Below are 109252 nucleotides of genomic sequence, written 5' to 3' on the forward strand. Positions count from 1 at the left end.
GAGAAGCCCTTGAAAGTGCTGCTCGAGACAGAACGCTCTGACACACCAAAAAAGCCATGCCATCACCTAGCCAAGCCTGATCCCGAAAAGGCCAAATGCCAAAGAAGCACCCGTTTCTAAACATATCCAAAGCAGAGTCAGATAAAGAGGTTTATATTCCTGGGCTGTTAAGAAAAGAAGTTATGCTAAAGTCCTGGATAAAAAAAACCCTGATAAATTCTATGTAAGTGATTTGCACATCTGCATATTCTGTATATGAGAGCTGCTGTAGCGTAATGGTTAAATGGTTGGGCCAGATTAAATCTCACGATTTACCAAGAGCTCAGCAAGTGGACTTGCGTGAGCCACTCCACTTAGCTCCATCTCCCCAGCTGGATTGTGAGGATAATAATAACACAATCTTGTTCACCACTCTGAGTGTGGCACTAATCTGTCCAGACTAATCTGTCTAGAACAGCTGTAGCAGAGTGGTTAAGCGGTTGGGCTGTGAAGCAGCATTCTGCTGGTTGGAATCTATTGCCAGGAGAGCTGTAGGCAGTTTTGGGTAAGCCACTCCTCTCAGCCCCAGCTCCCGAGCTGTATTGTGCAGATAATAATAACACTGGTTTTGGTCACCCCTCTCAGTAGGCACTAATCTATCTAGAAAAGTAGTATGTAAGTGCAGTAGTTGTTATTATATTGCAGGGACCCAAGAAGTCAGAGGAGTCTGAAATGTCATCTTTGCGAAGCAACAGAAATCCTTCTTAGTCCCCCTTTCTGGCTCCAATGATTTCATCAGTCTTAAGTAGTAGGGTTTTTTTAAAAAAAATGAGATTGACAGAATGCCGAATCCTGTTCTCCTATGGGGACTTTAAAATGATGTGCGGTGCCTCTTGCTGTTGGATCACTAACATTAAAGTTGTTGTGCTCATGAGCTATATGCCACCTCCCAACAATTCTGCCCTAGGGTGCACGCATAAGATTCCAGTAGCATTGCAAAAGGTCACATGTAAAACATTAGCCTATTGTTATTTTTTAATGAAAGACTAGTCCAAATCTGGCTGGATATGCCTCGGTTTAGTAGCAAGGTTGCGCAATGTTTTCTGTAGAAATCTTAGGAGTCATCTCACTCAGAATAGAACTTAATGCATTCCTTGGATTTCCATTTAGGAGATTTCTTTGCCTCACCTTTTTGCCCTGTAATAGCCTTCGAGGCAGCTTGCAAACAAACAGGAAAACCAAAACTGCTGGGTAGATTTCAGTGTCTTCTCCCCAGATCTCTGTGTCCTCCTGCCACCCTCCTGTGGCATTTGTTGTGCCTCTATGGCAAGGTCCCCGACCTCTCTGAGTTTGTGGGCACCTTTGGAGTTTTGAGAGGGGGTGGGGAATGATACCCCAAAATGGCAGCTGCAGAGGGCGGAGCCAAACCCCAAATGGAAGCTGCAGGAAGCAGGGCCAAACACAATAGTTGCCTCCTTGCTTTGCAAAAGAATTGCGGAAGGAAAATAAAAAGGAATGAAGGAAATCCCACAGAGAAGGAGGGAAAAAGAACAGGGGGGGGGATAAGCAGAAGAAAAGTCTGAAGGGTAAATGGAACCAGGGTTTTTTTTTCAGCGGGAACTCAGTGGGACCGAGTTTTGGCACCTCTTGAAAATACTCATGTGTCTGGTGCCCCCTGCCTCCCCCCACCGGGCTCCAGACAGAGATCAGTTCCCCTCATTTCCCTCTTGAGAGTTCCACCACCTCTTCCCAGAAAAAAAAGCCCTGAATGGAACCAACCAATGGCTAAGAAAAGTGCAGGCGCTTACCAGTTTTCCTGATCCGATAGCGTCTGTGGCTGCTATTGCAGTGGAAAACCCTTTCGTTTGGATGATGGCGGCTAATAACAAGCTCTGCCTTACAACGATTCCACCCACTTTTTGAAAAGCTCTGTGGACACCAAGAGAAGTACTGGCAGGCACTGTGGTGCCCAAGGGTGCCATGTTGGGGAACAATGCTGTATGGGAATGTTGTGACGGCTTGTGAGAACAAACTGGCCACAAAACGGCTGGCAAGATTATTCAGTGGCCAAATGTTGGTCCATACTGGATGGGGCATTTGGCCCTGCAGTTGTCAAAGAGGCAGGGGGGAGAAGTCTTTTCTATGTTCTCTCCCCATTCTTCAAGCTTGTCATATGAAGATCAAAAGTAGCGCTGTTCATAAATGGAGTGGAATCGGACCCAGATGCCTTGCCCCTCTGCTTCTTAGCAACTAATTACATTCTGAGAGCCAAGCTACAAATGACACCTGACACAGGTTGGACACTTGTCAGCTTCCCTCAAGTTTTGATGGGAAATGTAGGCATCCTGGTCTTGCAGCTGTAATGGAGAGCCAAGCTGTAAAACTAGGATGCCTACATTTCCCATCAAAACTTGAGGGAAGCTGACAAGTGTCCAACCTGTGTCAGGCGTCACTTGTAGCTTCGCTCTCAGATTTGCTGCCTGTGGGCAGAGACAGCTTTAAAAGGGGATGAAGTACATCAAGGGTCCCCAATGTAGTTCATGTGGGCACAATTGTGCCTGGTGACACCTTTCCTTGTGCCTTCCATGTGTTTTTAGAAAGTAGGTGGGGTTTTTGCCCAGCAGGGCTTCTGATTGATCATTGGAGATTTGATTGACTGCAGATTTTTAAAAACATTGCTTTGGCAGAAGCCACTTCCACAGCACAAGAATCTTCACTGAGGGCCAAGCTACAAGTGACAAATGACACAGGTTGGACACTTGTCAGCTTCCCTCAAGTTTTGATGGGAAATGTAGGCATCCTGGTCTTGCAGCTCGGCTCTCCGACTGCTGTCCAATGGACTTTTCAACTGTCACTTGTCCAACATTCTGCCAAGCTGCCTACATTTCCCATCAAAACTTGAGGGAAGCTGACAAGTGTCCAACCTGTGTCATTCATCAGTTGTAGTTTGGCTCTGAGTGACTGAAGGTAAGCTGCAGCAGCCATTTTGTGGCAGCCATTTTGTTGCTGCACCCACCATGCTGTGTCAGAATTCCAAATGGGCCTGCAGGCTCAAAAAGGTTGAGGAACCCTGTGATAGATTCACAGAGGATAAGCCCAACAATGGCTTCCAGCCATGGCCACTAAATGGAACCTCCACATTCAGAAGCAGTCAACCTCTTAATATCAGTGCTAGGAAACAACATCATGGCGAGGCCATGGACCCTGCCCCCCATTTGCTGACCCTCCCCATCAGTCGGTTGGCCAATGTGTGAATCCAAATACTGGAATAGATAACCTGATCTTCAGATCCTGTATGGTTCTTCTGATGTGTTTGTAGTGGCTTCATCAATGTCAACGGGAGCTCGGGTATTTCAAGAAATTTAGTGAAACAAGCAAAGTCATCTACATTTAAGTTGACTAATTGGCCCAAAGACAGATGAATCCTCCCCTAAGAGTTCTAGGGCCTGTTCTTATTGCCCTTTCTGAAAGATGGAACATGGGAATGAATGAGGAGGGAATGAGAAGGAATGAGGAGGGTGTCTCTGAGCATGTCCTGTGGCTTTCCATCTCCACTGAGAGTCTCTCTACACAAGACACCTTGGCACGTGTTCGTCAAGTGTATGGAGAGGCAATGTAAGCCTGGAAGCGTAATTTTAAAAGACAGAGCCCGCGGAGATCGCTCCTCAGAGGGTTTGTTAGTCCCATCGTCGCCTGCCCGAAGGCTCTGTCAGTTTCACCTCTCCAGTCTAAAACTGTGTGGGATGGCAACCAGTGGGCAGTGAGGAATGGAACTGTGTGGGATGGCAACCAGTGGGCAGTGAGGAATGGAAATGGGCTGGAGCTGCCTCCCAGAGCCGGGCTTGGACCTGGAGAGGTTTTAATGAGATGAAGTTTCCTTTCTGCTATTTCTCAACCCCTTCACACAGCTCCAGTGTATAGCAAAGCCTTTGCTCTGCCGCTGGCTCTGTCTTTTTAAACTGCCCTTCCCAGCTAACATTGCATCTTTCGACGCGTGTTCTTCATATGTCACATGTCTCACGTAGGAAGACTCCCAGTAACCACAAGTTCACTTTCCACCTCTCAAATTAGAAGCAGTGCGAGTGTTAGGGAATAAGATAAAGACTGCAGATCCCTGGGCTCAACCCTTCCCGTGATTTTAGGCCACTCAGGCCAAACTACAAGTGACGTCTTACACAGGTTGGGCACTAGTTGGCTTCCCTCAAGTTTTGATGGGAAATGTAGGCGCCCTGGTTTTACAGCTTGGCTCTCCATTACAGCTGCAAGACCAGGATGCCTACATTTCCCATCAAAACTTGAGGGAAGCCGACTAGTGTCCAACCTGTGTAAGACGTCACTTTTAATTTGGCTCTCACTCTCACAGAAAACTCTCACAGGGTCAAGGAAAGGATAAAATATAAAAAGGGAATTGCGATGTGAGTTTCTTGACAGAAGAGGGTAGGCTAAAATGTGACAAAAAAAGAATTTGCAGAGGATTTTGATACCAAACTCTTCTGTAGCCCACAGCAACAACAGGCCTCAAGAATTTGGTTCTGGAAACTTTTTGTTTCTTTTTTAAGCGAAACCTCTAATTCTGCTTATAGCTCAGCTGAACAAAACAGACTTTCAGAAAGCCCCTGAGAAGATGCCTACGTGTTACATCTTGTTTATTTTAGTCCTGGCTTCTCCTGAAACCTTTCTGGCTACACCTCATTAATATTTCCTCTGGTGTGTACCTTCCCATAAGCCATTAACTTTGGCATTGTTCCGTAAATAGAGCAAAAGTCTCCCGGCGTGTCATGATCGAGAGTAGAGATTACTAATTCTGAAGAGAAATCTCTCTGGAAGAGAGAATTGGCCACTATTCCCGGTTCAGAAGGCAAGGCCTAGGGCTAAATCTTTGGTCAATCCCATTTTTATGATCAAATTTAGAGACTTTTCCCTGGGACAGTCAAGAGTAGCATAAATTAGGCAGATTGGAATTAGAATGTGAGGAAACTTGTTTTAGCCGCATTCTCATCTCTCTGGGTTCTGGAGTTCTGAATTACTTGGCCTCGATGGTTGTTGTGGGTTTTCCGGGCTGTATTGCCGTGGTCTTGGCATTGTAGTTCTGGACGTTTCGCCAGCAGCTGTGGCTGGCATCTTCAGAGGTGTAGCACCAAAAGTCTTTTGGGCTACACCTCTGAAGATGCCAGCCACAGCTGCTGGCGAAACGTCCGGAACTACAATGCCAAGACCACGGCAATACATCCCGGAAAACCCACAACAACCATCGTTCTCCAGCCGTGAAAGCCTTCGACAATACATACTTGGCCTCGCTTCTAAAGTGGAACCAAAGAACCAGAAATCCCTCACTTCCCCATTTTGTACAGAATGCAGTGCAGCAACTGTTGGCTGTAGATTTTATAATAACAATAACAACAATAAAAACAACATTTGATTTACATACTGCCCTTTAGAGCAGCTTAACACTCACTCAGAGTAGTTTACAAAGTGATTATTATCCCCACGACAGTCACCCTGTGAGGTGGGTGAGGCTGAGAGAGCTCCAAGAGAGCTGCGACTGACCCAAGGTTACCCAGCTGGCTTCAAGTGGAGGAGTGAGGAATCAAACCTGCCTCTCCAGATTAGAGTTATGCCGCTCTTAAGCGCTACAACAAACTGGTTCTCGCAATGGTTTACAAAGTATGTTATTATTATCCCCTGTGAGATAGTAGGGCTGAGAGAGCTCTGAAAGAGCTGTGACTACACCAAGGTCACCCAACTGGCTTCAAGCAGAGGAGTGGGGAATCAATCCAGTTCTCCAGATTAGAGTCCTGCTGCTCTTAACTACTACACCAAACTGGCTCTCATTTGATAACGATGGGGAGGAGATAGATGGATTGGGTGAACATGTGCCTTGATGGAACATTGCTAAAGAACAAACAGTCTTTATACATTTGCATGCGCTGTAGCACCAGGATCCTGTGTGCGGTGCTTCTCTAGTGTGCAGGAGTGCACGTGTGCATCAGTTACGGGCCACAAAAAGGATCCTGAAGCTGTCAGATATACCACCAGAGAGGTTGCTGCCCCTGCCCCGGGAGCATGTGTGCTTTGATCATTTTGTGAAGCAGGTTCACAGCTAAACAGCAGTACGTCTGCTTGGCATGCAGAAGGTCTCAGGTTCAATCTCCATCATCTCTGGAGAGCCACTGCCAGTCTGACTAGATAACACAGATTTTGATAGACTAATTGTCTGATTCATTATAAGGCGGCTTCATGTGTGTGGTTCTGTCTCTGTCTGATTCACTGCTCTGATTTCAATGCTACTAAACCAGCCGCTGCTTAGGATCTCTCTGCCCTGTTTCTGCATCAAGTGTGAAAGGATCAGTTCTGAAGGAGGGACACAGGAGATGTCTCTGCCTTTAGAAGAGGCTGCCTGTTGCCCTTCTGTATGAGACAATACTCTGGGCTTGCTGCCTTCCAGTGATGAGGCAAACTCAAGTCAGAGACTCATGGAGAAGAGCTAGAGATCGCATTTGAGTAGTTTCCTGTGAGATACAAACTAAACCGAGATGTGCAAACACATTTATTTTCGGTTTCCGTATATTTTAATCTAACTGTTTTTGGGAAGCAACCAGCTGCTTCTTAAACTTCGGGTGCCCACCTGCACTAAAAACCTTCCCTCTGCAGAGAGCGTTCACCTGCAAGGCAAAATAAATTCTGATTGAGTCAGTAGAAGCATTCCTAACGCACCGGAGGAATCTTCCTGGACACAGGCCTACGTGACTAGGTCTTTGCCGACAGAGCCCCCCTTTATTGTTACCCCCTCCCAGCTTTATTGCTCTCCCAGAGCTATAGCTGGATTGTTTTTCACACCTGCTATCAGTCACATAGCCCTTTTAACAATTGCTTAGATAAGGCAGCTAGCTCAAGCTGGCCCTGCATGGACCTAAGGGGCTGAAGAATCATGCTCGTTCTTCCTGGCCTATATCCCCTCTCAGCTATGAAACCTTCCAATGGAAACCAGATTATCCGCTTCTCTGTTAAAGGTGAATCACAAACAAATCTCTTGTTTAGCTAAGAAAATGAGAGAAGTCTGACTTCCCTGGCCTGCCCCAAAGCAAATGCTCCAATATCCGACTCTGGGAGCCCACTCAGTGGCTTGGCTGAAAATATTTAGACTCCGCCGCCCTCCACTTTAAAACTCCCAGTTCCAAAATTTAAAAGCTTGCAATGAAAACATAATTAAAAAAACCACCCCGCAATCGATCCAAATGTATGAGCGAAGAACAGAAATAAAAGAGCAATCGGACTCCAAACTTGTCTAATGTTGGTCTGCGGCAGCAGCAGACTTAAACATTATAAGAAGGGCATAACATCTCCATGTTAAAAATATCTGGTGAAACGAAACTGGTCTTTGCCAGGCACTGCAACTTGGCATGAGGCAGAGGGGAAGGGCAAAGGTATTCCATAAACAAGATATGCCCCAAAGCCTTGCCCCTTGTTGCTATCTGCCTCACTTCCGAAGTTTGTACATGTGTGCGTGTGCCATATAAAGCAGGACCTGCAATGAACAACATATCTGGTGGCCTACATAAGGAAGGCACGACAAGACTAAAACTATCGTACTTTGGTCACATCATGAGAAGACAAGATTCTCTGGAAAAGTCAATAATGCTAGGAAAAGTGGAAGGCAGCAGGAAAAGAGGAAGACCTAAAACGAGATGGCTGGACTCAGTAAAAGAAGCCACATCCTCCAGATTGCAGGATCCGAGCAGGTCTGTTAGAGAGAGAACGTTTTGGAGGTTTTTCATTCAGAGGGTCGCCATAAGTCGGAGATGACTTGATGGCACATAACGCATAACACATAAGGAAACAGTATCTGTATCTGTAAAGTTGGATTTCTCATTGATTGGCCGAAACACCCCAAATTAGAAGTATTATACCGGATTGCCAACCTACAGGTGTAGCCTGGAGAGTTCCTAGAATTTCAACTCCAGTGCTTTGGAGGGTGGACTTTATACCATGATATTCCATTGAGGCCCCACTCATTCCCAAACTCCACCCTCCCTACATTCAACTTTCTAATCTCTAGGAATTTCCCAACATGGAGTTGGCAACCGTGTTATAATAGAAGGGGCATAAGAAATTATAATTTGCTGGTTTAAACTGTAAATTATCAAGGTGCAAAACATTGTCTCTCTGGGCTCAAAGTTATTTTATACATTTATAAAATTGTTGCTTCAAATTTAGTGTGAGAACGTTACTAAACCTGTGTGAAGTGAAATTATTTGGTGGGGCAAATCATTGCTGTAACAGGCCTCATCCTGGCTACAGCTGTATGTGTAAATCACAACCATCTTCGGCCAAGTCTTAGTTCACACACCCTATTTACAAGACTGACATCTACTGGTGGGTATTGGGAAATGCACGGTACAGTAGCTCCAACCCATACGGTCATAGCGGTCCAGTAGCACCTTTAAGACTAACCAATTTTACTGTAGCATTGGTTAGTCTTAAAGGTGCTACTGGACTCTTTTTGATTTTGCTACCACAGACTAACACGGCTAACTCCTCTGCATCTATGGTCATAGCGGTGAAAATTTTGACCAGTCAAATAACAGCCAAGTGTCTGTAAATCATCAGCTTTAAAGGATCTTTGTTCCGCTAATCATAAAGAAATTTGATACTTGCAAAACCAAATGTTATTACAAAACAACATTCGCTTTGAAAGACCATCATGAATTTTAGCCTTTCTGCTCATTGATAGAACTTAGCGGAGGAACAGAGTAGAAGAAGCGAAGAAGGAAGTTTACCGCTGAGATACCATCCCCGATGCAATAGGTAATTACTAGGCCAAGGTCTCAACAACTCTCATCCCGATAACGTCCTTTTTGCTTCACAGGGACAAACTAGGGCAAAGGAAATGCTAAGAAGCAGGGCTTTTTTTCTGGGAAAAGAGGTGGTGGAACTCAGTGGGCTGCCCTCGGAGAAAATGGTCACATGGCTGGTGGCCCCGCCCCCTGATCTCCAGACAGAGGGGAGTTTAGATTGCCCTCCGCACCTTTTAGCGCGGCGCGGAGGGCAATCTCAACTCCCCTCAGTCTGGAAATCAGGGGGCAGGGCCACCAGCCATGTGACCATTTTCAAGAGGTTCCGGAACTCCGTTCCCCCGCATTCCCCCTGAAAAAAAGGCCCTGCTAAGAAGCATAATTGGAAGAAGAAACAGCGCTTCGCTGGCCTGGGGTTTGATAAACAAGCAGATGGCTTTCCTGTTCACTGTGAGTCAAATGACCGTTTCGCTGGCACCGTTCTCCACTGTGCCAACAGAAAAAGCACAATTAGGACACAGTAATAGGCGAAGGGGTTAGGTTATGCCGCGGGGAAGTTGGCAGGCCATTCCTCTGCAATAACAGTTGAACATTATCATCCTTGCAGGAACTCCACTTCCTCCACGTAGACTGATGGATCATGCCAATCAAACAGACAGGTTATGTAAACAAGGGAGAGTAAAATGAGGACACCAAGCGATCGGGGCAGGCTGGTTTAAGCCAGGTCATAACCTTGAAAGGGAGAAGAGGCTTGCCATACGGGGGTGTCTATGCACCTGATGGAATCCTGGCACTTCAGGAAGAATTCGACAGCGGCTACATCCCCCCACCCACCCCCATGCCTTGGTCTAAGGCTTAATGTGCACAAAAAGCAAATGAGATGATCACTCTTTGTCTGGACTAGGTCTTTCCCCTGAAGCGCTAGGTTTCTATATGCAGGGTTTCTCCCCCATGGTTCCCCCTGTCCCCACTTGAGAAAATGAGCTCACAACAAATGTCTCAAGTAGGATAGTACAGACACCTGTCTGCTGTTTGTGAGAATGAAGGCGTAGACCTATTTGCCTCCTTTTACTGCATAGGTCTGGCTCAGTTCAGATATTACACAAAACCATGCTTTAATTAAGTTAATAATGATTACCGTGATCATCTGAACATGGGCCACTCACAAACTATAGAGTCTGTCCCACCAGGATCTGAAAACAGGGTTTGCAGTTTATTAACCACAGTTAATATCTTCTTTATGGTTTCAATGACGTACGAATGCAGGTAGCCTGTCTTGGTCCCCAGCAATGTCCCCCCCCCAAAGGGTACAGAGAAAAGCAGGGGTTCTTTTCTGGGAAAAGAGGTGGTGGAACTCTCAAGAGGGAAATGAAGGAACTGATCTCTGTCTGGAGATTGGGGGCGGGGCCACCAGACACGTGAGTATTTTCAAGAGGTGCCGGAACTCAGTTCCACTGAGTTCCTGCTGAAAAAAAAGCCCTGGAGAAAAGGAAGACAACTGATACCTGGCAAGGCAGATGGGAACTTTGAAATATGAATCCCAGTTTAACAAACTAATTGTAGTTAAAATAAATCATCGCTTACAGTTCTGTCTCAACTGAGCTAGTACTCTGCACATGTGCCAAGTCTTTGTCTGTCAGGTACTAGGCAAAGCCTGACGTTGCCGAGGGCTGGCTCCAGGAAGTTGCCGAGGGCTGGCTCCAGGAAGTTGGCAGGCCATCCACAAGTGTTGGGCCAGGATCAGGGTTTTTTTTCAGCAGGAACGCGGTGGAATGGAGTTCTGGCACCTCTTGAAAATGGTCATATGGCCGGTGGCCCCGCCCCCTGAACTCCAGACAGAGGGGAGTTGAGATTGCCCTCCGTGCCGCTAGCAATCTCAACTCCCCTCTGTCTGGAGATCAGGGGGCGGGGCCACCGGCCATGTGACCATTTTCACCGAGGGCGATTTAAACTTTAAAAAACTCCCCCCTTGTTCCAGATGACCCAAAGTGACATCATTGTGCGGTCCTGTGCTGGAAACCCACTGAGTTCCACCACCTCTTTTCCCAGAAAAAAAGCCCTGGCCAGGATGGTGACAAATCCCCAATCAGGCTGACTCAGTGTGACTCGGGCATGAAGTCCACTGGCCAAGCTTAGTTTCAGTTGGGTAGCCATGTTTGAGTCCAGTAGCACCTTAAAGACCAACAAGTTTTCCCCAGGTATAAGCTTTTGAGAATCAAAGCTCCCTTCCTATTTCTGAGATCTATAAGTCTTTATATCCGGTCAGAAGCTGAGAGGGGTGCTGCAAAGAAGGGAGATAGGATGTGAAGGTACAGTGTGAAATGGAGGGGAGGAAATGCAAAAAATTAGCATCCGTAGAGAGAAAAGCATCCCTATCCCAATTTAGCCGTATTTAGCCATTGTTCTGAAATTGTGAATGAACTCAATTCCAGCAGAGGCTGAACTAAGCTTAATCACCTTCTCTCGGCCCGCTACACAGGGTTGTGGTGTAGAGAAATGGAAGAAGGCAGAACTATGTTCACCCTTCCTTTCAACTATTTAAAGGAAAAGTGGAATTTAAAAAAAAGTGTGCCGGCAGAACAGACCTAGACATGGTGACTTGCTTTTCCTACCCAAACCAGTTACACTCTATTTGCATACTTCTTGGGAAAACAATGGGTATTTACAAGGCCGTTAACTTCCTTTCCACTCACTCATAACCAAGCAGAAATGGAGTCATAAAGATGAATTACTGACAATCAAGAATTTAAGGTACCTCAGAGTAGAAGTCAACATAGGTGTGTTAATGAGTTTCCTAGGGGGTTAACAGTTCCTCAAAACACCTACTCTCAATGACCTGGATAGCCTAGTTGAGGCTGATCTCTCCAGATTTCAGAAGCTAAGCAGGGTCTGCCTTGGTTAGTACTTGGTTGGGAGACCTCCAGTCAAGACCAGGGTTTCAGAGGCAGGCAATGGCAAACCACCTCTGTTAGTCTCTTGCCTTGAAAACTGTTAGGAGAAGGGACTGGTGATGTCTCTTGCTCAGGCCTTTAGGACAGCCAGCCGAGAAGAAGGAAGGCAACAATCAGGGCTTTTTTTCTGGGGAAAGAGGTGGCGGAACTCAGTGGGTTGCCCTCAGAGAAAATGGTCACATGGGTGGTGGCCCCGCCCCCTGATCTCCAGACAGAGGGGGGTTGAGATTGCCCTCTGCGGGGGCAGATCAGGGGGCGGGGCTACCACCCATGTGACCATTTTCAAGAGGTTCCGGAACTCCGTTCCCCCGCGTTCCCCCTGAAAAAAAGCCCTGGCAACAATCATACAGTCACTTAGATAGATAGGCTTCTATCTGTCTCCTTCCTTCCCTCCCTCAGGTGTCTCCTCCTGAGAAAGATGGCCTACTTTCAATCTAAAGCCATCCTAGCTAGTTAGATCAGTTACAAGTTCTTTCTCTCCACTAGACTTATATAAATATATTTCTTCAGATAAATAAACAGTTATTGGTTCTCTAACTTAGATGAGAGCTTTCTGCGCGCAGTTTGTTTAGTTAACGTGCCTTAACTAAAACCCAATAGAAAACCCCACCAGGGGTGGCGATAAGTCAGCTATGACTTGAGGGCACTCTCCACCACCACCACTGACGACAAAACATTTGATGAGTGGCTTCACCACACTGTGTCAGCCTGACCTCTGAGAAGGCAGGCAATTCTGGCTAAGTCACCCGAAAGCTGCCAAACAGAAATCTACCACCGTAGACTAAGAAAATTTGTTGTGGCCTGTTGTTGGGTGTGCATGTAGAGACTAACCACCCACCTCACAGGGCGATTGTTGTGAGGATAATAACAACACACTTTGTAAACTGCTCTGAGCGGGTGTTAAGTTGTCCTAAAGGGCGGTATATAAATCGAATGTTGTTGTTGTTGTTGTTGTTATTATTATTATTAAAAGGGATCACAATTCATCACGTTTAAAAAGAAATGTCCGTGAGTTTTGTAGCAAAATAAAGAGCACAAGATTTGATCAGTGTAGGGTTTCAGTCTTGCTACTTTAGGAAAATGTGAGACTCACCCATGACAAGTATTAACTTCTAGATGCTCTCTGTTTTTTCCTTCATGATATTTGAACTTTACATACTTACATTTTGCCCTGCTCATAGATTAACAGTGCAATCCTAAACTGATTTACACCTTCCTAAATTCATGGACATCAATGAGCTTAGAAGGGGGCAACTCTGTTTAGGATGACATGGGTAGCCGTGTCGGTCTGTAGCTGAAGAGCAAGATTGGAATCTGGTAGCATCTTAAAGTCCAACAAGATTTCCAGGGTATGAGCTTTTGAGAGTCAGACCTCCCTGACCCTTTGGAGAAGAAAGGGAGACGTTATCTTTTCCCTACGCGTTTCAAATATTTTGACTCTCCTGCATAATTTTTCTCTCCTTTCATACATTTCCATGAGGTGAGACCTCTGATCTTTGCCCCAATGAGCATATGGGGGGAAAAAAGATCTCAATCAGCAAATTCTTGAAAAGGATTTTTTTTCCTCTTTCCTGGGCAGCAGGCAGTGGGAAGGGGCAGAATTAATAATCCAGTAACTCTCTCCTTTGTAAACTAAGCTGACACTTGGCTTCAGCCTGCGCCTTCAACCCTTACCTGTATAGCTTGGGGCTGGTAATAATCAGTCAAGAGAGGGTATTATGTAACATATACTTTACAATCCTCATTCCAAAGTCTTCATTCTGAGATTATTTTTTTTGCAGTTGCCTGAATTTTACTTTTGCTTTCGGAGCCTAACTTTATGATATTTTGGGAATCCATGATCAGAAAACACTTTTTAGCTTTAAAAAGCAAGCTACGTGGGACACAACAATGATAGGGTTGAATAATTCCTCCTCCAAGCAATCCCAGACATGAACCCCAGTTGCTATTTGGCCCAAATAGGGTAAAAGGCAGCCAAAGGAAGGGTGCCAGTATCCCCCCCCCCATCCTGCTCCCAACTGGGCCAACTCTCTGATCTAATTTAATAAGCCTAATTTAATAGTCCCAAATCTTATTCTGAATACACGTGTTTAGGATTGCATTGCAGTTGAAAAGGTTTTAGTTACTTTGCATGTTAGCAAGGCACTCTACATTCTGCTAGTCTCTGTCTGTGGACCCAGAAACACTCTTACCTTTTCCTGCTTAAATCAAACTCCCTCTCCCCCATGAGAAACACAGCCACCCCATCTATCTGGATCTTCCTTTTGCAAACAGAAGATTCAGTTGCATGCCTTCGTCCCCATATTTTGAATTCTTGCAAAATTCACGCTTTTCCCCCCTGTAAGGAATGTCAGGATTTTTTTCCGTAGTTTTTTAAAAAAAATTATTACAATGGAATGGAGGAAGTGTGTTATGCAGAACTAATGAGGCAAGGCTGTGCTTGGGGCAAAATGGGATCTCAAGTTGCAGCAAAAGCTGCTGAGACAAAGATACACAGGCAGCTCCAGAGCCAGCATGAGTAGTGGTCAGAATGCTGGATTAGGAGCTGGGAGATGCAGGTTTGAATTTCCATTCTGCTATGAAAGCTCTCTGGGTGAGACACGCTCAGCCTAACCTACTCCATACGGTCATTGTCATGAGGATAAAATGGTGGGAGCGAATGAAGCTGTAAGCTGCTTTGCGTGTCCACTGGGGAGAAAAGAAGGGCATGAAGATCTAAATAAAAGCAGTGATTCAGATCTGTATCTAGCAGGTAATTGGAATACACATTCTTTGCAAAGCAAAGAGCAGAAATTAAAACAACAGCAAACAATTTTATTTTATTTTTGCCTTGCCTTTCTTCCCAGGAAGGACCCAAATCAGCTTACATCCTTTTTCTCTCTTTATCCTCACAACGATCTTATCAGGTAGGTTAGGCTGAGTGTGTGTGACTGGCCCAAGGTCACCCAGCAAGTTTCATGGCAGAGTGGGGATTCGAATCCGGGTCTCTCAGATCCTAGTCCTGCTCTCTCACCACTACACCCCACTGGCTATGATAGTCCTTAGAGATCAGTTTGAGGTAATGAAAGAGAAGTCAGTTTGCATTGGGTTAAGTAACGTCTGCAGGAGATGCGAGTTTAAGAACATCTACTGAGTCAGAGCGTTGTTTGGTCCATCTGGCTCACTATTGCCTTAACTAGGAGCAGCTCTCCAGGATCTTCCAGAAGTAATTGTCTTTCCGAACTCCTGTTTTATGAGATGCTGGAGTTATTAGAGATTGAATGTGGAGCATTTTGCATGAAAAGCAAGCGCTCTAACCCTCTCTACCACTGTCCTCTATCCCCAGAAAAGAAAGCATGTGAATGGTGAGAACAGGGCAAAGATTCCAAACAGAAACAAAGCTTTCTGGCCTAGGTATAGTCCAAGAGTGTCTCCTGCCTGAGTCTTGCATGTAATTTCCATCTTCGTGGTTACAAACCACCCCGAACCCATGTTACAGTTCTGATTTTTGCATCTGTGTTAAACAAGAGGAGATACCATCAGGATCTGAAGGCAGCCAAGAGGTTGATATGAACAGTGACCTCTCATCCTGAACCAGCTCAGCACTGCAGGGTTTTTTCCGTGGTGATCTTGCGATAGGGAGAGCCACGTGCTCTGGATAAATATCTCCCTCCCACGTTCCCCCGAGTCCACCTGAAGCTCTTAAAGCCCCTATGCTGGACGCTGCCTACGTCAAGAAATGCTGTTTTTCATTCACTTGGAAACTGGCTCAGTAGTGATCTGCCGGTGATTAAAATGAAAAAGATTAACTGGGCAAGCTTCTTTTTCCCCTTCCCTTTTCCTTCTTTTCTTGTTGTCTGGTATGATGATAATTCATCTGATGCAACCAGGAAAATGTGCTCTGGACCGACATTTAAAAACACGCCAGTTCTACAGGTGCAAAAAAGAGTTTGTGTCTAGAAAAAAAAAGGGTCACTCAAAGTAAGACGTATCAAAGAAAACACACACACACACGAGTCAGGATCCAAAGAACTAATTCGAGGGAAGTTTTGACAATTTTCTTTGAGTAGCAGGAATACATATACCCACTCGTAATGAAGGACGAGTAGATTTTTCTTGTTCCAGTCCTTTAGAATTTCTCCTTATGCTGCATTCCATTCCTCCAGTTTTGCTAGCATTGCTAACATTTCTGGAACTGGATGGTACTTTGTTGGCGACAGATTTCGGTTCATTTGTACCTGTTTTGTCCTCCGTATTACGGATATACTTGGGAGTACTGCAAAAAACCAAACCAAACTAAAACAACTTGATGCAATTGTATGTATGGCTGCATCAATATCCTTTGTTGTGTGGTGTGATGTGGACAAGCACAGGTGTTCCTGTGCCCTGGTGACATACCATGCCCCAAAGTAATCCTTTCAAGATTGCTTTTTCACAGTGTTTTATCCGTCTGGATGTGCATATCATAACATGGGTGGCAGATGGGGATGAAAACACCTGCAAATTGTTCACGCGGTCTCATAGAGCTAGACTGTAAGGTAGGGAACAGTGGAGGGGCTGTTCAGGCGTGAACCATGTGGGGACAGGTTTTTGGAGCAGCCCAATGGACTCGATTGGATTCAGGACAGGCAAAAGTACTTCTTCACATGCAATGCATAATTAACCTGGGGACGTCACTGCCCTGAGATGGGCTGATGTTCCTCTCGCCTTGTGCCAGCTGCTTACGAAAGCTCATTGAGGCCAGCCATCGTTCTCTGTCATTTTCTTCTGCCCGCATGTCAAGCAGCCAGTGCTTTGCCGTGGGGATACTTGCAACTTTCCTCTAAACCTTGGCTTGCCGAAATCCAGAACAGCAACCAATAATCCTTGAAGTTACTAATGGGAGCTTATCCTCCCCCCTTTTAAAAAGAATTTTCTAATTCACTTCCAAAAACTGCTATTCCTGTTTAAAAATGAAAAGACGTGTAGCAGGTGACCTCAAGTAAGCTCATTTCTAACGAATTCTCCAATTTGTTCTGACTGCTTCAGACCATGGTGGGCCCCCCTTCCTCCTCTGGGTAACATGCGCCCCTCCTTACATTTTGAATCCACTTACCCCTAACCTCATCCACACAAGTGCATCTTTATCTTTTGGGCATGATATGTTGTTCTTTGTTGAGCTGAGCCAATTGCTCTTTGGAGTGACCCCTCAGGGTCAGCCTGGAGAGATTGGACATAATTACTGCTTTAGCTTCTACCTAGAAACCAAAGTTTAATTTTGGCCGCTCCAGAGCCAACCACTCAGCTCATCATGATTTTGCTGCCTTCGGGTTATATCATGTGCCATCCTGCCAGCCATCGGCAATTGACAGCCAGGAGTGCCGTTCCTGTCCTAGACGTGTCAATGTTTTTTTGTCTCCCGGCCTCCCCTCCTTTCATTCTGTGTTTCCTTCCCTTGTTTATTGTCCTGCAAGCAGAGCCCAGCTGACACAAGCACTTAAATCAAACCTTCTAAGGGCCTGCTTCCCTTTCACACTTGCCCACTCTTCCATTCCATAGGTACGTTTACAGCACCACACCACAACACTCATACGGCATACTGCTTTCCCACCAGCAACATACAGCCCTCTCTCTCTCCCTATTTTAGATGTGCTGACATTTTGTTTCAACTTCTGAGAAGTTGGAATGTTTATACACATGCCACACCAACTCCACGGCCAAACCAATAGCTAGAAGCCTCCTTTCAATCAACTGGAGCTAGGTTCTTACAGCAAATACCAACATAGATTTCTAAAGACGCAGCTTGCAGTTGCCTCAGCCTTTCTCCTGCCTTTGTTGTATTTACCTGATTTGGGGTTTAATTAGCAAAGCCGTATTGGTTTCTCCTACGTATACTGCCCTGAACTCACTGGAGTGTGAGATTTAAATAAATGGGAAGTCTCATCTCCCTCTTGATGAAAAACAGGGTTTCTCACCTGTAACTGTTGATCGTCGAGTCTCTTCTGTGCAGACACACATTGGGACTGCGCAGGCGCAGGCCAGCCGCGGAGAAGATTCTTTTAGCTTCTAGAAATGTGACGGGGACGTTCGGGCCCACCGCGCATGCGCGCCGGTGTTCCCGCCAATTTCGAAGTACAAGTACCCGAACGTCCCCGGCATTCCCTCAGTTCACCTGAGCCGCCTGAGAAACAATGGAGAAACCAAGCACTCACAGCGGGGCAGGTGGGAGGGAATGTGTGTCTGCACAGAAGAGACTCGACGATCAACAGTTACAGGTGAGAAACCCTGTTTATCGTCGTCGTCCTTCTGTGCAGCCCCACATTGGGAGAATAGCTAGCATCTCACCAATGGGGGCGGGTGTGAGTGTCTATGAGAACAGAGAGTGCAGAACAGCCGTGCCAACAGCGGATTCACGGCGTGCATTCACGTCTATGGAATAATGTTTAATGAAAGTGTCAGCGGTAGACCACGTTGCAGCTTGGCAGACGTCTTGGAGTGGCACTCCTCGCAGGAAGGCAGCAGAGGCAGCTTGTGCTCGAGTAGAATGAGCAGTAACCGACAACGGGCACCCAACTCCAGCTTGCTGATAACAAAGTTTAATTGCAGACACAATCCAGCGAGAAATGGACTGGGCAGAAGCTGGCGAGCCCTTGCGAGGGCCAGAGTAACATAAAAACAAGGCAGGAGACTTCCTGAAACACTTGGTGCGATGTAAATAAAACAATAAAGCACGTTTCACATCCAATGTGTGTAGAGTACGTTCCTCTGGGGAAGAGGGTGTAGGAAAAAAGGAAGGAAGGACCACCTTTTGACGCAGGTGAAATTTTGAAACCACCTTGGGCAGGAACTGCATACTAGTGTGGAGCATGACCGTACCGGGGAAAAATTGCAGGAAGGGGGGGTCACACCTCAGAGCAGACAACTCCCCAACCCGCCTGGAGGAAGTGACTGCAACCAAAAAGGCCACCTTCTGTGTGAGCAGAGGCAAGGGACAGGTAGACAGGGGCTCAAAAGGGGAGAGCATCAGACGGGAGAGCACCAGGGTCAGGCTCCACTGAGGAATAGGATGGGCCCTAGGAGGAAAGGACTTTAGTAGGCCCTTCAGGAACTGTTTGGACAGCCAATGTGCAAACACAGTCCTCCCATCAATCTGCTCATGGAAGGCAGAGATAGCAGCCATGTGCACCTTAACACTGGAGAATGCCAGGCCCTGGGAGCACAGGTCCAGGAGGTACTCCAGAATGACAGGCAGCGGGCAAGTGAAAGGGGAAACCCCTTTGGGGGCTAACCACCTAGAGAAACGTGACCACTTCCTCTGGTAGGACAACCTGGTAGACGGTTTTCGGGCATTCAGAATCACATTAAGCACCCTAGTAGAGAGGCCTAGTCTGGGGCGCAGAGGAGCCAGGCAGTCAGATTTAGCACTGCCACATCGTGATGCCACACTCCGTCCCTGAGTAGCAGGTCTGGGGCGTGTGGCAGCGGGAGACACCGCCCCTGTGACAGGGAAAGTAAAAGGGGGAACCAATCCTGGCGAGGCCACCGAGGGGCAATCAGGATACAATGGGTTCGGAAGGCCCTGACCCTGGAGAGGACCTTGTAAAGGAGCGGGAAGGGCGGGAAGGCGTAAAAGAGCCCTGGAGACCAGGGTATCTGGAAGGCATCCCCCAGTGAACGACGGCCAATCCCGGCCCGGGAGCAAAACAGCGGGGCTTGTCTGTTGTGGGCTGTGGCAAAGAGGTCGACCAAAGGCGTGCCCCATGTGCGGAAAACCTTGTGGAGATAAACCGTGTTGAGGGACCACTCGTGCTGGGGCAAAAACACCCTGCTCAGCGTGTCTGCTGCCGTGTTGTTCTCCCCCGCAATATGAATGGCCCTGGGCAGGACGTTGTTGGCAATGGCCCAAGTCCAGAGTGTAGTCGCCTCCTTGCAGAGCTTGAGCGAGACCGTTCCTCCCTGCTTGTTGAGGTAATAGCAGGCTGTGGTATTGTCCGACAGGACCTGAACCCTCCTGTTCCGAATGACATCTGCAAAAGAAGCAAGGGAGTAACGGATCGCTCTAAGCTCTAACAGGTTAATGTGCATGCCCATTTCAAGGGAGGACCAAACACCTTGAGCAGACAGGTGTCCACAACGCCCTCCCCAGCCTAGATTGGAAGCGTCCGTGAAGACGGTGACCTCCGGCAGGAAGGGACCAAAAGGACAACCCTTGGACAAATTCTCTGGGTCAGTCCACCACACCAATGTCCGCTGTATCACCCTCGGGACGGAAAACCCACGGTGTTGACTCATAGTGAGGGGGTTGAAAACCCGAACAAACCAATTTTGTAGAGGCCTCATGCGCAGGCGTGCAAAACACACCACCCCTGTGGAGGAGGCCATAAGGCCTAACAACGTTTGAATCAGGAGGGCAGTTTGGAACCGGTTATGCACGAAGTGGCGGGCCAGGGAGGACAGCCTGCTCAAGCGGTCCGGGGGTAGATAAGCCCGGCCCAGCAGAGAGTCAAAGTGGACCCCAATGAATCTAATGCTCGTACCAGGGGACAGGACCGACTTCCCCAAATTGACCACTAGCCCCAGACCGTCTAGGACGGACAAGGTGAGGGCGATAGAGGCCCGGAGGGAGTCAGAGGAGGGACCCACCAGGAGCCAATCATCCAAATAGGGATAAACAAAACAGCCACTAGACCGTAGATGTGCCACCACGGTGGCCATACATTTAGTGAACACCCTGGGCGCCGAGGCCAGGCCAAAGGGCAAGGCCGTGTACTCATAGACAGCGCCTCCACAGGTAAAACGGAGATATTTCCTGTGGCCCTCAAAGATGGAAATGTGGAAGTAGGCGTCTTTGAGATCCAAAATGGCCATCCAGACGCCTGACTCTAAGAGTTCCAACACCCGGGACAGGGTAAGCATCCTAAACTTCTCCACCTTCAAGTAGGTATTAAGGGCCCGAAGGTCCAAAATGGGACGAGACCCCCCATCTTTCTTATCCACAAGAAAGTATCTTGAGTAAAACCCCCAAGGGGAAGTAGAGACATTGACCACCCGGACAGCACCTTTGGCAACCAACTCCAAAACATTATTTTGTAACACAACATTACAACAAGAAGCACAACGGGGTGGGTGCGAAAGAGGGGGTGCAGTGGTAAACGACAACTTATAACCACGGGCCACAACAGAGAGGACCCAGGTATCCGTAGTAATGAGTTGCCAACGGGGCAAGAAAGGCCGTAGCCTGTCCAAGAACAGGACATTAACAGCGTCCTTGGAGACCAACTGGGAAGCGTCCTGGTCTAGTCAGAAGACCGTGGGCTTCTGCGCTGAAGTCGAGGGCTTGGGCGAAGGAGGCTGCTGTCGTCCCTTGGACCGGCCGGAGCGTCTCGAAGAGTGGCGCTGCTGGCCAGAGTAGGAACGGTGGCCATAGGATTGACCGGAGGGGAACCGTCCTTGGCGCTGGTGGAACTGCTGGTAGGGGGACTGATAGGACCGGAACCTGCCGTACCGATATCTCGGACCCGTCTGCGGAACCGAAGGCGCAACCCCGAGCGACTTGGCCGTCTGCTGGTTCTTCTTCATAAGAGAAAGGGATTCATCCGTTTTCTCTGAGAAGAGTTGAGGACCTTCAAACGGAAAATCCTCGACCTTGGCCTTCTTCTCGGGGGGCAGGGCAGTAGATCGAAGCCAGGCGTGCCGACGCAAGAGCACTGAGGATGCCATCGCACGCGCCGCGGAGTCGGCAGCGTCCTTGCCAGCCGTCATCTGTTGCTTCGACAAACGGAAAGCCTCAGCCTGGAGAGCCTTGACCAAGTGACGGCGATCGTCGGGGAGGTCAGAGAGGTAGGACGACAGACGCTTCCACAAGAAAAGATTGTAAGAGCCCATTATTACTTGGAAATGGGCGATCCGGAACCCCAGGGAAGCTGAAGAATACACCTTCCGACCAATTCCATCCAGCTTTCTCCCCTCCCGATCCGATGGAGCCGAAGAGGAGCCCCGTCGGAACCGAGCCTGACCCTCCTCGGCCACGATGGAAGAGGGCTTCGGATGGGCAAAGAGGTAAGGGCAATCTTCCTGTTTGAGGCGATAATATTTCTCAACCTTCTTGGCCGTAGGCGGTACAGAAGCAGGGGTCTGCCAGAGTGCCAGGGCATTGTCGACGAGATCTTCGACAGGAGGAAACGCCACCGAGGCAGGAGAGCCCGAATACAACGGCTCCAACAGCTTACTCTTGGGTTTGGAGGTCGTGGAGGCGACGTCGAGCTCCAGTGCTGCGGCCATTCGGACCATCTGCTCTGCAAACACCCTGTAATCGTCATTAGGGGACGATGAGCGGAGCTCCCCCACAGCATCATCAGGGGAAGGGTCAGAGGCCGCGTCCGACGAGTACTCAGAAGGAGACGCCAAGCCCTCATCATCCTCGGAGTCGGAGAAAGCTGCAGGGGTCTGCGTCGGAACCGACGGGCGGTCAGCCGGAACCGAGGTAGAAGGCTGGGGTGCCGAAAGATGGCGACGCGGCTGAGTGGCAGGCGGAGCTGGAGGCAGAGTGGAGGGCGCCGGAACCGTGGCCAGGGGCACCGAAGGACCAGGCAGAAAGGAAGCGGACTGCTGAATCCAAGCCACAAAATCCTGCCAGGAGGCCACGTTCCCTAGGCCCGGGACAGGCTGCCAAGGAGGCAGAGCAGCAGGCAACGGAACGGACCGGTGAAACGGCGCTGGAACCGAGAAGACTGGCTGCGATGGAATGGAGACCTCCGCCGGAACCGGAGCACACGGCAGAGAGCGCTCAAACTCCTGGAACGCGTCCGAAAATCCACGGATCGACTCGCAGTCGTCGGGAATCACCGGAGGAGGTGTGTGAGGAGGCGACGGGGTATGGAGGAGACTCCGGACGTCCTCAGGAGGAGGGGCCGGTCCAGGAGAGGAACCAGCCAACGAGGCCGGGGCCGGCGACAGAGCACGGCGCTTGGCCTTTGACTTGGCCTTTGCCTTTTTCGGCGGGGGCTCCGAAGAAGCCTCGGTGGCCACAGGTTTCGAAGAAGGCTTCGAAGAAGCACGTTTCTTCGCCTTTCGACTGGACGGAGCACTCACGGAACCGGAGGCGATCGACCCGTCCGGAGCGGACGCCTCCGTCGGAGCCGAGACGAGCGGTTCCGACGAGTGATGAGGAGCCGGCGAGGGGGCGACAGAGCTGGGCTTGCTCCCGGACGACCCAGAGGCTTTGGGCGGTAGAAGGTTGGCGTCCCAAAGAAAGGCCCGGAGCCTGGCCTTGCGGTCGTTCCGCGCTTTCGGAGTGAAGGCCATGCAAAACTTACAGCGCTCCACGACGTGCCCCTCGCCCAAACAGATGAGGCAGAGGTCATGACCATCAGAGTGGGTCATTTTAGTGCCACACTGTTGGCATTTTTTAAATAAAGCGGAATGGGACATAGTGGAGGCGTTTCCCAGTCAGAAGGAAACGGCAACTCACAGCTAGAAGAAAGTTGGAAGACACAAGCGACAGCTGAAGAACCTTTTCGAACGGCGGCGAAAAAGGAACTGAGGGAATGCCGGGGACGTTCGGGTACTTGTACTTCGAAATTGGCGGGAACACCGGCGCGCATGCGCGGTGGGCCCGAACGTCCCCGTCACATTTCTAGAAGCTAAAAGAATCTTCTCCGCGGCTGGCCTGCGCCTGCGCAGTCCCAATGTGGGGCTGCACAGAAGGACGACGACGATCATGGTGCCCTAAAGTATTGTTTGAACTGGTGTGATCATACCATGTCCCTGCTTGGCTGCATATAGGCAATCCCATAATACTAAACATGATCTCCTTAGGTGCCAGTCAGCATTTTGTTTTTGAAGTTGTGATGTGGTTTTGGGGTAGGGGGTTAAACCCCTCTTTTTTAGCTTCTGGGATTTTCTATGTAAACCTGAACATTTGTGGAAACACCTCCCTTTTCGGTACCTGGCCCCATTTGTTGAGTTTTTGCTCTGCACCCTTGAGCCAAGTTCAGAATTAGACACCTGATTTACAAATACTCACAAAACCCTGCTTGTTAGGGTTATCCAAGAAATTCCAGTCAGTCTGTGATTTGTTTTAGGCCAGGCTTCACGCAACCAACATGCTGTTTTAAGACATGCAGGCATCACAAAATGTTCTGTGCGATGCACATTTAGAGTAACGACTGATGGTTCTCGTGCATTTGCAAGCCGAGGCCACACACTGGGCAGCGCAGGCTCCTGCAGTATAATTATTGTCCTTTATAGCACTACCCGAAGTGTGCAATTATCACTCGAGAACAGCTCTCATTGGCTCAGGGGCAGGGAGGGAATGTTCTGCCAAATAATCAGCAGACAAAGATAAACACTAATTTTCTGCCCTTCACAATGACTGACATGTGTTCGCAAAATGCCTGGAATAACCTCATCAGCTGAACTTGTGGAGGGGGGGGGAATACAAAAAAGAAGTGCATGTCTGTTCCTTACCAAGGAAGTTAGTGTTACAGAGCGTGCAGCTTAAATCAGGAACTTCATGGCATTAGGTTGTGTGGGACTACTGCCTGTGTGTGCCTTTTTCAAATAAAGAAGGGAATAGCAAGTGGCAACACTGACTTGAACAGACAGTGGCTGCATTCAGACATCACAAACTGTGGCTTGATTAAACCTTGGTGAGTTGTTGGGTTGCCAGCCTCCAAGTGGGTCCTGGAGATCTCCCAGAATTACAACTGATCTCCAGACCATAGAGACCAGTTCCCCTGGAGAAGATGGCTGCTTTGGAGGGTGGACTATATGGCACTACACTCTGCTGAGGCCCCTCCCCTCCCCAAACCCTGTCCTCTCCAGTTTCCACCCCCCCCCCCCCAAATCTCCAGGAATTTCTGAACCTGGAGCTGGCAACCCTAGAGAGTTGCGAAGTCTAAATGCAGACACTTTGACAAACTAGAGTTTAATAGCTGGCAACATAGAATAATTTCAGACTCAGCTTTGTAGCTGGTTTGTTACTGATAGGGTATGCTAATATCCGAAGTCACAAACCACAAACTCACTGCTCGGTGCAGCTGCCCAGCCACACAGACAACAGTATAAGCAAGGTGTTCATCGTTGTGTCTTCTGTACAGTTCCCATGTGTGCCTGCACAGAAGAACACTCAATGAACAACAGTTACAGGTAGGTGCAATCCTGTTTTCTTCCTGATGGGGTGGCAGGGGTGGAGGCAAGAAGCAGAGACACCAGCATTTATGCAGAAGCTGGGTTTGATTCCTTATGTCTGGCCCATTAACCAGTTTGTTGCACAACCCATGGTTTATCAAGATAACTGAATGCAGGCAAATATGAAGCTTTAGGGTTGGCCAGGCCTGGTCTAAATACAAGGGACCAGGCATTCTGCCCTTGCCAGCTCCATAGAGCACACAAGCTCTCCTATGTGTACGAAGGTAGAAGGACCAAAGTATGGCAGATCTCCTGTTTCCCTTTTAAAAATAATTTTTTCAGTGAACTTGGGAAAAAAACCCCAAACTATTTAAAAATATCAAAGAACTTTACTCCAAACATTAGACAGGCCTTATTCAAGCTGAATGTAACATGTAACACTGGGTGCGTGGTTGTGGGTTCAATCCATTCGTTGTGTAGAACACTGCATTTTATTTTCCACTCTGCAATGGCAGACTTCCCAGATTTGAATCCACTCTCTCAACCCCAGCTTGTCCTAGAGGTGGACCACCATATTTAGGAAAAACAGCCCAGCCTTGAACCTAAGGGAAGGGTATATTGGAACGTGGAGTCTCAACAGCCTGTCGTCCCTGGAAGCCAACATTAGTCTTAAATGATTTCCTCTTATGGAATCTCCAGCAGAGACAACAACAAAAGATGCTATTTGTGTTGCTTCACACTGCACCTTCGAGGACCCCGTTTTGCAAATTACCATTAAAAAATCTGTATAATTGCCTGGAACCTGGCTCCCTCCGCACTGAAAAAACATCTGCGATTCCAACTTTCTGGCGATCAGCCATGTATCTCCATGTAAAGAGTCTTCTTAGTGGCTGGGGACTCCCTTGGTCACAATCCTGCCCATGAAGTGGACGTTGTAAACTTCTTTAATGTCCCCTTTCAGAGTCAGCATGGCCGTCCCAGTCACAAGCAGGTCGGGCTACAAAGGCAGTTTAGAAGAGAGAATTAGGAATAAGAACATATGAAGAGTAGTTCTGGATCTGATCAAAGATCCACGTGCTCAACAGCTCGTTTCACATAACGGCCAATGTGATGTCCCCAACAGCCCGTGACAACGGTCAAATCCTCTCCCTACTGCCAACCCTCACCCTGTGTGCAACTGGTATTCAGAGTTATACTGCCTCATAACACAGAGCTTCCATTTAGTCAGTTTAGTGTAGTGGTTAAGAACGGCAGGACTCTAATCTGGACAGCAGGGCTTGATTCCCGTCTCCTCCGCTTGAAGCCAGCTGGGTGACCTTGGGTCAGTCACAGCTCTCTCAGAGCTCTCTCAGCCCCATCCACCTCACAATGTGATTGTTGTGAGGATAATAACAACACATTTTGTAAACTGCTCGGAGTGGGTGTTAAGTTGTCCTGAAGGGCAGTATATAAATCGAATGTTATTATGTTATTAATAGCCTTTGATGGGCCCATCCTCCATTAATTTCTTTGGTCTTATCACAGCATCCCGTGACAGTGAACTCTACAAGTTAATTATGGATTGTGTGAAGTATTTCATCCCATAGCCACTGCTCATTGACCCATCTAGATGCCCTGAATTCTAAAATGTGGCAGAGGGAGAGAAAAAAGATACCTCAATCTGCTTTCTCCACCCCATGCATCATTTTCTAAATCTCTATCATGTCTCTTCATCTTCATCTTAAAGTAATATGTTCCAATCTTTTCATCCTTTCTTTGTAGGGAAGGGACTTCAACCACTCCATCACTCTCAAGGGCCTTTTCTGCCCCTTGCCATCTCTATGACATCTTGCCACCTGATCTTTCTAAGATGGGTATCCTGAGGGGGCAGAAATTTTCGGAATTTTTGGTTGAATTCCGAATCAGGTTCAAAGTGTTGGTTCTTACCATTAAAGCCCTGAGTGGGTTGGGACCGGCATATCTTCAGGACCGCCTCTCCCTGTACGTTCCCCGGAGATCACTCCGATCAGCGAATAAATATTTACTTGTGGTCCCCGGCCCTAAGGAAGCCCGCCTCGCTTCAACCAGGGCCAGGGCCTTTTCAGTCCTGGCCCCAGCCTGGTGGAACGCTCTGTCAATGGAAACCCAGGCCCAGCGGGACATATTATCGTTCCGCCGGGCCTGTAAGACAGAGCTGTTCCGCCAGGCGTTTGGTGATTGAAGGGGGCGGTGCCATGTCGGCCTCCCACCTTTGGGGTGGGGAAGGTTCTCCCCACCACTGCACCTTGTTAATTTGTTTTATTATTTGTATATTGATTTTAGTTTTTGTTTTTATCGATTTTAACTGTTCACCGCCCAGAGCCCCTGGGGATGGGCGGTATATAAATTGAAAAAATAAATAAAAATAAATAAATTTTAGATTGCAGCAAGCAGAAACGATGGTTTTCCCGTGGATTCCTTCTTCTCCGATGAAAGGCTCCCAGGAAATAAACAGCATAAACTCGCTTCCTGCCACCCTTGCCATACCCATCGTGAGCAGCTGTGCACTGCCTAGTTATGAGCCGAACACTGCCTCCTCCCTCATGCGTGATCAGTGGCTTTCAAGTCCTCTTACCCTCAGGGAACCGATTCAACACTGAGCTCAATCGCTGAGGAATGCACCCACTACTAAAGTAACCTACCCTGGACTCAGGAGATTTGAATGATTATTGACTAGGCTTCTAGTTAATGATGTTGGTGACACCATCCCCAAAACCTGAAAAGAGGGTGGTGGCGGGAGGAGGAAATGGTTTTGCAGTCTGGGAAGTTGCCGGTGAATGAGAGAATCGGACTGAGTTTTGCCCATGGCTGGGAAGAAGCCACCGGGGAGGAGGGAGGTGGTGCTGCACATTGCCACTTTTAGAAACAAATGCAGGGTGAACGACGGGCACTGCCTATCAGAGAATCTGCACACGCATATATTTGTGAGCAAACAGTTGCTACGGATCAGCATTTAAGACTTCAGTGCTCTGTCCTTGGTGAAAAACTTGGCATGTAAAAGTCTGCCCTCTACCCCCACGTCAGAACTTCCTACCCCTTGTGGAAGCGGATGAGTGCAAGGTAACCACACCGATCAACTGCACGCTTGTACCACTTTGTAAACCTGACACGTACATCTGAGCCAGCAGGGGGCACCCAAGAAACAGTAATGGCTTTGGTCTGCCCGCGATCGACTGTTCCTTTCACAGGGTCAACGGTGAATCCTTTCATCTGCAGAAGTGACAGGCTTTCCCAACTGAATTCTATATTCTGCGGAAAAGGAAGATTTAGAATACTGTCAGTTGATGTCAGTGAAGGAGCCCCTGGGGACCCCCCCCAAAAAAAGTCCATGTGAAGGCAACTCTCCTCTCCTTCCCAGATCAGATCTGCTCCCATTCGTGAAACCTGTTCAAATCAGTCTGAAGCCACTGAAATGGACAGAAACCAGTGAGGGAGTCTCTTACTTTCCCCGAGAATCCTCTAAAAGACACACCACAGATTTAAGCTCGTTTAAAAATTTAAGCTCATTTAAAAATTATTCCCTCTTCCCAGGAAACCCTAGAGATGTCTATGAGAAGTCTCATCAGAATACCATTCCCAGGATCCCTTGGAGATGCCACGACAGTTAGACTAGGCTATATCCAGTACAAGTTTGCAGGGAGATCAGTCCCTCTGTTGTGAGAGCTGCTGCATTTGAACGCCTGGCATCAGTTTGCTAGTCTGACCAAGTGCATCGCAAAGCCATATTGGGTAGAATTTTCCCCTGGCGAAGGTTCCCAGGGCTGCTATTGCCTTTACCTTCCCCACAGTTTGCCAGAAGTTCCTCTTCCACTATCAATGCACATTTTCAGCAGGAAAAAAGGCAGGCAAAAGAACAGACAGGCTTGCAAGTATTACTGACAGAAGCGAGCGTCCCTCCAGCCTGCACCCCGGTTTCCCCTTGTCTCCCTCTCTTCCAAACTGTGCACATGCTTCTTTTAACACAGTAAAATCATGCGCAGATCTGTTGCACTGCACTGTGTGACCCTAGAAACTATTTTTAAAATCCTGCTCTCAAGAGCTACCGTACCTTCTTCGATGGGAACAGGGCAGTCCGTATCCCGCCCACTTTCAGCTCCCTGACGGCCGGGATAACCAAGGTCTTGGACTGCACGCGCTCCAGCCTCAGAAGGATGGGCTTTGTGAGCTTATCGCTTTCTGCAGGAGACACAAGAGCAGTGGATTGGACAAAAAAGGGGTCTCTGCTGGTATCCACAAGCAGCCAGGATGGCGGTTCTTGGAGCACATACACATATGTAGGCCATGCCAGGAATACACAGACTCATTAAAGGGCCTTTTTGTTGCTCAGGAATCCCATGGCAGGATCTCCAGCTGCAGAGAGTGTTACAAGGGAGTCCTGCTTCGATGGGCCATTCCCTGTCGCTTGTGGGTTTTGTGCCTTTTAAGCCCTGAGTAATTCTGACTATACTCAATGATAACAGCTCTTGGCATTTTATTACTGCTTCAGTATAGCTTCCTGAGTGTGAGAACAACTTCACACATTTTCCTTACAACAGTCCTGTAAGGCAGGTCAGTATTATTACATTCCCCAAATGGGGACAGGGGAGCTGATGTTGAGAGAGGCCTAAGGTCTTTTGGAGAATCTATGGCAGAGCTGGAGAGATTCCAGGTCACGGTTGTTCCTTATCTCCTACACCAGCTCCACTGATCATTGCTTTCCACATAGCTTCCCTCTCTTCCCTACTGGGCAGTGACCCATGTCCTCTGCTCTGCTCTTGGTCCTTGATTTCATTTCCCCTTTCGCTTGCTGTGTCCCTGCCTTGCCTGGTAGGCTTGCCAACCCTCAGGTGGTGATTGGAGATCTCCTGGAATTACAACTGATCTTCAGACAAAAGAGATCACTTGGAGAAAATGGCTGTCTTGGAAGCTGGGCTCTATGACATTATACCTAGCCAAGGTCTCTCCCCTTCCTCAGACCCTGCTGCTCAAGCACTTCTCTCTCGTCATGTTAGTCAGGACAGCTGGAGGAAACATCCTCTGCCTTCAGCTTGCTGGACCACAAAGCTACCCAGTCCCTTGACCAGAGGCCTCGGAGTGACCTTCCTGCCTAGTCACTTCAAAGGGAGACGGTCTCCAGGGGGAAACTGCTGAACACAGATCAAAGTTGCTGATGAAGCTATTTGTTCAAGGTGAGAGATTAGCACAGCAAATCTGGGAAGACTGTCTTATCACTGATTATGATTGTTATGAAAGGTCACTGTGATTATATTGTATGTGCTTGTGCTTTGCACAGAAATTTCAAAGGCTACATTCTGGGGCTCTTGGCTGTACTGATAACAGTTTTGGAACATATGAAGCTGCCTTAAACTGAATCAGGCCATTAGCAACTCGGGCAGCAGCTCCCCACAGTCTTCAGCAAGGATGGGCCGAACAGGACAGATTACTTGCTCTACCACTGTCACGGCCCTCCCCTTGTCTTTACACCCACGTATATAGATATATTTACCAAATGGTAACATTTCATGCATCTGATGACATGGGCTCTAGCCCATGAAAGCTTGTACCACAATAGAATCTGTCTGCCTTAAAAGTGCCCCCAGACTCCATAATGGTTTTGCTAAGGCCAACCTAGCCAGTCCTCAGGGAAAGGCTAACTTGTTCCGGTGCCAAAGTGTTCAGAGGGAATGTGCCTTTTGTTTTTTGACAGAGTGCAGGACTATAGGTTCTGCTGCCAGGAGCTGCCCAGAAGCACAGCGTTACCTGCTCTGGCTGCTTCTTCCGCCATAGACGTTGTCACAGCCAATGACTCTACGGGCACATCCAGTGGATCACCTCCTTCCAGAAACATCATGTGGTTCCTTGCGGCCCCTTTCAACTGGATGACGCGGATGACTTCCTAAAGGAAAGGAAGGCAGTTCAGTGTGGATAGTGTCTAATCGCAAGCACACAGGGCAAGCAAAATAATAACAATTATTATTATTTACTTATAGTCTGCATTTTTCACTGAGACCCAAGGCAGATTACGCAGTGCAAGTGGAATAAAATAAAATCACAGCCAGGACATTCACTGAGCAAAGTACAATAATGAACCACAGTTAAGACGTTCACTGGACAGATACAATAAGGTATGGCAGCAGAAAATTTGAAAAAAAGCATAAAGTTGAACATAGAGATAAAATCTTTCTGAGACAACGCATAGCTAATTTACATAACAGGTAAAGGCCGCCTGTCCCTAGCATGTTGAGTTCAGAAATGTCTTGGAAATCCAGTGGAAGCAGTTGGGGGCATTTTATGGTTTTGCACGGGGAAGCTTTTCACCTCTTCAAACTTTTACAGGTGGGCTTGCAAGTGTTCGGCCCTGCATCTTTCCATACACTAGATGGCACCCCTCCTTAAGAGCTGATGCTCTGCTTCCATGATGAGCAAAAGGGAAAGGCACCTGCTACAGCTCCACTTCAGTCCCGACACTCCTTTCTTCTGCACAGATGGTGCCACTTTGTACCATGCAGAACACCAGTTTTAGGAGAGCTTTGCTGGAACTGTTTTTAGGACATGGGGCAGGGGGAGGGGAATGCTTCCTTTGCAGTCACAAGAACCTGCTGTCTCCAGTGTACAGATCTGTGAGTCTGAGTTCTTTCATCTCCCTCAGTAGGGTGAATGAAGAGTCCCGCCCCCCTCTTTACTGTGTGTGGGAGTTCAAGGGCATCTCCAGCTACCCAAGTCCAAAGGTGAAAGAGCCGAGCCCATGACCCAGGGGTGGGGAGAGGAAGGAAGTGAATGCCTGAGCAGACAGGAGAGCCTTGCAGGGGAGGGACAGTCAGCACCTCCTTCTGCAGAATAGCCTGCTCAGGAGCAAGGCCAGGGAGGCAGGGAACGGGCGTGGCTGGACAGCCACCTGCAAAATAGGGATGAGAGAATGTTCCCTATTTCACGTCTTTTTGAAGCACTTTCTGGTGTCTGCTTTTTGTGGACGGTTCTGTAGATTCACTTGCATGTGGTTTCTACATGCAAATACAATGAGATATGCCATAGATGTTTAGTGTATGGTGCTAATATGAGCCCCCCGAGTGGGGGGGGGAGGCCGAAGAAGGAGATGTTCTGTGGATTCCTACGGCCAGACGGGAATAAGCCTTTTCCTTCTAGCTGAAGCCCGAGGGGTTTGTGCTTTGTCTCCCCTAAACACAGTTCCTCTCCTAATGTATTAACAGCCATGAAAATTCTGCATGATGCCTCTCAGCAGCAATCCCCAACACGGTTCCCAAGGGCTCCATGGCACCCACCAGTGTGTCTTTTGCAGCCCAGTTTCTTCTTGGGAAAAACAAAACAGAACCCCCCCCCCCATGTCGTTCCAAACCTACTTCCTGATTAGCAATACGCATCCCAGGAAGTCGTGTCACAGCCAGGCACTCACAACTGGGCAACAGCCAAGGGCTTTCTTACGTCTCTGGCTTAGACACCTCGCCCCATCCAGTGGGATCTGAGCAAATATTTCCCCCTTGGGAAACTGAAGCCAAACCTCAGAGCCAAGCTACAAGTGACGCCTGACACAGGCTGGACACTTGTCAGCTTCCCTCAAGTTTTGATGGGAAATGTAGGCGTCCTGGTCTTGCAGCTTGGCTCTTCATTTAATTGAAATTTACAGAACTCCCCCCCCGACACACACACAGCAGAGGGGAAGGGGGGCATCCAGCGAGAGCCCGACACCTGCACTCCCCTCCTGACCACATGTTCTCCCTCCCATCGACTGCTGCTCCGTAAACTTCAATTAAATGGAGAGCCAAGCTGCAAGACCAGGATGCCTACATTTCCCATCAAAACTTGAGCAAAGCTGACAAGTGTCCAACCTGTGTCAGACATCACTTGTAGCTTGGCTCACAGTCTCTTCGCAGAAGGAAACAGCCGATCCTGGATTTTCCATCCAGAAGGAGGATCTTCAGTCATATGGAGACTGGCGCCTCCTAACATTTGGTCCTGCCCCCTGCCAGTCATTTTGCCGTGGCACATAACCCCCTTTCTGAACTTTTTAGAGGTGCCGGCAGGCTGAATGAGACTGGAAACTGACACCCAGACATCTGGGACAGTGGTAGCTTTGTGGAGGGGAAGAGCGAAAGATGACTCCTACTTAGGCACCCGAGGAGCTTACGCAAGCAGCAATCTGTTCACGTCTCCAGCTGGAGCTCACCTCTACACACCACAGACCTAGAGGCAGCCCCCACCTTGTCGAAGACCATAACCTGCAGGCAGTCAGAATAGTACAGGCTCTCGTGGTCAGGGCTGAAGGTGATGGTGAACTCCTGGGTCTTCCCGGTGCTAATGATGCCTTCGACTGGGGAGACACTGAACACGCTCAAGCCGCTGTGGTTCTGTGTACCTGGGAATGGAATCAGATACCAGCTGGCAGAGGGAAGCAGCAGGAGCTCAGAGGTTCCCTGCCTGATGTTTTTAGCTCCTCTGGTTCCCACAGGGAATGAGGGAGGAGGGAACACTTCTTTTGATCCTAAAGTCCTGCACCGAAGTAGGTAAATCTGTATATATAACAACAGTTAGGACGTACATAGAGATACAATAGAGAATGGTAGCAGAAAAAATTTAAACAAGTTGTTAAGAGCAGCAGGACTCTAATCTGGAGAACCGGATTTGATTCCCCACTCCTCTGCTTGAAGCCAGCTGGGTGACCTTGGGTCAGTCACAGCTCTTTCAGAGCTCTCCCAGCCCCACCCACCTCAGAGGGTGATAGTTGTGGGGATAATAATAACACACTTCGTAAACTGCTCTGAGTGGGCGTTAAGTTGTCCTGAAGGGCGGTATATAAACCGAATGTTATTATGATTAATTATAAAGCTAAGCACAGAGGTAAAATCTATCCGAAACAATGCACAACTAATGCCCATGGCATGTTTAGCAGCGTGGAAACTCGCTAGCTGACTGTTATGTACATATATACATAACCTCACTCCCTGACATTTTGTGGTCGGCTCCACATGGTGTGGCTACCATTTTGTGGTTGAGCCCACCACCACCACCTATGGTGCCTTTCAAAGGTACCTGCAGGCTCAGAAAGGTTGGGGGTCCCTGGTGTAAGGCAACATCATCTGTCAGGAAGGCCCACGAGGGTTCCTCTCACCAACGTTTGTAAGTATTTCAAACACTGAGAATAATTACTTACCAACTAAACCTGTTTTGCCTGTGAGGAAAGGTGGAAGCTTCTGCTGCTCCTTGTCTCTGTTCGGCGAGAGCGATTCGAGAAGGATGGAGAATTTCACGTCTATTACAGACTTATTCTCTATCTGCCAAGTCAAAACTGAGCGTCAGCCCTTTGGTCCTTATCCGAGACGGTGCCTTCTGCTCCCGCATTCAGGGGCACATTAATTAAGGCAGCTCAGAAGAGTTACAGGAGTTGGTTCTGCTGCGGTGAGATTCCCACCTAAGCAAAGGTCAAGCAGACTCATACTCAATTCTCTTCCTCTGTTTTGGACTTCGAATGGCTCAGGAGAATGAGCAGAAGTTCTTGTTTCCAAGAAGCAACTCACAGTTTTGAGAAGTATTAAGAAAGGTGGGCGACCTCTGCAGGGCACAGGGTGCTTGGAATTTACCTTGAAGGTGGAACTGGCCGTTTCTTTGGCGATGACGTAGCCCACGTTGAACACATCTCCTTCTATCGAGCAAATGATTGAAGGGATCACGGCCTCGCCTGTCAAACCGAGGGTGAGGGTTGTTTTCTCGCCTCGAATGTCCAATATTTCAAAGAACTATGGAGAACGAGCTTCGAGTTGGTCAGAAAGGAAGGGTGGGAAAGGGAGAGACAGCATTCTTCTAGGCTCCATTAGCGCAGTATAGGGGCTTGATGAAAGTGAGCTGTAGGCTTCTTTTGATATTTAGGCACCATTGGTTTTAGAGGCCCTGGAGGAACTGTACTGGCTTTAATAAAACTGCATCTACCAAGAGGGAGCTGTTTCTGTCTATACAGCTGACACAAGAGCTCAGCTTTCTGCTGGGCTGTCTTGAGCAGCTAATTGTATACTGCACTACTCAGCTAGCAGCACATTCCTTTGCAAGTGCCACTCCATGATCTGTGACAGCCCACATGGGCCTGGGTGGACAGATGGGTAGGTGGCTGCTCAGTGGCAGAACGCACACTTGGCAAGCAGAAGCTGCCTGGTTCAATTGCTCTGTCTTCAGGCAGCAGAGCTGGCAACGGCCTCCACAAATGCCAGTCAGAGTAGATCATTTGGGCTGAGATGACCATAACAGAAAAGCATATGGTCTTAGGTTCAAAAAGGTCCCAGGCTCAAATTCAAACCATGTCTGTTAGCAGGGCTGGGAATTACTCCCACCAGAGAACCCAATGAACTGCTGCCAGTCAGACTACACAATACTGTGCTAAACAGACCGGCAGTTGTACTCATGGAAATTTAATCAACCCCACAGCATGACCAAGTTACAATCCGCATGAAAAGGAGCTAAGGCCAAGGCTGGACCTGAGGAGTCCTCCTCAGAGAATGAGGATGCCGTGGATGCTAATCTTGCGGAGGTCAAAACCCTGGCAGGCCCTGAGGTTCCTGGATCCATCAGAAGACAAACAGCCAGCTGTGGCCACTGGGCCAGAAACCTAGATAGCCCATGAGTAGGATATAGAGTCAGAGAGTGGGGATGCTGGGGAACCTGCTAAGGAGCCTATCACCCAGGAGCAGAGGGGGCGGAAAGCACAAGTGGAAGCTCAGCTCAGATGGTGGCCTGAGACCTCTCCTCTGCACATGTGGCCTGAGAAGAACAAGATCTGCGATTCGGCTTTGCGGAATGTAGGGTAGAGTCCATCTGTAGGGGCCTGGAGGCACTAGTTCCTATAAAGAGCCTCAGTCCAGCTCTGGCTGTGGTGGCATCCCAACAGCTCTGGCAGTGCCTGCCCTGCTCACTTGGTCAGCCATGCTCGTGAGAACTTCTGCCTGCCCCTGAGCACATACAAATGAAAAAAGAGGCTCCTCCAGGAAAAAGCGTAGCACCAAAAGGGAAAATACCCCACCAACTGGAGATATATCACATGTACAGAAATTCACAATATGAATAGACCAATCATACATATGTTTGTAGAATATAAAGAGACAAATGCATATGGTGAACAAATATTTCTTATATATAAACTTCAATAAATACAATACGCATACATAACGTTCCAATGAGTCCAATAAATACCAAGAATATAATAAATATAAATACACATTCATAAATAAGTATATGCGGCCATTAATCAAAGCCAATTGTTCATAGATAAATTCTTCTCTCTCTTGCAGAGATGCCGGGATAGAGTCTTAAAGTGACAGACGCCGTCAGTGGAAGACGGACAGGTAAGTACAACAAAACTGCTCTCCAATCTTCAATAAATGTTCCTATGTTCTATTCCCAGGTCGGAGAATACAGACTGGGGGTACACGGACCCCCTCGCCCAACAAGAAGCCACCCCATTTAACTCGTTTCATATTCAAAACTTTTTCAAGGGAAGAAAAAGTATCCAACTACACCCCAGTCAAGGGAAGCTATACCAATCTCACCAGCGTGTTCTCAAAAGGCAAATGCTCAAATGATGCCCATTAACTTGTCGCTTTATATTCTATAAACATATGTATGATTGGTCTATTCATATTGTGAATTTCTGTATTGGCTGGTGGGGTATTTTCCTTTTTGGTGCTGCCCCTGAGCACAAGTAGGCCATCTAACTCATGCAACCATTTCATGTGGCCCCATCATGTTCAAAGGCACTTGTGTGCTGGCCCACGTATGCCCTTCTTCAACTCACCTGCTAATGGGGCGACATGCGGCTGGCGTGCTTCCCCTGATCATGCGGTAATTATATTTAAACAGGATGAGGAATGACATGGAACAGTTACGTAAGTAAGCACCTTTCCTCTCAACATCACATATAAAGCAGGCCTTTGGGGAGGGGGGAATAGAGGGTGGATGAGGAACCCAAGTACGCTCCCCCAAAGGATGGGAAAGAAAATGAATGTATGTTCTCACCTTTCTGCTTTCTTCTGGACAGAATGAGATGATGAGGTCTTGGGATTCTTCATTGTCAAGTGTACCAATGGGATTCAACATCCAGAAGGGACCAAAGGGATTCAAGAGGGAATATCCCAGCTGAGAAGTACCAGCTCAAGGAAATGCAAGTTTAATGGTAACCAAAGCAACCGTTTCTAAAAGAAGGAGGCAGCTTTGACAATCTGTTACCTAGAGACCATTGCATCTTACAGAGTTTAGAAAGAAACAGGACTTCCTCTCAGGCATTTCAGCCTGTGTGTCTTCCCCTGGCCCATCTGTAAATGTAACATCTACTGCTGAGCTGGTTTGAGCTGTGTTGTCAATAACTGCTTGCTGAGAGGGCTACTGAGCAATGGACAGCTCCACAAAAATCTGGTCAACACAGTTTGCTTTCACCAAACTGCTATGATTGCGCTTACATGTGTGAAGCAGAGGATGATTAAGTTATCTTGAGAACATATGCCATGCGAGTATATATACTGCTTACTGCATATAAACTTGTGGAACTGTCATTCCTTCTTCATAGGGCACCTCGGAAAGTAGCTCTACACGGGACAAGGGAGGTCTGGAAATATGGGAATTCTTGGTATCTGCTGCTGAACTACAATTTCCTGGATTCATTGGAGGAAGCCATGGCAGTGAAATGAGCATCAAACCAATACAAATTTGCCATGTAATTCTAATTAAGTCTGTAGAACTGAATGGTTTGTAATAGCATAATGGATGTGTGTATGAACCATCTTATTTTATTCTGGAATCCTTCATTCCAAATCAGAGACTGCGATCTTGTGAATATCTCCTAAAAATCCTGTTGTTGTAGCCATGAAAAAAATCTTCTATCAAGTAGCAAGTGATCTTGGGGGATAGGGAGGGGAAAAGAAGAAACGATTAAGTAAAAGATACGCGTAGTTGTTCCTGGGATATGTTCTGTATCTTGATTTCTTTTGTAATTCTGTGCCCTGGTGGATGAAAAAGTTTCATGTTTTCCAAGAGCATCTATATTAAAAAGCCAGTATAAGAACAGTCCAAAGTATAGTATAACTTTCCCACAGAACACATTTTACCTTGTCCCCCCCCCCCCCGGCCAACACCTGTCATCTGCTCTGCAGGTGATATGCAGAGACCTTTGTGCACAACCGCATCTGCTGCTGTGCTTGTGACATGAAACTCTGAAGAGAAGGTCCCAAAAGTTTAGAAACTCATAAGAAAACTGTTCTTGTAAGGATCTGCAGCCAACAAGAGGAGCGGACTGCTTGCCAAATGTTCCTTACCGACTGCAACTGTGCCAAAGTTGATAATGCTTTTCCCACTGTTCGAAATCAACAAGAGAGAGGGTGCCACTGCAGGGCAATGCAGCTCTAAGTACAAGGTGTTGTACGGACTGTGGATGCAAAATAAAATATTAGCGTGCTTGTTCTGGGACTGTGAAATGCGGTTGTTGTTCAAGACACATGAAAGGGGAGGCGCCCTGGCAGTCCTTTCTGGATCCCAAGAATGCAAAAGGACTGTGGGGGGCAGGGGAGGAAACAGTTATTTGGTGGTTTCAATTTTGAGATAAAGCCAATATTGTTCTGACTTTGATGCTGTCTGTGTGCTTGCTTCTGCACCCCCAGTATCGTCCCCACGTCTCCATTTATTAAGTATCATCATTTATATATTGAACATTGAGTATGAAAAGCATCTTACAAACATTGAGAGTTCCAAGGATCTCATACAGATTTGCAGATGAGATGGGAGGCTGGGGGAGGGGGGAGATTGGTCCAAGGCTGCTTAGTGGGTCTTTGGGAAGGCTAAGATTTGAATCAGCGCTTTCCTGGTTCACAGTCTAGTCACTCACAGTGCAATCCTAAATAGAATTACACTATTCTAAGGCCACTAAAGTCAAAGGGCTTTGAAGGGTGTAACTCTGCTTAGGACAGCGTTGTTACCTCATTTAATTTGTAAATAATCAGACTGTTACATCGACAATCCCTTCCTATATTCAACTCCTATCCAATTTTGTCTTTTAAAAAAAAAAATCTCTACACTGGCATGAAAGTTCCCTGGGTAGGTCAATTTCTCAGCTTAATCTATCTCGCAGGCTTGTTGTGAGGATAGAAAATGGAAGGTGGAGAATAAGGTGTACCACTAAGGAAAGACAAGATAAAAATATACTAATTAGACAGACAGTTGTGACCCCCCCCCCCCAGTCTCCTCTACCTGTAGTGCAAGTTTTCAGGTCCTTTCTTCTCATCTATGGCACCACTTGCAACCAGGCAGGGTACAACATATCTTTCAAATCGTTCCGTGAAATTCCGAATCAGGTTAGTTTTAGCTGTAATATATTCTTCCGAACTTGGGAGGCAAAAAGAACATGTTCACAGTGAGAAGCAATCCATTTCTGCTTGATCTTGTTTCTGAAGTGGAACTGTTACTCTAAGAATTCTCCATTGTTCCAATTTTATGCCTGAATTTTGTACAGAGTACTATATACACTTTGCCACGGATTTCAGCCCCATCCATTCCTTTGTACCTTTCTGCCTCCTCTGTATGACTAATGTGAATTCGTAAAACACTGAAAAAAACAGTCTCGATGTGTGTGTGATTGTATCAAAATCCTTTTTGTGTGGTGTTTTACTGATTTGCAGAAGTACTTGTGGACATTGGTAAAATGCTGTAAGAAAAGAAACTGGATGCAATCATGCATACCATTTGCCCTTTTATCAATGCACAAGTGCATATCAGTTTGGAAAAAATATGTAAATGAATGGAAGGAAGTAGAAGCTGCAACAAAATGTGGATTCTCCAAGTTTGCAATTAATTTTACAAACCTTCCTTGTTACAGTGGAATTAAGGAAAGGAGCAAAATTCCAGCACAATCAAGGTATGGCGCGGGAGAACTCATCTAATCTCTAGTTACATTGATAACAGGTAAATAAACTCTCAAGGCTCAATTGTTTCCCATAGAGAGGGTTGTAATTTCACTGGGATGACTTTAAAAAAAGAGAGAGAGAGAAGAAGGCCATCATTTTGGCAGGCTGTTTGTAAGCTTCTGGAGGTATCTGGCCAACCACTGTTGGAAAAAGGATACTGACAATGGACTTTTGGACTGATCCAATAAAGTTATTCTTTATTTTATTTATGCTTTGACATAGGGGGAGAATATAAGGAAGGGCCATCCTTGTCTGTGAGAGCCTAGAAATACTTGGTTGAGTATTATGGGTAACAAATTGCAAGACCAGATGAACCTTTCATGTTATCATCCTACACTGAAACCCTTTATTGGAAGGGGGAAGCAAAGATGCTTTTTGACAGTTCAAGAAATGCCAGCATCAGGCCTACCAAGTAGAAGATCTCCTTTGCAACACTCATCTATCTTCTTATTCTAGTCTCCTATTTATCAGTTATTCATAGTTTGAAAAAGGACATTAAGAGAGGATCTTATTTTATTGCATCTCACTTCTTGCATAGCCATAAGGGTATATGTGGGTGAGTGATGGCTGCTTTTCTATTCATCTATGGTACAAAAGTTAGAAACTCAAATACATGTCAAGCTAGGATAGACTGTTGATGTCCCCTGCATTAGACTGTTTAGCAAAAGATATCAGCTCAAAAGATATCCCTGCCACATCTTTTACAGTTTAATCATGACTTGAGCCACAAATCCCCTCTTTTCTTAGCTTCAGAGACTTTAAAGCAGTCTCTGTTTGTCTTGAACCCACTGAAGCAACTGCAGATTAGAAGAATTAACATGCACAGTCCATCAGGCTGTTGAACAGGTTGCACGGACTTCCTAGTTCTTATTGTTGTGGGGAAAATAATGACATACTTAGTAAACTGCTCTGAGTGGGTGTTAAGTTGTCCAGAAGGGTGGTATATAAATCGAATGTTATTATTATTATGTTGTTGTTGTTTTTAGGACCAACAAATTGCCACTTCAATAAATCCAAAAGAGTCCAGTAGCACCTTTAAGACTAACCAATTTTATTGTAGCATAAGCTTTCGAGAATCAAGTTCTCTTCGTCAGATGCCTGATACAGAGACTGGTCAAATACAGAAGAGCAGGAGAGAGAAGAGGCAATTAGGGGGAGGAAGGGGGAGGGAGCAATCAAAACATTCCTTTGCTAGTATATGTAAACATCTTCTCTCTCCTGCTCTTCTGTATTTGACCAGTCTCTGTATCAGGCATCTGACAAAGAGAACTGTGATTCTCGAAAGCTTATGCTACAATAAAATTGGTTAGTCTTAAAGGTGCTACTGGACTCTTTTTGATTTTACTACCACAGACTAACACGGCTAACTCTTCTGCATCAATAAATCCATACATTCTCTGTCTTCAGTGGCTCTCATGAACCTGAAATTGTTGCAAAATAGATGCAGCCTGTGTGGGCCAGTGGGGGCAGCCTGCATGCATCCCTATCAACCTGCACTGTGCACTGTGCAACGCTGCCTTTGAAAAGTGCTCAGAAGCAGACTGGTCCAGAATAAGGCATCCTGACTTTTGATCAAATTGGCTTTTGTGAATCAACATTCTTAAGAATATGCACCAGCTACCATTCAGAGTCTGGGCCGAGAAGCCATGTGAAAGCCAGGTGCTGACTGGTGAGAATTCAGAAGGCTATCCCACAGACATGCACAGAAAACTGAAAGGGCCATATTCCTCTAAGCCTGTTAATTTCCCATGCTTATCATCTTTCCTTAGGAGCAAATTGTTCCTGCTCTTCTTCCTCTCAACCCTTCAGGAAAATTAGCTGCTAAATGAGACATGAGCAGAGAAAACAGAGGAAGAAAAGTTTTCAGGGACTCCACAATCCTGCCCAGCTGTCTCTGCTTCTCTCCAGAGGAGCCTCTATAAATATCAATGATCAGAACTTGGCTTTCACGTGGCGACAAGCAATGAACACAGGATGCAGCCAGACCCTAAGATCCTGGGCCCAGTTCAAAGAGTTGCTTTGGATCTTTCAAACCCAGGGCACATTTCCTTAATGGTTTATGTGCTGTGAAGTGACCGTTGCAATTGTACAATCTTTATTGTTATGAATTTCATCTTTCACCAGGGAACAGCAGTGGCATGCCCAGAGCTCCAACAGTCTTTTGTGCCATTGCTGAGCAGACGCAGACTGGCTTATGCTTCAGCAGTCCATTGGCCTGATCCCTACTTACTTGCCCAGGACTTTTCCTCCTAACCTCTCATGCCTTGCCCATGTTGTGGCTAGCACCCTATCAATAATACAGATGGGCTCAAAAGGATTCATAGACACTGGGACATGCAATGGATTAACAAACCAGAAAATGGGCTCACCTTGGAAGAATGTTTTCTGGATCAGGAGGCTCAAACACCTTCAGAGTTTGTTTGCTGTATTTGTCCCTCGAGAACTGGCCAAGGAAAGAGCCACTTCCCAGTCTCTTCCGTCCAGCCAAGGCCTCTTCTTTCTTCCTCTGTTGATAAAAGGGGAAGGGTGAGGAAGCAAAATATTCACAGAGTTGCAGGATGATGGGGGCACCGCTCGCTTGCCAAAGCCCCCAGAGAGCCCACGGCAAGGGAGGGGTGATAAGTAAGGCAGGTGACTGAGTTGAAAGGGGAGCCACAGGAAAAGGGGAGACCCTGTCCTGGAGGCAATGAGCACTTGGCCTGTTCCTTTGACTCCCCCCCCCCACCTGCTTATGAGTAAGGTCCTTAAGCAAGGCAGAGTAAGCAAGGCAAGAAAACCCATAGCTGGAGAAAGAGGCAGAGGTAGGGAGATACAGGTCAAAGGAAGAAATATGGAGGCGGGGGCTCTGTTTCTCTCCATAACCAAGGGATAGGATGTGACTCAGAGGCAGGGCATCTGCTTTGCACACAGAAGGTCCCAGGTTCAGTCCCCGGCATCTCCAGTTAAAAGAGGTGTTGGGAAAAATCTTTCTCTGCATGAGTCCCGCTGCTGCAAAGAGGAGTCGCTACTAGGGAAGATGGGCCAAAAGTCTGAGTTTGCATAAGGCAGCTGTAAAAGCTCAGTGGGAGATCCCGTGCTTTGCATCCAGATAGTCAAAGGGTCTTCTCCACTCAAAAGATCTTGAAAAAGACCCTTTCTCTTCTTGAGACCTACTGGAGAGCTAGTTGACCCACTGATCTTATCTGGTATCAATGTCTCTGCTGCTGTTTCTTGGGAGGGGCTCAGTCCTACAGTAGAAGCTCTCAAGTTAAATCTCCTGGCCTCCTAGTTGAAGAATCTCAGGACCAGGTGCTGAGAAGAACGTTCTGATCCTGAGACCGCGGAGAGATATTGCTAACAGATTATTCTGGGCTATGCGATTCAGTATAAGGCAGCTTTGTGCGCTCTCGCAAAGCCCCAAAAGGTTGGCTGGGGCTCCCAGTAACTTGAGAATATGGCCTAGAATCTCCTGCTGCAGAAGGGGTTATGTAGCCGATGCACAGGGAATCCCAACAGAAAAAACACAGTAGAAAGGGCTTTATGATCATCTGCCAATCGCTGCTCCATTGAACAGCAGCTATACCAAACTCTTACACTGTGAGTCATAAACCCAAATTTACAAATAAATAAATTAGAACCCAGTAATCCAGAACAAGCGATTCTGTTATTGTGTCCTGGACAGAGCACCAGTCTAGTCCACATCCTGCGACTGGCTGAGGCTCCCAGGCACTATCTGCTCCAGCTGGTCTTAGTGCAACCTCCCTGCTCTCAGCCCAGCTGATGGTCTCTGTGGCCCCTCCTGCCTGCCATTCTTTAACCTGACACTTTAGCTAGTGAGGCATGTGCTGAGACCTCAGGAGAGCTAAATGGCTCTCCCGAAATCCCCCACCTGGGGCTGCACCTCCGAGATCTGCCCAGTCCCCAGGGAATTCTCCCTGGGCATCATAGGAAGGAGAGAAGCACCAGCAGCACAGGTTACTCTCTCAAACACACCCATACCTGCAGTTCCAACTCCCGGGCCTTCTTCTCCAGCAGCACCTTTGCTTCAGCAGCCTGGCGCACCATTTCAACCGCCTCCTGTCTGATCAGCTGTTCACTCAATACCGGGCGGAAGGACACTTCCACCAAGCACTTCTGGGGTGGAACGCGAACCAGAGGCCCAAAGAGAGTGAGAATGCAGAGACGGTATCAGTGGATTTGGGAAATGGTGGAAGAGAATATGAAATCTACTGCACAGAGGCCAGGCCTACAGTCTTCCTAGGCAGATAACTCTGTTTGCTGTAGCAAATGCAAACCGAGCCCTGCCGGAGTGAACCAAGAGTCCATCGTATCCAGCATCCTGTTTCTACCTGCAATCAAGCACCCAAGTGCATCTAGGAGGTTCATGAACAGGGCATGCGCCGAATGATTTGGCAAGCACAGAACCGCCACTGCTAGAATTCCCGGGGCAGTGGCAGCACCTCCCTTGCCTTGGCTTCCTCCCTGGTGCTCACACTCTGAGGCTCGCTCCGAGAAGCATCTTCTGGTACCAGGTATCCAAAGCACTCCCAGAGAAACCCCATGAGGGTTTCTCTGTGTGTGGGCAGCAGGAAGCACTCCGCAGAATCTGGGAACGCCCAGGTGACATCGGACCCAAGCGGGACGTGGCTTGTCTGGGCCCCTTATTTGCTCTCCGAGAAGGATTAGAAAGAAGCCTACTTTAATGGGAAGCTAAAGGCTGGCTGCAGGCCTTGTTGAAACCTTCACAACAACCCTGTAAGTCGGGCCAGGGTTGTTAACCCTGTGTTGCACATGGGGGTGGGTGGGAGGGGCTGGGGGGGCTTGCTAAAGGCCTGTGGCCAGGTTGTTAAGGCAGGGTCCCAATATATACCAGCGTTCATTGCTAAGTTACAGTCTCATCTCCTGCAGGAACAGGGAAAGGGGCCCCGTTTCTTCCTTGGCCCTTGATACTTGGATCAGACTTCCCTTGGGCTTTTTATTTCCTTCAAACATCTTACAGCTGATGAATGCCACAGCCTTCTGCAAGGGTTCCATAGGATCTCAATACCTCTACATTTCGACCCAGTAGAAAAGAGCAAGAGTCCAGTAGCGCCTATATGACTAACAAAATCAAAAAGAGTCCAGTAGCACCTTTAAGACTAACCAACTTTGTTGTAGCATAAGCTTTCGAGAATCACAGCTCTCTTCATCAATGCATCTGACAAAGAGAACTGTGGTTCTCGAAAGCTTATGCTACAATAAAGTTGGTTAGTCTTAAAGGTGCTACTGGACTCTTTTTGATTTTGCTACTACAGACTAACAGGGCTAACTCCTCTGCGTATATGACTAACAAAATTTGTGGTAGGGTATGAGCTTTCGTGAGTCACAGCTTGCTTCTTCAGATACCAGCTCACTTATTCAGATAATTTCAACCTATGCTTTCATAGAATCATAGAGTTGGAAGGGGCCATACAGACCATCTAGTCCAACCCCCTGCCCAGTGCAGGATCAGCCTAAAGCATCTCTGACAAGTATTCATCCAGCCTCTTCTTTTCCTCTTATGGAACTCATTGCTGCTGGATGAGCAATGGTCACTAGTTGAGATGGTTTTTAAAGGGATGAAGCAAATCCATGGAGGAGAGACCCACCACCAAGGCCTATTGGCCAAGGTTCCTGAACATCAGAGCACCGGTTGCTGGGGGAAGCAAGAACGAGGAGGGAAACAGTAGGGGGAGTGTGTTGCCTTCATGCCCTTCCTGAGGTCCTCTCAGGGCATCTGGTTTGCCACTGCGAGAAAAAGGATGCTGAACTAAATGGACTTTTTGTCTCATCCAATGAAGCTCCTGTTCTTTTGAAACATTTATTCTCAGTAAAGAGGTTCATTGGGCTAAAGGTAGTTGTTGCAATGCTTCAGAAGGATGGCGGTTACCAAAGTATTTTGTCATTTGCATTCTGGATCTTAAACCTGTACTAAGAGAATTTACCTTCCCAGGTAGAACAGTTCCAACACAGGGTATGATTGTGATGGGAGAGTCTTCTGGGATGACAAACTGGAAAGAAGTGGGCCCAACGGGGGCAACGTCTCCCTTGCCAATCCTTGGGACAGCGTGAGTGAACTGATTGAGGCTGACATGGTTGTTTATCACAAAGAGTGTAGCTGTCGACACGTCGTTGAGAGCGGTGGCAGAAAAATGAACCAAGGAATGAGAGAGCTCCAGAGGAGGGTGGACTCCAATGGCTTTGCATGACAGCTTGAATTGTCTAAAAATGGAATGCAGCAGAAATAGTCACAGTGCAAAGTCAGCCCATTGCCAAGGCCTAGGAAGGTCCTATCAGGAGCCTAGTATCCCACTGCCCTCTTTCTCAACCAACAGCATATTCCTTCTGCCTATTTTGGACTATGTGGCACCTCTATGGGTATTATTTGATTTTCTGTGATGCTTAAAGTGGTGTCTGTAAGCTGCCCTGCAAATCCATTTTGGGGATGGAAGGACAGCAAACAAACATTTTAAATAAATTAAAATAAATTAAATTAAATAGCAACAGGTGGGAGAAGGGTTTATCATACCCTCCCAATCAAAATACCCCTCCAACAAATTATTGTCCTGATGCAGCCACATTGTACCTAGATAAAAACCATGGGTTTGAGATATCTGGATTAGTCCCTGCCTTATTGTGAGAATCCCCATTTACTTGAAATCCTGTACCAACCTATTGATCTCAGACTTGCAGGTCAGCTCAAAGCTGTATTCTTTTGCTTTCTTGGCTTTGAAGATTATGTCCAGGTTCAAACTTTCCAGGGGAAGCAGAGTTCCAAATCCATCATTTGGCTGAATTTCTACAAACTTTTTGGAATGTAAAAAGAAAATGAATGAGTTAAGGGATACATTGCACATGCACTGTATTCATCGAAATAATAGTAATAATAATAACATTCGGTTTATATACCGCCCTTCAGGACAACTTAATGCCCACTCAGAGCGGTTTACAAAGTAGGTTTATCATTATCCTCACAACAATCACCCTGTGACGTGGGTGGGGCTGAGAGAGCTCCAGAGAGCTGTGACTGACCCAAGGTCACCCAGCTGGCTTCAAGTGGAGGAGTGGGGAATCTAACCTGGCTCTCCAGATTAGAGTCCCACACTCTTAACCACTACACCAAACTGGCAGCAGAGATGGAATATGTGGCCAATCCACAAATCTAGAACAGATGTTAACTTTGTCGTATTGCATGTGGATTGTCAGGTCCAGGACTGCGTGTATCACAGGCTAAATAAATTACACAAAATAGCAAAAACTGCAGACTACATTATGCAACATTGGAGAAATTAGGCATACTTGTGCTCAATCTACCAAATTTATACAGGTGCAGAATTCAGCTTTTCTTGGGGTAGTATTAATTTCATTTTTTAAAGCAAGCAATATATTGCCATGATCTATTGGGAATAGAACCAGGAACCCACAGAGTTGTGTGTAGAGCTGAAGTTACAAATCAAAATGTTTTCGAGGGTTCCATTTTGTGGAGTGTCTTTCCCTGACTGTTATTCATGCTGAACTGGAAGGACAATGAAGTCTTTCGGGTCAAGCTGGAACCACGTCTAGGAAATCACTGTCTTTACTGTACGATTTTTGGCTTATAATTCCTGGCTATTGCACTGCAGCTGCCCAGGGAGTTGCAGAGAGATCAGCAGTCACTCTTTCCGACATGCCAATTGTAACTCATTCTTTCCTCAACAATTAGTTCTCAAGGAACATTATTTTGCTGGGATATCAGACTGTTCAGGCTGTTTAAAAATAATAAATATGATTATTAAGTTAAAAAAAGTGGTGTACCTCTGAGAGTCCTACAAAGCCAAACTCTTGGGGAAGAATAGCTTTGTTTGTGAGTGTGATTGTGGACTGCACTGCCTCATAGATGGAGCAGTAGCCAAAATCCACTTCTGTTGGGTTGATCTCCAAATCTGAGGTAGTGATGATTGCATGGACAGTAAATTCAACTGGTTTGCTCTGGAACAAAAACAGAGATGTCCTGAGTTAGAACCCCAGGAAGCGTCAGTGGCTCGTCATCCTCTAAGTTCTGAAAGGGTCCCTATTTCCCAGAATTAGGGATGAATGAGCACTTCCTGTTCCTCTATTATCCTTGAATATTACTTTGCATTGCGTTCCTCAATTCCAGTTTAAATAGGAGAATCTGTAATATTAACTTTAGAATTGGAACATATGTAGTGATTGTACATATGCCAGCATTAAGATTCTTGTTGAGCAGTGTTTTGGTGGCACATATGTATGCTCTTGTTACACTGGTGAAACACCACATAAAGAATGTTGATACATAGTACCTAAAACCACATAAATATCATCTGAGGGCAGTGGTAATTGCAATATTTTCTCAGCATAAACTTGCCTATTCGTAATGCAAAGGAGAGGATATGATACGTGGACACAAAGTTTATTAAAATATTTATATGCCCACCTTTCTCCTGATTAAACTGAGGATGGTGCCTTCCTTGTACAACATTTGGGAACAGAAGAATTAACAGTGGATAATACTCACTTCAGAAACAAGACTAAGTAATGTAGAACTCCAAATCCAGCCAGAAATTAGAATAAGTATTTCAGAAGCTCTCTTAGTTGTTTCCAGAATGTCATAAATAGAGCCAAATAATTGCTATGCTTTACTGTTTCCAACCAAGAAGACTGCAATAATCACACATTAAATGGCTTCAGCTGAGCTCTAGGCTTCATTAACTCCTACTGTTTCCAGGAGCTCTCCAAGGTCCTGGTGAACTTAGCCTGACAGACGCGCTGTTATCTTCTCCCTGCTCTCTACTGCTGTAGCCTGCTGGCTGCAAGGGTTTATGTTCCTTTCCACAGTCCTCTATGGGTCCACACCCCTCAGGGAAATCTCCTATGGCTGGCCTGTCTCATCCAACTTCTGTTGCCCTAGCAACTAGCCTTGGATGAAGGATGGCCTTGCTGCCCTCTTCCAAGGCCAAGGTGGTCACCTGGGTTGTTCCTGGTGGTGCTAACAAACAGCTAATAGATGCATCCCAGGTGACAGCGCTAGCTTTGGTGGTTGCAGCTCGGCCCAGAAGCCCAGTAGGCAGGGGCAAGCCCCGAACTGCCTCCCAAGGGACCAATATGTGGCCGTCGACACACTCTGGACAACGAATTATCTGCCAGTGCCTAAATTTGCTTGTTTCCCCTCTTCCTTTTTTGGCCTTCTTTCCTTTTGTGTTCAATCATTTTGTAGTTGTGGCTTTGAATTATAAACTACCTTAAATAAAATGGAAGCCCGGTGATATATAAATGAATCGAATTAATTCACTTTGCATGTAAATAGTCCCAGGTTCAATCCACCATATCTCCAGTTCAAGATTTTAGATAGCAGTTTTGGGAAAGAGAAAAAGGGCTGAGTCAGCGTAAGAATTTTGTGAGTATGATGAGCAGCTAAATTTTGCACCACTGACCTGATCTGAAACTACTATAGTCATTGGGGCTTCCAAGACTCTGGTCTGCTCATCAAAGTACTTTCCAGCATCTTGAGGAAGAGATTTCCTGTAATGGGGAAGTAATGCATATTCGTTAAGCACCTAAGCTGACAAAATCAAAGGAATCCAATGCTCAGTATGTATTTAAGCTCTTTATTGCTGAGGGAGCTAATAAAAAATCCTTGATGGTTTAAACTACATGAAAATTAAAAGAAGGAAAAACAAAGTGATTTCGTTTAGAGAGATTGTCTTGAAAAGAGGGACACCTATTATTTCGATAATATATTTTTCCTTCTCTAGGTACAGGCCTCCTCGGGAGGTGGTGGGCTCTCCTTTGGAGGTTTTTGAGCAAAGGCTAGATGGCCATCGGATAGCAATGCTGATTCTGTGAACCTGGACAGATCTTGAGAGGGAGGGCAGAAAGGGTCACATCAGTGTTCAGTTCTCGTGGCCCCTTCTTACCTGCCCAGGGTAATGCCGATCGCCACTTTGGGGTCAGGTAGCCATTTCCCCCAGGCTAGTTGGGCTAGGGATCCTGGAGGTGTTTTGCCATCTTCTGGGCATGGAGCAGGGGGCACTGGGTGTGTGGTAGTTGTGAATTTCCTGCATTGTGCAAGGGGTTGGACTAGATGATCCTGGAGGTCCCTTCCAACCCTATGATTCTACCCTGTCCAAAACAGAACATTAGAGCCCTAAAAGAAGACTCCTGATATTTCCTGTAAAAATATCAGATTTTAACCTGCATTCAGTTACATCCTAGTTATGAGAAAACTTTGAATACTCTGTTTTAATTATATAATTATAAATCATCAGTGTTTCTAACTATGGAGAAACCTGTGGATTAAATACACTAGGAGTTCCTCCCATGAGATCAAACCCTGTTGAAATGACTGGCAGAGTTGGAAGAAATCAGAAGCCTGCCTGCCTTTTTTGGAAAGCTGGGCCATCCACGCCCCCGGAGGCCCACCCCCAATCAACCCACACCTCAGCATGACGTGAGCTGAGAGCAGGTGTATTGTGGAAAGGTACCTGCAGAGCCAATTGCTCCAGATGACTCAACCAAGAACAGCCTTTAAAAAGCCACAGCAACATCCCATGGCAGCCGTGCTTCTACCATCTGGTCCCGAGGCTACCACCTTGCCAATAGGCGGGGGTGGATGGAAGATAGGACAGGTTGTGTAAACTGAAGGGACAGAAACTTGGGGCAAATTGTGCATGCACACTGTTGATTCAAAATCTGGAAACATGAAGCAACAACAACAGGGAGGTCCAATCGCACTAGTTCTACTTTGGAAATAACCCCACGTGGGGAGAATATTTGGGTGAGGAGAATTACCAGTGCAGCCTTAAAACTGTTAATGGGTTTCAGAAATCACTGTCCTGTATTGCCTAACCTGTAACATCAGCAAATGTAACCTAAAAAGACTTGGATGAAATCACTGCAGTGGATTTTGCCTGTGCAAAAAGTACAAATCCAGGATTGTCGGGTGCAAGAGAGCATGATTTAAGCACCAGTTCCAAGCAGGAATTACAAAACAGGACATATAAGGGTCTTGCTTGCTATTTCTATGTCTGTAATTCCCATCAATGCCCCGTAAGTGTTTTCAGCTTGCATTGCTAAAGGAGCTGATTAAAGGGCTATGTTGTATTTACCAGCATTTTAAGATAGTATTAACCGATATATTGCTCTTTCCCCAGCAAAAACACTGATGGCTATAAATAGGGCTTTTGAAAGTTGCTTTGTAATCAGTGTGGAAGCTTCCCCGGGCCCAGCTGCAGCCAGGAGTACAGATGAGAGAGCCATCTTGAGCAATCTGTTCCTTTTGACATTGACATTAATTAATTACCAGCTCCTCTGAGTCAGTATCAATGGGATGGCAATGCCATGCAGATACAGAAATAAGAGCAGGCTGCAAGAGGAGTTGAAGACCATCCCTGCCTGTCTGATTACCTACTATGGAGAAGAATGTGTGGGTTTTTGCATGCCAGAGCCTCATGCCAGCACAAGGCCTGATAGAGAGTTGGAGCCAAATTAGTGCATATACTGTAGCGCTCTTTCTCTATTTATAATCCATGGGCACCTAAAACATGGGGAGAAGTTCCCCCATCGTCATGTCTCCATGGTGACAATGTTTCCTCTACCAGTCTTCTGCTCTCAGTCATCTGCTCAGAACGAACGTGCCACTAGCTAGTTTGCGGGAAGTCACACAGTTCCCGCCTCCTCCCCAAGAGGATGGATAATTTTGAGAAAGTAAGAAAAGGTTGAAGTTGTGTGGTTTAATCAGCAAAGGCTATTAATGAACAATCTTCTGCTGGCAAAATAAAGAAGGTTGATTTGTATGTCCAAGGAGCATGCTTTTTTCAACAATAAAGAGAGAGTCCAGTGGCTCACTGGTAGAACATCTGACCCCAAATTAAATCCCCAGCGTCAGCAGTTAAAAGGATTTCACACAGTGAGACACATTCAGTCTGAGAGCTACAGACAATAATGGTTTACTCTAGCTGAACCAATGGTCTTTGTAGAAGGTGACTTCGTAAGTTCAAGTCACCCTTTATAAGGTAGCCTAGAAAATCATACATTTTTGAGAAAAGCATAAGAATTTGCTGAATATATGAAGCTACCTACACTTGCAAGTCTGACCTCTGGCCCATCTTGCAGTCCTTCAGGCACCTTTTTCAGAATCTGTTCAGGTCTTTAGATGTCAATGCCAGTGCTGTGAATTGGGCTGGAGCAGTGAAATCGCTAGGCAAAACCCCCATGGGAGCGAGCCTATTTGTCACAGAAATGCTTCCAAGCTGCCTATTTAAACAGCAACTCGGCCTGTCTTGTAAGGAGAGCAGTGCCACCGAAAGGTGCTGCGAGCTCAGCACTTCAACATCAAACTGCCCTGCCCTTAACTGATCTCTGTTTGGTGAGCCAGTCTGGTACTTATTTCGTGACTCAGAACTGCCTTAATCTCATCAAATCTCCTTTTTGAACCTTTCCCCCCATTTGAAAGAAAAATGTCTGCATGCACACACAAACGCAGATTAACATTTTTTTAATCCAAGCTGTGTGGCTTTATCCGCTTGACAAAACTGTAACAGTGTTTCACAACATTCCAAGTAGAGGGACTGGGAACTGTCATAACAACAGAAACTCTTGTCTCTGCAATAGGGCAGGCATTCTCGGTGGAAGGAGGCATGCTGCGCTTGAATTTCTTTTGATTGTGCTGCAATACAGCCCTGGTCATTTACTCAAAGGACTTTTAAAAAGCTGTTTTATACCGAGTCAATATAGCTCAGTATCACCCCCAACTGACAGCAGCTTCCTGGTCGTGCAGGAAGAGGAATGTCTACCGTAACCACGAAGATAGTTTCAGGTGGGTAGCTACGCAGGTCTGCAGTTGAAGAGAAAGATCTGGGTCCAATAGCACCTTAAAGAGCAACTAGTTTTCCAAGTCAAAACTCCCGTCATCAGATACGAACAGCACAATCCTATGCAGGTTTACTCCAGTCTATATTCATTGATTTCAGTTGGCTTAGAAAGGACTAACTTTGCATAGGATTGCACTGGAAGAGTGGGAAAAGGAAGGAGTCTGACACTCTAATTTACAATGCCCCTCCCATTCCTCTGGCTGGATGATAAAGACGACTTCCTTTTTCCACTCCTTGTATCTGACAAAGGGAGCTTTGACTCTTGAATGCTCGTATCTTGGAAATATAGTTGGTACTTAAGGTGCTATTGGAACTGGATCTTACCCTTGCCATACCACTGAAGATCCTGTAACTGGAGATGCCGGAAACTGAACACTGCTGTATTTTGATGTGTGCTCCAAGATACGAAGCTGCCTTATATTGGTTGTTGTGGGTTTTCCGGGCTGTATTGCCGTGATCTTGGTCAGGAACTACAATGCCAAGACCACGGCAATACAGCTCGGAAAACCCACAACAACCATCGTTCTCCGGCCGTGAAAGCCTTCGACAATACATCTGCCTTATATTGTCAGGCTATTGATGCACCTCCCTCACTATCACCTCCTTCAAGGCCTTAATGTGTTTCCCACTTTTGAAACTGAAGGTCTTTTAACTGGAGGTGCCAGGATTTGAACATGGGGCTTTCATGCGAAGCAGATGTTCTGCCACTGAGCTTTAGCACACTGATAGATCTGCAAGACCGGCAGGGTTCTAGATGTGTTTTGTAAAATGGTACTTCTGCTCCCTCAATGCAAATCACTTGTAAAGCTCATAGGTTTCCCCCCCCCCCACACACACACACAAAGTTAAGGGCTTTGGTAAGAGTATTACCCTCCATGCCATTGTGATAGCTTGCCAGATGAGGGGGCTGCTGACACTTGAACACCGCTTTGGGACTTTAATATCACTGGCCAGGCAGAGGCATTATGCTTAGGGTGGTCAGAGGACACCAAGTGCCAATATTGTTTCACCTGGTCCTACAAATCCTCAGACTCTGGCCTGGCTCTTCTAATCTGAGCAGGGTCTTTAGAATGATTGATTGACTGTGAGTCTCTCTACACGAGACATATTACACAGGGATGCTCAAATGTAGGGAGACCCAATGTTAGCCGAGAAGTGTAGTTTAAAAAGATAGAGCTGAAGGCTCTGTCAATTTAACCTCTCTACCCAAGGGTAGTTTGGATAGTTTAAAAAGACAGAGCCGGAGAGCACTCCTCAGGTTTGTTAATTTTATCTTTGCTCCCTAAAGGGGATGTGAAATTGACAGAGCCTTTGGGGAAGTGAAGATGAAATTAACAAACCCTCTGAGGGTCTCCACCTGCTCTGTCTTTTTAAACTACCCTCATGTAGAAAGGAGAAATTGAAAGAGCTTTTGGCTGTCTTTTTAAACTACGCTTCCCAGCTAACATTGCCTCTCCTTATACTTGAGCGTCCCTGTGTAAGATGTCTCATGCAGAGAGACTCTCTGAAGATCAGCCTTCTGCCTGTCTTGACCCATGGCTGTACTTTCAAACTGCCAGCCCTGACAAGGGTTTAAGGAATATTTAGGATGTTCCAGGTGGGTAGCCATGTTAGTTTGTAGGTATCCCTGGAATCCCGTTTTATTTGGGAGGTGTGTTTTTGTGAAATCTCCTAAAGAATGCAAAAAAAATTTCTCTACTGTGCCTGCTAGATTAATTGTAGGAAGACTTTTCACGCTGCGCTCACACCACAGGGTAAGGGATGTGATCCAAACCAATTTCCTTCCTGGGCACCTGGTAACTCAACCATATGCCAAGAAGAAAGAGTCAAAAGGGAGAAGAGCCATGGACTTTTTAACTGCATGGTAACTAGAGAGCATTCTTATGGACTGTTTAATGTAAGATAAACCATCACCACCCTTCTTCCAAGAGCCACACTGAACACTTCATTTCTATGTTCTGTTTACTCATGACACTTTCCTGCCAAAGTAATTAGTCCCTCCCAAATGCCCTGAATATATGGACCTCAGCCATTTCCCTTCTTTGCAGGCTCATTTGGACATGCAAATACAGAGCAAGGCAAATTCCCCACCCTGAACAGAGCCTCCTTCACGTAAAGATAGTTCCAGGTGGGTAGCTGTGTTGGTCTGTAATAGAAGAGCAAGATTTGGGTCCAGTAGCACCTTAAAGGCCAACTAGATTTCCAAGGTAGGAGCTTTGACTCTTGAAAGCTCATACCCTGGAAATCTAGTTGGTCTTTAAGGTATTACTGGACCTGAATCTTGCTCTCCTTCATGGAGTTCTCAGACACAACTGCTGCAGAGTGCAAGTGAGGGGCTGAATAACTGACTGTTGCTCTAGAATTTTTTTAAAAGAGCAACAACCTCCATGTACGTAGAAATGCCAGCTTAGTCTTTTTCCTGAAAAGCTGAATTTCTAAGCCCGGGCATCTTGAAGGACTCATTCACCTCCACAATCAGTCAGAAGCGGTACAGCCCAGAAACAGTTTTACCTGCCCATCGGTGGCATGTACAAATTAAGTCTATCTATGGAATGGAGAAAGAGGTTTGGACATACCTTGGCAGGAACTTCAGCTGCACGCTGAAGGATGACTGGGCTTGAATGTAGCCTGTCTTTGGAAGCAGTTCCATGTGGTTGGCCAATTGCTTGCAAACTTCAAACTTCAAGCGCAGCGCGGATGTCGCCCTGCAGAGGATAGAAAGATCTGAGTGGGCTTTAAGCTTCACTAGTCTTTCAATACTGAGATTCAAGGACAGGTGAGCAGGAATCCACTCATCTATCCTTGAAATGTAGCAGGACAATGGCTCTCTCTCCCCATGCTGTATGGAAGCTGGGGGGGACTGGATAATGTTGCTTCGTGTCACACAAGACCAACCCTAATTTCAACTCTCATCCCATTCTAGAATATAATAACTTATTAGGGGCTCTGAGCCCCTCATGGCTTGCAAAGTTGTTGGGGTGGGTATCATTAATTAGGATCAGAGGAAGCAATTTCCTTCCAGTCCTAATTCATCTCCTTGTCAAGATACTTTTAGCTTCAAAAGTTCATAAACCTTTAAAAGCTTATAGCATCCTGGACTGCAGTGGCCACCGAAATCAGAGTTGGAGGATGTGCCAGGATGTGCTCATCCTAATATCCCCCTCCAGGATCCCATAGACTTTGAGAAGTCATGCAGGCCCCTCCTCTGTTTTCCGGATCCCATTGCCCTCTGACCAATGCACAACTGCTTCCAGCATTCCCTGATTAGGGGAAGGCAATGAGCTTCCTCAATGTTTGCTGGATTGTGTTTTCATTTTTGCCTTCTTCTTTTAATATTACATGGCCTTTGTTATTGGAAGATGAGGTTCCTGAAATCTCCTATCAGCTAATTTCCTATGACCCTATGAGCTAAACTACAAGAGACGAATTACACGGGGACGCTCGTGTGAAGGGAGTTGCAATATTAGCTGGGAAGCCAAGTTTTAAAAGACAGATCAGAAGGCTCTGTCAATTTCTCCTCTTTACAGAGCCACAAAGATCACTCCTCAGAGGGTTTATTTCCTCTTCCCTGCCTAGAAGGGAAGGTGAAACTGACAGAGCCTTCGGGAGGCAAAGAGGAAATTAACAAACCCTCTTAGGAGCAATCTTTGCTGGCTCTGTAGAGAGAGGAAATTGACAAAGCCTTCCAATCTGTCTTTTAAAACTCAGCTTCCTGGCTAACATTGCGACTCCCTTCACATGCATGTCCTTGTGTAATTCATCTCTTGTAGTTTAGCTCTGTGTTTAGACAGCAAAAGCAAGTCACCTGGGGAGCTGAAGCTGAGAGAGGGTTCATCCTGTACAGGTTGCCTAGTGCAGTAGGCAACATACAAAGAAACTGGAAAAGGTATTGGCATTTGTTAAAACTAAAGGCGTAGGTTAAATTCTGGATGATGATTTGTTAGCTTTCCAAAACGAACACCTCAAAACTTGAGATTTACATTGGAAGGATGAACCCAATTGATCTGATAGAAAAATCTCTATACTTTTAAATCTTGCCTCGGGGAGTAGGGGTTATCTAGACCCAAGAAAATTTTCTTACATAACTTGACGTTTGTCACATTTATGAGCTGAATTTCTGAGATAACAGCTTTACTCGTTTCCTTCCAACTGTGAAGAATCTCAGTGGTATCTAATTCTAGTAAGGAGTTCAGAATATATGCCTCGCAACAGAAATAGTAAAGGGGGGGGGAATAAATAAAAATCAATCCTATTTGCTTGCATTTAAATAGAATCTTTAAAACAGCGGGAAAGAAAAGGAAGACAAAAATAGGAACGCTTGTCCTAGCCAGCAGAATGTGTGGATCGAAAAAGAGGTGGGAGCCAGCAGCTGTTGGTCATGGGAGATGGCAGGAGTCTCTTTTAAAAATGAAGACTGAAACACAGAGACCTTGTGAGAGGGAGGATGCTCGTTGCTCAGAGACAACGTTTTAAAATTTCTATGAAAATAATGCCCAAGCTGGTGAGGGTTATATTATAATCATAGGATATACCTGAGATTATGTTTTCAGCTGCCGTCTATAAAGCTATTGGAGGGAGGACAGGAAGCTGCCAGGCTCCCTTCCATCATGCCTGGACCCTGCTGGGAATCCCTCCCTCCAGTTTTCAAATGTCATCTCTAAGGCCGTCAGAGGGAGGAAAGGAATCAACTCGGCAGCTCTCCAGCATGTGCCAGCTGAGGAATGTCTCCTCAAGGGCTAGATCAGTACTTAGTTCTCGTGGCCTCTTCTTACATGCCCAGGGTAATGCCGATCACCACTTTTGGGGTCAAGAAGCAATTTTCCCCAGGCTAGTGTGGCTGGGAATCCTGATGGAGTAAGGGTCACTGTGGGGGGGGGGTGTCATTGTGAATCTCCATTTTGCAGGGGGTTGGACTAGATGACCCTGGAGGCACCTTCCAACCCAGTGATTCTATTCTGCATTTCTTTTGGTCATTTGTATTAGATTTTGATTTCTGTTAGCCATTTGGGAACTTTTACGAAATGTTAATTCTGTCTTACAATACCTTCCATCTCCTGAAAAAGGCATTTATACTGAGCTCTCAGTGGGATGCTGTTTTGGTTAAGTAACTTAATAAACTATTTAAAAGAAAAGACCATCAATTAACTATATTTTTTAAAAAAACTGGACAACTACCTAGAAACCACATGTGCAAATAGTCTGCTATGAGCATGAAATCACCCGTGTGAATCCATCTTGGGTCCTTTCCACACTGGGACTTTAAAGTGTTTCAGCACCTTTTCTGCTTCCCATGTTTGCAGGACTTTCACACTTGCAAGGTAGTCATGGGATGCAGAACAGATGTTTATCTGCGGCACCCCCGATTTTTCCCCCTGCGGACATACCATGACGTTATTTTGAAGCCTGCTGCCGAGTCGCTGTACTCCCCTTCTGCTTTTCTTCTCCCCCCTCTCCTTTTACCAGGGAGCTGATTGGTCTGTGCAGAATTAAGCACTCCCACCATCCTCAGTTCTCTGAACTCACTTTTTTCAGTAAAGCAAGGTAAGGGTCATAAGGCTGCTTCTCTGTTGGTTTCCTTCCTCCCAGGTATGCACACATTCTTTTATTTTTTTCCAAAGTCAGGAATGATTCCTAAGCTTGCTGGCTTTAAAAGCCAGGAAAGGGTTAAATGGCTGCTTTCCTCTTCCTCCCTCAATGGTATGAGCACACTTTTATTTTTTTTTCAAAGCTAGGAAAGTGTTGTAACGTTACTCCTAATTTCTCCTGGCTTTAAAAGCCAGGTAAGGGTTAAATGGCTGCTTTCCCCTGCCTCCTGCCAATGTACAAAAAACACAAATCAAAGCAGCAGGGAGGGAAAGAAGGAGCAGCATTTTACCTCTTTTCTGGCTTGGCTTTTTAAAAAAATAAATGAGAGTGGTACATGTTTTCCCCCAGAACTCTGCCACCAATTGCCTCTCCAGTGGGCAGGGGACAGCCAAATCAGCAAAAGCGGGGGGGGGGGGGGGAAGGGCTCCAACATTGCAACATTACCACGCATGCTCAAAGTTTTTTAAAAAGTGTGACGTGAATTGCAAAGCCCCGAAAGCCCGAAACTGCACCGAGGCTTCAAAGTTAGTAAAAAATTAAAAGCAAGATGCCAAATTGAAACTGCAGCTGACAGTGTGAAATGAACGGGTGCAATGCTGAAGCCGCTGCGATAGGGGTGAATGCTCATAAATGGCGGTTTAAACCACCAGTGCAAAAAGGGCCTTGAAGAAGAACTAGCAGAGGTTAGAAATCCAGTTAAATAACAGGAATAGGAATTGCAATGATAAGGATAGCACCATAGCGCCACAACGTGTTTGGTGCACTTCACGCATGCCTTCTTGTTGTAATTGTTAAAACAACCCAGTAAAGTAAATCAGTGTTTACTGGTCTCAAAAAGATGCATCTGTAAAGAGACAGGGAACTATAGACATTACTACTGTGTGCTACTAGGTACTATTGGTTGCTTAAGTATGAGCCTATTGGGTAGTTCTATGTTGTTGAATATGCTTGTCTTTGCATTGCTTATGCTCTGTTTCAGCATTTCTTCAACTCTGTATTGGATTTTTGGTGGTTTTAAATCTTTGCTGATTTGCATTCCTATACCCTTTTCCATTGTTCATTGAAATGTCCTTGAAACGGACTGTACTGACTTACGTGTGTATTCCACCTGGAGAATCAGTGAAAAAGGCAGGCTACAAAAACTGTAAATGAACAAATAGAGATAGGGGTTGAGGGTGATTCCGAGAGTCCCTTGCCTAAACACAGTTAATGGCAGAGGTGAGATCTGAAGCAGGGACTACATGAAATCTAAGTCACCGTTTTAGAATGACCCAAGTTAGGCTAGAACGCTTACTTGAATAAGCTAAAAACAGAAGGCTCACTCACCTACTTTGAATGACGATGCAGTCCTGATACAGCCTGTCATACATACAGATTTTGAGGTCGACATCTGGATTGGGCACCCACACTGGCACAGCCACAGAAACAGCAACGGCACTGAAGCACAACTAAACACAAACCAACGCCATTGAAAAGTCAAGGGGAGAAAATGTCTATGTCTTTAAAAACAGCCAGAAAAAGTTATTTTGATTCAATCACTTGTGTTCCCACATGTGAGACTCCATCAATTCTGGCCTCACAGAAGTAGCTTTCAAGACTATTTTTCCTTGCATGCAAGGAAGCCTAGAACCAGAAAAAACACTCACTGGATTGCAGTCCGGGTTGTCAAAGATAATCTCAAATTCAGCACGAACGTCCCCAGGAACTGCTGGAGTGAAAATAACCTGAAGTTTGACAGAGCTGAAGGGTCCGATATCGCCTTCTGTAACCTGAATGGCAAGAAAGAGGGAATAACAACAACATTTGATTTATATACCATCCTTCAGGACAACATAACACCCATTCAGAGCGGTTTACAAAGCATGATATTATTATCCCCATAACAATCATCCTGTGAGGTGGGTAGGGCTGAAAGAGCTCCGGAGGGCTGTGACTGACCCAAGGTCACCCAGCTGGCTTCAAGTGGAGGAGTGGGGAATCAAACTTAGTTCTTCAGATTAGAGTCCTGCCACTCTTAACACTACACCAAACTGGCTGGAAGAGAAACAACAGCATGGCTTTTGAAAAATGGTTTGCGGGTATTGCTTCCTCATCTTTCATTATAAAAGTACTTTAAGCTGAGAAGGATGTATAATAAAAAAGACCTGACTCCAGAAAGAAAAGGAGAAAAAAGTGCCGGATCCTACAAGACCAGGAATATTCACACATTGCAACAATTTATTACAGCAGATGAGGACCAAAGGAAAATGTTGCATGCATCTCTCAAGCCTGGATCAAGTAGCAACCCATACTCTTAAACAACAGAACGTATGAACAGAATTACAGTTACCCAATCAGTTTGTGCCATTCAGGTAATCTGTTTTAAGACTAGGGTATGTAGAGAGGATCAGGGCTCAAGAATGGCATACAGGATTGGGACTGACAACCAAGAAACTTGAGGCATCGTAAAGTTTTAGCACATTTCTTGAGATGTAAGGCTTTAAGAGGCATTTGGTAGATCCACTTCAGCAGAGACATGATAAAGACCGGTATACAGGAATAGGTCAAAGGGAGCACACTCTGTATCTGCAAGAGACTTGTACAAGCAAGTTTGGACAGGAGGATTCAGAGAATAGCCTTTTTAGTTATTTAAAATATGTGTATATGTGCATTCAAGCCTATTTTTTCCAAGGCAGTTCCCAATAATAATGAAATACAGCAAATGAAACCAATGTCAAAACAACACACCATCCCCAAACCGCCAGTAAACTAAGACAGCAGTATAAAATACTAACCTAAATACCAGCAATAAAGCAATTAAAGTAACAGCAGCTAAGCTAAAAGAAGCAATATCAAATTTCTCTGAAATGTAGAGGCTTAATTAAAATGGCAGTTAAAATAACAGACAAAACCAGTTTAGAAAAGGGGAAATAAGGCCTTTGATGCTGAAAGTAAGTAGGAGTAGACCTGACCAGACATGACAGGAAGTTCCACATATGACAGGGATATAAAACTTTTAAATGAAAATATTTGGGGCGCTAAGAGCCAATTCACACATGCATGGTTTGCTTGAAGGAACAGGTGAGGATGGACCATGTGTGAAACAGCCGTCAATGATCTAACTGTGCTAATGAATCTTTGCTACGAACTAGTGTCACCACAGTTGTGATGTTTTTCAATGAAGGCAAGTGATAGTTGGCTGAAGTTCATCAGGTACTAATAATCTACTAAGGAGGCATTGTGGCATAAACACATGTATGAACCAGCCCTAAAAGTTCATAATAATGCATGTGCCATGTGTATTCACACATGCACCAATAACAAAGCCATGGTGAGAGAAGAGACATTTTGCTATTTATGTTAGGACGGCCCCTGCCCACCCCATGCACTGATAAGCTTGTAGAAATTCCCAGATTGGTTGCCATACGTCCATTTAATACCATATTGGTTTACAAAGTGTGTTGTTATTATCCTCACAACAATCCTGTGAGGTGGGTGGGGCTGAGAGAGCTCCGAGAAGCTGTGACTGACCCAAGGTCACTCAGCTGACTTCAAGCGGAGGAGTGGGGAATCAAACCCGGCTCTCCTGATTCTAGTTCTGCATCTCTTAACCATGACACCAAACTGTCTCTCTCAATGGTTTACAAAGTATGCCATTATTATCCCCACAACAGACACCCTGTGAGGTAGGTGCAACTGAGAGAGCTCTGAAAGAGCTGTGACTGACCCACGATCACCCAGCTGGCTTCAAGCGGAGGAGTGGGGAATCAAACCTGGTTCTCTAAATTAGAGGCTTGCCGGTCTTAACCACTATACCAAACCACTACACCAAAATGTTATACGCACAAAAAAGTTTTTATTGGCGATGGTTCTAACTTTTATGCGAATGTAAGACAACTCTCCCCCTTTTTTATAGCACATTTGTGAAAAATCCTCATCTTGCATTTGAGTCAATACTGTACCTTGCCCAATGTGATTTCAGCTGGTTCTTCCCGGGGTTGCTGTTCCAGAGGGCTTATGTCCAGAGAAGACAGTGTATTTTGTTTCGTTACTTCTACCACAGAAAACACTTGACTGATTGTTCCTAGAGGGCAGCCAAATGACAACCTGGATTATCATGAACCATGAACACATAAGTGTTTTGAGGACTTTTGTCCCAGTCTATAAAAGGGAAACTTAACCCTCTGCACAAGTGTTCAAGACACATTCCTCCTTATGTAATAATAATAACATTCGATTTTTATACCGCCATTCAGGACAACTTAATGCCACACTCAGAGCGGTTTACAAGGTGTGTTATTATTATCCTCATGACAATACCCTGTGAGGCAGGTGGGGATGAGAGAGCTCTGAGAGAGCTGTGACTGACCCAAGGTCGCTCAGCTGGCTTCAAGCGGAGGAGTGGGGAATCAAACCCTGTTCTCCAGATTAGAGTCCTGCCGCTCTTAACTGCTATACCAAACTGGATCTTATGTAGGGGAACCTGACAATGGGAATGATGTTCCTTGGCAATAACAAAGCAATCCATTCCCCTGCTGTTCATCTCAGATGTCTAAAAATCAGCTTTCAACATTAGCTAGTCAAATAACTGCCCTCCTCTATGAGCAATTCCTGCATGCCTCAGTAACAAAGGAAGCATAACTTCGAAATGTGATAACAAATTGTGTCCTGTAATAGTTATTTGGCATTTATACAGTGGTGTTGAGGTTAATGCTATGAGCATTATTATGATAAAATAATAACTTGACATTTACTTTCCATGCTCCTGAAAGGTTAATAGCAACCTGCAATGTTCTAGCTAAACACGAGAGAAAGGAGGACACTTGGGAGTCCCTAAACAACCCATAAAATAAATGTTCCTCACAACAACCCTCAAGGTAGGCCAATGTTATTATCCTTCCCCCACCCCCCACCCCACCCGGCTTTCATATATAAGACAGGAGTTGAAGCTGAGAGATGGCTTTAGGAAGTTCCTTAGTGACTTCATGGAAACGCTAAAATTCAAAATCCACTGTGAGAGATTTGGTTTTGCCTTCTTTTAGAAACGGCAGCTGTATCACAGTCTCCATTCCATGAGAACAGTGGGAAAGCATCTACATTTCTTCTTCTTCTTGTATCTATTTTACCAAATATAACTGCTTCACACACACGCACGCACCCCAAAGAAAATTCTTTTGAGGGAGCTCTCTTCGTGTCACTTTGTTCCAAAAATTACAGGTTGTATAAATAAACTTGTCATGTGGCTTTTTTCTTTTGAAGGGTGGGTGTAGAAATGATGAGAGACGAGGAAAATGATAACAATTCTATAACCTTTGGATGAAAATCCAAAGTGATTTTGTGTGATTTCTTTCTGAGATAAGGTTGGGGTTTTATCATTTTTGCTGATTTTAGTGTATGTGGCTTGTGGAATATGGTGACAGGTCCTGTCAGACAGGCCAAGGAAAAACTGGCTGACTGAGTTGAGTTTGGTTTTATCATTCGGCCATGCGTATCTACAGTATTGCCTTAAATGAGATTAACAGACATTCCCTTCTCTCTACAGAGCCATAGAAATTGCAGTTCTGTAGGCGAGAGGGCCCTAACAAAGAATGCCCAGCAATAACAAACTACAATTCCCAGAATTCTTTCGGGGAAGCCAGGATAGTTTGAATTGTAGATATAGCTGAATACTTAAACAGGAAGCAGTTGTGGTGGCACCATATTCTTCAAGTTCACATGATTTCAGTCCCCCCCACCCCACTACCTTTTGTATGGATAGAAACTGCATGAATAGGGCTTCCAGTGGATCAAGCCCTGGAGAAGGCACTTGCTCCATACATTATTTCATGCATACAGCTGCAGTTATGGGGCTGCTCAACATATGAAGATAGTATGCCTAAGAATGCAAGGCATATCAAACCAGGCCATAAATGGCAAAATTGCCTCTATTTGCCTCCTCCAAAACGTGTAGCTAATGGTCCTCGCTCCAAGATACAGCTGTAGCAGGAATTCTGAGAATATCATTCTCAGGGTTCTCTGGAGAATGCCATGACAGTTAATCAAGGACTTATAAACTAATAAACCTTGCAAGAATTTTCTCCCTCCTATTTACACCGACCACCAGCATTTACCTTCCGTTTCTTAAACCAGAACCTTACCTATATGACTGGCAGCAGCTGAGTTGACATCTATTTGTGATCTCTCGCGGACAGAATTGATATGCTGGATAACTTCCTCAGAACGGAGAAAAGAAATGGTTTCTTTCTCAGCGACAGACTCAGGTATATCAGTGCTGCTGCCTTTCTCACTAGAGATTTTGTCTTCCAAACAGGCACAGACCTAATTAGAAGATTTATGGAACACATGCCAAAAAAAAGGGGGGGGGGAGAACTCACCCTAAATTCCAATTATTTCAGATGTTATCAACAAAACCTAAAGCTTTCTATCTCTACATCCAATCCCACTGACCGCTGTGAAAACAGAAAATGAATTTCCTTTCAAATGTACAACTTATATACCTCATGCACACCCATCTTTGAGATGTTTACTGATTGGTGAAAAGGTGGCGCACAGAAAGGTGCATGACTGGTGTCACCTACAGATGGATGAAGGCCTCAGGACCATGAAGGCAATAAAAACAGAGGAGAAACAACAACAGGAAGGAGTAGTAGTCAAAGGACAGGGTCATGTAGGGTTGTTTGAAACTCTTCTGAACAATTGCACTAGTCTTGATAAAAACTATTGGTTTCTATCAAAATTATTGTGATGCTTCGCCTGGAAAGGACTCCATGATGGTGGCAGAATGTGCCATCGAGTCATAGCTGACTTTCTGTGACCCTATTGGGGTTTTCAAGGCAAGACACTAGCAGAGATGGTTTGCCATTGCCTGCCTCAGCCAACCCTGCTTAGCTTCTGAGATTTGATGAGACTGGGCTTGCCTGGGCTATACAGGCCAGGGGGAAGGGAACCTATATTTATTTCAAATGTCCCCACAATACAGCTGGGGAGCTGGGGCTGAGAGGAATGGCTTACCCAAGGGCACCTACTGAGCTCATGGCAGTCGTGGGATTCGAAACAGTAGAGTGCTTAACCACTGTGCTACAGCAGCTCAAATCAGCAAAGAGCTGGCTTGGAGCCCAGGCGCTTAACCACTACGCTACTGCAGCTCCCAGCTCTCTAGTTTATGCTCAAATAACAACAACAACATTTGATTTATATTCCACCCTTCAGAACAACTTAATGCCCACTCAGAGCAGTTTACAAAGTATGTCATTATTATCACCTCAACAAAACACTCTGTGAGGTGGGTGGGGCTGAGAGAGCTCCAGAGAGCCGTGACTAGCCCAAGCTAGCTTCAAGTGGAGGAGTGGGGAATCAAACCCAGCTCTCCATATTAGAGTCCTGCGCTCATTACCACTACACCAAACTGGCGTAGAGGGGACCTTTAATTAACCTTGACCAAGGTGCTTCCCAAGTACCTTCCAAAAACATGTGGCATCCTCTAAAGCAAGTAGTCCCCCCTTAAATTTGAGCACTGCTTTTGATGTGATTTTGACGACAGCTTTTCAGGCTAGGAGGACCAAAGAACTGCTGATTCTAATTCTGACAATTTGCCCAATCAAAGGTGTATGTCATTTATTCCTTCAACAAAGAAGACTCTGATCCACAAACTCTACAGGAAATAACTTCTTCCAAGCATAAGGACATAGGCAGAACTCTGCGGGATCAGACAAAGAATCCATCTAGTCCAGCATCGTGTTTCCAACAGCAGGCAGCTCGATGCTTCCCAGAAGCCTGCTTACAACCTTCTTCCACTCTTGCCTCCAGCAATTAGTATTCATATTGCCTCCAAAGAAGGAGGTTCCATTTAGATGTCATGGCTATATGGTTCCCTCAGGGAAGGAGCACCTACTGATTATCAAAGGCTATTTTAAAATCTGCCAATCTGTGCCATTTGGGGTTTCCAAGTCCATCTGACATAAATGTACACACACTAACCGTTCTCTCGAAGGAAGGCGGCGATGTCACAGCGTGCGCAGCATCTGACCGGGCTGATCTGCGAAGTTGGAAGCGTGTTGCCAAGGCCCCACAGTTCGTCAAGGTGATGGTCCGTGAAATTGTCTCTCCCACCACATGAGTGCCAAAGTCAATGAGCTCTTTATCTAGTGCCAGCTGTAAGAAGGAAAAAACCATAATTATCATTGTCTTGTATAGGCCGCAACATCAGTTAAATGAACATCTACTATTACAAGCACAAGATCTTATTGTCACTTCAAAAGACAGTGTCACGGAGTGACTCCCCCTTGGTGTAAAAAGTACTTGATATGAATAATAAAAGCTTTCCATCTCCACACCCACAGAAGACATGGAACCTCTCTGGTGCCACTTCTGTGCATGTGTGAATGGTGTTAAATGGCGGCAGGGGGTGGGAAGAGAACAAAAGAAAGCTTAAATATAAAATGTCCATTCTAGCCAAGGTGACTTTTACTTTTATATTGCAAAAAGAGGGGAGGAAGCACTGGCCTAGATCAGGGGCTTTTATTTATTTAAAATGATGCACCGGGAGAACGGATTATAAATCCAATCAATCAATCAATCTGCAGCTGGTTCAGAATAGGGTGGTCCCACTATAGTCAGAGCTTGTTGATCTGAGTATATCTTGCCCATCTTAAAAGAGCTACATTGGCTGCCAGTTTGTTTCTGAGTCCAATTCATGGTGCTGGTTAAAGCCCTTCATGGCCTAGGACCCACATATTTAAAAGGCTGTCTCCTTCTATATGCCCCCATGGGCAACTGGGGTCTTCAGGTCATCACCTACTGGCTGTTCCCCCACTTAAGGCAGCCTGCCTGGCATCAACCATAGCCCATTCCTTTTCCATTGTAGCTTTCCCTCTGTAGACGGGGTGCCCTGAGGAGGTGAGGGGAGCACTGTAAGAAAACAAGAGGTGCTACAAGATCATTTTAATTTTTGTGGCTTATCTAAATTGCAGGCATCTTTTGGGTGGAGGAAGTATCTGGGTTTTTAATCTAGTGGCTTTAAATTATAATGTTTTAACTTTCAGGTGGGTATCCATGTTGAAGAGTAAGATCTGGGTCCAATAGAACCTTAAAGATCAACTAGATTTCCAGGATAGGAGCTTTTGAGAGTCAGAGCTCCCTTGATGTAAACTGTAAGCTGCCACAAGTGGCCTGGAACCACAAGAAAAGGCAGGATATACATGTTTTAATAAATAGTTTTAATAAATAGTGGTAAGCTGCAGTACTGCAGCCCAAGCTCTGCTCACGACCTGAGTTCGATCCTGGAGGAAGCCAGGTTCAGGTAGCCGGCTCAAGGTTGACTCAGCCTTCCATCCTTCTGAGGTCGGTAAAATGCGTACCCAGTTTCCTGGGGGTAAAGTGTAGATGACTGGGGAAGGCAATGGCAAACCACCCTGTAAAAAGTCTGCCAAGAAAACATCTTGATGTGATGTCCCCCCATGGGTCAGTAATGACTTGGTGCTTGTACAGGGGACTACCTTTACCTTTACCTAATAAATAAATAACTTATCTTGGGCCCTGTCACAATGACAGGGGGCTTTCCCCCCAAACCTGACCATTGTCAGACCCTGACCTGGGGGTGGAGCATGGAACCCCTACAGAGTGTGACATACACTCATACATTTTACAACTGATCATATGTAGTTGCCTCACAGCTTCTAGTTTAGCACTGTCTACTCTGATCAGCAGCCACAATCCAGGGTCTCGGGTTCAGAAAAGTCTTTCTCAGCACCTACAACCAGAGCTTCTTTAACTGATGATGCCTTGGAGAGGGAATTACGTTTGACTAAGAGAGCTGTGGTTCCCGGAAGCTTATGCTACAATAAAGTTGGTTAGTCTTAAAGGTGCTACTGGACTCTTTGCTATTTTGCAGCTACGGACTAACATGGCTAACTTCTCTGGATCTACATAATTTTGGTGTCACAACTGAGAAGGCCCTTTCTTGGGTTGCCACCCATCTAGCCCCTGGTGACAGGGTCCCCTGAAGAGGACCATAATGTTTAGGTAGGTTTGTATGAGAGTAGGTGGTCCTGCAGCACCCAGGCCATACAGGGCTTTAAAGGTCAATACCAGCCCCTTGAATGGGGCCCAGAAGCAGATTGAAAGCTCAGGTCGATGGAACAAGAGTGGCGTGATATGGCCCTCCCGACTGCATTCTTGCTGCAACATTCTATACAACTGTAGTCTCTGGACACTCTTCAAGGGCAATGCCACATATAGTGCATTGCAGCAATCTAATCTAGATGCTACCAGGTCATGTGCCACGCTGGCAAGATCTTTACTACTTAGGAAAGGCTGCAGAGGGGTGATCGGCCACAGCTGGTGGAAGGTGCCCCCAGCCACTGCTGACACTTGTTTATCCAACAAGAAGAGCACCCCCAGGCTGGGAACCTGCTCTTTTAGGGGGAACACAACCCCATCCAGGAGACACTTCAGATGCCAGGGGAGTCCTTCCAGCCACCAGAGGCACCCCCATCTTGTCAGAATTAAGCTGTTTGGCCCTCATCCATCCCCAAATGGCCTCCAGGAATCAGTTCAAGCTCCACTAGAAGCAAGAGACTCTCTCGTAAATATTGTCACATAGTTACAGTCCGTGGTGGAGCTGTATATCTAGTAGCTTGAACAATGAACGCACTGCAGCTCCTTCTTTGAGTTTTTGCCTTCAAAAATCCTCCAAAGGCTGCTAAGCCTTTTGGATAAGCAAAAATGGTTCATAAACTTTTATTGTCAGCTGCTGAAGAGATTAAGACGATGATTTTTTTTTCAATTGCACAGCTAATTTTAGACACCATTCTCGGAATGTGATGTCTTCTAGCATTACACTCAAGCGTACTTTTAAATGGAACCACCTACATGCCTTTTTGTAGGACTGGTGTCTGATGATCTTTAGACAAAATAACCAAAACATTATTGAGGATTTAAATGCATGGGAATCATACTGTATTCTTGGGGCCACACAGTGCCTGGGAGCCAGTAGTACATGCGATGACCCAATCTCTTCAAGAACAGTCAAACACTGTATTATTGGACCCACCCAAGTCCCACTCCAGAACCAGATAAAGATCTCTCTACATACTGGAACTTTGGGAAGGCATGGCTCCCAGAGGAAAGCCCTGAGATCATCAACCAGGACTAAATTTTAGATGTAGAACTAGTCGAATTGGGAGACTAGATGTATCTCTGCTTGTCCACCTCTGGACCTCCACTGGGACCACAAGAACAAAGACAAAGAGCCTGAGATAAACCCAAGCCCAGAAGATAACAATGTTCACCTGGCAGGACAAAGCACCCCATTTCAGGGGCCACCCCTTACTGACTTAGCAGGGCTGTAGCTTTATGACCAGAAATAGGACACTATGTGCCAATTTACACAAGCATGTGCATCTCTCGATTTTGCATTACTTGATTCTTCAGCATTGATGACTCAAAGAGAAAAGAAAAGGTAAGAATCTTTTTGCACTTCAAACAAGCATTCCATTTTCATTTCTATATCCTGACCTGGGGTTGCCTCATCAAAAATGCGAGGATAAGAACTGGACTTACCACACATTTCTTAGTTGAACATTTTAATGGAATTGAAAAGGAGCCAATCTGAGATAAAAAGGTGACTTCTCCTTCGAGATCTTCATTTATCTAAAAGGTGGGGAAAGCTGCTGTGAAGAATCTGTTGTAATTTTTTTTCATAAATGTATTTAATTTGATTTACATCCCATCTCCATCACAAACATCCAGATAGCATACTTAGGGTTCCCAGGAGAATTCTGAGATACGAGCTGACCTGATCCAGACCTGGTTACATTCAGCAAGGTTGCTGTATCAAGTGCCTTCAAATCATGCCCCAAACTTATGATACATAAGACAAAGTCCTAAATCCTTGTAATTGTCTTAACCTGTGCATAAAAGCATATTCTGCAATCATTATATAGTCTATTTTTTCCACACAACAATATTGCTTGAAAGGGATCTGGGCCCTGGATGATGATAATCTTTGCAAGTCAGGATGAGGCACGCATCCCTCTTCTTCCCTTTTTACTTACGCATGTGGAAGTATAGAGGCTGAGCAACTGAGCTGTGACCTAGCAGGCTAAAGGTTGTAGTATCACCTCAGCCTGTGTAATCTTAGAGGGAAACTACACAAGACGCCCGGGCACATGTCCTGTCTCACAAGGTTCCCTGGGTAGTGTAGTCTTACAAAGAACAGCCACTCAATGCAATTCTCCGCCAAGGAATCTCTCTGTCTTTCAAAAAGCCTTGGCTCGGGTTTTCCTCTGGGAGCTTGCGGGGAGAGGACACAACAGGAGGCAGGAAATCCAGGGTGGCTTTTAGCAAGAGAAAGAGAGAATCTGCATTGCGGGTCTTTGCTAGGGAGAGGAGTGGTAGAGGGGATTCTCTCCGTCTTGCAAAAAGCCACCCTAGATTCCCTGCCTCCTGTTACGTTCCCTTCCTCCCTGCCGAGCTTCCAGAGGAAAACCTGAGCCAAGGCTTTTTGAAAGAAAGACAGACAAAATCCCTCCCCTCGTTCTTCCCCCCATGGAGAATTGCATTGAGCAGCTGTTCTTTGTAAGACTACACTACCTAGAGAACCTTGCAAGTCCCAACACGTGAAGAACACATGTCTGGAGTCTTGTGTAGTTTGCCCTTTATGTTGCTTTGAACTTAATTGGCTTAGAAGGACGTAAACACTGCGTAGGATTGCGATATCAGACAAGCCCCTTTTTCTCTGCCTGGGTCTTCCCCATCTGTAACACGAGGATTCTCTCTCTCTCTTTGTCGAATGTGTTGAACACTAACAGTGCAATATTAGTTTGGTAGAGTGCTTAGAGCACTGGACTAGCATCTAGGAGATCCAGGTTTGGGTCTATCCTGGAAGCTTGCTGGGTGACTTTGCACCAGCCATATAATCTCAGCAAAACCTACCTCACAGGGTTGTTATGGGGATAAAATAGAGAGGAGAGCAATGTAAGTTGCTTTGGAGCCCTATTGTGGACAAAGGCATGTCCTGCAGGGCATGTCAATTTCAAATGCCTCGTAGAGTGGAAGGGCACACCTCCACAGCCAGAAGACGGTCACTGATTAGTATTTATCTCTACCAGGCTTTGTTTGGGACGTGATTTTTCTCTCGTTTCAACAAGGAATACTTTGGGATGTTGACTCAATAGCAGGTAATTTTATGAAACAGAGCCGTGACTTTCCTCTGATAAACATCTCGACTTTTTATCTCCTGTTCATTTAATTCTTTTGCGATCATAAAAATTTGCAAACGCCATTTCTTCATGATCGATATCACTCTTACCATCGGTTTAAAGGTCACTCCTGCTTCACATGACATTCCGGCAGACATGGGGCCAGGAGGGTCAAAGCTACAATGGTAATTAAAATATAAAAATTCAGTCACTGTTTGAAAGCTCGTTCTTGCAGTTTTATAACTGCAACACGCAAAAGACATCACTTTTAAACGTTTTAATAAGACAGTCAACCAGAATTTGATTTGATTGGTTATCTGCCTTTTAACTGGTCAATTGCCTTGTGAATTTAAATATATGCACATGTTACTGAAACCTCGATATTGTTGCATTTTTGATGTCAGAATCGTGGCTAGATAATAACCTTACTCCAGTCTGCCTTCTGCAATTAGACAATAGTCCATTGTTTCCAAAAAGCATTTAATGAAGAAAAAGATCATTATAGTCCACAGGCCTGAATGCAATATTCAGGTTGGTACATATGCATTGTTACCAATGACTAGCAAAGCATGAGGTACAAAGTAACAGATCACAGAAGGCCCAACCTCCCCCCCATAGTTCTCAAAACATTCCCTTTGAAGTCAGGATAGCGAAAGTTCCCAAGGCCGTTTCTTGGTGGAACGTCGGTAGCCAAAACAATCCTCTTCTGTGAGATAGCTGCCTGGGAACCTTGGCACCTGGGGAGAAAGCACTTAAACACTGAAAGGATTAAAGATGGAGTCGGTTAAGCGAAGCAGCACAACACAGCATTCTGAACCTGACATTTGAGATACTGAAGCAAGAACTTTACAAGCTGTCAGTCTTTGTCTGAATATAAGTCTGGCTTTAGAGTTCTCTTTTTTATCCCTTATGACTGACATGAAAATATTTCTTCATACAACAGTTTACAAAATTCTCTGTCATGAGACAAGACAACACCTGCTACCCAAGATAGCTTTTAAAGGGAATAAAGAACATTTGTGGAGGTCTGTCAAATGGCTTTTAATCATAACTAAATGGGACTTCCATGTTCAGAGGCAGTGTACCTTTGAGCATTGTTTTCAGGGAAGTAACACAGCTCTTGCCTTCTTTCTGAACAAAAATTAAACCAAGCTTTAGAATCTTAGCTTGTGGGGAGCAAACACGCTGAGAGCTGCCTGCATTCAGACCTCACAGTGAACCAGAGTTTAAACAAATGTGGAAGTTTTTAAAATTCCGCTCTGTGAGCAAACAGAGGAAGGAGGCAGAAGGATCAAGGGGAGTGCCTGAGACTGGAAGCACGCTGTGTTTGTGCCCAATCAAATCTTGCCTTTGAAATATAAAAGACAGCAAAGGGCAGGCAGGAGGCCAAGCTAAACAGGCACGTGTGGGATAATGCTTGTGAAGTGCTTTGAACATGTGAAATTGCTATATGTACATTAAGCACCGCTAAGGATAGTGCAGCAGCGGCAAACAGTGCAGTTCTATGTAGAGTCTATGTCTACTGAAACCAATGAGCTTAAACTGAGAAAACTCTGCATAGAACTGCACTGCAAGAGATGGACATGCAAACTGGAACTCCTTTCAATCTCCTCAAAGATGGTGTGCATTCTCACACCTCTCAGAGGCCAGCTCCTTGGGGAAAATACTGACCTACCTTACTGGGCTATTGTAAGGATTACAAATGTATATGTGACGCATGCTCATGTTCGCTATGAATTGTTATTATTTATTATCTGCCTGAATTTTGATCTCGGACAGTTTGCTCCAATGCTCAGTGCTACATATTCCTAGCTTTAGGGCACAGATAATTTCCCCCCAAACGACACATGACTATTATGATTATTTTTAGACTTGCTAAGCATATATAACTTCCTATCTTGTGCATGGGGAGAGAGGCTAGTAATGCAGGAAAATCCCTGACTGAGATTTTTACAGGACAGTAAGAAATAAAAAAGCCAAGTTGTCATTTGATTCACAGCATAATTTCTGAAGTCCTTGGCTAAAATCAGGGTGGGTGTAACAAGCTGTTAATTTACAGCTTTCAACTTGAGACGAGATAAGAGAGCATTAGAGACTCAGAGACCAATCCACACAGATCTGTTCTTAACAGGAGCTACCACTGGCAGCAAATCTGCTACAACTTGTAATCTTCTCGGGGAAAGGACTCAGAGTCAAGAAAGCTGGCCATGCACTTGGTTAATACGTGTGGAGAGAGAATACATTTGCATTTGAACTATTTGCATTAACTAGCAAAGGCAATATTGAATATATGCCACATTTTGAATTCGAGCGCAAATAGGTACACCAACCTCCCCACAAACCCCAAAACCAAACATGAGTTGGGAAGAGTGCACAATACAAAGACATTACCCCCCACCACACACGTCTCAGTTTATCTACCTTGAGGTAGCCAGGAAGTATGTTTTCAGATTGCTCACCCCTGCTATTTTGATCTTAAAACCCCCCATTTCAATTTTGCTTCTCCCTTGTGCAAACCAAAACTGCAGTTCTATGTTTTCAGGCTGTGCTCTGCTTTTCCCTTAAAATGTACATTCCCCCCATTATTTGTGTATAATTACATCAGCATTGTAAGTAGAAGTTATGTATAATGCATGTAATAATTACTGTATTCACTGAGCATAAAACATATACAATATGCATACACAATATGAAAAAATGCACAAAACCGACAGTGAAATGCAGACGATGTATGTGCTGAGAAAGAACCATGAGGACCCACTGGGGGAGCTTAGAGATGGAGGCTTAGAGACAGGACTGCCTCCACTTTGGAATTCGCTTCCACTGGAGACTTACTGGATTCCAAGTCTCACTCAGGAGATCTTGTCATTCAAACTGGAATCTGGTGTCCAGACATAGGGTGAGCTAGGATTTAGTGGTCTCTAACTTACGACCCCACTCAGCAAAGCATGAAGCCTTCCTCCAGGCTAAGGAGGCCTTTCCCTGGCAGAAAAACCACCCGATTGGAGGAAGGCTGGGGCCGAGTGGTAGGATACAGGCCAGTGAGAATTAACCCATGTCCCTGGGTGACTTCAACGGACTTAGGAGGGTGCAACTTTGCTTAGCATTGCATTGTAAGATGGGAAGAGGTCATTTACTGAGTGTGTGGCCGAGATGAGATTTGATGTGTCAGCATTCTGGTTCATTCATTCTCTGAGCCAACAGACTCTCCTAGCTCCAAGCCTAAAACTAATAATAAGTCCTACCGCTTTCCCTAGCCCTGATGCCCTTCCCTCAGGGCAGAAACCAAATTATTGTCGCGTTTACTTACTGAACAGTGAAAAAATCCTTCAGGTGTTCACTGACTCCCACCAGCTTGCAGTAGTTAATGCTATAGAAGGCATTAATCAAAATCATTTTCTTTTTGTAGGTTTTACCGATATCAAAGTCCTGAAAAAAAAATCAAACATACGTTATTTAAGTTGCAAGATAGCAAGGTGTTGTGGGTGTGGTGAAGGAACAGACTGGCCTAAAGTGACAGAGAGGTGTATGGGGTTTTGGCTGCCGTTAGACAAGTATCCTCCTCTTGGATACACACATTAATGTGGTGAGAGGGGTTGAATGTGTCAGTGTTGGAGAGCAACACCGTCAGGAGCACAGGCTTGGTCAAGAGTCTAAACTCCTGGAGGAGTCACTCAAGGCGGAATGGTCAAAGCTGAGACACCAGACTGAGATGCATCCACCCCTTTCAGGAATCAACGGTCACATCAGCAGAAGACAATTGAATGTTCCAGTGGTGATGGGAGGAATTCTTGAAGGTTAGCTACTGAGCAGTGGTAGTAGTGGAAGGTGACACTGGTGGAGGATCTTTCACAGACAATGGCAGTGTCGCTTTAACTAACCCTGGTCAGTATTGCACAGAAGGCGGCAATGGTAAATCACTTCTGCTAATCTTTTCCCTTGAAAACCCTATGATGAGACAATTCAAAATGAAAATGTTTGAGAGGTCTTTCATTCATAGGGCTGCCATAGGTTGGAAGCAACTTGAGAGCACATAACACACACACAGCCAAGTATCCAATCCTACAGAGTGGCAAGAGCCTTTAGGAGGGCAAAAGGAAGGATGCGTAGAAGGAGGCCACGGAATGGTAGAGAATGCTGATTTCTTTCATTTGGAAAAGAACTCTAATTAAAAGATGAATTTAGTGGTCAGACTAGATGTGACACCAGAGATTCGTGAAGAGCTCTCCTGTCTTGCTTAACTTCTTCTTCTGGCAGCCATGGGGGAGTTTGAGTTAGATCAAGGACACAGCATTGCGATGGGAGGGTGTTAAATTTTTCTCTACTACCACTTTTCCAATTTATTTATAGTCTGCATCTTGAGACTCGGAATGAACTACAGGATAAATCAGTGCAATCAGACAGCATAAGACACATTAACTGAAGTCTCTTCCTCAATCCCATTCCCAGATAGGGAAAAGATAAGAGGTATGGGAGGTCAGGGGAGGTGCAATTTCAATTGGGGAAAACAGCAATCAGTAGAACAATTTATATCAGGGAAAAAGGTGCAGAGGAAAGGGTTAACTCCCTTCCCCAAGTGTCATAGTCTGATCTAGTTCATGTTCTCAGCAGCTGCTATTTAAAGAAGTTTAACAAAATGAAAGATCCTGTCACAGATCTCCAACGCCTCGTCTAGTTTAGCCGTAAGTTCTCTTATGAAATTTAACTAGGAATCAGGAATCAGTCTGAACCTGCTGAAGTCCTTGTGCACACAGATTGTTGCACATTTTGGGGGTTGCCAGCTCCGGAATGGGAAATTCCTGGAGATTTTGGAGATGGAGCCTGGAAAGGGTAGAGCTTGGAGAAGGGATGGATCTCAGCAGGGTATAATGCCATAGTAGTCACCCTCCAAAGCAGCTATTTTCTATAGGGGAACTGATCTCTATGGCCTGGAGACTAGTTGTAATTCCGAGAGATCTCCAGCCCCCACCTGGAGGCTGGCAACCCTACTGTGACAGTTTATGAGTGTGGATGAAGGTTACCAGAAATCAATACACATATAGTTTAATCAGCAGCAGAATACAAATCGGGTTTTCAGCAGGACTTAATCAAATTTCCTATGTGTAAAATGTGCACTAACCTTGAAGTGAATAAGGCTCGGCTTGCTATAGAAAGGGCAGCCCTTAAATTCACGCCCGGAGACTCGACGTTTACGGATGATCCCACTGTGCAGCTTCTCCAAGTTTTGAGCAAAGATTTCCTTTTCCAATTTACTTGCGCCCAAAGGTTTGGAATCTGTTTGGCCCTCTGGCACCTGCACAGAACAAGACCATAACGAAGGGCCAGAGTATGTGTGAGCACGATATGGTGATGCTATTTGGGGAGCTGGAAAGCATTGATCTATATATTTATTTTTCAAATCAAAACTGCTTTGGATGACCTTTCAGGGCACTTACTAAGTGACAATAGATGGAATTGCAGGACACGCATGTTGTTTTTAATCATAGGCAAACTTAATCAAAGCGTCACCTGTACAACTCCAAATCGATCATTAAGGGCCAACTTTAAACATTTTGAGAAGCACCTATGGTCAGCTCTCCCAAAGTTGTTTTTAATGATCAAAAGCAGCCATAATGAGGAAGAAGGGGAATTTGTATCACTAAGCTAATCAGTTGTCCGCTGGTGGTGGGCAATCTCCTGGGAATTTGCCCAGGTGGCAAACTCGGCAATTGCTCACCAGTGGCAGGAAAGCACGCAATGGGTGCATTCCTGGCAAGTTGCGATGACTTCACTGCCTGAAGCGACATTGTTGCACTGGCTGCGGGCATGCTCCTGTGCTTCATTAGGGCCAATCAGCCCCATGTGAAGCGCAGGAGCATTCCTGTGACCAGTGTGATGATGTCACTTCCTGGAACTGAAGTCATTATGATCTCCAGGAGCATGAGGAAACTCCACCTGGTAAGTCCCAGGTCCCCCACCTCCTGCTGGGAGTGTATAGGGGCCTGGGAACCTTATCCAGGGCTAAAGCTGTGGGGTGGAGGGAATGGTGGCCAGATTTTTCTCTGTTGCCATTTCCCCAACAGCAATCACTCCACTCTGAGCTAACAACAGCAAGTATTTCTATGGGGGAAATCAAGAGAAGGGCTTAACCCCACCCCAGTGATACAATCTTGATTCCGCCCCCCGCCCCCCAAGCTGCTTTTGACACTCAAGAAAACACTGAGCAATCTACTCACAAACCTCCATAGTATTTGTGGTTTAATCTGAAAATTATCTTTAGTCATTCAGTGATGGCCTTTGTTACACCTTTAGAACCTCTTGAAAGGTAACTTTAAAAAGTTAATTCTTTTTCAACATTCTTATCCTGAATTTTTTTCTCTCTGTTGCCTAGCCACTTCCCCAAGCTACACATGACTCAAGAGAATACGAACACGCAGCTTCTCTGCTACAGAACAAAACAGAAGTTTCCACTTTGTGAGCGTACATTATTTATTTGTGATCTGAGCCTTTAGGTATTGCACAGTGACGATATTCAAAAGGCACTTCGCTGTCGCCAGCATTAAGCGGGAAAGGATTTCTTTTTTCCACTTGAAATCACCTTCATCACCAACTCAGCAAAATGCCATGTTCAGTTGTAACACTCAAACAAGCTGGCAAACATGAAGTGATATGTGTCTTTGCAAATATTGGAACAAAATTTTAAGCCGGATAATTTTTTCTGTAGTTAAAACGCTTTTGAAAACAGCACCCATCTTTAGCTCCTTTGACTGACAGTGTTGTAATGATTGTTCCCATTACAAAAAGATGTCATGGATGCTCCCCAAGTTTTCCTTGCTTGAGTTACTCCCCCATCATTGATTTGGAAGTCTTAATTACTTGGTCTTGCTCCTGGACTTAACCCAATGCATGAGGAATTCTCCTTTATTTCATTTTATTACATACAAATTTTTGTAAAGCCGTACATGCTGCATACATGAACTGATAAAACACCGCAAAAGGGCAATCCTGATGCTGAGAGCTGCTGTAGCATAATGGTTAAGTGGGGTTGGGCTGCAAATCAGCACTCTGCTGGTTCAACTCCCACTACTGCCATGAACTCTGCAGGTGGTCTTGGGTAAACCACTCCTCTCAGCCCCAGCTCTGTTGCGAGGAAAATAATGCCGCTAACTTTGTTCATGGCTCTGAATGTGGCACTAATCTGTTCAGAAGGGCAGTATATAAGCACACTGTTATTAATATTATTTTATGCATCAAAATTCCTTCTGCATAATGTTTTATCAATGCACAGGAGTGTTTGTAAAAACACTGCAAATAATTTTTTTTATGTGTGCATATACATTTCTGTATTTATCTATTCAAAACATTTTAAGCTGCCTTTCCACCCAACTTAGGGCCCCCAAGGCTGTGAACAATGAAACAATCTTAAAAGCACACACCCCAATTATAACAAAACACATGATCGGGAAGAAGGGTCAGTAAGAGTCAGTGAGGGAACACCAACAAAACAGAAAGTCTTCACCTGCAAATGGAAGACAATGACAGAAGGGGATAGGTGAATCTATCTGGAGGGGAAATTCCACAGTTTTGGGGCCACAACCGAGAAGGCCATACATGATCACTTAATTAAAATCAGAATCAGCAAAAGAGAAAAATCAAGAAGGATAGAAGTTTTAACCTTGGATATGTCACACTCTTGATCCCAAAGACCCATAAACTCTGGCTCGGCCAGGGTCTCACTCGACTCTTCCTCCTGTCTTTCATCTTTACTTTCGGGGGCCATCTCTTTCAAAGGAGACTCTTCTTGAGCACCAATTTGGTCATCAAGGGAAGAACAAGGTGAAGGCATGCGCCATGATTTCTACGGCAAGACAAAAACCCCAATGGTTAGCCCAACAGTAACCATTCTGAAACAGAAGTTTTCATGATTAAAATGTCATTGACAATGAAGGCTAGAGCTGTTTATAATGCTAACTAAATATATATACTACAAGATGACATATTGTGTTAACTGCAAAAATTAGTAGGTTGCTTGGAAACTGAGAGGGAAAGGTATGCATCGCCAGGCACAACAGGTCTCAAACTGGGAGCCCTGCCAGTCTGGCATTGCTTCCCTGCTGCCTACACCACCTGAAATGGTAGCCATTTCAGGTCAAGGTACAGAAGGCATTAATTGACAGTTCTTAAAAGCCAGCTGCCTCCTTGGGGTGGTGCTCACCTGAGTAACGGTTGCATCTGGCTCAGCACATGCGTTCTCTATATACCGCCATGTTTTCCTGCGCCACCTTATAGAGTCAGAAAGCTTCCCCTGCCTTTTTGGTTTCCATGGGCGGGACTGTTTCCTCACTTTCTCCAGCTGAGCGTCTTCTTTCAAAATCCGAGCTACAATTTCAATTTTCTTCTCTTTCTGCCGTTCCATAAATTCCCTGCATTTAGAGTAATGGCATGCAAATTCTGAGAAGAAACCACTCTGTCAGAGCATTGGATGGGCTTAATTTGCAATTAAACCATTCAAATATTTTTAGAGCAAGATTTGAGTCCAGTTGCACCTTAGAGACCAACTAGATTTCCAGGGTATGAGCTTTCGAGAGTCAGAGCTCTCTTGAAATCTAGTTGGTCTCTAAGGTGCAACTGGACTCAAATCTTGCTCTTCAACTGCAGACCAACATGGCTTTGCACCTGAAACAAATATTTTTTAAAAGTCAGATAAAGAATGAAAAGCAAATGCATCTCTTGTGGCAAACTGCTCCTGCACAAACCTCAGTGAAATGAACAGGAGTCAGGCCCTTGGTCCGAGCTACCTCCCAAGGAACTGTGCTGGTTGAGAAGCAATCCCATTATTGGAAAGAAGAGGAACATTTGGAGCTGCTCTACTATCTCTTGGATCTTTTGCTTGCAAAGCATGAGCTTTACCACTGTGTTATGGTACATGCCATAGAGAGCCAGTGTGATATAGCTGTTGGACTAGAACATTATAGAATTACAGAAAAAACAACTGTGAACTCTTACTAAAATAAGTATATCATCTATAACAAAAACATTTTATTATAAATATAGAGAATATAGAAATACTGTTTCTTATGTGCTATGAATACACCTAAATCATCAAAGTAATTGCTCAACTCAGTGGCTCTCCCACAGATAAGGTTTTACAAAAGTAAACATATTCAACCTCCAAACTAGAAATGTCCAATTTCCTTTTCCTTGAGTAAAGCAAAAATGATGCCTTAGAAATAAATCGTTCTGTTAATTCTGAAGGTTGCACATTGGCCATGAGCTTGAAAATTCTTTACAGAACATTAATAAACTGGATGATTCGGTTAGTCTGCTTGCTGACGGAGAACCGGTTAGAATGCTCCATTTCAGGGTTCCTTTGTCAAAATCAGAATCGTGTGTATAGGTGTGTATATACATGACGTCTTGATAAAGAATAATAATATACACAATGAGTTGAGTAATTACTTTCATGATTTAGGAGCACTTATGTATATAGTGGTTCTTTCATAGCACATAAGAAATGATGTTTCTATATTCTCTGTATTTGTAGTAAAATATTTTTGTTACAGATTATTCACTTATTTTAGTAAGATGTTACAGTTGTTTTTTTTCTGTAATTGTAGTTCCTTTCCCATGATTCTCCCTTTCTCCTCTGTTCCTTCTTGGAGAGCTAGGACTAGGAGGAAAGGCAAGGCAAAATACAATCAATTGACTGATCGACAAGATGGCGGCTTGTACAAACCGAGGCAAGCTTACTTCTTCTGTCTTTCAAACTCTTCCTGTTGTTTCTGGAGAAAAACCTCCCTGGTGACACTGAGCCCTTCGGCCCGCAAAGCCTCCTTCATTTTCTGATCCTGTTCTTTGGCTTGCAGCGCAAGGGCTTTATCCTGGGCTTGGAGGGTTCGGAAATTTTCCTACATGATAAAAAAATTTAAAAAGACATAGTTTACTGGTTGGAAAAGAACTGGAACAGAAGCTGGTAACTTATTCTGAGAGTGTAGCTATGTTAAAGGCTTCAAACAGGTTGCAATGGACATTCTCTCTTTAGAGGGAAACAGAGAATAAACGGATGGTTTTCTCAAGGGACAGTCTTAAGCAGAGGGACCTGCATTGGCACTGGTGCTGTTTAACTTTATTCATAAACAACCAAGTCAGGAGTGCCAAACTGAAGTAATATCCTTCATGTTCAAATGGGCCTAGCAGTTTTAACATATCTGTTCAATAGCTCAGTTCAGCAAACCTGCCAGATCAGAACATGCTCAGAATATCTGCTGAAAATATTCTGGCCCTTAGCTTTTCTCTCTCTTTCCACCTTGTTTGTATAACAGCAGCGTCCTCTAAGGTCAAGTCAGGGCACACACCCGTGTTGAAGCGATGCTGTTCTTCAGAGATAACACAGTCTCCATCCTTCTTTGCATGTACTCTTGGCGATTCAGTTCCTCGCTTGCTTCTTTCTCACGAACCCTGTTTGGAAGGACACGACCAGTGAGATGTGTGGCCGACCTGCCTGCAGTGCACTGAAAAGCTTCTCATTGGACTTTCTAGAATATTTCAGTTAGGGAGAAATGAACGTTCCCTGTTGGGTTTATTTGCATATTTGTTTATATATTTTTGACAATGGTTTTGGTTAACCTGTGGTTAAATATCTCAAAAGAATGTGAGGTGTTTTAGTTTAGAGGGGGAAAAGATTAAGCAGGAGTGGGCAATATGGAACAGTTTTATACAGTTAAATATGTTTGAAGAAAGTGAATAGACAGAAATGTTTATGTCTTTCTGCTCACACTAGAAGAATAATGGCCCCCGCTGGCCATACTTGTCTTGAAAAGCTCTGTCCACCACCCTATATATATCTATAGAAATGGATATATGGGCCATGTCTGAAATGAAGTAACTCTTCCATCGCCATCTGAGGAGAAGTTTTTATTGTATGTAATGTTTTAAATTATATTGTAATGTTTTATCTGCTTTTGTGTGTTTTTATGTAAATTAAAATGTTGTGCTCCGCCCTGAGCCCGCTTAGCGGGGAGGGTGGACTAAAAACCTAATATAATAAATAAATAAAATAAATAATAACAATAATAACAACATTCGATTTATATACTGCCCTTCAGGACAACTTAACAACCCCACAGAGCGGTTTACAAAATATGTTATTATTATCCCCACAACAATCATCCTGTGAGGTGGGTGGGGCTGAGAGAGCTCCTAGAAGCTGTGACTGACCCAAGGACACCCAGTTGGCTTCAAGTGGAGGAGTGGGGAATCAAATCCGGCTCTCCAGATGAGAGTCCTGACGCTCTTAAGCACTACACCAAACTGGCCACCCAAATCAGCTGATGGACAGTAGATTCAGGATGCTCAAAAGCAAGTACTTCAGAGAATGCATAATTAGCAATTCAGTGCCACAAGATGTGATGAAGGCCACTTGCTTAGATGGCTTTAGAGAAATACTGGACAAATTCAAAGAGAATGTATCTGTCAGGTCCAGTGTATATCTAAACTGTACTGACTCCATTTTCTAATGCTTCTAGTGTTTGAGTGTTCTCTTCCCAGGTGCACCAGTTCCCAGGCAGCATTCCCACCGGAGGAGACTGTTTTGTCTAACACCGTTCCACCAAGCATTGGCCTTGAAGGAGAGCAGCTTCCCAGGACTGAGAGATGTTGTTTTGAGAACTGTGGGGGGAGGCTGATCCAGATGGGTATTGTTACTCTGTATCTTATGCTTGCTCTTCATTGGTAACAATGATCATGTACCATCCTGATTCTCCTATTCAGGACAGTGGACTATAATGGACCTTTTCTGCAGTAAAGTTTCCTTTTCCAAACAATGGACTTGTGTTTGCTTCTAAAGGGAACCCTGTAGTGAGTGCCTTATTTAGCCACAGTCTGACATTTTGTTACCAATCATGTCTGAGTCGGGCCCAGCGGAATCCAAGGTTGTCCCGGACAGGGATCCTTTGTTTGATCCGTATGCGTCTCCCGACAATCAACCTGTGCAACCCGTGCAAGCCCAAGACTCCCAGGAGCTGGGAGCAGCCGGGAACGGAACCGGAGCCTCCACTTCCACCCCGCCTCTCATCGAACTCAGTACTCGGGACGAGACCGAAGCCGACCTCGGGGCAAGGCCGAAAGCGACCGCTCTCCCTTTGATTTCGGTACCCACCCCGTCGGAGTGGGGAGCCAGACCCCGAGAAACCAGAGAGCGTCGGGCAGGTGGACTCCATCCACTAGTTTCGATGGAAGGGCGCCGAAGCCTAGGAACCGTCCCGGAGCTAGACAGCAGCCAACCATGGCGATATTGGAACAGGACATCCGAGCAGGCGGAGGGGGACACGTCTCGCCGCGGCGCCCTGAGTTGGGATTACTCCGAACTTGTTCCGTGGAAAGAGCCAACGGAGGTCCCTGAACAAAGTTGGGAGCAGATACAAGGTCGCACCTATGCGGTGGATACCAGCATCTCGGCCGTGACGGGTATGGCCAAGGGAATCCTAGCTGCGAGATCGAGAGTCGTCCAAGGGGACCCTCCTCCTTGGGGCCCCTTGTCCCCGGTGAGTGCAACGAATGAAGCTTCCATAAGCGAGCAACCGGGGGCAAGTCGAATGCAACAGTTAGAAGCTAAACTGATGGATATGGAAGAAAGTTTGGCTCATGCCATCCATTTAATTTCGGCAATGGGAGCAGGGGAAAGACTGTCCCCTGAAGAGATGGCGATACAGATAGCTACCCTTCAAAGTGTTATCTCCTATCCGATGGAGGATGTCCAGCAGCGGCCGTCACCTACCGGCGAAGGGGACACCCATCCGGGCGAAGCGGGAGAGCAACCCAAGGAACTTCCAGCACAGCAGGAAATTCCACCGAGCAAGGAAGACCCGGTTGAGCCACCCGGAGAGACCCCCACCGAACTTCCTAACCAGGCAGGGGATGCGCCGCCAGACGAGACTCCCGTTGAGAGGCCTACGGAAGGGGAAGAAAAGCCCAGTGATACACCGGTGAGACCCCCTCTTACTTCTCCTATAACGGTCCGGCCGGACCAAGCGGGAGCACACGCGGCTCCATCCGAGGAGGGAGCCCCTCGTCAACCGCGAGACATTGTCCCCATCGGGCAACCTACGGGGGACGGTCTAACAGCGCCAAGAGGCCAGCCGCTGCTTCCCAGATTAACAACACCCGGAGGGGCAAGCCCGCGCGGCCTTCCACCTGTTCAACCCTCGCCGCTGCGGCCCCTCTCACCTCGACCGCAGCTCATACTGTTGCAGCAGCCCCAGGACCAGCCCGTTTTACCACCCCCGAACCAACCGGGACGGCCTGCACCACTACGACACCTTCAACCCCCTCCTCAGCGGCCGATCTCCACTCAACCACACCAACCTCCTCCACCTCGACAGCTGCCACTAACGCCTCCCGTGTTACCGGCCAGACCGAGACTGCCGCCTCCTGCTCGCCTGCCACTACAGCCTCCGGCCCAACCAAGACCAACCCCGACACAGCAACCACGGCAACCTCCGCCCGCACAACCAGCCCAACCCCAGCCGGCACCGCCGGTTCAACCGCCACCCGTACAGCCGGCACCGTTGCCCCGACCGAGACTCCAGTTACCTCCTCCTGTGCCTCAGGCGCAACTAAGACTGCCGATGGACTTTTACCCAGCGCCTGCTCCGAGACAGGAACTCCCGATGGGCTGGGTGAAGCTGGAAGCCACCTTCGATGGGGATCCATCCAAATTGGGATTTTTCTTAGTCCAAGTGGTACAGTTTTTCAACCGGTGGGGGCACCTCTTCGGCAGTGAGGCCAGTCAAATCGAACATCTTGGATCTCGTTTACAGGGCAAAGCAGCAGACTGGTATGTAGGACTATACAATGTCGGGGCCCCAGAACTCGATACTCTTCAGGGGTTAGTGGATGCTATCCGAGCGCAATATGAAGACCCCTTAGAAGAAACCCGGGCCCGAACAGAATTGCAAGCCATCAAACAAGGCAGCATGTCAGCAAGAGACTATGTCACAAAATTCCGGCAATTAGCAGCCAAGTGCCCTAGGTGTGAGGAGTCCACCAAGATTATTCTGTTCAAACAAGGCCTTAACCCGAGACTTTTGGACAGAGCCCTCATGCAAGACAATCCCCCCACGTTGTTAGGGTGGATCCAACTTGTTTGCGAAGTAGAAAATCGCATTTTGGAAGTCCGTTTGGTTGAACAACAACAACAAACGGGACAAAGAAGAGCATTGACCTTACAGAGGGGAACACGGGGAGCTAGCTACGCCACCCGTGGAGCGAGAGATGCTAGATGGCAACAAGGGCTGTGTTTGCATTGCGGACAGGCTGGTCACTTTGCAGCACAATGCCCTTACCGGCCTGTGCAAAGACCTCCGCTCCAATTACGGCGTCCAACCCTTGCTCCGTTTCCTACGCTCCAACGCCCGACTCCAGCACCACGAGCAAATAGAGGCCGCGGCGCTTCCCAAAGGCCAGCCTCGGAGAGAGGGCTGGAAGCGGAAGAAGTCATGGAATACGATCCCGCTTCCCCAACCGCAGAAGCTAATCCAGAAAGTCCCCAGTCGGGAAACGAAATGGATCTGTCGTGAAAGGACCCAAACGACAGATCCGCCCTAAGCCCGTCCCTGCACGGAACCGGCCGCCTGGGTCCATCTTATTCATGCCAGTGACTCTAATCAACCCAGAGAGGAAGATGCATATTCGAGTGCAAGCTCTTATTGACTCGGGCTGCTCAAGAGACATCATTGCCCCTGCTCTAGTCAATGGACTAGTCCTACCAACTCGGGATCTACAAAATCCAGTAATCTTTGAGCAAATGGATGGTACCAACATGAATCCTGTAACAACTGAAACCATCCCAGTGATCACAGGCATGGGACAACATTGGGAAAAGAGGTCCTTTGTCATCAGCTCGACTGCCAAGTACCCGTTAATTCTAGGCAGCAAATGGCTATGTGATCACAATCCCTACATAGACTGGGCACAAGGATGTATTACCTTCAGTCATACCAACTGCAAAAATCACCGTTGGAATCAAAACTGGGGCGAAGATCCAACTCATAAAGAAAAGGCCCTTCTCACCCAAGAGGAAGTCAACCAAATACCCGAACCGTACTGGCCTTTTCTAAATGCTTTCTCTGAAGAGGAAGCAGATACTCTACCCCCGCACCGACGAACGGACTGTGCGGTAGAAATTTTACCCGGAGCCTCACTGCCCAAAGGACGACTTTATCCCATGAGTCTCCATGAACGCGAAGAGCTCCGGAACTTCATCGACACCAACCTCCAACGAGGGTTCATCCGCCCAGCCGCTAGCCCCCACGCCGCTCCAGTCCTCTTCGTGAAAAAGAAGGATGGGGGACTTCGACTGTGCACAGATTTCCGAGGCTTGAATGCAGTGTCCACCAACAACGCCTATCCTATACCGCTCATCCGAGACCTTCTCAACGTCGTGGCCCAAGGTAAGATCTTTACGAAATTAGATCTAAAAGATGCTTACTTCCACGTTCGTATCAAGGCAGGGGATGAGTGGAAAACCGCTTTCAATACGCCCCTCGGACAATATGAATACTTAGTTATGCCTTTTGGTTTGACGGGAGCCCCGTCCGTATTCATGTCCATGATAAACGAAGTTCTACACGAATTTCTGTACAAAGGGGTGGTAGTGTACCTTGATGATGTGTTAATTTACTCGGACACCGAGGAAGAACATATTCAAACGGTACAAAAAGTTTTAGCCACCCTGATGAAGAATAAGCTGCCCATCAAACTGTCCAAATGTGAATTCCATAAAACCGAACTCACTTACCTCGGGTATTGTATCTCCCAAGAAGGTCTGAAAATGGATCCAGCCAAAATACAGGCGATCCAGGACTGGCAGAAACCCACCACCCGTAAAGAACTACAATCCTTCCTGGGTTTTGCCAACTTCTATAGAGACTTCATAGCAAATTTCGCCCAAGTCACGCTCCCTTTAACAGACTTGCTGAAAACCAAAGATAAAGGGGACCAAGCTAAAAAACCCTCTGCCAAACTGCAATGGACCCCCGATTGCCAAACGGCCTTCGATTGTCTAAAAAAGCAATTTGTAACAGAACCCATCCTCTCCCACCCCAACGAACAATCCCCTTTCATAGTACAGGTTGACGCCAGCGATACGGCGATAGGGGGGGTTTTACTGCAGAAGGGGGAGGATGGTAGGCTGCGGCCGTGTGCTTTCTTGTCTAGAAAATTTTCGGAGGCGGAAAGGAATTGGAATGTGTGGGAGAAGGAGGCCTTTGCAGTAAAAGCGGCCCTTACTAACTGGAGACATTGGCTGGAGGGGGCGCGATACCCTTTCGAGGTCTGGACGGATCATAAAAATCTGGAGGCCCTCCGAAGCCCACGCAGACTGAATGCCAAGCAATTGCGATGGGCGGAATTCTTTTCCAAATTCAACTTCACTCTAAATTATCTCCCGGGCAAAACTAACTTTTTGGCAGACGCCCTATCGCGCATGCCCCAACATAAGAGCAAACGGGAGGAGACTGTCGACACTGTCTTCTCGCCTACGCAACTTGGGGGCGTGGTGACTACTCGCAGCCGTGCCAAGCAGCCCCTCCCGGCCAACCAAGAGTGGAAATCGAAACTCAAAACTGAGGTAGAGAAGGAGGGGGATAGGGCTCCGCGAAGCAAACTGACCCAATCCCCACAAGGGGATTGGTTAGCCGGGAGCAAGTTTTATGTCCCAGACAGCCTCCGACTGGAAGTTTTGCAGCGCTGTCATGATGCTCCCACTGCTGGACATTATGGGTATCTGAAAACTTTGCACCTAATCCAAAGACAATTCTGGTGGCCGGGCATGCGCAAAGACATTTCCCAATACGTTAGTTCCTGTCCTATTTGCCTCAGCGCCAAAACCAGAAAAGGGAAGCCTCCGGGTCTCCTGCAACCATTGGAAACGCCAAACAGACCCTGGGAAATAATATCTATGGACTTTATCACTGATCTACCTATCTCAAAAGGACATAAATGCATTTTAGTGGTGGTAGATCTGTTCTCCAAACAAGCTCATTTTATCCCCTGTACTACTATACCCTCCGCTCGAAAACTAGCAGATTTGTTTCTAAAACACATCGTAAAATTACATTCTTTTCCGTCCAAGGTGATTTCGGATCGCGGCGGACAGTTCGTTGCCAACTTCTGGCGGGAGCTTTTGAAAATGTTGAATATTGAACAAGGCATCAGTTCAAGCCACCACCCACAAACCGACGGGCAATCCGAAAAAACAAACCAAATATTAGAACAGTTTCTTCGTTGCTACATTAATTTTCAACAAGATAATTGGGTGGACCTTCTCCCTCTGGCCGAGTTCTCATATAACAACAGTGTACACGCTTCAACGGGGGAGGCCCCCTTCAAAATTGTCTACGGGACTCACTTCAATCCCTTCCCGTTGGATGCCCCCCCTCCCCATTCCTCTAAATTGCCAGATGTATCTTCGTGGTGGGGGGAGGCGGCGCAGCAATGGACTCTTATTAAGAAGCACCTTGACAAAGCCAAACTGGATTACAAAAAATACGCAGACCGCCATCGTGCGGCCGAATGGGAATTACAACCCGGAGATCATGTGTATATTTCCACAAAAAATCTAAAACTTGCTCAGACCAGCCGCAAACTCGCTCTGAAATTCCTAGGACCTTTTCCTGTGCGCAAGATAATAAATAAAGTGACTGTTGCTGTAACTTTGCCCAAGAACCTGCGCCATGTGCATGACACGTTCCATGTCAGTCTTCTAAAGAAAGCTCCCACCGACAACAAATGGCACGTCAAAGCTCCACCCATTCCAACTTTGATTGACGACCAAATACACTATGAGGTACAGCAAATCTTGGACTCTAAACTCAAACGAAATCAGCTTTTTTACCTCATTAGATGGAAGGACTTTGATTCTGGTTACGATGAATGGGTGAACTCTGCACATGTTCATGCTCCTAGACTAACCAAAGCTTTTCATACTCGCTACCCATATAAGCCAGGGGGGGATCTGTTTTAAGGGGGGCAGAATGTCAGGTCCAGTGTATATCTAAACTGTACTGACTCCATTTTCTAATGCTTCTAGTGTTTGAGTGTTCTCTTCCCAGGTGCACCAGTTCCCAGGCAGCATTCCCACCGGAGGAGACTGTTTTGTCTAACACCGTTCCACCAAGCATTGGCCTTGAAGGAGAGCAGCTTCCCAGGACTGAGAGATGTTGTTTTGAGAACTGTGGGGGGAGGCTGATCCAGATGGGTATTGTTACTCTGTATCTTATGCTTGCTCTTCATTGGTAACAATGATCATGTACCATCCTGATTCTCCTATTCAGGACAGTGGACTATAATGGACCTTTTCTGCAGTAAAGTTTCCTTTTCCAAACAATGGACTTGTGTTTGCTTCTAAAGGGAACCCTGTAGTGAGTGCCTTATTTAGCCACAGTCTGACATGTATCTATCAGTGGCCATCAGCTATGTGGGCTAAATAGAATCTCCTGGTTCAAAGGTTGGATACCTTTGAGTACTGGATACTGGGGAGAGGGACAACAGGGGATGGCTGTTGACTTGATCACTTGCTTGTGAGCTTCCGAAAGGGGTCTCACTGGCCACTCCTGGAAATGGGATACTGAACTAACAGTGTAATCCTAAAAAGAGTTACTCCAGTCCAAGCCCACTGAAACCAATGTGCTTAGACTGGAGTAATTCTTCTTAGTCCTGTAAATGAACCCTGGCTGAGTCTAACCCTGCAAAAGCAGTTATTAGAAAAGATGACACAACTTTGATAGTAGCATTACCAATAGCTATTAGCCGTGATAGTTAAGTGAGACCTCTAAGTCAGAGAAGCAATGCACTTTTGAGTATCAGTTGCAAGGGTAGGAGGACAACAGCCAGTGAAGATAGTTAGCTTCATGTGGCTCCTGGGAACACCTTGTTGGCCACTGCAGGAAACTAGATGCTAGACTAAGTGGACCCTTGGTCCAATCCAGCAGTGTTCTTCTCATGTCACTCTTCTAATTTCATGTATTGCTCTTTGAAATTTAACTACAAGGAGAAGTTTAAATGGGAGACCTTGCCAAGCTGGATTTCAGAAACCAGACAGCTTTTTCTCGGTTCCTCCGAGCATCATCCAAAGCTTTGGAAACCTTTTGCTCGTAATCCTCATTGGCTTCCTGGAGTTGCCTGTAAAGAGGTAATACAAAGGTAAAAATAGGAGGCTTGGCCTTCCCTCTCGGACAGGGAAGGTCCTTCTGACATCTTAATCAAAGATCTGGAAGCAAGCAGGCTACTAACCGTCAAGCCAGGGATCAATCAGTTGGAGAGGAGGGCTTTTTTGGGTCATCTCTGGGGATTTAAGAGATCAGTTATCTTTAGCTTGTCAGGGTTGTGCATTGGTACCTGAGAACAGGGTATAATGCTGGGTCTCTCTACATGAGATGTCTGGCATGGGAAGAACACATCGTGAGATGCAACGTTATCTAGGAAGGGTAGTTTAAGAAGACAGAGCCAGCGGCAGGGCAAAGGCTTTGCTTTACTGTGGAGCTGTGTGAAGGGGCTGTGAAATGCCAGCAGGGAAACTTCAGCTCATTATAATCTCTCCAGGCCCAGGCCTGGCTTTGGAAGACAGCTCCAGCCCATTTCCATTCTTTGCTGTCCTCTGGTCGGGATCCCACACAGTTTTAGACTGGAGAGGTGAAATTGACAGAGCCTTCCTGAGGCGAAGATGAAATTAACAAACCTTCTGAGGAGCACTCAGTTGGCTGGTTTTTTTTAAAACTATGCTTCCTGGCTAACATTGCATCTCCCTGTACTTGACAAACACATGCTGAGGCGTCTCATGTAGAGAGACTCATCGTTAGACACATTAAGATTGCCGGGGCTGCTGACCTGTCAGTTCTTACATCAATTCTCTGTTGTTTTTAATAATAATAACTGCACTTATATACTTCTCTTCTGGACAGATTAGTGCACCACTCAGAGTAGTGAGCAATGTCAGTGTTGTTATTATCTCAGCTGGGAAGCTGAGGAGTGGCTTACCCAAGGCCACCTGCTGAACTCATGACAGTCATGGGATTCGAACCAGCAGAGTGTTGATTCGCAGCCCAGCCACTTAAGCACTATGCTACAGGTCAGAGGATGGAACAGCAGATAGCTGATGCAAGGATATTAGCATTAGAATCTCAGATATCAGGTGATCCCAGAAAAGCAATCTTGGGCCACAACGTGCTATTAAGCCTCAAGGTCTGCTGTACTCCCTCAGTATGGGTTGGAGACCACGGCTACACCACTGCACCCCTTGATTGGCTGACCGCTCTAATTACTTGCTGTTTCTAGACACATACATTTGCAGCAGGCCTCAAACTCTAAGCTAACCTCTCTGCGGCCAAGGACATCCGGTTCAGCATCACAGTTCGCTCCCTCTGCTTCTGGAACCGTTCTTCCACTTGCTCTCGGCGCTGCTGCTCGAGCTCTTCCTCATCCTGCGTAATCTGCTTGCGGAGGTCTGCAAATTTGCCTTGCTCAATTTCAATCTTCCACATCCCGAGCCTTGTAAATGTGCAAGGGAGGGTCTGCCATTAATTGGGTCTGTCAACCAGCTTGCTTTCGAACCATTACAATAGCTAGCTAAAATATTTATTTATGAGTACCCTCATCCGGCCCATTGCCAAAGAATTTATTGCTGCTCACAATAGAACACTGAATAAAAAGAGGAACCCACAAGCTGTGGAGGGAAATGCTTCCAGCATACAAACAGAATGAAATGTTACAGCGTATCAATACCATGAAAGCCAAGCTAATTTAATAAAGGCTACCGTTTATCTTGACTTAATCAACACAGAAAACCGCTTAGTGGTTAGCTGAAATTAGCTTGAATCTAGTTGATGAGCTTTATGAGTATAATCAGAGTTGCACTACTGTTCTGGAGCCCGATGTGCCATGCCTGGGGACAGGACAGAAGATGTGGCTCAGGGCACAGTATGAACTCTGCATGCAGAAGACCTCTGGCACCTCCTCATCTCAGGTAAGCAGGTTCTTAACATCTGCGTTTTGAGATTATATAAAAACAAACCTTCGCTGCCAGATCTGCTGATAGTCGGAGCAGACAGCATTGGGCTAGATGGGAAGATAACTGACTTGGTGTAAGGTGGCTATATATATAGGACTGAAAGGTAGAATTAAGAACAGTGCAATTTAAGAGCATTCTTGGTGGTTACTTTTTCTGCCTTGCACAACATGACCATCTGTTCGTTTTTCTTCCCTCTCCCCTTTCCCCCATTCTACTGCTTTTGCAATTGAAATGAAGTGAGGGACAAACCATTCCCTTCTCTAAAGTCTTTGGAAGCTAGGGAAATGGTGGACAGGTAGTAAGTGTTGTTACGCGCACAATCGCTGTCATCACCTTTAGTGTGGCCTGGAATTTGTACATTGGGAACTCAAAGCTGCTTAGTGAAACTATTGAGGAACAATATTCCTGAGGAATAATCCTACGTGGTCTAAAGAACCTCCAGAGGATAAGAAGTGGGGGTGAGGGAGGTCCCTTAACAACAAACAACAACAACAACGACAACAAACATTCCATTTATATACCATCCTTCAGGACAACCTAATGCCCACTCAGAGCGGTTTACTAAGTGTGTTATTATTATCCCCACAACAATCACCCTGTGAGGTGGGTGGGCCTGAAGGAGCTCCAAGAAGCTGCGACTGACCCAAGGCCACCTAGCATGCATATCTGTCCTTTCAAGCGTGCTTATCTATCCCTTTAATTTTATTTAACTGATGCTCCAAATTAGCTATGGTGGGCCGTTGTTTTGGGCAGTGTTTTAAAAATATTTTTAATACATTTACTGCTGATCACGCAACAAGCATCAAAGGAGCGTATTTGAGTGTGTGTATAATATTGTTTATTGAATGTCCCAGCTGTTGATCATATTGAATCACACTATGTAATCCACCTTGAGTCTCAGAGTCTCTCTACATGAGACATCTGACATGTAAAGAACATGTTGGGAGATGCAATGGTAGCCAGGAAGGGTAGTTTTCAAAGACAGAACCGGTGGCAGGGCAAAGGCTTTGCTCTACATTGGAGCTGTATGAAGGGGCTGTGAAAGGCCAGAAGGGCAACTTCAGCTCATTATAACCTCTTCAGGTCCAAACCCGACTCTGGAAGGCAGCTCCAGCCCATTTCCATTCCTCGCTGCCCTCTGGTTGCCATCTCACACAGTTTTAGACTGGAGAGGAGAAATTGACAGAGCCTTTCAGGAGGCAAAGATGAAATAAAAAACCCGCCTGAGGAGTGATCTCCACCTGCTCTGTCTTTTTAAACTATGATTCCCGGCTAACATTGCATCTCCCTACACTTGACAAACATGCACAGAAGTGTCTCGTGTAGAGAGACTCTCAGTGAGAAAGACAGACTATAAGCATGCATGTGAGTGAGTGTGTGTGTGTAAGCTCTTTATGTAATTCTGCTATGCAAGAGCCCACCATCCACAAGCCTTGCTACTGGACTTACTTTGATAGTCTTTCAGAGAAATTTGTCCTTCTTTAGTAATTATCTGATTAGGGCATTATTCCTAACCATAATACAACAGTGATTTTTAATGATTATTTTTATGCTAAATGTTGTACCCACTTGAGACACCACCCTAATTATGCCACAGGTATCCCTTCTGAAAACTCTTTATCTTTTGTGTGTGTGTGTGTGTGTGTGTGTGTGTGTGTGTGTGTGTGTGAGAGAGAGAGAGAGAGAGAGAGAGAGAGAGAGAGAGAGAGAGAGAGAGAGAGAGAGAAACCCCAGTTAGTCCATCCTTTCCCTCCATTTTGGAATGAGAAGCAGGTCAAATTGTGGCCGTCTGGTAGGGCTCCATTGAAACACTGAAAGTTTGAAAAAAGTAGGTTAGATAAACAGCTGTCAGGGATGGATGAGATATAAATGGTTCCCTTTCAGGGCAGGGGATGAACTATTAAGCTCTAAATGTCTTTGATTCTTGATTTAGTTGCCCTCACAATTCCACCCATATAAAAGTTTCATTTCCAAAGTGGTCATATGTATGAGTTCAACAGAGGAGAACAGCACACATACTCTCTTTCTCATATATCTCATACTTAAATTATCCAAAAGAATCATCCGTTAATACAAATCAAATCATTTTTAAAGCTAGAATTTATATTTTCTAGTTTATTTTAGATTGCTCTGAGGGGGCACAAAGGCCAAACAGGAAGCATTTCCTTTCATATGTACCTCTTTGCTGTTTAAGATAAAATATCAGGAGCCTTTTGGAGAGAGAAATTTTTCTGCATTGAGCAAAAAGGTGGGTAAATCAGGACCAAACAAGATGCGATGTGGAGAGACCACATATATTTTATTTATGTATTCTCCCCATTCACATTTAAAGTTAAGGGGAGGACTATTTTTCTTTTTTTACAGAAGGGAAGAGCAATCTCAGGTAAGTTGCTGCTCCAACCTTACATTGCTTGTATGAGTAAATGGTTAACCTGAGCAGTTATTTATGGAAATGGACCTCTTGAAGGAAATGGACATCCAAACCAACTCACAGACTTCTTGTCTTCTATGTGGATGCTTTCTGGCCACGATTCCTCATTTTTATCTCTCCCAATAGAGCCTTCTCCTACAGCTCCTGTCTCATCTGTATCGACTTTCCTTCCAGTGTTGGCCCTGCTCTGCCCTTTGGCCACACATTTTTGACCAATGCCTTACTCAGGGGCGGCACCAGGGTTTCTGGCACCCGAGGCTGCCCCGCGGAGGCTCCCCACACTCCCAGTCGGGTACGGCGGGTGGCTGGGGAGGTTCCGCATGCTGCCCCGGATGCCTGCCGTGCCTGACCCGCAGCTGCTGCACCCAGCAGGGGGCGTGTGTTGGCGGCAGCGGCAGCGGCAGCGCAGGGCGAGAGGGATGGCAGGCTGAAGCAGCTGCGGGCCAGGCATGCCAGCTTTGCGGCATGTGCTCCCGCCCCTGGAGCCCCCTCCAGCACCCCCTTCGGCACCTCAGCGCTCAAGGCGGGGACAAGACCTGCCTCAATGGGCACGCCAGCCCTGGCCTTGCTGGAAAAAGAAACCCACCCGTGAATACCCAGCTTCTTGTTCTCTCTCCCAAAAGGCACCGACCTCATGGAGAAAGTGGGATGGATACGACCAACCCAGAATGTGCTGGCTGGAAAAAATCAAAATGGTGTGAAAATTCATTCCTAGACGCTTTCAGTGGTTTTCCAAAAGGAGGGTTGAAAATGCTTTCACAGTACAAAGTCCAAACTTTTTAAATAGGGCACCTGCCTTTCATATTTTCAGTCCATTAAAACGTTAGATGTTAACACATTTACATACTTATTGATTAATCCTCCCAGCTTAAAAGCAGGAAACATTAAGTAGGTTTTCTGGACTCAGAGCTAAATTGCTAGGTAGTATTAATAGAAGACCGTAACAATCAATCCTTTCACCATCTTTTTCTTCCTCTTTAACGTACACATTTTCATTCAGCATTGCAGCAATGTTTGACTCCAGGTCCTTTTCATTTCCCAGTTCACCACACAAGCGCCTCTGCGTTGCCTGTAGGCGGAACACGGCGGCACTGTTATATTTGTTTTTCAAAAAGAAAGAAAAGAGAAGAAAATGGGAAATAATGAATGTTAAAATCTTGTACATAAAAAAGAAACAATTATGGTGCCTTGAGGGTAAGGCTTATGCTTTCAGAATTCTGCCAGTTTATATTAATGGCATGCCTTTCAATTATGCTCCTAAAGTGTCCATTCTCCTTTCAGTCTCTTTAAAATTCTGTACACCGGTTGACTGACAATTACTGAAATGATAGCATTTTCGCAGACATTACATCCTATTCTGAAGTGGCTGGCAATTCTGAAAAAGAAAATAAGTTTTGTATGTAGCTTTTTTTTTATTCCCAAAGGGACTGAAGGGGACAAAATGGCCTTGCCAGGAAACAAACCTGGAATGGGTGTTCTCCAATAGAGGATCACTACAGACAGAACTTGGGGCTTGAGTCTGAAGATGTGGCTGCTGATTAGAACCAAAATTTGATAAGATGCAGCACACCAAACTCAGCACGGAAGAGGGCCATGCTTGGAAGAGCCAGAATGTCATCCAAAATAAAAAAAACTATGGCCAGTTGTCAGTGTTGAGCTATAGGCAGCCTCAGAGTGAAAGCTCCAAGCTAGGATTCAGGAGCCAGATTGCTGATGCCAAAGCTGAGATTGGACTGGAAACCTTCCATATAAAGGGAACTGCCAACACGGAAAGGCAGAATCACTCTGGAATCTAGGAACAGCTCACTGCCCAGAGAATGTTCCTACATGTAGCCCCAATGCTAAGCCACTGGTGTGAATCAGCACTGATCTATGGGTTCTCGGACCCTTCGGTTCTTGACAACCTCCTGGAAGTCCTATCTAAGCTGTTTTACATACCTCAACTGAATATATATACAGGATTAAAACATACTAAAAATTAAAGTTAAAAAAGAGGGAGAGGACAGGGCAGGGTCTAGGATAGTTTAATATCAGCCTCTGGAAGAAAGATCTGTTGAGGCCAGAAGTAACTGATCTCTCTTATGCTATGAGATAGAATTTTCCCTGCTATGCAATTCCTGAAGGGATGGGAGAGCTCGCAGAACCTGGTCCTGCCTGCCAAAAGATGACTGCAGATTTTCTCTGCAAGCTCTGTTACAGGAGAATTTATTTTACTGTGATACTGCTGACAACTCAGCCCATTACTTCTGCTCATCAGCCTTTCTGCTTGGCACTTAACTCGCCTTTATTAGTTTGTTATGGCTTGACACAATTATATTAACTTGATGAATAGCAAGCAGGCACGGTGGGAGCTGCAAAGTTTGTTCACAACACAGTTGATCCCAGCACACAAACCGCCGACGGCTTTCAGTTCAAACAAAATGGAGAGGAATGTACAGCAAATTGCCTCCTACTTCACAGCTGGGGAAACAGTGTGAGAGTTGTGCACTTTACAAATATCAGAGAGAGAGAGAGAGAGAGAGACAGAGAAAGAGAAAGAAGCACACAAGAAAACAAGGAATGCATCCAACATCCAAAATTTGGTACAGGGGAGCAAAATACTAGAAGTATCCTGAATACGGCAACAAGATTCTGGACAGCTATTGTGGAACTATCCCCCTGCTCCTCACAATTGCTGACTTTTAGCACAAGATGATGAGAAATTAATCCAACTGCACAGAACAGGCAACACTGTACCGAAGACAACAGCAAGCCAGCCAGCTATCAGAATGGGTAATTCAGTGACACAATGGACTGCCATAGCATGACAACCAGTCTACTGTGTCCAGTTACAACTGAAAGAACCACTTAGGAAATTCTATCATTGTGAAAATTACACATCCGCTTTTATAGTTGTGTCCAAATATACAGTGTTACTTTTCAATGAGCCAGAAATACTTCTAGAAAGAAAGGAAGAGGTTTCACACATCCTGAGCAAACCTGGTAACTAAAAATTCTACTGTGCTTATTTGCTATCTGTCAGTCACTCGCGGCTGTATAAACGGGTCTAAAGCCGGTGAAATAGGAAGACAGTGAGATAAACCCAAGTTTTCGTACAAGAAAAGCTTATGTAAGGGTTAAGAAGAACTAAATAACAATACATTCCTGTGATTGTTGTGACAATTAATAGTATTAGTGCAGGGGAGGGGAACCAATCACCCAGAACATGCTTCTAAAAATAAATGGAATTCCTCCAGGTTTGTAGTATTATAGCGAACAGAATTATGATTATAATATTGTAATTACTGCACTAATCAGAGACCACCTTACTGCATAAAATGAATGGATGAATCTCATTGTTTTCCCCTACACAGATCTATTAAGGATACAGCACTTTTATTACCCTTGAATTTTAATTAGTCCCATGAGAAAAGATCCGGGGAAAGCGCAATGCCATCTTGTCCTTTTAACAGTCTGATGTAGCGCTAGTACACAAGAGAACACTTTTCTTGCTATGATTTTTTTTTTAAGTCTCCTTTTCAATTTGTTGAGGATGTTTCAGTTTCAGGATCCAGGCCTAAGTGCAGTGCTCCCAAGGAGAAGTCACTGACAAGGAGACCTCAATAAACCAGCCCAGCCTATTCCCCTCCTGCTGAGGTTGCTAATTGTGCAAAAGATGAACTGGGTTACTGAATCAGTCTCTCTCTCTCTCTTCAGGGCTGAAAGCACCCTCTTTCTGTCACAAGTCTCACAACCTGATCTCTGTTTTCAAGGATGCCATGCAGGCTGTAGTGCGAGTCATACCCCCTACGTGTGCATATAAGTCAGCTGAACGCCACAGACCAACCGCTATCCTTCAGGATCTATGTAGTCTCCGCATGGAAGAAGCCTCCTTTCTTGATAACATCTCTCCCCATTTTCTGTTTTGCACATAAGGGCTAGTGGATCTTCGTTCTTACTTGTATCTTATACAAGCTTACACCCTGGAAAACTTTGTTAGTCTTTAAGGTGCTAGTGGACTCGAATTTTGTTCCACTACTGGAGACTAATGTGGCTAACCACCTGAAATTATCTGCTTTTTTCTTTCTGATTTTCAGTTTGCTGCTTGATGGAATTTGACGTTGCTAAGGATTTTCAAATATGCAGGGTTTTTTCATTGCTCTTAGTTGTGAGGCTTAATTCGCTTGTGAACATTTTTGTCCCACCCATTTTCCCTGTTAGTTTTCCCCACTGTGTTTCTTTCTTTTATGCTGTTTTAACAGCATATTTAGGGCACATTAACATCATTTGTATGCCACTTATACATTATATACCATTTTAATGCAAAAATAAGCATCAGTTTTAACATCAGTTTTATAATCCATTTTCTTTATTTGGGCAGGAAAATGAAATAGCCATAATTTCATCTCAAGCACAAAGAAGCCTCAGAAGAGAAGGCTTTTGAAGTGAATCACTGAGAGTCTTTCTACACGAGACATCTTACATGAGGATGCTCAAGTGTAGGGAGATGCAACGTTAGCCAGAAAGCATAGTTTAAAAAGACAGAGCTGGACGAGATCACTCCTCAGAGGGTTTGTTAATTTCATTTTTGCCTTTCTGAAGGCTCTGTCAATTTCACCTCTCTACACTAGGGTAGTTTAAAAAGACAGAACCTGTGGAGATTGCTTTTCACAGGGTTTGTTAATTTCATCTTTGCCTCCCCAAATGCTCTGTCAATTTCACCTCCCCTTTGGGGAGGCAAAGATGAAATTAACAAACCCTCTGAGCAGCCATCTCTGCGGGCTCTGTCTTTTAAAACTACGTTTCCCAGCTACCATTGCATCTCCCTACACTTGAGTATCCCCATGTCAGATGTCTCGTGTAGAGAGACTGAGTCACAACCTATGGTAACATCCCTAGACCATACCTGCCCTGGGTCAAGCCATCTTGTCCCATTTGATTGAAAGCTCTGCTCCCTGACAAAGGAAAGCCTTGCTGTTTGGAAGCTGGCTCCTGCCAGACCTTACAGTGTTGCTGTACAAGTTATCCTCTTACCTATTTTGATTCACTAAAAATAACCTATACCCACCTGAAATTAGGAAACACACAGCATTTGATACTATTTTCTACCTAGAACATCTTCTGGTTTGTTTCACTTTACTTTTCAACCCATAATCTCAAATGTCTTTACAAATTTTATGTATATCTTCCAGCCTGCCCCCAGCAAACAAAAATTTCCATGCTTACTTATAACAGGATGCAATTTTTGGCTTGGAATTAACTCTAAGGATGAGGTCCCCCCTTGTATGGTCCCCCTCCACTATGTTGCTTAAGCTACCAAGATCAAATAATCTTTGATCACTTCCTCGTTGATGCTATTGAAATACAAAGAGACTTCAGAAATACCAACTGGCAGGCATCTTGTTTGTATCCCCCTTTTGGAGTCTTACCCTCTGTCTGAATACTGATAGGATAGAGCCAGGGCTTGTTTTCTGGGAAAAGAGGTGGTGGAACTCGGTGGTGGAACTAAAGACTACACAATGACATCACTTTGGGTCAGCTGGAACAAGGGGGGAGTTTTTTAAAGTTCAAATCACTGTGGAGGGCAATCTAACCTCCCCTCTGTCTGGTGATCAGGGGGCGGGGCCATCAGCCATGTGACTATTTTCAAGAGGTGCCAGAACTCCGTTCCACCACATTCCAGATGAAAAAAAGCCCTGGATAGAGCTAATCCAAAGTTGCTACATCTCCGTCTCTCCTGAGCTGGTATCTTCAGACTTTGAACAGTATATGGTGCAACCATATCGGCAACACAACAGCAAAAGTGCTCGAGTCTTTTTTTTTTTTTACAGCACAGAATAAAAGGTTAATGTTTTGTGCCATGTGCTACGGCCCCGTGAGATAACTCTTTGTTTTGTGGTTTCAACAGTGACTCATTAAACATCACTTGAAAAAGAGAATCAAGTAAGTGTTGGACAACACTATCGAGTCTTTCCAGAACCAGGGACAGCCTGGAAACCTTAACAAAGTTCCACATATATTATCACGCCCTATGAATAAATACTGGAAAAAAGAATAATCTCTGACAAGCAGGTAGCACTACCTACCTATTTCCAGCTGCCTTCCCTCTCTCAATCTCTTTCTCAATGTCCTTTTGTTGCATCGTCAGGGTCTCAATCCGTAACTGGCAGGCATTTAGTTCTTCCCTGAAAATGAGCACACACAATCTCTGGTTAGTTAAAAAAAAACAAAAACAGATCAGGTCCACTCCTTTAGTTAACATTTACGGCATCTGTAGGATAGCATCATGGGAAAAGGATTTAAAAAAGAAAGTATTAACCTCTAGAAAGGGTATCAACTGGTTAGACTCCAAGGGAACAACCACCGACCTCCTCACCTAGAATGAGTAAGAGCTGCTTCTAGAAGACCAACTAAGAAAGCTTTTGTCATCGGGAAAATGACTGAGGCACTCTTGTTCCCCCCACCACCATGCCTTATCAAGTACTGATCTCCCGCTGCTTTGGGTCCAGTTTGGAGCCAATTTGGTGTAGTGGTTAAGAGCAGCAAGACTCTAATCTGGAGAACTGGGTTTGATTCCCCACTCCTCCGCTTGAAACCTGCTGGGTGACCTTGGGTCAGTCACAGCTCTTCCAGAGCTCTCTCAGCCCCACCCACATCACAGGGTGACTGTTGTGTGGGGATAATAACAACACACTTTGTAAACCACTCTGAGTGGGCGTTAAGTTGTCCTGAAGGGTGGTATATAAATCAAATATTATTATTTCAGGCTTTGAAAAGGCACTGAGGTGGGGAGGGGACAAGAATGCCACACTGCAGGCCTGATCAGGGCTGGGCCCTTGGAGCGTTTAAAACGGCAGCACCATCATTGTGGCTGCTGCTAGATGTGATGGTTTGGTCCTCAGTGCTTGACTGAGAAGTGTTACCTCTGAAAAGACAGAATGACTTGAACCATCAAATTCCAGGGAGGATCCCCCTGCAGGGGGGTACCCACTATATGTGGGGACCAAGTGGAATCAACACTTCTGGAGAAGACCTCTGAGAGTTCAGAATCTATAGATCCTACTGAATTTTGGAAGCCAGACACATGCTATGTTACCATAGGTCATCTTGACTTCAAGTATAAGACCACCTCTGCCTCTCAGCTTCACAGAGCCAATGTTAGGCAGGAAATGGATGCAAACCGCCCCCCCCCCCCCAATTATGCTGTTGACAGAGGGAGGAAAAACACCCAGACCTGGTTTTTCGAAAGATTATATTCTTTTCTTTGGCAAGGCTGTCAAGCTGGTTCAAGTTCCGGCGCAAGTTGAGTATCCGAACTCGATCCGGGTAGCTCATGGTTCTTTTGATGCCGTGGACTGCATGCTGTTCTAGGATATCCCTTTTGGTTAGCAGTGGAGGAGGGAAAAAAATCTGTTTTCACATAGATATAATCTTTAAAACAAAATTTCCATCTACCTGGTACATTTTTATCCCAACCTTCTTTCAAGAAGTTCAAGATGGGATATGTGATTCTCCCTGTAAGAGCAGCAGTTCAGATCAAGGCAATCGAGATATCCCAAAAGCTCTTTGGAAAGATGCCTTGGTTTGGAGCCTATACGCTACCAGCAGTTCAACCTTTCTGGTGCCACTGCAGAAAATGCCCTGTCCAAAGTTTCCCTGTATTTTAAACCTGGCAGACACACAGCAGGGCACTGAAGCAATGCTAAATTTTTTATTTGATGGTTTCACATTTCATATGCAATATGTGCACAGTTTGCCCAATCTTCCACTTCCTTCAGTTCATTTGTGTCTTTTCCCTTGTACTATATTACCAATGTGCACGTGTGAACTGATAAATCGCCATACAAAAAAGCATATGATGTTACATATAGCAATATCAAGATTGTTTTTGCCCAGGAGTGCTTTTGCACACCTGCAAATCACTCCACAAAAAAAAATCTTGATGCAATATGTATTGTACACTCCCATCAAGATGGCTTTTTTTTGCAATGAATTAGCAATAGTTTGACCCAGCAAGGCAATTCTTACACATGCCATCTGAAAAAAACTCTGGATTTTAAATACCTTCTCACATATGTTCCACAGCAGCTTTGCTCATCTGAACAGGGTCTCCTGCAGGTGTCAGGCTGCACACAGGTGAAGTCAGCAGCAGTCCGTACAAGGGCTTTCTCTGTGGTGGCCCCTATCCTGTGGAATGACCTGCCTGAGGAAGTCAGAAGAGCCCCCTCTCTCCTGGCTTTCCGTAAACGGTGCAAAACCGAACTATTCAAAAAAGCTTTTTACTCAAAAGGGAGGTCTGTATTGTAGGGATGGGAGTCTCAAATGCTTCACTAATGAGTTAGGGATCATAGACTTCATCACTATTTTTGCCTTATTTATTATCTGCTCCTTTAAATATGTACTCCCAGGGCTTTTTTTCTGAGAAAAGAGGTAGTGGAACTCAGTGGGTTGCCCTCAGAGAAATAGTCACATGGCTGGTGGCCCCGCCCCCTGATCTCCAGACAGAGGGGAGTTGAGATTGCCCTCCGTGCCGCTGAGCAGCGCGGAGGGCAATCTAAACTCCCCTCTGTCTGGAGATCAGGGGGCGGGGCCACCAGCCATGTGACCATTTTCAAGAGGTTCCAGAACTCCGTTCCCTCGCGTTCCCCCTGAAAAAAAGCCCTGTGTACTCCTATGTACAACCAGCACTCCATGTTGTCTAATGTTAGTCATAAAACTGATTATGTTTTGCTCCAGTATTTTTTTTACTCTGTCTTGGATCCTTGCTAATGCTATGTCTTTTAAACTTATGGTATTATATTGAAATGTACTTGATACTGATTGTATTAACCTCATACTGTGTAATCCGCCTTGAGTCTCAGTGAGAAAGGCAGACTATAAATGACGTAAATAAATAAAATAAAAAACAGACATAACGGAAGCCACACTCACCCACTGGCATCAGAATCTTCCCTAACTCCTTCAGAAGTACCTTCACAGAACTCTTCATTGTATTCATCTTCAAGTCTGAATCCTGATAGAAACAAGACAGACTTTGTCCATTACCTATGACTTTACAGTGCAGTTCTAAGAAGAGTTAATCCAATCTGAGCCCACTGAAATCAATGGGCGCAGACTGGAGTAACTCTGCTTAGGATCTCACTGTTATTTGTCCCCCTTCTTGACAAGCCTGCACATGATAAGAGGCCCAGAGATGACATCTTAAAAGCTTTATTGCTGAGTCTACTGGAAAAAAAATAATTCTTATCACAAAACATATATAAAGGCAATTTTACACCTCAGGACTTAAAACAGACAAATGCTCTCTACGTTGGTGACAGAGCTGTCACTGACAATCAGCTCTAAGTGTTGGGCAGTGGAGGTTCCTAATAGCCAAATGGGAATATAGGGTTTATGGTCCACTGAAGGGTACTAGTGACAAGGGGTAAAAGGAAATGCCTTCACGCAGGTGGTATACTTTGTTCCCAAACACATACCCATTGGGCTTGTATCGACAATCCTCAAATAAAAATTCTCACAAAATATTTATCTAGCCCCACTTTCTCAGATCATAATCAAAGAAAGTACACTGTTGGCCCTAAGGAGGTTTTCTTTTCGCTGCCCTGGCAGAATGAAAGGTTTGCTGTCACTCTAACTTCCTCTTCCACATCAGCGTGGCAAATGATAGCATATGACATGATCAAATGTCAGTGGCTTAGCAGCGGAGCACATGCTTTGCATGCAAGCCACAAGTTCGAGTCCAAGCCTTAAAAGATCTTAAATACCTGGTGTTAGAAAATGCTGTTCTTCTCCAGACAGCTGCTGCCAGTCAAAGTAGACAATACTGGATGCATGGTTAGTATCAGACAGCTTCATGTGGCCATGTATGTTTTGATACAGTTAAATAAAAACAAAAGCGAAATTTTGTGCTCTGGTCGTTAAAGCCCATTAGAGTGTAGGCCTCCATTTCGGTTGCTTGCTTAGAACTATGCTGACTTCCTGGTTTTTACAAATTTTGATAGATATTAGGAAATTATGTTTTTAAATTGTATATACTTATATGCTTCATGTTTCAAATGGTTGTAAAATGTGCACTTAAATTTTATGGTTAACGTACTGGCTAAGTGCTGTAATAATAAAGATACTGGGCTACCTGTGTTTAGCATCTCTGCCTAGGACTCTTTCTCTGAGTCACTACTGGAGATCAGAAACCTTTTGACTGGTCATGGCTCCTGAGATATCACCTAAACCACAAGGTGTTTTGTTCACCTCTTCCAAAAAAGGCAAACAGCACTTTTCTCTCCAAGACTTCTGAATGGTTGAGCAGATGTTGCTGGAATTTTAGCATCTTAGTAGTTTGCCTAGTTTAACTTTACAGTTGGATTGGCCCTGCTTAGCAATATTTTGGGGACAGAAATATTCTCAATACATGCTGGCAAGTCTCTTCCCTCATAGAAGCAGCAAACTCTAACGAGTTTGTTCCCTGAGCAACTAGAGTGTTCATGAACATCCAGTATCACTGCACCATACTGGCCAACCAATACCAAAGACTTCATGATCACATGGAATATTTGTATTATGAAACAGCACCCTGTTTTAAAACTTAACCTTTCCAGCTCCCCTCGTCTTGTACGAATAGTTCCGGTACACTCTCTTTTTCTTCATTTTCCACTTCCAGGAAATGTACATCAGGAGTCAGACTCTTTTCCGAAATACTGGGTAACTTCATATCATCCATCTGGGCAAGGGGTTTTTTTTCCCACCTTTCAAATGGAACTTAGCTATAAAGAAAACAATTAACATTAACGCAAGAATTGTTTTCCAACCCCAAGTACAGTTGGGCTACCTTATAAAAACATACATTTGCTCACAAATGATAGAAAATTATTCTTTTTTGCTTCCCCACAGGCCCAAATCTGACTGGATTTTGTTATTCCCCATGTATTTTACTGTCCTCTTGATCAATGGGATATTATCTGCTCTTTTCAGAAGGTCTGACAAGAGGACTACAGAAACAGTAATTTTAATAGTTTCATCATCCCTTTATCTTGTGACCCTTATTTCTGAATTGTGCTTATATGCATATAATAGATTGCTGAACATTTGTATTTATTTTATTATTTTATTTTATTACGGTTCTAGACCGCCCTCCCCATCAGACAGGCTCAGGGTGGTACAGGGCCAAGCCTGAGTAAGTGCAACATGCTGTTGTACTTTATAGACTATTTTATTGAAAATAAACTTGAAAAAGGCTGTCTGGCATGTGGCAGGGGATGGCCAGGGGATAGCCATACAGAGTCGGCGGGGGCGGGGTGTGTGTGTGTGTGAATCAAAATTGGCAATCCCACAAGCTGAAATTTTTTAAAATGTTCATACTGGTGTTATATAGTATTATCAGTTCTAATGTTTGTATTTATGCTATTTTAATACTGTATTGTTTATCGTATCTCTTAGACTATTTTTTTGTCAGTATCAATACAAGAAACCATTAATACTTATTTTAAATATGTAATAAACAGAACAATCTTAACAGTAGAGATATTAATAGTAATATAACAATCTGCACAAAAGGTCACCACAAACCCCAAATTTCCATATCAATAACTTCTTGGTAAGGTAGCTTTGTCAAAAGTAGATCATTTTTAGAAAGAAATTCGAGGAAAGGCTCCCACTTGACTATTTATTTTTAAGTATTGGCTATTATATATTTTATGCTGTAAACCGACTTGAGCACCAAACATGGTGGAGAGGTGGTACAGAAGTCAGATAAATAAAAAAAAAGTTTGAAAACTGCAGCAGCTACAATTGCAGCACAATCCCTAAGAAGAGTTATTCCAGTCATTAAAAATCAATGGGCTTAGGCTGGAGTAACTTTGTTTAAGATAGTAGTAAAGAGTCCAGTAGCACCTTTAGGACTAACCAGCTTTATTGCACCATAAGCTTTCGAGAGCTACAGCTCTCTTCGTCAGATGCATGATCTTTGTTTAGGATTGCACTCGTTAAGTGTGGTACACTAGGGTTGGGGAGCGCTGGGGTCAAGTCCCTCTCACGCAGCCCCAGAGATCACCCAGTGCCTTTGAGCTATTCTTTCTCAGACCCCCAGCCTACCTCACAGTGTTGTTGTGAGGAACACTGAGGAACAAAGAAGAGGGGAGAACAATGTGTGCCATATTTTAAAAATGCAAAAAGAAAAAGTGTGTTGATGTAAGCAGCTTTGGGAAGGAAGTTGCAGTATAAATAAGGATCCCACAGGCAGCCTTGTCTGTCATCAATGATTCCCCTGTTGAATTTCTGCCTGCCAGATGGCTGTTAAGGACACGTTAGTGTGTTTTTTTTAAACTGCCATGACATGTTTGAGTCATCCCCCACAAATTTGCCTCAGAAAAACTTCTCCCCTTTCACCGACCCTTTATACCCCCCAACGACTCCCCCTCCTTTCACCCAATGGTATCGCCCAACCGCCGCGCGAGGGAGTTTAAACTTGCCCCAAAGCGGGGAGACCCAGCAGCGTGTAAAAGAGTCAACAGCCTACCTCCCAACCGTTTCCAGTCGTCTGTTTGCGCTGGTCGCTAAGACAACGGAACGAACCAACTTGTAAAATGGGGGAGTTCATACATGTATTTTTATGAAGCGAGGGAAATGGCGCTTTCTCCTTTTCGGAACTCGAGGTTTAACCATTGAAACGAATAAACTGAGATTATTTTATTTTATTTTTAATTCGTAAAGCCCCGGGTGCGAAGGAGAGGAGACGATGGTAGTCTCTACAGGAATGGTACGTTCCAGTCGTTCCTGGTGGCTCCTTCTGGGTCCCTTTTATATATACTATTAGAATAAATTAATTCAGACGAAATAAAACCCCTTCTGACACCCCCATTCCAGACATGATTCTGTTCCTTTAACAGCTTCATTGCAGGCAGAAATTTGTCTAGTAAAAGCTTTCCTTTGTTCTTCATTTGTACCTTTTCAAACAAAATACAAAAAACGCATTAAACATCGTTAAAGGAATGCATTAAAACTTTTGGACAGTTATAGCACACGATTAAGAACAAATTCAGAACCAATTTTTATCTATGCAGTTTTTGAAAAATCTTTATTGCATTAGCACAAAGCCATAGCAACAGTACAAGACAAAATCAAATTCCCATCAAAATAAATTAAAAAAAATATTCTGGACATTTTCCTAGAAATACTTGAAATACAGAATAACCATTAAAACATCTCATAATAAAAACAACAGTACAATCCAAAGGCTAATGACCCAGAGTAGCGAAACTAGGCAATTTGATTTGTACCCTAAGACGGTGGGCGAAAGTTGTATCATTGCAGCTGCTGCTCTTATTTTGGGGTTTTTATATTGTATACTGTTATTTAAATGTAAACTTATATTTATTTATATGGTATATTTTATTCTGTATTGTATTTATTTTGTTGTGACCCCTCCTGAGACTGTTTGCAGAGAGGGCGGGCTATAGGACAGACAGACAGGGGGGGGGGAAGGCCTTAGATTGCTTGGGTAGAGGTGAGTTTAAAGGTACCAGTGTGCAATATGCAGGTTTATTTCTCTCCGTCACCCCAGAATTCCTGTAGTATTGCAAAATATTGGCAGATAGCTCTTGGTTCACATGGGGAGCGGGTGATACATATATTTCAGATTTACCAGGGATGTATTGTCGAAGGCTTTCATGGCCGGAGAACGATGGTTGTTGTGGGTTTTCTGGGCTGTATTGCTGTGGTCTTGGCATTGTAGTTCCTGACGTTTCGCCAGCAGCTGTGACTGGCATCTTCAGAGGTGTAGCACCAAAAGACAGAGATCTCTCAGTGACACATAGAGATCTCTGTCTTTTGGTGCTACACCTCTGAAGATGCCAGCCACAGCTGCTAGCGAAACGTCAGGAACTACAATGCCAAGACCACGGCAATACAGCCCGGAAAACCCACAACAACCATTTTACCAGGGATCATTGTAGAGTTGCCAACCTACAGGTGGGAACCACTACCAACCGCCCTTCCGGGAGTTTGCAATAATTAATACAATGAAATATTCAATTAATTAATTTATAATCTTAAAGTGCCAACAGTGCTCTAATAAATAAATAACAAATCAATCAATAACATACAATTATTGCACTATTCCATTACAATACATACATCCCAAAACAGTCATTATATTACATATATTTATAATACTATCCAACTGGTGGAGACGAAATCTACAAAAGTCCAAAGTTAAAGTTCCATGTAGTAAATCTCAAGAACGCTCGCATATATCGTTTCAGTACAAATTCTGTTAGTTGAAACAAGTTTTCGTTCAATGATATAATGTTGCCACAAGGCTACGAGGTCACAAAGACGCTAGTGCTGTGAAATTTGCCTGTAGAATTAGAAAATCACAACCGTGCCTACGGGTTTTGCCAGCATATTCATTCCACCCCGTTTC

At 45.4% G+C, this 109252-nt stretch overlaps 2 protein-coding genes across 2 annotated transcripts; both read right to left on the minus strand.

Moving 5' to 3' along the window:
• Positions 1–25250: 25250 nt before the first annotated feature.
• CFAP74 (cilia and flagella associated protein 74) lies at positions 25251–82459 on the minus strand. The gene is made up of 32 exons (XM_055001575.1): positions 82443–82459; positions 81718–81820; positions 81113–81270; positions 79578–79785; positions 79038–79220; positions 76503–76676; positions 74694–74812; positions 71494–71560; positions 69744–69833; positions 66162–66335; positions 64331–64502; positions 62147–62268; positions 59852–59974; positions 59532–59653; positions 55196–55324; positions 49182–49269; positions 47545–47718; positions 46423–46556; positions 45696–45972; positions 43732–43866; positions 42123–42259; positions 39041–39175; positions 38113–38222; positions 37745–37800; positions 36821–36940; positions 34402–34557; positions 33975–34095; positions 33025–33179; positions 30569–30704; positions 28878–29005; positions 27944–28078; positions 25251–25808 (listed from the first exon to the last, which is right to left on the minus strand). Coding segments are annotated over exons 1-32 (4257 nt in total). The 5' UTR covers positions 82445–82459; the 3' UTR covers positions 25251–25694.
• Positions 82460–94158: 11699 nt separating this feature from the next.
• On the minus strand, positions 94159–105469 carry LOC129344727 (cilia- and flagella-associated protein 74-like). Its single transcript, XM_055001576.1, has 6 exons — positions 105424–105469; positions 103768–103849; positions 102071–102214; positions 100923–101021; positions 95844–95948; positions 94159–94237 (listed from the first exon to the last, which is right to left on the minus strand). The coding sequence occupies exons 3-6, from the start codon at positions 102169–102171 to the stop codon at positions 94201–94203; spliced, it is 342 nt and encodes a 113-aa protein (XP_054857551.1). The 5' UTR covers positions 102172–102214; positions 103768–103849; positions 105424–105469; the 3' UTR covers positions 94159–94200.
• Between the last annotated feature and the right edge of the window lie 3783 nt (positions 105470–109252).

The sequence above is a fragment of the Eublepharis macularius genome, chromosome 17 (assembly GCF_028583425.1).
Source record: "Eublepharis macularius isolate TG4126 chromosome 17, MPM_Emac_v1.0, whole genome shotgun sequence".
Taxonomy (NCBI): domain Eukaryota; kingdom Metazoa; phylum Chordata; class Lepidosauria; order Squamata; family Eublepharidae; genus Eublepharis; species Eublepharis macularius.

Excerpts from the sequence above, each read along its gene's own strand:
- CFAP74 (XM_055001575.1), bottom strand. Across the intron at positions 55,325-59,531 it reads TGCATCGTCATTCAAAGTAG|GGCGACATCCGCGCTGCGCT; the intron begins GTGAGTGAGCCT and ends TATCCTCTGCAG. Across the intron at positions 49,270-55,195 it reads CAGCTGAAGTTCCTGCCAAG|GAAATCTCTTCCTCAAGATG; the intron begins GTATGTCCAAAC and ends TCCCCATTACAG.
- LOC129344727 (XM_055001576.1), bottom strand. The coding sequence starts at position 102,171 with ATGAGCTACCCGGATCGAGTTCGGATACTCAACTTGCGCCGGAACTTG. Across the intron at positions 101,022-102,070 it reads ATAATCTTTCGAAAAACCAG|GGAAGAACTAAATGCCTGCC; the intron begins GTCTGGGTGTTT and ends GCTCATTTTCAG. Across the intron at positions 95,949-100,922 it reads GGGAAGGCAGCTGGAAATAG|TGCCGCCGTGTTCCGCCTAC; the intron begins GTAGGTAGTGCT and ends CAAATATAACAG.